Source organism: Desmodus rotundus, chromosome 11, assembly GCF_022682495.2.
Source record: "Desmodus rotundus isolate HL8 chromosome 11, HLdesRot8A.1, whole genome shotgun sequence".
In the NCBI taxonomy this organism is placed as follows: domain Eukaryota; kingdom Metazoa; phylum Chordata; class Mammalia; order Chiroptera; family Phyllostomidae; genus Desmodus; species Desmodus rotundus.
The window spans coordinates 4,907,819-5,031,502 of record NC_071397.1 but is presented as its reverse complement, the minus strand read 5'-3'; the positions used below and the strand labels follow the sequence as shown (position 1 = coordinate 5,031,502).

Sequence of the window (123,684 nt, the reverse complement as noted above, 5' to 3'; positions counted from 1 at the left end):
AGATGGGTTTTTCAAAATGTATAAACCAAACAGTTTCCTCGATGAGCAAGGGCCGATCCACTTAAGGGGCAGAGCTCAGCCAATTGATGTCAAGTGTGACGTCCTTCGTGAGGTTCCATAGGGTGAGATGGAACATTTTCACTAGGCTTTCAAAAGACTGGACAGAGAAGGAAGGGGTCCTGATGCAGCACCTCAGGCAGTCCTGTTGTTTCTCCCTAAGTGATCTCCTAACGCTGAGATCACTGGCCAACTTTTCAACACATTGCTGCATTGCTGCACCTTTGGGGCAGGGAGGCGGCGAGGCTCAGATGGATTCTCTGGACTCGGGGTGATTGGGGGAGGCAGAATCCCAGACGGGGTGATCCAGCTGTGTGTGTGTGTGTGTGTGTGTGTGTGTCGTGGGAGGTGGGGCTCAAGGCTCCACATCACCATTCACTCTACCTTTTCTCTCACTCACGTGTTCCACCACCATCTCTTCTCCACCCGCACCCGACATTCAGACTCTGTGCTGAAGGAATCAGGGAAAGATGTCTTTTATTTAACGGGAAATGTTTTAGAAAAACAGAAGTAGGCAAGGCGGGGAAAAGGAGCCATCTGCTTCAGACAGATTGTGTATTAAATGCTATTTTATGTAAACAGGATTACAAGTATAGAGCCAGAAAGATATTTCTGATACCTTCAATCAAGTGTATTATATTTTAGAAGTACCCATAATGCTCATCAAGTTTGCTATATTCTGGAGGTATCTATAAGCAGTAATTAAGGTGAATGTTTCAGACTTGAAGTGAGTACCGTAGGAAACCACCTCGTTCCTGGTTGGTTGGGCCCTAGCTGTTTAAGCGTTCGCATCCTTTAACTTGTCAACAAGCATCAGTATCCAGTTCAAATATTTATTACCCATCAGATTTTATTGAGGAGCGGGAGGAGGAAAGATGGAGGGAGGCAGGCAAAAGGAAAGAAGGCAGTGGGAATTGGGCACCCAAAATTACTCGCTTCCTTCTCACTGCAGAGTTGGCTTCGGTCTGTTTATTTTTACACACAATACATGGAACCAAGTGCCTCATATAAAATTAGGCTTGGGGTGACTTACAATTAAACCACACCCCTTCGAGTTGGCTATTTTTGGGCTACAAAAGCCACAAACATCCCTAACTCGATTTACCTTTGTCCAGGACTCAGGAAAGGTGGGGCGGGGAGGGGGGGAGTGTTTGTCCCTTGGAGAACCCAGAGTTCTATAATCTAAAGTTATAATGCAATGCTCATCACACATTTACTGCTTGATGAGCTCTGGTATTTACTATTCAGGATTTGTTGAAATGTGGTTGAATGTATTCCCGTTACTAGCGGGCTTCTCTCTCCCATTTCAGTAATAATGGTTAGAACTGTGGCTTTCAAACTCAGCTAACATGCGGTAATGAGTGTTGACCAGCATGTGGAAAACGGAGTAACAGCAACAGCTCGGGCCATCGCACCCAGCGAGGGCAGGCAGCTTCTGAAACACTGCCTGTATCTGCGTGCGTGTGTCTGCGTGCTGGGCTCCATGTGAAGTGTGGTTTTCACCGTAGGTGGAGGTCAAACCGTGTGGAGGGCCTCTGGCACTAGACAAGGTGGAGAGAGCCCACTGCAGCCTTTCTCTGCCACTAAATACAACCACACCTTCTGGTCACAATACAACTACCTGAGAGCTCTGGAAAATAAACAAGCAGGCAAATGCGGGCAGAGGGAGCCAAGGCTTGAAGAATAGGACATAGGGTGAGTTTCTCAAAGTTTTTTCTTCTTCTCGGTCACAGCTTTGACCGGAGAGTGGGCCCCGGGCGGGGAGCTTCACAGTAGCAGAGGTGGCAAAAACTCGGAGGGAAAATCCTGAAAGAAGACAACTCTTGCTTCTTCTACTCTACTCACACCTCTGACACCAAATGTGTGTGTGTGTTTTCCACACCAGCCGCCCTACAGTCCCACTTTGACACTAAGTACCTGCAGCCCCACAGGTCAGCCCCACGACACCTCGCCCCTTCAGTGCCAGTCACGAGTCTCAGGGTGTCACCTGTACTTCTGGCCAACTGGCTACAAGTCGGGGGTTCCCGTAACCCCTTCCTCGGGTTGGATAATTTGCTGTTACAGCTCACAGAACTCAGGGAAGCACATCTACTGGTTTACTACAGAGGACCGGCCAGATGGAGAGGTATGCGGGGCGAGGCCCGGGAGGTCTGAACACAGGAGCCGTGGGGTCGGCAAGCACCACCCCCGGCCCGTGGGTGTGTTCACCACCCCACAGGCTCTCTGAACCTCTTCCGTAAGGGTTTTTTTATGGAGGCTCCATCATGGGGGCATAATTGATGATTAACTCCATCTCCAACCCTTCTCCCCTCCTCCGAGGATGGGGCTGGGGTGGAGCTGATGATTTCAGGCTTTTTCTAACCATGGCTTGGTCTTTCACTGACCAGCCCCAATCCCAAAACGGTCCAGGAGCTCGCCAAGAGTCACCTCCTGGCACTCAGGCAACCCCAAGGGTTTCAGGAGCTCTATGTCAGGAACTGAGGCAGAGACCGAGCACACATTTCTTATGTCACAAACCCGTGTCTGACCGGAGGGCTTGGGGGAAAGGGCCCGTGCCAGCCAGACAGGTGGGAGGGGGGATTACAATGACAACTCTTCTTCTCTCTCCCAGACCTGTGTCAAGGGCAGGCCTCAGTTATGGAGCAGTGGTGGCAGCGGTACAGGCGGGAATTTCAAGAGAAACACTGTCGTTTTGGCTAGTTGCCGAGGAAACACAGCACCTGACAGCCAGGGTACGGCGGGGATCCAGACAGAAGCTAGCTGGCGAAGGGGACCCCCTAATTCCGTGTGTGACGGGCACAGGTCTGCACGGTCAAAACCAACCCAGAGCAGCACAGCAAAGCCTCTGAAAACTAAAACGGCGCTGGGACGGCGGCCCACGGAAGGGGAGACAGAGCTTGCAGTGTGGACAGGACCGACTGCCTGCTCAAACAGAGCAAAACCAACACTCTCTAGAGCAGGGGTCAGCCAGCATCTCGTAAAGGGTCAGGTAGTAAATGCCATACGCTCCATCATGACTGTTCATTTCTGCCGTTGTGCCAAAGCAGCCAGGGACAGTATGTAAATAAACAGGCACGGAAGTGTTCCAATAAAACTTTTCTTGATGCCAAAACCTGGGACAATGAAACTTTATTTATAAAAACGGCAGGAAGTTTGGATTGGCCTGAAGGCCACAGTTTGCTGACCCCTGCTCTAGAGGGTTTTAATGAGACCCAGAGTCTCTCACCCATTGTATTCAAAATGTCCAGGATACAATCCAAAATCACTCACCATACAAAGATCTAGGAAAATGTGATCAATTTTCAGGAGACGAGATGATATAGAAAGATGGCAATTGCAGACTGGAATGATCAGACAAAGATTTAAAACACGTATTGTAACTACCCTTCATGAGGTGTAAGTAAACACATTTGAAACGAAGGGAAATGGAAATGTTCGAACAATACCTAAAATTTAAAAATCACTGTATGGGCCTAACAGTAAAAGGAAATAACAGAAATGGAGTTAATGAACTTGAAGATAGATGAAGAGAAAATAATCTGAAGAAGTAATGAACAGAGACTGTGGGTCTGTGGGGACTGTGGGTCCAGCGTTCATATCATCGGAGTCCAAAGGAGCAGTAAGAGCTTGGTGCAGGAAAAAAAAATATGTATTTGAGGAAATAATAGCTAAAAGCTTCTGCAACTTGGTGAGAGAGAAAAAGAAAAAAAACTATAGATTTAAGAAACTCAGTGAACCCTAAACAGTGTAAATGCAAAACCAAACAAACATAAAACCTCCAAAACAAATACACAAAAAATAATACAACCCACGCTCGGAGATAAAATCAAACTCCTGAAACCCAAAGGGAAAAAAAGTCTTAAAAGCAGTCAGAGAAGCAATATGGTAGGTCCTTAGAATATTAAAAAGAGAATTACCATGTGATTCAGCAAGTGGACTTCCGGGTGTTTACCCAAAAGAACTGAAAGCAGGGTCTCAAAGAGATATGTATACACCCGTGGTCACGGCAGCACTGTTCACAGTGGCCAACAATGGAAGTAAGCCAACTGACCATCACCAATAGTTAAATGGAAAACCAAAATGAGGTACATGCATACAATGGAATATTATACAGCCTTAGAAAGGAAGAAAATTCTGATATGTGTGATGACACAGAAGAACCTTGAGAACATATACTAAATGAGATAAGCCAGACACAAAAAGACAAATACTGTATGCTTCCATTTAGATGAGGGACCTAAAGTGGTCAAATTCACGGAGACAGAAAGGGGAAGGGCAACCGTCAGAGCTGGGGGAGGGAACATAGGGAGCTGCTGTCTAGTTAGCACAGTCTCAGCTTTGCAAGATGAGGCGTTCTGGAGGCGGTGGTGATAATTGCAAACAAGGTGAATGCACTTAATGTTACCGAACTGTACACTTAAAAACTGTTACAATGGCCCATTTTGCCACATTTTTTAGAGAAGCAGCCTGAGAAAGACCATGACCAAGGAACAATGATCTCGACGACTCTGGACTCCTCATGAGGAACTGCAGAGGCAAGCAGACAGCGGGCCATCTTTAAAGTGCCGGAGAAAAGAACTGTATCCAGAGAAAACATCTGCAGGGATACGGGCCAAGTAAACACACTTCTCAGATGAAGGCAGATAAAGAGAACGGTTAGCACACCTGCCCCACGAGAAATGTTCGAGAAAGTTCTTTAGGCTGAAGGGAAATAATAGCAGAGGAAAACTTGGGAAATGAAGGAGAAACATTAAGTGGTAAACGTATCCTCTTAAGTTCTTTTAAATACGTGTAACTATTGAGAGCAAAAATTGTAGCAGTGTCTGCTCTGGTTTTCAATGTATGTGTCCACATAATTCATATAACAACTGTCATATAAAAGGGGGAGGGTGAAAGGGTCTACACGGTTGTAAGGCTTCTACATTTTACTTGAAGTGATAAAATATTAGCTGTACAGACTGTAAACTGTTCTGATTGTGTTGATTTCACCAAGAATCTAAAAGCCTCTATCTGGTGTCAGTGGCAGCCTCCAAACTGTCTGCAGAGATGTAGATGTAAAGAGCTGACTCCGTCCTCCTGTGCCCCCTGGTTTCTTTCAAATCTCCATGTTCTGAACTTGACCTAATAGTCTCAGCCAGCACCAAAGCCTCGTAATGACTAGTTGTGTCCTGTAAACTTACACAATGTAACCATAAAGAATCCTGTTAGTAAAAAAACAGAATGGTGTAGCAACTGAGACAAGTATCAAACAAGGTGTGCGTGTCCGTCATAAGCATCAGGAGACCACCAGGAGGTGCTGTCCCTTTGTCTTGTCAATCATGTGGTTCAGCTACACTAGAAAACAGTAACTATTTTAAGTAACTTATTCTACAATAAATTGTTACAATTCTGGGTTGCCTATGATTGCCTGCCTCATTTTCTGGTCTCAAGATATGTTCTGGTTTTGGTGGTCGCTGTACGCTTGTTCCACCTTCAGAGTCTCCAGCGGGGAACTGAGTGTCAGAAGTCCCAAGAAAAGGGATCAAGGGCATAGTTATTGGGACTTAGTTTCTGACTCCGATTCTTAAAGCTTTACAAAGATGCTGGTCGTACAAAGTCCAATCCAAAAACAAGCCAAGTGCTGTAAGCCAGCGGCTCTTGCCTCAAGAGGCAAATGAGGTCACCATTTGGGTAATCTGCCACTCTCACTTCACAGATGAGTAAAAGCTGAAGCAGGGCCTATTTAAGAACTATAGAGCTTTAGATTACAGAAACATTGGATCTGTTGTAGATCAGAGTATGCCAGACTTAGTTTGAAAGTTTTTATCAATTTGCCTCCCCTGAAGACAGCAGGGGAGGAGGAAATATTTCAGAAAAATGCTCAGTTGCGGGCCAGGTCCCCAGTTGGGGGCGTGCAAGAGGCAACCGATCTATGTATCTCTCTCTTGATGTTCCTCTCCCTTTCTTCCTCTCTCTCTAAAAATAAATAAATAAAATATTTTTTAAAAAGGAAAAAGAAAAATGCTCAACTTCCTACATAAACGAAAAACAGAATTTTGAATGAAGACTAATTCAGATTATTTTTTCTACCAGACTCAGGAACAATTAATGGCCTCGAGTCCAAATACTATCAAGTAGAAATAATGTCTGTGCTTTATGACAATGGTTAAATTCCAAAGTTAACTGTGAACGGTTACTTGAATTTCAAAGACAAATCCCCTCTATATGCTTATGGGGAAGTCTGGTTTGTATTTTCAACTCATTTTCTTCAGTTCTTACTGTAGAGATTGCTACCTGAATCCTAGTATGTTCTCCTCTTCCTCCATAGTAATAGAAGCCTGGTTTTGAGCCAAGGTGTATGGCTGCCTGGACTTGACTAATCCCCCAACTTCCCTTGCGACTGGGGGTGACCTACCATGGGCCTGAGTTTTGACCCGTAAGGTGTAAGAGGAGGTATTAAGGAGCGGCTTCCTGGAATCTTCCTTAAAACACTGCTGGAACGTTTCTTCCATTTTTTCTTCTTTGTCCCTTCTTTAACCCACCCTGTTGCTTGGAAAGTAGAGGTAGCAGCTGGAGCGCCAGCTGTCCCCCTGACCACGCAGAGCTAGAGAAGAAGTCCAGGCTTATGAAGGCTCCGCGAGACCATACCAGCTCCGGGTTGCCTACTTTTGGGCATTTACATAAGGGAGAAGTAAATCCCATGTCGTGTGAGCCACTTATTTTTGGTTTCTGTTACATGTGCTGAATTTAACCCTAATGACTGAAACCAAGAAACACTCTCAAATGAATCCTAGGAAGCAGTTTCAGGTGGTGAAACCATACTGTAGATAAAACTGCAGTCAGCTGCCTTTCCGGAGTCAGGTTACTAGGAGAAAAACCAATCAACCACCAAAGAACCTCAATGAAGACGCTAACTGGAGGGCCATTCTTTGAATACATTTTAGTTCTAAATGGTTTGGTGGGAAAACACTGCCGCAAGCCAGAGGGCCGGCCTCTGGACTTGGGCTTGGACTGGACAATGAGGATGTTGAACTGATATCTGGTCCAGCACTAGCATTCTCGCCCGTTTTCTAGCCTCCGTTCCATTATAAACTCCCTTCTAATAAATCTGTGCGTGTGAAGTGCTTATCCTAGTGTCTGGCGCAGGGAAGATGCTCTGCCCGCTATTAGGCACCACGCTGCCGCTCATTTCCACCGCTTCCAGTCCGCGCACACAGCCGGTGCTCCGCGAGGGCCACTGGCGTCCGCTGGGGCTGCCTTTTGATCTTCCGCTGATCCCCGCTTGCCTTCCAGAAGGCTTCTCCCCCACACTCACTAGTGTCAACAGGAAAAACCCAAGAAAAGGAGGCTCCTTAGGTTCCAGGTTATACAAATCCAAGGGAGAAGAAGACAGCAGGGGAGGAGGAAATACACTGTTTATTTACAACTCTTTCACTTTATCCACAATTTCCATACAAACATAAAAACTAAAAAAATAAAACCACCACTTGGGAACACGAGTGTCCTTCTTCAGCCCAGCCGAGGACGGGTCACGAGCCCTCTCTGCAGGAGAGACGGAGGCGCACTGACGGGGAGGCGCAGGTCCAGAAGAATGCCTGAGAAACAGCTCCCGATGAGAGACGTACAGGCCTGTCTGGAAGGGCTCCGCTGGCAGAGACTCCAGGGTGTCACCCACTGGGGACACTGCTTGGCTTCTCAAGAAGATGACAGCTGCTTGCCGCCATCCCCCACTTGTCCTCTACCAAACAGCAAAAATCGATCATGGGTCACACGGCTCATGAGCCGGGGGAGGTATGGTCATAATAGCAGGGACACTGGATGCCTGTCTCTGAGAAGAGCCCCAAACCTCAGGGACACAGGGGAAACCCCTTCCCTTGGCACTGACAGCCAGTCACAGCCTCTGTCTTGAATACAATGCTGACTTGAAAATGTAAAAACAAAAGCCCCCCCTCAGATTCTGGGGAAAGGCAGGGGCTGAACACATGCAGAAGGGCTTCTGCCTCTACGATCCTCTCTCCGGGAGGCGCTAGGGGTGCAGGCTGGGGAGCTCTGTCCGAAGACGGGAAGGAGCAGGGCAGGAAGCAACACTCTGAGACACTGACGTCGGGGACCGTTGCCGCTGGTCTCACAGCCGCCCCGCTGCTCAGTGATGCTCCCACCAGCAGACGCCCGTGCACCTTCCTCACAGGAGGGCACCCGGACACCAGCCTGGAGGTGCCGGGGCCACCTCCCTGGCAACTTCACCTGTGCTAGTGACCTGGATTGCTTTCACATGTTGATGCACATTATAAATATAAAATCATATCTGCTACAAAGAGGACATATATTTGTACATCTTTACCCATATACATAATAACACAATTTACACATAATATCTTGGAGTGGGTCATCACGGAAAAAGGATCGGGAGAGGTGAAGCCCCTCCTCCCTCCCCTGCCCTGATCCTTCTCAAGGGGCACTTGTACACTTAGTCACCGGGGCCTTCCCAGCTGTGGGGCTAGTCTGGACAAAGGAATTCAGACATGTGGTTGAGTGGTGGGCGTGCACACCCACCCATGCACACGGACGCACGCTCACACAGTGACAAAAGGGAAAATGAAGCTCCTAGCCCTTGGGTGCAGGCCTCTCCCCAGAGTTATAAGCATCAGTACCTCTTCCATCTGAGAACAACGGTCTTAAAGAGCTGCCCCTCACTGGCTCAGACCAGGGCAGAAGGTAAAGGGGCTAGGAACTGGGAACAGGGAGAGGGTCCAGGAGAATTTTGAAAACATAAGGCGTTTCTGACCTGTGATCAAATCAAACCACGTGACAAAAAGCAACAGTATCAGTTGGGGCTGGGAGGCAAGAGACAGCCAGTCCATGGAGGGACAATGTGAGTTAAGACCTGAGCCTTCCCCTTCATTTGTCCAGTTTCTTTTAAAGGGGCAGACAACCCTGTACCTCCTTTTCAGTCCTCTCCCAGAGCTGGGCCCACCCACGTGGCACGGAATACTGATGGCGGTCCGGGAGACCCACCCGGAGACATGAGGTGGTGGATAGGCACGCCGAAAAGTTAAGACCCGGGCGGCGGATGTGAGCTTTCTACAGAAGGAGCAGCTCCTGGCCGGGGCCCGCAGCTCACACAGCGTCCACAGTGATCAGATCGCCATCAGAGACGGGGGCGGTCTGGGTCCCCGAGGGGAGACAGCACCTATCGGCGGTAGTGATTGGGGGCATCGGCAAACATGTACTTGAGTCTGTACGCCTCGGCGAGCAGCAGCCCGATCTCTTCGTTGCCCCAGTGTATCGTAGGTAGGTTTTGTAGCAGCATGAGGAGACCCTGGAAGGCAAGAAAGGACTCTTCCTCATCCCAGGACTACAGAGCAAAGGACCAGCGGGCCCTGGAATGGGGCCCCTTTCTCTCGGGTCATACATCCCAAAGGGTAAGGCCTCCTTCCCCCCAAGCAGCACATGGCCCTTAGCCCAGAGTTCACCTACAGAAAGACTTGAAAAGCCTCTGCTAATTCTCAGATCCATTAACACCTACCTCTTTAAAAGTATTATAGAGAATGACAATGATAAATAAGGATATTTCAAAAAGAAAAATAAGCACTCAGCTTCAAATATCTCTCCTAACTTTTAATTTTTTGGGTCTTTTCACATGCATATTTCTTTTAATAGCTGTAATAACAATTAGAATTTTATGTGCTTTCAAATAATTTTTACCCATAATTTTCATGTTTTCCCAAGCAGCCTTCAATTATGACTATATTAAATATTAGTATTCTATCATGTGACTACACCCTAATTTACTCAACCATTTCCTGTTTGTTGGTAACTTAATTTGCTTCCTTAAAAACAAGAAACCTTTATTGGAGACTGCTACCTATCATTCTGCAGTTCACATTTTTCTCGCGATACCAACGTTACTTGTAATCGCCCTATTTATCCTCTGCTGTGCTATCTAAAGACTGTCCCCAACCTACACGTCCAGCCTACTCCCCACCTTCCCAGCCGGGCCTACTGCAGCCGGACTGACTGCGGCCTGCACGGTTAGTTTACGCTGTCCCTTTCACTCGGAACGCCTCCTCTGCTCTGCTCCACCTGTCTAACCCCATTCAGTTTTCAAAGCAGAGGTCCCTAAAACAGCTCCATGGAGACAGCCTGTTAAAAAGGACATTAGAATTAAAAATAACTGAGATTTAGGTTCTCTTTGTAGTTTAGTTACTCACGCTATTATTGCTGCTGCTTCGAGTTCTTTTTCTGTCTCTCTTTCTGAACTGGATATTCTTGCTATTTTTCTGATTATAAAAGTAATAGTAGAGAGAGAAGACGGTGGCCAAGTAGGTCACCAAGTAGGAAGCTGAGTCCACTTGCCCTTGCCCCCAACTCAGCTACTCGGCCGATCTGCCAACAGATAAACTGAGCATGCAACAGAATCTTGGCTGACAGGAATTTGGAAGCCAAGGGCAACAGAAAACGCTTCACAATGGGTGCATACAAGACGTGGCAGGGAATGCGGCTCCAGCCAGAGGGAGAACCCACCAATGAATAAGCCCCCAATAATCAAAGCCCAAGAACAACAAGACAGCCCACATGAACTGAATAAAGGGCAACTCTACAGCATCCAGATCAGGAGATCAAATGCACCACTGAGTCCCACAGAACTCCTACCACAGGAGTTCACCCCACGAAGACAGGCAGGCAAAGAAGAGCAACCTGAGAGGCAGAAACAAACAAAAAGCCATCTAAAATGGGTAGACAAGGAAATAACCCCCAATCAAAAGGAAAGGAGGAATCCCCAGAAAAATAGCTAAAGAAATTGAGGCAAGCAATTTATCAGACATGCAATTCAAACTAATGGTTATAAGGATGCTCAATGAACTCAGTGAGAACTACAAGGAACTCTATGGGAGCTACAGCAGCATGAAAAAGGACATAGAAACTATAAGTAAGACCAGGAAGAAATGAAGAATACAATACCTGAAATGAAAAATACACTAGAAGGAATTAAAAACAGGCTAGATGAAGCAGAGGACTGAATCAGTGAGCTGGAAGACAAGGTAGAAAGAAATACCCAGTCAGAGCAACAAAATGAAAAAAGACTCAAAAAGAACAAGGATAGTTTAAGGGAGCTTCAGGACAACATGAAATGTAACAGCGTTCGCATCATAGGAATATCAGAAAGGGAAGAAAAGGAGCAAGGGATAGAAACCCTGTTTGACAAAACAATGACAGAAAACTTCCCTAACTTGGGGAGGGAAAAAGTCATGCAAATTCAGGAACCACAGAGGGTCCCAATCAAGATGAAACCAAAGAGGCTCACTCCAAGACACATCATAATTAAAATGGCCAAATTCAAAGACAAAGAGAGAATCTTAAAGGAAGCAAAGGAGAAACAGCTAATAACATACAAAGGAACTCCGATAAGGCTAGCAGCTTATTTCTGAACAGAAACACTACAAACCAGAAGGGACTGGCATGAAATATTCCAGGTAGTGAAAAGCAAGGACCAACGACCAAGACTACCCTTTCCAGCAAGGCTCTTAAATTAGACATGAAATAAAGAGCTTCTCAGACAAAAGAAGGCTAAAAGAATACACCTCCAACAAACCAGCTCTGCAAGAGATGACAAAGGGACTGCTTTAAAAAGGAGGGGAGGAGGGGGGAGGGAGGGAGAGAGAGAGGGGGGAGAGAGATAGAGATAGAGATAGAAATAGAGACAGGGGGGAGGGAGGGAGAGAGAGGGGGGAGAGAGATAGAGATAGAGATAGAAACAGAGACAGAGAGGAGAGGGGGAGAGAGAGAGAGAAACACAGGTATGGAAAAAATGGCAATGAATAAGTACCTATCAATAATAACCTTAAATGTAAATAGATTAAGTGCTCCAATCAAAAGACACGGGGTAGTGGAACAGATAAGAAAACACGACACACAAATATGCTGTCTACAAGAGACCCACCTCAGGACAGAAGATCTACACAGGTTGAAAGTGAAGGGATGGCAAAACATATTCCAGGCAAATGGATATGAGAAGAAAGCAAGGGTAGCAGTACTTACATCAGACAAAATAGACTTAGAAACAAAGGCCATAAAAAGAGAGAGAAGGTCACAACACAATACTTAAGGGAGCAGTCCAACAGGAGGATATAACCTCGTAAACATACATGCACCCAACATCCCTATGCTGAGCCCCTAGGTGTGTAAGGAAATCTTGGAGGACTTCAAGCAAGATACCGACAACAACGCAGTCCTCGTAAGGGATTCTAACACCCCACTGTCAACAATGGACAGATCTTCCAAACAGAATCAACAAAGACATCGTGGCACTGAAGGGCACCCTGGACCAACGGACTTAACTGATATACACAGAAACTTTCACCCCAAAGAAGCAAAATGTACGTTCTTTTCAAATGCACATGGAACATTTTCAAAGACAAGCCACATGGTAGCACACAAAACAAACCTCAACAAATTCACGAAAACTGAGGTCATGTGAATCAAGCATGTGCTCAGATCACAACAGACTGAATCTAGAAACCAACCTCAAGGAAAAAACTGAAAAACCCTCACATACACGGAGACTAAACTGCATGTTATCAAGTAATGAATGGGTCAACAATGAGATCAGGGAAAAGTCAGAAAGTACTGGGAAACAAGTGAAAATGAACTCACAACCACCCAAACCTATCGGACACAGCGAAAACAGTCCCGAGAGGGAAGTTCCTGGCAATACAAGCCTCGCCAAGGAAGACAGAAAAACCTCCAATAAACAAGATGACCTACACCTACGAAAACTAGAGCAACAACAACAAAGCCCAGATCGGGCAGAAGGAAGGAAATAATCAAGATCAGAGAGGAATTAAACGACACAGAGACTAAGAGAACAATTCAAAGGATCAATGAATCCAGGAGCTGCTGCTCTGAAAAGATAAACAAAACTGACAAACCTTTTAACCAGACTCATCAAGGAAAAAAAGAGAGGGAACCTAAATAAATAAAATCAGAAATGAAAGAAGTTACAACTGACACCACAGAAATACAAAGGATTTTAAGAAATTACTATGAACAGCTCTATGCCAATAAATTGGACAACCTGGGGGAAATGGACAAATTTCTAAAAACATACAATCTTCCAAATCTGAATCAAGAAGCAGCAGAAAGCCTGAATAGAACAGTAACAATAGTGAAGTGGAAGCAGGAAGCAAAAACTCCTGGCACACAAAAGCCCTGGACCAGAAGTCTTCACAGGTGAATTTTACCTAACACTTAAGAAAGAACTAATTCCTATCTTTCTCAAACTACTCCAAAAAATCCAAGAGCCCTGGCTGATGTAGCTCAGTGGTTGAGTGCCGGGCTGCGAATCAAAGGGATGCTGGCTCGATTCCCAGTCAGGGCACATGCCTGGGCTGTGGGCCAGGCCCTAGTAAGGGGCTCATGACAGGCAACCACACATTGATGTTTCTCTCCTTCTCTTTCTCCCTCCCTTCCCCTCTCTAAAAATAAAATCTTTAAAAAAAAAAAAATCCAAGAGGGAAGACTTCCAAACACTTTTTATGAGGCTATATCATCCTAATTCCAAAACCAGGTAAATACACAACAAAGAAAGAAAACCACAGACCGATATCTCTGATGCACATAGATGCTAAAATCCTCAACAAAATATTGGCAAATTGGCAATACATTAAAAAGATCATACACCATTATGAAGTGGGATTCATCCCAGGGATGCAAGGATGGTACAATACTGGCAAATCAATAAATGTAACACACCACACAAAATGAAGGCCAAAAACCACATGATCATATCAATGTGATCTACCCAAAGCAATCTATAGATTCAATACAATTCCTATTAAAATACCAATGGCATACTTCACAGATCCAGAACAAGTATTTCAAAAATATACGTGGAACCAAAAAAAGACCCCAAATAGCCTCAGCAACCGTGAGAAAGAAGAACAAAGTGGGAGGGATCACCACACCTGACATCAAACTATATTACAAGGCCATGGTAATCAAAACAGTCTGGTACTGGCATAAGAACAGACACAGAGATCAATGGAACAGAAAAGAGAGCCCAGAAATAAACCTGAGTCTCCATGGTCAATATTTGACAAAGGGGGCATGAACATACAAGGAGTTAAAAATAGCCTCTTCAACAAATGGTTTTGGGAGAACTGGACTGGTACATGCAAAAAAAATGAAACTAGACTACCAACTTACACCACACACCAAAATAAACTCAAGATGGATAAAAGACTTAATATAAGTCGTAACTTATATTAAGTTACGTAACTTAATAAGAGTCCCAGAGGAAAACACAGGCAGAAAAATTTCAGATATCCCACACAGCAATATTTTTGCTGATATATCTCCTAGGGCAAGGGAGATAAAGCAAAAAATAAACAAATGGGATACATCAAATTAAAATGCTTCTGCACAGCTAAAGAAACCATCCACAAAATGAAAATGGAGCCGACCGCATGGGAACACGTATTTGCCAATGACACTTCAGCACTAAGCCGCTCTGGATGGAATAAAAGCACTCTTGGGATCTCAAGGCAGGGAACCCACAGGTGTCCCACAAAATATCCTGCGGCCACGTTGTCATTGTGATGTGTTAAAACACTTTTGCACAAGCATGTACTCATGAAGTATGTGTAAAATACAAAAGTGGGGACATGGCGCATGTCTGTGCTTTCTGACATTACAGAACATCCACCGTATTTTGTGAAGGGACAGAGGTTACAAAATGAAGTATAAAAAATGCTTCCACTAACAGTGACATACATACATGTGTTTATTCATATAAAATTGCATACTGAAGTGTCTGGAAGGAAATATACCACCTTTGTGTGGTAAGATTTCAGGTACCTCATGTTCCTTCTACATTATGGTACTTTCTAATTTTTCTATAATGGTACATACACATGCAATTGATTTTTTTTTTTTAAAGCAAGAAAAGGGTGATCTTTCTAGAAGAGAATATTCTTTGCTGGGATAGGATCTACCTATAATTTCCAATTCTTCTAGTCTTGCTAGAAACTTCCCAGAAGCTTGGAAATAATTCTACCTCCAGCCAAGTTCTCCTCCCCACCTTCCCCAAGGGCAGTGAGGCTTAGGCGTGAGGAACCACTCTGCCACCTGGTGGCTAAGCCTAGGAATGCACCCCCCCATCACAGAGCTGTAACAATGGAAAACCTGCCCGATGAGTCGATACAATTAAAAAAGAGATAAAGAGGTAGAAACCGAGTATTCATAGCTGAGAGAAGAAGGTGTTAGGCACAAATCAGGTGCTTTTATCTAGAGGTAGAGAAGAGACACTGCCTGGGCAGAGAACGAACAGTTGGGAGCACTAAGCAGGCCGTGCAGTGGGACGAGACGCGGCAGTGGTGGGAAGACAGTTTGTGCGGCACGCACGAGAGAGGGTTCCAAATCAACGCGAACAGGCGCTGGCTGCCAGAGGACAGAAGCTGGAAGTGGCTGAAATAGCAGAACAGGGCCTGGCAGAGGTACCCGCTGAGAATCCGCAGATCACAAAGGGAAAGAAGTATGGCAGAGGAGGAGTTTGAGCTGGGCAAGCATGGGGGGTGGGGGCGGGGAGCAGACAGATAAGGAGCAAAGGGAGAAGGGACAGTAGGTCACAGGCAAAGAGGCTTTGGTAAGGAAAAGATACATGGAACATCCATTAGAGAATGTCCAATAGAAGAGGGGGAGATCAAGGATAATGATCACTATGACGGCAGTATCATTTATTAAGTACTTACTGCATACCAGATAGAGCCCTAGATACTTCACATGTACTCTGCATCAACACGTTTCACTGTCATACCAACTGTGCGATACACACTATGTCCGTTCTACAGGTGAGAAAGTGGAGACACAGAGGTTAAGGAACTCGCCCATGGTCACTAAGCTGGGCTGGGCTGGGTTTGAACCCAGGCAATCTGTGAGTGAGAGCCTGGACTCATAACCACTGTTCTTCACACTGCCTGCCTTGGAGTGAGAAGAAACTTGGGGCATAAAGTAGAAGGAACGAAAAGAAAAGAAGTCATGGGAGAGGCTGTCTGAAGGAAGTCTGTGAGAACTGGTTAATTTTACTCAGTGATACGAGCCAAGCACAACCAAAGACGGACGTATATATACGAACTGACAGCAGAAGAACCTACGGCCACATCAAGTATACATTACTAAATAGAACACTGTGTGTAGAATCTCTTAGCAACACTAGGACATTCTTTGCAAATGTAAAGTGTATTCAGGCATGTAAAAATACCTTCTTAATCAAATTTCTACTTCAAAACACATCCTTCCTATTTGGAGAATCAGTGAGGTAGCAAACAATCCCTCTGGTTTCAGTTTTCAAAGACGTGTCCTTCACGTCAACTTTCTGAAAGCCAAACTTCTGTATGGCTTCCCTAGCGCCGAAGTGCCCAGTGCATTTGGCAAGTTCCCCTCGGCGAAAGCCATGCTGAGACCCCTCGATGGCTGGTTCTGTTTACAGGTCCAGGAATCGTGTCCTTTCTCACACCAGCCTGCTTTGTGCAGAAGACCTTCAGTTCCCAGGGCTCTTTCTGACCCCTTCTGGGCAGGATTCAAACTGGAATTCACTGGTTATCTGGGAAGATGGAACCTGCATTTGGGCAACATTCCACGACCCCACCCTTGAGATCCTGCAGAAGTTGTGGGTGGATGCCACCCAGATCAAGGGATGTATTTTCATTTAGTTTGCTATTTATGCCTGGAATATCCCACAGGCTTAGCACTGTTTCAGTGAATAACTGTCTCCTACAAAAGACACGTTCACAGTGGAATCTCTCCAAGGTTGTCTTCAGTGAGATGGAAGCAGAGGATTCTGAGACTGGCTGCTACTTTGGTTGAGGGTCACCGGCTGGCCCCAATTACTTGCCAGTCCCCATTCTGTGTAGTTAAAGGGATTCTGATTACTGGCCCCTGCAGTCCCCTCAAAACCACCTGAGGCACCTGCGGCCTTGTTGGCACCTGCCCTGGCATCTCGGTGGGGTCCCCTGCTCTTCTGGCCCTCAAAGATACTGTCCCGAGGTGACTTTTCAGACTGTAGGGTGACCAGGCATTGGCTCAGGTGCCTGTTCTGATTTGGGCACACACTTTTCCTGGATACACTGTTATAGTCAAATAGTTTCCAGGGTATCTGGGGGTTTCTTTATTCTGTACAAATCTTTTTCTTTTTTTAAAATATAAATTAGGGATTTATTATAAAATGCAAAATGTTATTTTCTCATCATCAGTGATTCAAGACAACAAGGCGATGAGTCCTGGGTGGGGCTGGGGACCAGAGCCGGCTCCAGAGCAGGCCAACGGGCACGTCTGCAACCTCCAGCACATGGCCGTTCTCAAGGGCAGCTGCCCCCTGCCCCCATCCACAAGCTGCTTCTTCACTGCATGCTCAGAGGCGGCGGTCCCTGGGTAGTGTGCATCTTGTAGTTCTGGGGAAGGTTTCGCAGGAGCTTGACCTGGATGGGCCTTGATGATCTTGACAGACGGGCCAGTAAGGGTGGCCATGCTGCAGTGATCCCGGCTTGCTCACCTGACCCTGGCCTTGCTCCACTACCTTCAGTTCTTCCAGTGTCAGCGGGTGCTGCGGGTCGTCGATGCAGCAAATCAGATCGAAGACCTTGCACATGCGCCAGTGCTGCCAGGGACTGGCTGGTCCTCTTCATCCGTGGTCACGAACACTCCCCCAGTGCTCAAAGATGAGCAGGTGAGCATCTCCCGGAGGCCACCCCACCCCCACCACAGCAGAACCACTGGCACAAATGTCATAGGCAGTTTTCCTAAGTGCCTGCAATTTGGCAGAGCTTGTGCTCTGAACAGGCACTGGGTTCCTGGCTTCCAGAGGCACTTCTCCCCCCCCACCCCAGACACTACTTTTGTCTGGCTGTGTTCTGTGGTACTGCACTGACCAGAGGGCCTGCCATGCTCACTCGCAGCACTCACCCAGATTTCCTGTCCTTCTGGGTTCGACGTGCAGAAGCCTCCCCCAAAGTTTCACTCCCACACCTGCTTCATGGTGTACTCTGGGAGTTAGGAATAAAGACATGTTTTCCAGTGACCTAATTCTGTGGATTTCCCACTCTCATTTCATGCCAGGCGTAGCCTTGGCCAGAAGGCAGAAACTGCAAGTCCACTCTGATTGCTGTGATTTTGTTACCGAACACTGGAGTGTACACCCGAGACTCAGCTGGATTTTGGGGTGGGACCAAGACATCCCCCCTCATTCCATTTCCAAAGAGCTGGCAGTGCAGGTCAGGCCCAGACATCACAGGGCCAGGCTTTCGGGCTAGGGCTGTTGATGTGGTAAGCGGAGGGGGTAAAAGTTCCCCTCTGCTTTAGAATCAAGCCCAGCCTCCTTCCCAAGGTCCTCTCCAGATCAGTCCTGGCAGCCAGCATTCGCCCCTCACCTCTTCTGACTCTCCCTACACCGCCTCCTCTCTGCCTGTCTCCTCCCCAACGCCTCAATCTCTTGTTCCTCCGGCGGCACAGGGCAGTCCTCTGTCAGGTCACCTAAAAAGTGCGGGCCTGGGGCAAGCACCGAGGTCTTGCTCTTGGTGTGGTCTTACACCAGAGCAGGGCCGGCCGGCCTCTCAGCTCTCACAGGCTCAGCCTAGTTCCCTGGAGGGCCCCCCTTGCTTGCCGTCTCCCTTTAGGACCCCCAACAGCCTTGACAGCCTTGTTCAGGCTCACAGGGGCGGGGGGGGGGGGCGGCGAGGAGCCCCCCTTCCTCTCTCAGCAGTGCACAACTGCACACAGAGGCCCTGCTGCCAATGAGCCAGGCGCTCATTCCAAGGCCAGCACGGCTCTCCCCGACCACCACTGCAGCTTCCCCTTAGCCAGGAGGGCTGCCCACCACCACTGCTCCCGACACACTCAGAGCGGCACAACCTCCTGCACAGCCACCTCCCCCAGCCGACTGGCTCTGTGACTCTCAGCCCTGAATCCTGGTGGTCACACTTCGCCCTTCAGACTCCTAACTTGCCAAAAATATCAAGATCCTCACTAACAAAATTCAAGTATTCAATACAAGCATGTACTCTTCACCCTTTCCCTGTGAAAGAGGAAGCTTTTATCCATTTTGATCTGGGTCGTTTTTACAGGGTCCTCTGTCTATTTGGCAGGTAGACTTTATTGCTGTTGCATTTTCCGCCCCCTTTCACTTTCCTCGCAACCTTTCAATGGCGGCCGCGGGACAAACTGGACCACGCGCCCTTCTCCGATCATGCACTCTACTGCCAGCTTTAAAAAAAGAAAGAAAAAACCCTTTCAAATGCAAATAACATACAGTAACTACACAAATGTTAATACAGCTGGATGACTTTTATATATGTACCCGCCACCCAGTCACAATGAGGAACACGCCCTGTGCCCGCGAAGACTCATGCTCCTCCCCAGTCAACACCCCCCCCCAACCATGACCTGACCTGCACCATCAGTTAGTGTTCTTGAACTTCACATAAATGCTTCCTTTCCTACTCTCTTATTTCTGAAGTAATCATGACATCTCTAAATATTTTTTAGTGGCAAAACACTGGCTTAACCAGGGCTCCTTGGAGAAGCAGTTGATTCCAAGGCTGGAACAAAGAAGAAAAGCCTGGAACGTCCTGCGGTGCCAGAAATAAGGAAGCACGTAAATATTAATGGGGCCAAAAGGACTCAGAACCAACCTGAAGGAGCACCCAAGGCCCAAAGCTGGACAATCTGAAGAGCAGAATAAATAATGACAGTGTTGGGAAAACCATGAAGTAAAATAAATACCCATGAATCTTATATCAATATAAATACTCAAGTAAATAAATGGGAGACAAGGAAGAGCTCCTCCTTAGAGGAGAATGCCAATTCATAAATGTGGAAGGAATGGTGGGAATAGAAAATGACTATTAAGGCAAACATCACAGTAATGATTGTTATAGGCAAGAACCATGAATAGAAGGTGAAACTACCGGTAAAAGAATGATGGGAAACAGGGTAACTACATAGTCTCAAAGTGTCTCCCCGGAAGATACTTACTAATTACCAAGAGGAAAACAGTTAACTTTTCAGTGGGGAAGCCCGGTCAACCCAACTAAATCATTCAACCTTTTTCATCTCATGGCACACATAAACTAATTACCACAATACTGAGACACTCCAAAAAATATATTTTTGCCAATATGACAAAAAAAAATAGGTATAATTTTGATTCATTCACACCAGGCAGCTATATGCCAAACAACTGCTGGTTAATTAAGAGACATTCTACAAAAGCATTAATCAGTAATCTTCAAAAATTTCGAGAATTTTCTTTGTCATGAAAGACAAGGAAAGCCTGAGAAACTATCCCAGAGAAGGACCCTGGTCTGGGAAAAGGGCACGGACGCGGAAAGGGTGAAATCCAAATAAGCCCTGCAGATTAATAGCATCTCATCAACGCACAGCTAACTGCGGGCTAACTGAGGCCCCGTATGGAAGACATGACATTCCGATGATACGGGTGGGGCGTATGGGAACTGGGTACTGTTTTTGCAACATTTTTGTAATTGTAAAATTATTTCAAAATAGAAAATTGAGAGAGAGGCAGACAGACAGACAGACAGAAGCCCTTTTAAAACCCTAGTCAGCTCTGCCAGGGCTCGGGGAGGGGGGCCGAGGACGGCACAGGCAGGCCCAGAGCCGCTGTCTGCTGCAGCACCGCACTGGGGCCCCGCCAGCTGAGGCAGTTCAGAGCCCCTCCTTCCCACGGGGACAGGTGCAGGGTGCTGTCGAGCCCCTGGGTGGGAAAGCAGGAGAGGGCATCAGGATGTCACAGGTCCTCCTGGCAATGGAAGGAGGAAAATCCAGGGGCCAGAATAGTAGAAGATCAAAAGGAGGACCTTGGAGGACTTCTTTTTCAGTTTCAAAACCACCAAGTTTTGTTAAACACTTACTTTATGGGAAGAAATCCTGTTAGCAGTAGTCAGTAGGAAGGAAGGAGTAGTGAGGAGGAGGGGAAATCTTGGGAAGGGAAGGTGCGGGGCAGGGGGGGAGGGAGAGAGACAGGCAGAGAGGGAGGAGGAGGACAATGCAGATCCCTGCCTATGAGCAGCTACCATGTTAGCATGGAGTCCGGTGACCTTCACCTAGTCACTTAATCCTACTGTGACTCAATTTCCCCATATGTAAACTGAGAGTAGTGATTATGGTCTACCTTGTGGGACTGGTCAAGGGTTAAATGAAGTAACACAGGTAAGTGTTTAGAACAGTGCCTGGCACATTAAAAGTGCTAAGGATTATTTATTAGACTGAATCTTATTTCAAAACTCAGTATTTAACCATTTTGACCCATAAAAGCAATCTCATAAAATGTAGCCTACCATTATCACCACTATTCTAAGACACCAGCCCAAGGTGAGGGCCACAAGTGCCGAGGCCTCCTCTACCATGCAAGAGGGTTGGCCCAGCTCTGCTGGAGTTCTCGTTGCCAGCAGCCCATGGCCCAGAAGACCGGCCCGTTCTGCCCCTCTAGCACCTATGTGCAGACAGGCCTCAGGCTCCCCTGCTCAGAGGTCTCAGGAGAGGAGCCTGTTTAATGTGACCCTCTTGTCCAGTTTTGTTCTCTGCTCCCGGGCAACCGCTTGGCCAGGGGGAAGCAAGTGCCCATCCTGGGGGCTCTGGCCACAGCTGGAGCACCACCCTTTGCCCCTGCACCCTCTGACACCTCCTCTCCAGCCCCATCTGTTCACCCAGCTTCGCAGTTTCACCCCGGGGTTAGCCAAGCGTGGTTCACACTCAGGTAAGTTAAAAAGCACTCAGACTTGGGTTCCCTAACTGTCTTCACTTCACTGCTTCCAGACTCAGGAGTACACTGCAGGGAGCCCTCACTGTTTTGAGGGCCCAAGTCCCGTGTATTAATGTGTGTAATCCTCACAATAGGCCTAGGAGGCAGGTACTCTTAACCCCATTTTACAGGCAAGAAAACTGAGGTATCAAGAGCCACTTTACTTCTTAAGTTTGTACATCTAGAAAAGCAGCAAAACTAGGACTTGACCTCAAGCAGGCCTGCTCCAGAGACTGTGGCTTAATCCTGTTCTGTTCCGCATAGTCCCCAATTTAAGGAGGGTGGCTGCTTCCTGGAACTCTCCGCTGGCTCCCCTTCTTGCTGGTTAAGGGTGATAAAGGGCTGGTCTGCGGAATCAGCCCCACTTTAACTTTACCTATGCAGCGACTTCATCTGGTTTTTGAGTCACTGCAGCTTTTAGCCCTAAACCTCGTCTCTCCCGGGCCAGGCCTGTTTGGCTCTGATGGGTACTTGCATTCATTTGCAGAGCCTCCTTTGCAGTGATGTGATTAGAGGAGGCCACAGGCCCGCACCTCATCATCTGACACAATGCTCTTGTGCGTGTGCCACGCTTCTGTCTCCTAAAGGACACCTCCTGTCTACCCTAACACAGCCTGACCTATTGTTTGTATTATTCACAGAACTATAGGACTGTGGGGATGGGAGGAGCTTTGTGGATTATGCAATTTCATAGCCTCCTCTATTCTGTCTAAAAGGAAGAGGCGAGACTCCTCTCCAAGCAGGACTGCAGTGTTACACACAGCAGCAGACAAAGAGCTCCATTGTTATTCTGGGGCTTATTGCAGAAACACCTAAAATCCATCAGATAATCGAACACGCTCTCCAGGAAGAGCAGCTCTACGTCTAACACAGTTGTAAAGTCACAGACTATTATCCGGTGCTCTGTCAATGCTGCGAATCCCTAAAAGCCGTTCCAGGAATCCCCTCTCCGTCCCTGAGCTAATCTGGGCAGCACTTTTATCACATATGACAAGGCCCTCTGAGCCTGGCTCATGATAACTAAATTAAATCCCAAGCTCGCAGTATCCTGCTCCACTTCAACCACATTATCAAAATTGATAGCTCACCCAGCACACAGCCCTTGGCTCATTTGTCCTGGGACGTCACATATGCTGCCTGCTGGCAGAAGCCGTGGCTCTTTATCAGCTGCCTGCAGCCTTGGCACCACAGCCAGCACTACTCACAGAGGCTCGCTCTTCCCTGTTCCTTCCAAAGCCCTTACTTGGGCAGGTCGGGTCCTGTCTTTCCATCTACCTGCTGAACAGGTTTCTGCCCACCTAACACCAGTCATGGAGTGGTCCTCTTCGGGGGTCACATGGAGATGCTGCTGCTCTTAAGAACACCTATGTTAGTAGTTGGATCTTAGAAAAACACTCAGCTGCCTCTGGCTTTCTTCCCCCTGCTTTCAAAAAAAATAGATGCCCACTTGGAAAAAACAACCCTTAGTTCAGAAATGCACAAAACAGAAAAACAAAAGCTCACTAGTGCCCCCAGAGACAATGACCATGAACAGCCTGCAGGCCTTTCTCTCTGCAGACTACAGAGCCTGGCACTCTCTCTCCTCAGACCCATTTCCCCGTCCCCAAGCCTCCGGGAGCAGCTGCCTGGCATTCCACCACCTAACACGTGCCGTTCATCCTCCCGAGGCTTCCAGGACGCTGCGCTCAAAGGTCATCTCCTCTGTTCCCTTTGCTCTGTCTATCTCTTCTGCCTGGTCCTCGTCTTCCTCTGCACTCACTTCCTCAGGGATCTCATCCACTCTCTTGGCTTTAAGGAGCAATGGTTAAAGGCCCCTAACTGTGTGTGTCCAGTCCAGACCTCTCTGTCAAACTTCAGACTCATGAGATGCATGTGTCTGCCCTGCCTCTCCGTCTGGATGTCTAATGGCAGTTACAACTCAGCACGCCCAGGACTGGACTCCAGGTCTTCCTCCGTAAACCTGCTCCTCCTGCCGCCTTCTCACAAACTGTGAGATCATCCTGACTCGTCCCTTTCTGCTACGCTTTACACCCAGTTCAAAAGGGATTCCTGTTGGCTCTACTTATGAAATATATCCAAGATCTAGCCAGTGGTCACACCTCTACTGCCACCATCCGGGTTCAAGCCACTCTCCCGTCTCACCTGGAGGACTACAGTAGTCTCCTGGTTGCACACTTGCCCACCCCACAGAGAAGTGAGTGATCCTTTAAAATATGTCAGATCGTGTCCCTCCTCTGCTCCAGACCCTCTCATGGCTCCCCTCCCACCCAGAGAAAAGGTCAACGTCCTCACAGTGTCTACAAAGCCCTCTGCGAGCTTTCTGGCCTGACCTCTTCCAACTCTTCCTCTGGACTGCTCTGCTCCAGGCTACACTGGCCCCCATTGTGACTCCTCAAACAGCAGGTGCTCCGCTGCTTTAAGGCCTTTGCAGTGGCTGGCGTCTCTGCCTGGACTCTTCCCCAGATGACCAAGTGGTTGGCTCCCTCACCTTCCCCAAGCCTTTGCTCAAATGTCACCTTCTCAGTGACCCTACTGTGATCACTTCCTTTGAAATTGCAACCTACCCCTTCCCTACCACCTAATAATCCCATTATCCTGCTCTACATTAGAAATATTTTATCACCCTGTAACATTCTTTTTACTATACTTTTGCTGTTAATCTCTTTCCAACTGTGCAACAGTATGTAAGCTCCATGAGAACAGAGATGTCTGTCTGTCTTACCCTCAAATATATCCCAAGCCCTCAGCAGTGCCTGCCTCGCATGTGGCTTTGAAAACAAGCCAGTCGGTGAGTGAAGGAGAGGCCTCAGAGCTGCCCGGTGGGTCCGCAGCAGCTTGTCGGGCACTAAGGCCCTTTCGCACTGGGCTCTGGGCTCCCAGGGCTGCCTGCCGATGGAGAGGGGCTACCTTTTCTGAGCAGCCCTCTCCCTCCCGCGTCTAAGCCAGGGACCTGAGGTGGCACCTTCTGCCTGGTCGGCCCACCAGTGAGACAGCCCCCATTCTGTTGCCAGCCCCGGTCCAGGCTGAGCTCCTGCCCACTCACCTGGAAGTCCTCCTCATCCAAGATTTCTTTTCTCCACTTGATCAGGAAAGCTGCGCACACATAGAGATGGAAGTGGGAGAACCCTTCTGGTTCGGACTGGGAAGGCAAAGAACAGAGTTAGGTCTCCCAGCCCTGACCAGCAGCTGGCTCTAGTCCTCTTGAGTCCAATCCATTTGCAAGGTGGGAGTGCGGCACAGCAGCCCTTTCACAGCCGGGCAAACGGAGGCCTAGGAAGACTGAGCAGAGGCCCTGCCCGTGGGGCCAAGGCAGACACAGGAGCAGAAAGGAGGTGGGGGAACTTCAAGCGGCTACACCCTCCACCAGGGCAGGGAGAGGGGACCCCAGGGACAGCCTCGTGTGCAGAGGACGGGGAGCTCTTCGTACCTGGTACGTGTCCCACAGGCGGATGGTGCAGCGGAGGGGAAGCTCCCGCATGAGCAGGTTGTTCATCCAACGAAAGGCAAACTGTAGGTATTCGACCTCGTACCTCCTGAAGTGGTTATGTACCTGCTCTGAAACGGGAAGTGTCACTGGCACCGGGAGCACAGCCTGGGGGATCAGACCCTGAGAAAGTCGCATGAGCCAAAAAGGCACTTTCCATCTCTTCCCCCCAACCCCAGGGAAGCCAGATTGAGGGGCCGCACCGGCACTGACTGTCCTGCATGTTTGACTCCGCCGGGTCACGGCAACACCGCACACAGAACTATTTTTGCACCCCAAAGTCATGGTCTTAGTGTCTCTTCCTTCACAGGGCTGCTCTAGCCTCCAACCAGAGACATAAGGTTCCCCCGGCTGCCTGATCTTATTACTCATCAGAGAAGGAGCCAGAATGGAAAAGAACAGAGGGTCACCTTGGCCACCCTCCTGCCGGTGAGGATTTCCTCCTCAGCATCCCCGACAGATGGCAGCCGGCAGGGCTTAAACCCTGCCAGCTGAAAGAGGTTCACTGACTCCACTCAAGGGCAGCCTGTCCCGCTGAAGCATTAAGTGATTCACCAGGAAAGCGCTTCGCCACGTTCAACAGAAAGTAACTCCCCCAACTCCCACCCTTGGTGTTTGTGTGCTCTTCCGGAAAACCCCCAAACAAACCTGGTCCCTGTTCTACACGACAGCCCTTCAAATGATACTCCATAGAATTTTTTACAGCACTGTCCTCCTCAGTTCCCTGATCTATACAATGGGGAGAATCACTCATACCTTGGAAGGTTTGAGAGAGGACAAAATGAGAAAATAAAAGTACTTACAACAGCACCTGGTATGTGGGAAATACCTAATACAGTCTTTGAAGGACTGAGTAACTATTAACCATGGTTACTTCTGGTGGGTAGAACTTAAGGAAGGGGGAGGAGTTTTACTTTTTACTTTGTGTTTTTCTGAACTGTTCAAATGTCTATAATAAGTACTACTTCTATAATTCAAAGGATGAGGATACATACACTTCAAACTCCACTTTCCTAAAGCACCAGGCCTTCTTCACCAGGCGCCTGTGAGTGCAGAGAGAGCAAGGCGAGCGCAGCCTGGGCCCTGTCGGCCGGCTCAGCAGCCTCTGTGGCAGCGGGCGCCTGGCGCCAGAATCCAGTGGGGGGGGGACGCAGGAGACCTAAAGCAGGGCCCTGCCCTGGGGCTAACAGGTGGTCAGAGTGATAAGAGAAAAAACATCCCACGCACCATGTAGAGAAAACAACTGGAAGTAAGCAAATGACCCTGGAAGCTGAAGTGAGAGGAACAGATCAGGGAGGTTTTCATGGAAAGAAAACCTGGGGAAGGAGACAGAAAGATACACAACTTCTGTATGGAACGGAAGGCAATGCTTAGGTGAAGCAGAAACCCCTGCTTCAGTCAGGACAGTCAGGAAATGAGTTACTCATCGGTGTAGTAACTGGTAACTGGTGTCCTAAGGAAGCTTTACAACTTCACTGGTGCTGCTGATGCCGTGTACCAGGCCTCGCTGTTAGGTTCTAAGTGTTCTTGATAAAACCTAACTCTGACTTCTCTCCCCGGGCCTCAGTTTCCTCATCAGTCAATAGTAGGCTTCCTGAGTTGCCTTTTTCTAATTAATTGTATTTTACTGATTATGCTATTACAGTTGTCCTGAGTCTTTCCCCCTTTGTCCCCCTCCACCCAGCGCCCCCCACTCCCTCAGGCAATCACCATTGTTCATGTCCATGGGTCACGTGTGTAAGCCCTTTGGCTCTGAGCTGCCTTTTAATTCTAACGTTCCATGATTCTAAGCCAGACCTAAGGAATTACTATAAGGCTCCTGTTACTCAAAGACATTCTGCTTCAGAAAGAGCCACCCAAACAGGTCACAGTAGCTATGGGAAGTCCTGCCGGGGTACCCGGCAGACTTGAGGACCCTGTGTCAAGCCCAGGAGCCCCGAGTTCCATCACCACTTGAAGGACAAGGTCAGACTATAGAGGGGGATTCTACCAGAACGATGCTCAAGAAGGATGCCGCCGTGTGACAGAAGGTTGGAAGAGGACGGGTTGGGGCAGGCGTGGCTGGCCCAGAGTGGTGGCTAGGAGAATAGAGCAGGGAGGGTGAGTTTGAGGAGAGGTGCTGAAGGAGAACTGAGAGACTTGGTGACAGAAAACTGAGGAGAAAAAAGAATTTGAAATAACAGCAGAGTTTTGACCTCATCGTCCTGCTGCAACCCGAAAGGGTGCTGGTGCCACGAACAGCACAGAGTAGATCAGAAAGGGTCACAGCTGGGAAGGGGCTGAGGGGCACCCACAGCATCACTTTGCTTGCACGGGAGCCATACCGCGCTACTGCTAGAGAACTCCCAGTCCTCTGAACCTACCATCGATCCGGCTGACAAGCTCTTCCAGCGCCTTGACCTTCTTCTGGATCCCTGGTTGTGCAAAGGTGTAGTTATCCTGACAATGAGACAGAGCCCAGAGTAAACAGGGACTCGGATGGTTGTGCTCACTCCTCAAATTCATGGGAACGTGCTTAAAAGCACTACCTGTTTTTCCAAAGCCAGTGCCAGTATTTGGGGGAACAAAGGAATCTCCAGAACACCAGGGTGTGGGGAGCCTAACAGAGCTGTCCCCTGCAGGGGCAAACGACATGGCCCAGGTGCACAGTGGAAGGAAGAAGTGTGCTCTGATGCCAAAGCCAGGGCAACATGGAGACTCCAGGGGTCGCTAGACCACTGCTTTTTGAAAGCTTTAAGCTAATGAAAGAGGCAAAGATGGATGGACAACAAGGGGAGGTGTCATGCGAGGGAGGGGGGATATCTGATGCAGAAGAGCAGTAAGGAACCCAGAGGCCCACAGGAAGCCCTGTGAACCCAGGTGACCCACAGGGGCAGAACCAGCTCACCTGGATGCCATCCAGCAGCTTGCTCATGCACCAAAAGCTGTCGGCTTCAATGCTTCGCAGCATGTCCTGAGACAAATTGGTCACATCAAAGTTCTCCACATCCTCTTCTGTAAAAGAAAAGGCGAAGAAGGTCCAGAGGTCTTCTCTGGACAGTGGAGAAAGATAGAGTCTAGCATCTTCACGGCGCCCTCTGGGCCCGGAGAGAGCCAGGCTAACGGGATGCCGAGGACAGGGCCTGCCCTCCTCCCCTTGGCAGGTGGGCAAGCGAGACCCAGGGGAGTTCTTGACGATCTCATGACAACTCTGAAGAGGCCCTTGCTCACGCCAAGTCTGCTGGGTCCAAAACATCGTTCTCTTCCCCTGCATTTGTTCAGTCCATTTCAGAAAAAGACACTGCAGGCCTCGTGTTCAGTGAGCTACACACCCAGCCCCACGGACAAGGTCTGGAAAAATTATTTGATTTCAGAAATTCAGTGAGCTATCTAGCACACTCATACTTATATGTAGTGAGAGCAACCAGAATCAGATAGCCCCCATAGCTCATTTTTAAAGGTGGAATCCCCCAATTCTGACTAGGCAGACCCACGGCCTCCCCACTCACAAGTGATGGTGAGTGTGTGAAGGAAGGAAGCCCAAACCTGTGGTAGCTGCTAGGTTTAATTTCAGTGAGTTGGTAGTTCTTAGGGTGGGCTGTGTAAAACATAATCCTAGAGGGTACTCAAGAAAAAGGGGTTCCGCAGACAAACATGGTTGAGAAATGCCGCATGACATATCCTCACCTTGGAGGTTCACAAAGGACATAGCCAACAAAAATATGTGAGGAGTTGTAAGAAATTCTCCATTGAGTAAATCTGCTTAGGCTAAGGGGGGGAGAAAGAGAGGGAGAGAAATATCAATGTGAGAGAGGAACATCTATTGGTTGCCTCCTGCACACGCCCTGACTGGGGACTGAACACACAACCCAGGCATGTGCCCAGACTGGGAACTGAACCAGCCACCTTTCGCTTTGTGGGACGATGCCCAACCCATTGAGCCACACCAGTCAGGGCATGGGACCTCTTTTAAAGAGGACCATCTATTAGCTCTCACAGAAACCCCACACTGAGTAATAGGAGAAGCCATCTGTCTGGCCTGAGACCCCGGTGGGGAGAACGTAAGACCCCGGAGAAGGAAAAGGCCATGTGGTGTCCCCTTCCTGCTGCAGAGAGGTGGAAGTACTAAGAAAGGCTCTCCTTGCCTGACAAGACAGGCCACCCCAACCCCCGGGCTCCTGTATGTCTCTGTCAGAGGCCACAGGAAACATTTAGGCCCTTGAGTTCTGTGCCAAAGGCGGCTTCTTTCCTGAGACCCATAAGCCCTGTTTTGAAAACAAGAAATTCATTGCAGTCCCTGGTGCTGCAGAGAGACACAGGCATCCAAGAAAACATACTCGGAATCCAGGCCTTTCATTGATGAGAATCATTACCAAGACCTACAACGGAACCTCCTCGAGACAACGTATAACAACAGCTCTCAGATTCTCCTCTTGTATACATAACATTTTTAAATGGACACCAAGGGCTGTAGAAACCCTTTTAGGGAAGGGGGGATGTTTTATCAGAAAAGCTACGACCCTGGAAACAACCTAGAAGTCCAACTTGAAGTACAGACACAGGTAAATATATGTTAATATATGTAAAATGCTAACGACAGGGCCTGGCACGCAGTAGGTACAATATAGTTTTAGACGTAGTTTATTAGGAATTTGTGATAACGTGGGAAAGTGTATCACTGTGTGAAGGGAAAACACGGTTCCCAATTACTTGCGGTACTTTCAGCTGCGGTACCTTCTAAGCACAGTGGGAGGACGAGCTATGTCACAGGGTTTACAGGGCTCCTTCCCCAGGTGGTAGGGAGAAAGGACTTTTATTTTCTTCAAGCTTTATTAGGCTTTCCAAACTTTCTACAATAATCATAATTTTTATAGCCAGGGAAAAAATGTAATCATTTTAGGAAAAAAGCTACAATTGACTACACCTGCTTTTTATCACACACAGAAAAAAAGAGTAAAGAAGTTTTTCTAAAACACAAAGCTTGCAGAAACGAAGACTTCAGATAATATATATATAAAGGTCCATTTGAGAAACTACATTGAGGGGAAAAAAATCCTCCTAGAAATATCATCTTCCTTTTTTCCTAACTTAAACACTTAACTGTGCAGTGCTCTCTGGGAGGCGGCCATACACACACTGTTAGTCCAGCTCAGTGACGGTGAGCCTAAGACCCAGCGCAGAACTCCTGCTTCCTCCTGCTTTGTGTTGCTTCTCTCAGGCCCTTGCGTGTGGCTGTACTTATCTTTAGCTCACTGCCCCAGTGTGCTCACCCGCCCCCCACTTCACAGGTCCGTTCCCCCGGCACAGACCCCCCGGGCCTCCAACTCCCTCTACCACAGACATGCCTGGAGAAAACGGACCCTCTCTCCGATGTGAGGGTGCTGCCAGGACCCGGCTCACGGCCCTGCACCAGGGAGAATGCCGCAGCCTTCCTAGCGAGCATAGGCTCACACGGACCGGTGGAGATGCTCCCTCTTCGAGGAAACAGCCTTGTCAGAGAACAGTGACAGGCACCAGGCAGGCTCAGGGCGTGCCCAGAGGAAGAGCCAGGGCCCCACCATCACTTGAAGGGCCGCTTCCACCTTAGGCATTCTGCAGGTCCAGAACACTGCAGTGGGAATGTCACTGCGAATGGAAACCACACATAGCAGGGTAACGAAGAAGAGCGAGCCTGGGACCCTCAGAACAACGGGGACACGGCGGCCCTGTGAGCCCTGGCGACCTATGGCTTTTGTCAGACAGAATAGCGTGTGCTTAGAGGGACAGACTCTGGAGTCAGACTGTGTAGCTCAAATCCTGACTCCCTCAATCACTAGCTATGTGGCTTTGGGCAAATCGCTTTACCTTCTGAGCCTCGATCCCTCCTCTGTTCAAGAGGTGATTTCCGATCAGCATCACAGGATAGGGTGAGGGTTAAACAAGTTAATGTGTAAAAATGCTAACAGCGCCTGGCACAAAATAAGCACTATGCAAATGTCCGCTAGTATTAGTCACATGAGGAATAACAAACTCCTGTCTTGTGTCAGCCCATTTTTAAATTAAATGTATTGTGATGACACTGGTTAACAAGATTGGATAGGTTGCAAGTGTGCGTTTCTATGAAACGTCATCTCTATATTGCACTGTGTGCCCACCCCCCAAAGTCAAATCCTCCATCACCATATATTCGACCCCTTTCACCCTTTACTGCCTCTCCTGCCGCCCTTCCCGCCGGTAACCACCACACTGTGGTCTGTGTCTGAGTTTTTGTTTGTTTTTCTTGTTTGTTGATTTGTTGCTTTCCGAGCCTCAGTTATTTTGGATCCCTGTTATTTGCAGCCAAACCTAACATAATTCCAGAATGTACCTTAAAAATAGGTCAATTTTTAAAGTTTCCATTTCTACCGTTTGGTCTTAAGGAGAAGATCTAACAACGTGGGGTCTTAAGTTGGTAAGATGCCACTCCCAGCAACTGTACCGATTTCAGACATTTAGCTGCCGGTCCAGGGAGCAAGGGGACCGAGAGACAAGATGCTGAGCCCTCTCAGGGGGCATCGACTTGGGAGCTCTTGTTTCCCTATGTTCTGCCCTTGTGCCAGGCCTGTCCTTGCTGTCACAGATGGGGGACAGTTTAGCAGCACTTCAGAGAGTGGGGAGAGTTTCGTTCTACTGTTCTGCCTGAGGGCAGGATGAAGTTCACACACTCAGTAAGAATGCTGAGAGCGGAGTGCACCAGCAGAAAGCAGCAGAGACAGGGAGGCCCAGATGCTCACTGAAGGGCTTCATTCATCATAAACAGTCTGTTCAGAAGGATCATTAAATGTCCCACTTGAGAAAATGCAACATATAATTGAGCTGGGACGGCAAGCCACGCCAGCAACATAATCTCTAATGAATACAGTGTCTTCAGTTGTCCCTACAGACATGCAGCAGCCAAGGACTCCGGCTGAAGGAAAAGATTTTAAGGGATATTTTATGGCTATTTTAGGAGGCAAAGCATCTAAAAAGAGAAAGCCCAAACAAAAATAAAATTGCCCACTCTGGATTTGACAGAAACATGCCCACTCATAAGCTGATAAAATGTCCTTGAGTCGTGGCTCCTGACAACTGTTTATTTTTCTGAGAATTCCAAGTCCTGGGCCTAAAACCAGCCTCACATATGCCTCAAGAACTCCTCCACGGCTTCGGGTTTCGCTTAAACTGACAAAGGTTCCTTGTCCATTCACTGCTCTCGGCACTTCCCAGGGTTTGCTGGGTCAGAAAGACAGCCTGATCGGAAGGCACGAGAGGGTTCCAGGCACCAGATCGCAGATGGCTGTCTCTTATCCAAAGCCTCTGGCTTATTTGGTTCCTGCCTTTTTTTTTTTTTTTAAGTAAACTCATAAGAATACCTTACATATTTTCTGACCACAAAAATAAACTAATTGAAAAAAGGAAAATACAATTTTTTCCAGCCATATAGCTAAAGAACCCCGTAAAACAGAAACTTAAAATTTTCACCCAAAACAGGTTTTTAAGAAAAGCACTGAGGAATTCATCTAATTGCCTGTATGTAATAGTTAAGTGGTTCAAGTGCCATAAAAATGTATCACTGGAAATTATTCACTTAGTGCTTTCAGGCAGGTATTTGAGGGCGGTGCTCAGACGAGGACACCGCTGAAAACCTAAGTGGAGAGCACCCCAGGGAAGTCAGACCACCACACAGAAGGGAGAGTGGCAGTGCTGGTGTCCCCAGGGACGAGGTCAGAGGACAGACCTCTTCGGAGGTCCCTGCAGAGCAGAGACCAGAGGGTTGGCGTTATAACTGTGTGGGAGGAGACGTACTGTTTTGAAGACGCAGAGAAGCAGCTGACCAGGGAGCCCTTCCTGACACTGTGCCTGTCAATCAGGGTGGTGACCAAAAGCTAAATATTAACTCAGAATGACATGAACTCTGGCTATACACACAGCCAGTGTGGAGTAGCCTGGGTGTTATGTACGTCATGATACCTGGGTAAAAGTAATTTTTAAAACCAACACACCGCAACACTTTCTCTATTTTCCACAGATTTCTGTATTACTTTTACTTAGCAAACATTAGTGGCTGCTGGTTACCTTGGTGTCTTGGCACTACTGGATATAGGACCCCAGGTTATGAGACCAAACTCTATGAGTATTCAGGTTACAAAAGGGACGGGCGGGTCCAGCACACACTTAAACCTTCTAGGACGTGCCCAAAGACCACCCTCAGAGACGGGCAGCATGTATGTGAACAAGCTCTGGGAAGTCCGGGTCCCCCAATGCCAATGTCGGCGTCCCAGAGGCTCCTCACGCAGGGTCAAGCATCTTGAATATGTTGGCTACCTCAGTTTCTCCTCTGTTATAATTTTCACTTATTCTGGGGGTCAGATGAGAGCGAATGAGCAAGTGAGCAAGCATGCACATGCCGCTTGTGCCACGAGCCAGGGAGAGGGCAGGCTGGGTCTCATCTCAGAGATGACAAGCCGTAACTCGACTTTGGATAACTTACCTCCTACATGCTAGGAGATACAGCACTGGACATGCCCCCAAATGCACACACTGTTCTCAGAAGTGTCAGCTGAGCGTGGCTCACTCAGCACTCTGACCGGGCTGTTTCCATACATGTGTCCACTTCTGGGAAGAGCCTCAAATATTCCTCAACCGCCTGTCACATGTGAGGTTGCCTCATTGGTGAAGACAGGGCCAGGAGGCATCTTGAGGAAAGGGTTCGAGGCCCAAACAGGGGGAGTGCTAAAACATTCAGCATCAGCTCCACGCACCAATTCCCTCCAAACCAAAGCATTTAGATGGAAAATGAAATAGCCCAACTATGTGATTCATTGTATACAGAGTTTAGAGACAGGTAAAACTGAGGTGTTAGAAGTCAGTGCAGTAGTTACCCTTGCTGGGGCAGGGGTGAGGGGCACCAGAAAGGAACCCGAAGGGACTTCTACAGTGCTGGGAATGTTCCATACGCTGATATGGGCTCTAGTTATTTAGAGGAAATTTACCAAGCTGTGCATGTAAAGTTCTTGTGTTATATATGTTATATTTCACCCTGGTGTGGCTCAGTGGATTGAGTGCTGGCCTGTGAACTAAAGGGTCACTGGTTTGATTCCCAGTCAGGAGTCAGGCACGCACCTGGGTTGCAGGCCAGGTCCCCAGTTGGGGACGTGTGAGGGGCATTCAATCGATGTTTCTCTTCACACATCATTGATGTTTCTCTCCCTCTCTTTCTCCCTACCTTTCCTTCTCTCTGAAATAAAATCTTTAAAAAATATGTTATATTTCAATGTAAAGTATACATTTTTTATCCTCACCCGAGGACATGCTTATTGATTTTAGAGAGAGGGGAAGGAAGAGGAAGAGAGAGAGAGGGAGGCGGGGGGACATTGATTGGTTGCCTCTCGTACATGCCCAGACCCAGGGACAGAACCTGCAACCCCGGCATGTGCCCTGACCGGGAATAAAACTGAATGACCTTTCAGTTTATGGGAGGATGCTCCAACCAACTGAGTCACACTGGCCAGGGCTATAGTTCACATTTTAAAAAGCAAAAAGAAATGTTCTCTCAAGACAGTAATGAAATCCCACCATTAGTTTGTGCAGGCTCATCTCTGGCCTCCACGCCTCATCAGACAAGGAGGAACAGGATGAGCAGGGCGGATACCACATGCAGAGTCGGAGGTGGTAAAGAACGAAGCCTCCTAGCAACAGGGAGCATGGAGCTGGAGCGGGAGCCCAGGAGCAGACGTGGCAGTGGGGCCGTGGCATCTGGGCACATGGGTGTTTAACACTCACTTCCTTTCTCTGAGAACGAGTGTTAACCATCAGAAGCTAACTGCATGGCCTGCCCCCTTGACCATGTCAGGGCTCTGCTCAAACTGCGTCTTCTCAGGGTGACTGAGGCTCCGCACCCTGTCCAAAGCCTGCTCCCGTTCCCACTCTTGCCAACGGGGCACATCTCTGTCCTTTCCTGCTTCGTTTTTCTCCATAGCACTTACCACAGTCCAACAAATGCCTGCTTATTGTCTGTTTCTGCTCATCGCAATTTAAGCTGCAGGAAAGGGATTTCTTTTTACATGTAATTTACAGCTGACTACAAGTAAGTGCACAGCTGTTTCAACACACGCAAACATCTGTGCAAAAACAGGCCCCAGGCCAAACAGAACATACGCAACAACCCAGAGTTTCCCTGCCTCTTCCCGGTCAAGATCCGCCGGAGCCGACCACCGTTCTGATTTCTATAAGTACATTTCATTGATTCTGCTATTACAGTTCTCCCATTTTCTTCTCTCCTTTATCCCCCTCCACCTGGTACACTCATTCCCTCCAGCAATCCCCCCCTCCTTAGATCATGTCCATGGGTTGTACATACAAGGTTTTTGGCTTCTCCACTTCCTATACTGTTCTTAAATTCCACCTGTCTATTTTGTTCCTACTATTTATGCTTCTTATTCCCTGTACCTTTTCCCCCATTCTGTCTCCTTCCCCCTCCCTGCTGATAACCGTCTATGTGATCTCCATTTCTGTGATTCTGTTCCTCTTCTAGTTGTTTGCTTAGTTTGTTTTTAGGCTCAGTTGTTGATTGTTGTGAGTTTGTTGTCATTTTACTGTCCATAGTTTTGATCTTTTCTTTACATAGGTCCCTTTAACATTTCACATAATAAGGGCTTGGTGATGATGAACTCCTTTAACTTGACCTTATCTGAGAAGCACTTTATCTTCCCTTCCATTCTAAATGATAACTTTGCTGGACAGAATAATTTTGGATGTAGGTTTTTGCTTTTCATGACTTTGAATACTTCTTTCCAGCCCCGTCTTGCCTGAAGGTTTCTTCTGAGAAATCAGCTGACAGTCTTACGGGAACTCCTTTGTAGGTAACTGTCTCCTTTTCTCTTACTGCTTTTAAGATTCTCTCTTAACCTTTGGTATTTTAATGATGATGTGTCTTGGTGTGGGCCCTCTTTGGGTCCAACTTGTTTGGGACTCTCTGAGCTTCCTGGACTTCCTAGAAGTCTATTTTCTTTGCCAGATTGTGGAAGTTTTCTTTCATTTTTTTTTTTTCAAGTAAGTTTTCAATATCTTGCTCTTCCTCTTCTCTTTCTGGCACCCCTATGATTTGGATGTTGCTACATTTAAAGTTGTCCCAGAGGTTCCTAAGCCTCTTCTCATTTTTTTTTGAATTCTTGTTTCTTCATTCTGTTCCAGTCGAATGTTTATTTCTTCCTTTTGTTCCAAATCATTGATATGAATCTTGGTTTCCTTCCTTTCACTGTTGGTTTCCTGTACATTTTTCTTTATTTCACTTTGCGTAGCCTTCACTTCTTCCTTTATTTTGCATCTGAACTCAATCATTTCTGTGAGCATCCTGATTACCAGTGTTTTGAACTCTGCATCTGACAGGTTGGCTGTCTCCTCGTCACTTAGTTCTTTATCTGGAGTTTTGATCTGTTCGTTCACTTGGGCCATATTTCTTTGTTTTGGCACACCTGTTACTTTGTAAGGGGCGGAGCCTTAGGTATTTGCCGGGGGAGAGGGGGCAACCCACTTCCCTGCGTTATGGTGCTGTATGTGGGGGAGGGGTCACACAGGTAACAGTGCTGCTTGCTTGGCTCTTGGTGGGCTTTCAGTCACTTCCCGTTTCCCCCAAGTGACTGGCGCCCTTCTAGGTGATTTCCTGAGTGGGTGGGCTTGTGTACATCCTAGGACCCTGTGGGCCCCTCAAACTAATTCTCCTAAGAGACTGGAAGTTTCTTCCAGTGCTGCAATCACCATAGGTTTTTACAGCCAGAGGTTATGAGGAGGGGTCAGAGAGGAAACAACGCTGCTTGCTCGGCTCTCGATCCACTTTCAGACACTTCCCCTAAGCGACTGGCACCCTTCCAGGTGCTGCCCTGGTGCCGAATCCTGGATGGCTGGGCTGGTGTGCGGTCCAGGACTCTGTGGGCCCTGCTCCTCCAATGGACTCTCCTGAGAGACTGGCAGTTTCTTCCGCTGCCGCAACTCCACAGGATTTTACAGCCAGAAGTTCTGAGGCTTTATTTTCCTGCCGTTGGAACCCTGGGCTGTACGGTCTGTCTTGTGCCCCCGTTGTTCCTCCTGGTTTTTATCTGCATGCAAATGTGGGACCGCCCGGTCCACCAGCCGCCACCTCACCGCCCTGGCTGCCCGTCTCCGCCCCTCCTACCGGTCTGGATGAGTGTTTCTTCTTTCACTCCTTGGTTGAGGGACTTCCCCACAGTTCGATTTCCTGGCAGTTCTGGTTGTGTTTTGTTTTTAAATTGGTTGTTGTCCTTCTTTTGGTTGTGCGAGGAGGCAAAGCGTTTTATCTACCTACATCTCCATTTTGGCCAGAACTTCCTCAACAGAAATGGTTTTTGAAATGGTTTCTTCAATGTTGTTGCCTTTATCAGTAATTTGTCCTGTCTTATACCTAAGTGCTTTTCCACTGCATGATTATCCATTCTCCTGTTAACAGATATTTAGGTTGTTTACAATTTTTGTCTATATGAATATATATTCTTGCACAGCCTTTTAGGGAGGATAAGCTTTCATTTTCCTTGAATAACTAGAAGTAGAAGGCACAGATTTTTGCCTACCCTGTTTGTGGCTGTATCCCCAGTGCCTAGAGCGGTGCCTAGATAAATACTTGCTGAGGAATGGTGGTTCTCAGCCCTCAGAAGAGAGAGAACTTTTGGCCTCCTCAGCACGGTATCAGAACACTGTATGTAGCTCACTGCCCTCCAGTGGCCAAGCCCAGGAAAGCCATACTCATTCCTGGGTATGTTGTGAAGTTGTCACAAACTTTTCATTCTTTCACTTATCTGGATGTATGGAATGTGTATTTTAGACACCAAAATGAAGGCACTGGAAATATAAAGATGTTTAAAATTGTCTCTGGTCTCGAAGAATCATATAGTTTGGTGGCAGAGGGCAGGAGGGAACCACAAATAAAAATTTGCATTGCAGTCAAGTGCTACAGACAAAATGTACATACAGGGTTATGGAAACAGTACTGGTGGGGTGGCGGGGGGTGGGGGGAAGTCTCAGGGAAAGCTTCCAGGAGGAAGGGGCGTCTTAAAGGATGCATAAGGATTAGTCTAGGGGATAAAAGGATGGTGCAGAACAAGGCTTTTGATCAAAAATGTCAACGCCAGGCTGCTGAGTTTAAGGGGTGAGGTAGGGCAAAGATCACCCAGGGCTTTACACAACAGGCTAGAGAACCTGGACATTTGAACCTGCAGGTGATGAGATGCTACTGAAGGGCTTCAGGCAGAGGAGCCGCACGGGCAGGTCTGCGTTTAAATGGTGCGGAAGATGGGTTTGAAGGGGATGAAACTGGAGATGGGAAAACACTCTTGGCAACTTCAGCAATTCGGGCCTGACCTGGGGCAGTCATAGGATGGACAGGGAAACAGATTCAAGAAATATTTGGGACATAAAATCACCAGAGCTTTGTAACTGACCGGGTATGAAAGAGTGAGAAAAAGGAATCATGAAGCCTTCTTAACATTAAGAGACAGGAAAGGCTGCTATCTGAGGGGAAGGGGTAGCTGGGAATGGGGAGGAGAGGAGTCAGTCAAACAGTAAGTCTCAGGGGCCACATGGTAGCGAGGACTGCCAGTTGTCTACAAATGACTATTCCCCCTTTTTTTCTTGTGACAGGGCCCCTATGGGTCCTGGCCACCTGGGACACAAACTGTTTTCCAGCCTCACTTGCAGGAAGTAATGGCCATTAAGACTAAGTTCTGACAAAAGAGATTTGAACCCAAGCATCAGGTATCTGGGGGGTGTCCTTAAATGGAAGGAGTATGCCTTTCTCCCTTTCCTCCTCCTCACCTGCCGGAACACAGCTGCGATGGATAGAACTCGCAGCTGTGTTGGATCACAAGAAGGAAGCCGAGAACGGCAGAACAGCAAGAGGAAGGAGCCTGGGCCCCTGATATCTGGGAGCAGAATACAAGCCCTCCACTACTTAGCTCTGGAGTTTTAATGTCGAGAGAAATAAGCTTTTTTCTCTTGCTTAAGATACTTAAGGTGTTTGGGATTCCCTGTTACAGGCAGCCCTTCCTTACTGATCATCTATGACAAGTCACGTAGGGAACTGGATGCACGCGCCAGAGTACGAGCAAGTCTTCCCTTTGGAGAGTTCCGGTGCGGTTCTGACTGTAACAGAACCTGAAATGAAATCCTGCTGTACTGCTGCGTGCAGAAAAGAGGGAGTTACTTGGTGCTAGTGCTTCACTGGTGATGAAGGAACCACCGGGCACCACTCTTCTTTTGAAAACAGGACACGTCCTGAGCCTCACTCTTTTACATGATTGCTCGCATGCATCACTTACACAGTTGCTGATCAGCGGTTCATTTTAGTGATGACCGCACTACCAATTCCATCTGCCCTCAATGTGTTCAGAGCTGGACCAGTAGCACTGTGTAAGCCCTGATGGGAGTGGCTCGGTTGGGTGGGCATTGTCCAGCAAGGCGAAATGTCACCGGTTTGATTCCTGGTCAGGGCACATGCCTACAATCAGGTTTGGTCCCCATCCAGGGTGCGTGTGAGGCAACCAACTGATTTTTTTCTCGCACATCAATATTTCTCTCCCTTTCTGCCCCCCTCTAAAAAATAATAAAATCTATTATAATAATAATAATAATAATAATAATAATAATAATACCACCACAACCCAGAGATTTTGGAGATTAGGAACTTGAGGTATTCTGCAGTCTCAGAGGTCATAGTCCAGAGACTGTCCACTGTCACCCCTGGACCCAGACACGCAGGCTTATCCACAGAGGAGGCACTTCCACGTGAGCAGCTGGCTTCAGCAGATAAAAAAGCTGCTTGGGGCTAGGCTAGTACGGACAACTGCTCTCTCAACTCAGGGGAAAGTCTGAATCTGTTTTCAACTATTTTACCGAAAAAATGACACAAAGCATGAAGCAAGCCCAGGTACTAATTTATAAAGGTGATAGAGAACAGATGGGGGAGGACGCAGGACAAAGGCCAAATGGTGCCCAGGTGGCATAGGGTCCGCAGCTCCAGCAGGACAGACCCTCCAGGCTGTGGCTCAGGAAGCTGGGGTGGTGGGGTGAGGCTGCCTGATGACAGCTGTCCAGGATGCCGGGGGTGACTGCTTGGCCTGCTCCCTGACCAAAGAACACCTGAGGTCTCCTGAACTAGGGAGCATCATATCAAAGAGGTCATAGCAAAAACCCTTTACTGTAGCTGCCTTTGTTAGGATTCGGCACCATCAGAGGAGGGGGTAAAAGGAGGGCTATCAGACAAGAGAACTATTCTTGAAGACCACAATGTCATAACTATGTTCAAGAGAGGCCTTAGAGCTGGAGAGAGGTCTGTATGCTTTGTGCCTTTGAAACTTAATTTGCATCCATAAACTGATGAGCAGAGAAAGTGCAGTATATCCATATAATTAAATGTTACCGAATAAAAAGGAAGTGCTGACACACGCTACAACACGGAGGAAATGCGAAAACATGCTAACCTGGTCATCTGACCTTGCTTGGCAAGTTATTTAACCTCTCTCATCCTCAGCTTGTTTATCTATAAAATGGGGACAGTGAAAGCACCTACTTCACAGGATTATTATGAGGATTAAATAAAATAATGATTAACAAGGCTCTAGCCCACACGTGGTAAGCATTCACATGTAAATAAATAAACTGTGGCTATTATTATCTTGTTGTTACTCCTCCAATTAAGGACCGACAATCATGCTCTCCGGGTAGACACCTGGAGGTGGCTGCATCAGCTTTGCCAGGACTTCGAAGTGTCCATCCCGAACATTTTACCCACTCCCTGTGTGCTCGAGGAGACTGCGTATTTAAGAGGTGGCCTGTTGTTCTGCAAACAGAGTATCTCACTTGGATACAAAGAATCACAGAGCTTAAGGAATAAATTAATTAACATTGTCCTAAAATGCTAAGGCTTGTGGGGATTTAGCTGTCTTTACCTTATAAAAATATTCAATAGAGTAAATACTATATACTATGTTTTAAGAATAATACTAAGAGCTGAACATTTTTCTACTAGGATACTAATCCCAAATTTGTCTTTTAAAGACTAAGTCAGAGCTTACCCTTAGGTTTTCCTGTTAGAACTGCCGTGTAATGATTATGTTTAAAAGACACAGTCTGATAACAGAAGTAAATTAAACAGAAAAAACATGCAAAGTGAAAGAAGCCAGACACAAAGACCACATATTGTATGATTCCATTTGTGAGAAGTCCAGAAAAGGCGACTCCAGACACACAAAGTAGATTAGCTTGCCTGGGGGTAGAGAGGAAGGGGAGCTTGGAGCGGATGGCTAAGGGGTACTAGGCTTCTTTGGGGAGGGGTAATGTTCTAAACTTGATTGTAGTGATGAGTTATACAACTCTTATTAGACATACTGAAAACTATTACCGTATTTTCCCGACTATAAGACACACCGGACCATAGACGCACCTAGGTTTTAGAGGAAGAAAATAGGAAAACACCCCCGCTCCACCACAGCGCTGCCCGCAACACCCCCACCCCGCCCCCTATGAGCCAAGTAAGCTCCATTGGGACTATAAGAAGCACCTCCATTTTCCTTCCAAATTTGGGGGTAAGGGTGGGGAAGTGCATCTTACAGTCTAAAAAATAAGGTAAATTATATCTTTTAAATATCTGATATATTTATTTTTATCCTCACTTGAGGACATGCTTATTGATTTTAGAGAGAGGGAAAGAAAGGGAGAGAGAGAGAGAGGGAGAGAAACATCCATGTGACAGAGAAACTTCATTCTGTTGCCTCTCACGTGCTCCCTGATCTGGGACCAAATCCGCAACCCAGGCAGGTGCCCTGCCTGGGAATCAAACCTGCGACCCTTCAGTTTACAGGACGATGCTCCAACCCACTGAGCCACACTGGCCAGGGCTTGAATGGTATATTTTAAATAGGTGAGTTGTATGGTATGTGAATTACATCTCAATAAACCTCCTACCCAAGAAAACTCCTCACAAAACTTAATTTATAAATTTACTGCAACCTCAATAAAAATTCTAAAGAGTTCCCTACCTCCTGAATTTGGCAAGTTGACTCTAAAGTTTATCTGGAAGAAGAGCCAAGGCAATTTTTCAGAAAGGGTATGAAAGAGACTAGCCCCAGAATAATAAAACATACTAAGCCCCAAGCCAGGAGGTACCTGCACAGAAATGGATATAAATGGGAAAGAAACAAGCAGAACCACGCAGGAAAGGAATTTTTGTTATATTATGAAGAGGGATTTCACAGCAGTGTGAGGATGCACTATTTATAGATGGTGTTGAAACAGTGAACTATCCAGTTGGAACAGCAACTTAAAATCTCAACCCCCACCACACAGGAAAATGAATTTACTAGTGAAATTTAAAAAGTGAAATGCAGCCCTGCCTGGTGTGGCTCAGCTGGCTGGGCATCATCCCACACAGCGAAAGGATGCTTTTTTGATTCCTGGTTGGGGCACGTGTGGATTCGGTCCCTGGTCCAGGCGTGTGCGAGAGGCAACCACTGGACACTTCTCTCCCACACTGATGTTTCTTTCTCTCTCCCTTCCCCTCTCGCTAAAAATAAATAAAATCTTAAAAAAAGAAAAGCTGAATGTAAATCCAAATCCATGAGAGTATTAAAAGGAAACAGGGGAGAATGTTTTTATAATATTGGGATGGGAAAGGAAAGACTTCCTAAGCAAGACACCAAATCCAAAAGCCATAACGGAGGAGACATGTCCTCCTTGTCCTCCTCATACTTTGCGATTACTTGTCTACCTGTTCATGGACCCTCCCCCAATGGATGGGGGGAACCACAGGGCAGGGCCCAAGTCTGTCCTCTGAGTTGCTCTATCCCCTGGCACATAGTAGGAGCTCAATAAACACTTGTCAAATGGAAAGATTTGACTATATAAAAATTAGGAAGTTCTATATAAGGAGACACAATACACAAATTAAAGACAAATGACCTGGGAGAAAGAAATATTAGGTTGAACCATGTAAAATTCCTGTGGGGAGAGGTCAAAATGGTTTAATATTAGCAATTTTATGTGGTTCATTCAACCTAATATTTCTAACACACACCAGATGAAGAATAAATATATCTATTCTATAAAAACCTCTTACAAAACAAGTCCAAAAATCCAACAGAAAAAACGGCTAAAAGATTCGAGCAAGCAGATCATAAAGAAACAAACACTAGTACACACAAGGAGAGATAAACAACCTCACTGATGAGCAAGTGGAAATGAATACGAAACACAAACCATGGTGGTGTACGTGCCAGACTGGTGCGGCACAAGCGGACAAGGAGGCCCCGCTGTGCCAAGGATGTGAGGAAGAGTGTGCTCAAACACCAGTGGTTAGAGTACCAGCTGGTATAAACTTTTCTGGAGTGTAACTCAGCAGCACCTCTCTGGCATGCTCTTGGGACTAGCAATTTCACTTCTAGAGACTCCCATTCAGAGATACATATTTTGACTAAAATGCACAAGAAAATATGTACAAGGCTATTCAATGTTATTTATAACACCTAAAGGTTGTAGACAGTTTAAATGTCATTCTATAGAAACTGTTAAGCTATTTACAGCCTTATTATGAAAATAAATGTAATTGCTGAAAACGGTAAGTTAGGGTAGACCTGTATGCTCAGACTTGGAAGGGTGGCCATGATATTTGTGAGTGAACATAAGGAGTGTACAAAAACGTATGGATAGTCTGATCCCATTTTTCCGAATGCAGCAAAGAACAATAATATACGCAGGTCTATCCACATGCAGGAGAAGGTCTGGAAGAAGACACACCAAAAGGTCAACAGTAGTTATATTGGCTCTGGGGGCAGGAGGCAGTAATAACACTTCAAGACTGTTTTGATTTGTTTTTTAATGAGCACGTACTACTACTGCAATTTTTTTAAGGCAAGGAGCAGTAAGAAATGTGCTTGCTACCTGCTTTGGAGCAGAGAATGGAGCAGAGGGAGCCATAAGAGGTCCAAGGACAAGGATCTGAGATGAGGCACCCCTGATATGAAAAGCACAGGTATTAAGGTCAGAAGACCTGGGTTTGAGTTTTAAAAGCTCATTAAACCTCTGAGGTTTGGATTTCTCACCTGTAAAATGGGTTGATAGGATTGAATGGATTTAGCTTAAAGGGGCCTACTAAATGCAACCAGGTATGTCAAAGTACTTTGCAAATGGTAAAGTGGTTTAAAAATCAGGGTGAGCCCTGGATAGTGCGGCTCAGTGGATTGAGTGCCGGCCTGTTAACCAAAGGGTCGCCAGTTCAATTCCCAGTCAGGGCACATGCCTGGGTTGCAGGCCAGGTCCCCAGTAGGGGGCATGTGAGAGGCACCACACATTGATATTTCTCTCCCTCTCTGTCTTCCTCCCTTCCCCTCTCTCTAAAAATAAGTAAGTAGAATATTAAAAAAAAATCAGGGTGATATCACTGCTTGGTATGGCAAAGCCCTAGGCTGAAAATCGAAAAAACAAGGGCTAACACTACAAAGTCCTAAGGGAAAGAGAGACAAATGGGAACTGATGAGACGTATCAAGCAACTAGAATGTGTGGAGTCTATCTGGACCCTGATTCAAATTGCTAAATATATTTATGAGAATCGGGAAAATTTAAATACTGTTGTAAATAACGTTATATTAAGGAGCTACTATTACTTTTTAGCTGTGATAATTGTATTATGGCTGTGGGTTTCTTTAATCATTATCTTCTAGAGACACATACGGGAATGTGTGAATGAAATGATGTGATGCTTGACTAGCTCTAAATAATTCACAAAGCCGAGAGGATGGAGAATGAGTAGAGGTACAGGTGAAACAACACTGGCTGTTGAAGTTGGGCGACAGGAATAAAGGGTTTTAAAGTACGATTTTTTTCTAGTTTTACATATCTTGAAATGTAACATAGTTAACATTTTTGTAAAAAATGTGTGGCTGCCACCTTCCTAGGTCTAGGAGAAGGCGATCTGAAGTCCACTGCAGTGGTGACACTGAGTGCTGCAGAGGCCTGGCCACCCGCAGCCCTCGCTGCCCCGCGCTAGCACTGTGGGTCAGTAGTGCTTTCACTGGCCAGCAGGTGGGGCTGACAACCAAATACCAAGATCAGAATGCAGTCCTACTTCTCAGAGAAAGGCACCAGGCGTGGTGGGACTGATGGGGTTGAGGCAGTAATGGGATGGGCGCCTCTAGAAAGTAAAGAAAAGCTGGGTACAAAATATAAATAGCAGCTAACAATATAATTAAATATCCAACTGGAACTGCTTTCAATTGGCATAATACTGTCACCAAGATTTCATTTAGACTTCAAATGTAGATTAATGAATGGACTAATACCTTTCTAGGCTCATCCTTTAACCCTATTTTAGAAAAGTGCTATTGCAAGCAGCAGCCAAGAAAAAATATCCCAATAGATCAGCTGCAGTGCTCTTAATAAAATTAAACACACAGAATTAAGCTGCCTCTAAAAGTTGACCTATTAATGTGAAGGGAAAATGAAAAGTCCTCTAGCAAAAGCTTTATTTGTATGCTTCCAGGAGCTGAATTTTCACTAGTGTCTCTTTTGCTTGGGATCACCTGACAGAGTGGGCAAGAGTGACCTTCCGCCCTTACTCCAAGGTCTGCCCTGGTTGCTTCCACTCAAGGGGAACCAGGATGATGTCATTCAGATGTCACTACTTTTTGAGACTGCCTTATGGAGGACTAAAACACCATCCCTTTACGCCCCATCAGAAAACCTGAATGGGATGAATCAAGTGAGACATTTCTTAGCCTTCCCCTGCCAAGGGTCTCCACTCTAGTCCACTTCTCATTACCCTCTTACCCCCCTGCAATGGCTTTCTCCAAAAACCATAAAATCCAACTCCCGGCCCCCAAGTCTAAAGAAAAAGGTTCTAGTCCTAGCCCTGCCACCAATAAGAAGGCAGAGAATGTTACAACCTATCGGTGCAGTGAGAAGATTATATGGTTGGGTTGCTGAGACCCTTATCAATGTTGATTCTCACCTGAGCTGCTCTTTAAGAAGAAAACATCAGGCCATGACAGAGGGGTTTTCCTTTGAATTTCTCAGCACAAGTAATTAAGGAAATCAAAAAAAAGTGGAGGACCCTCAAATCCTTTTAAGACCACCTAATTTGGCTCTGGCCAGGGGAGGAGGCCGGGGCTGCAAGAAAACCTAACTGCCACAGTGACATCTAATCAGTCCACCCAAAGTGACAAGAACCCAAAAGGGTAAGAGGTGAAGGAGGAGGGGAGGAAATCAAGGTGCTGGGGCTCTCCGCCGTCCATCCCATTCCCTCCAATGTGAGTGGATTCTGGTGCCACGACCTTTGCCCCGTACATGTCCACATCCCACTGCTGAGAAACAGCATGTGGACTAAGTGGGAAGGCCTGATATAGTGTACAATCTAAAATGCCAGCTTTCATGGATGAGGGCCTGCGTTTCACACAAGTTCAAAATAATCCTAAAATGACCTCAAACTATCGGATCATCTATTCCTGGCAGAACATAACATACCAATTCGGTCATTCTTGTGACAGAGCAGGTCTTTCTAGGTGAGATTTGTGATCACCGCAAGAGATAAGATGCCAGGCTTCTGTGTTGTTAAAACAGGCTTAGCACGCTCAAGGCACTATCCTTTCTCAGCAAGACACGCCTGCTGGCTGCGCTCGGGAAAACAAACAGACTGAAGATAGGAAAGAACAACAGCTTGCCCAACTTGGTACTCATGCTTCTTACCCACATATTCTGATAGGAAGACGACAAAGAACGGAGTGACCAGGTCATTAATTCCCTGGACATACCCACTGGCAGGGTGTCGGATGGCCCAAATAAATAGAATTCTTTCGAAGATCTAGGAAAGAAGGAAAGAAGACATAACTGTTAAATTGTGGAGATATACTACCTCTCTCCATTTACCTGCCTCACACTTCATCTCAGGGTTGCTGTAAAATTTTTAGGAAAATTTTTTAAATACTATGAGATGGAGTATAGAAATATAAAGTTTCTAAGGTACTAATTGTTTTTAAATAGAGGTAGATACTCCCTGCCCTTTATCTTTTTGTATCTAGCAACTCTGATGTAAGATTAGGAAAAGGATGGTGACACAATGCCTTGGAAAAGGTTTGCAATGCAAGTCACTGATTCAGGATGTCATTTGAAGACACTGTTTCTCTAGTTCCAGGAGCAAGGATCAAACAGCCAAGTTCTGGTACTTTTGCTAAATCTCTTTTTTGTCATTACAGGATGGAGATAGGAACTACCTTCTCTACTACCTTCTCCTTTCTCCCTGCTGAGACGGAAGAAGATGTAGGACAGATGATAAATACAGGAAGTCACTTCATATATCAGGAGGCAACCCAGACATTTGCTGGGGATAACACGTCAAGTAAACCAAATCCTACGGACTCCTGCAGCTGGGAATCTGAGAAAAGAGAAATCAGCCAGGGCCTCCATGGAAAAGCTTCTGTGGTTTATGTATATTAGCCACAAGGGGCCAGAGGCTTAGAATGGGGAGAAAGAAGAACTCTTTATGGTCCCTTTACAGAGTCTGGCCCTGTCCCATTCAGCTACACTCCCCACCGCTTTCATTAGGCCCTCTGAGCTTTTCTCCCATTCCCTTGCTTCATCCCGCTGACCACAACTCCTGGGCTTGCCATGGACCGCTCATGTCTCTGTGAACCACACAGAGAGTGACAGAGGTGTTGGTGGCATGCAGAGGAATGGGAATAACAAGGCCACCATAGCACACGATCTTGCAGAGCCCCAGAGTCGGCTCTGAGGGCAGAATGAAGAGGCCCTCTCAGAGGTCAGGCGGAGAAAAAGAAAAGCTCCCAGGGGCACAGTAAGAAGGAAAAGGTTGTATGGTTTTGGAGTTGATTAGCTAGTATAGGAGTGAAGAGGAGCATCTAAAGACACAACGAAGGACATTTCCCAGCCCTTCCAGCTGGCAAAGCGCTGAGAAACATTCCCACTGGCAACACTCCTGCAGTTCCAGGCTGTGAGAGCAAACTGTCTGGAAGGGGCTGACCTCTCCACCTCCACTAGACTTGCCCACTTGTTCTCTGGGGCTGACAAAGGGCAGAGTATCCCCATCTGTGTTAGACTCAACCCTGTAATGGGGGCTCGCCTACGTTCTTTCCTCTCTCTACTAAATGACCCTCCCTCCCATGAAACTGTAGGTCAAGGCAGACCTGCCAGGTTCAGAAATCCCAAGGATTCTCTACACCACTCTGTCTCCTCACACCTCCTGCGGCCTGGGTCTGTCTAGATGTCTCTGTTGAAAGCTCCCTCAGGTCAGTCCTTCGGAAGGACTTACCAGGGCCTCCACTCCACACTCTCAGCCCCTTGTGAATACACAAATCCCTGGTGACTGGCTTTAACAATGGCCACCGGTGAGCCGTCCACAATCAGGACCTGCAGTAAACGCTCTATAGTAAGGATGGGGCAGTGCACACACGCGGTACAAGCGAAGATGACACAGAGATGGGAATGGAACAGGACCAAACCTGGTCACCACTGGAGACCATGGAATCTTCACTACAGAAAAACGTCAGGGATAATCTGGCCTTACAAAGAAGAGAAGAGAGGATAATACCTGAGGGTTTTTCTACACTTCTTCTACCAGCGTGAGTAACTCTGACTTACTGTAGAGTTAATGCCAAAGTACCTTTCAGGTTCACAAAGCAAGTCTTTCAATATTCAGAGTTACTCAGTTCGCTGCTCCTTGGTGAGCATTTTGCTCTGTTTAAGGGGACTACAGCCTGCTAGACACAGCAGAGATTTGAGAAAAATTGAAAAGGCTACAGTTTGATTTTCTTTCTTTGTATTCAGGTTTCACTATTCAGAGAAGCCTTTTACACAAACTACTTCCCCTGTCTCCAAGATAAGAGTAAGCATGCACAGGCGGAAGTATCTGAACATCTCCAGGTTAAAATGAGGAATGAGCAGGGCTGGGTCGGCCGTAGGGAACTGTGTGGTGACACAAAGGGACCCTGAATGGGTCGGTAGCTTCCTCTGAGCTGACTCACACAGGTAAAGTAATGGTGCCACCCTCAAATCTTATTTACGCTATTGTTGGTAAGGGATCCCACCAGGAGAGACATCTACGACTAAACACAATCATGAAGATAATCTAAAGTCCACACAAATTATTTGGAGCATGTTCACCACCACCCCTCCCTATTACGAGGATACCTGCAAGTGCAATTCAAAGGTCATTTAAACCCGGTGCCCTGGCGACCGTGGAGCTGCAAGAGCAATGCCTAGTCTCCAGGAGTTTACAGTTACTGCTTGGGTAAAAGGTAATAGCCCCATTGAGACCTTCCATGTGCTTCACTAATTTGCTAGGTCTCAAAGTGTCACTACGCATTCAATTTCTGGGTATATACCCAGAGTTTAAAACAGGGACTCAAACAGATGTTTTCCTGCCCATGTTTATAGGAGCATTATTCACAATACCCAAAGGTGGAAGCAACCCATCTGTCCAATGGTAGATGCCGGGGTCAACAGTATGTATCACACACACATACAATGAAATATGATTCCGACTTAAAAAGGAAGGAGATTCTGACCCATGCTATAACGTGGATGAACCTTGAAGATATTTATGCTAAGTGAAATACGCTAGACACAAAAGAACAAATATCCTATGATCCCACTTATTTGAGGTACCAAGAGTAGTCAAATTCATAGAGAAAGAAAGTAGAATGGTAGTTGCTGGGGAATAAAGAGTTAGTTATTGTTTAATGTACTTAATATCACTGAACTGTACACTTAAAGTTGGTTAAAATGATGAATTTTGTTACATACTGACAACAATTTTTAAAAAATCATTATCCCAGCATGATAAAGTACAGGAAACACAGGTCTAGGAGTTCTAAGATATGGGCTCTGGTCTTCATTCTCTCACCAGACATTCTCGAGACTCTGGGCAAGTCCCTTAAACTACAGCACTGCTCTGCCCACGGGCCGGTTATGCAGACCAAGTGAGAACGCACAGGAAAGTGCTCCGAAGGGCTCACTGATTATCGGTGAGCTGTAACCCTGCTCGTGGCTGGAGAGAAGGCTCCGGCACTCATGCACGCAGAAAGCTGCCACAAAGGCAGAGGGGAGAAGGGTCAAGAACGTTAAGTACTTCCCTCACCTCCTGTACAAGTGGTTGCTGGAACAACGGAATGAGAGGATTCGTCCTTGGAATGTCAATGTGGATCTGAAAAAGAGAAGCCATGGCCAAAACACAAATGCAAGTCTGTTCTCTTGCGAAGTTATTTTCTCAGTAAGAACGAGGATCAAGGGAGTAAGAGTGAGAGCACAATTCATCTTCAGAAAGAACTAACTGACATACAAAAAAGTCTAGTTGAACCCACGTGTCCATCTGGAATACAGTTCCATGACAGCAACAGCTTACTGAACAGCAAGGAAACCTCCCCACAAAAAACCAGTTATCTCAAAAAGCAATAGGCTTCACAACCTAAGAGAATCACCTGCTTTTCCCTATTGGTCTGAAGTCTGTTTCACTCTGAGCTGGTACTTCTTTAATAGGTATGATCAAAATGTGTACCCCTCTTTCCGATCTTACTCATCAGCAGTTTCTGGGAACTAAAAGAGCTCTGACAGCTACAACCACATGCCAGGATGAGGAACCAAGAAGGACCTGCTCATGAAGTCACGAGGCATAAGAATGAATTCTCCAAGTCTAACAATCAATCGCAAGGCCTGTGTCAGCAGTGGCGACAGTACTTCAGTTCTTAGGGACTGTTGCAGACAGCTGCTTCTCCCAGCCTTTCCCCTCTTCTGCAACCACCAGACTCCTCTTCTCCCCCCACCTTGCACCCCCTTCCCGCAGGCTGTGGGGGCCACTAGTTGTAATGATGGAAAACTCTCTGCCAAGGCTGCTGATGGTGACAGCTCCTGCAGACAGACCAACAGACACAGGGGCTGATCAGGCACCGGTGTCACAGTCCCGAGGGACTGGAGCACTCCTGAGTGAACGCTTGTGTCTTGTGCCCCATACTCTTACTACTCGCAGTGAGGTCTGTGGAACAGTGTTGCCATCCCCTGGGGCTCATTAGACGTGAAGGTCTCACCCCAGACCTACTGAATCAGAGTCTGCATTTTATCACGATCCCCAGGTGGGGTTTCATCAAAACCCTAGGTGATTTGTATGTACACTAAATCTGAGAAGCACTGCCACTGCTAGGAGGAAAAATCTGTTTTAAATGGCTAAAATTAGAGCTACTGAATTAGAAAGGGAATAAATTCCCCCCCCCCCCCCGGGCCCCCCGTACCTACTCTGCATACTCCCAGGAATAAATTTAATTCCTAACCAGCACACCACTGACTAAAGACTTGGAAAACCTGTGCCTGACAGTACTCCCAGGAGACATACCTTAAGATTATATGACACGTAAGTAAAAGGGCAGCAGGTGATGACCGTACCTGTCTGTACGTATCCTGGTGATGTTCCTCATTTCGAGAGTCATAATACTGCTCAATGAAGCCAAAATATTCTTCCCGCTTCCGCTGCAGGGTCAGCTTCCTCCTCTCCTTGTTGGCTGGGAGATAGCCCTATAGACAGGACTGCTAGTCAGATGGGGACAGATAATGGTTGGATGAATCCTTAATTTTTATTTCAGCCTGAGCAGTGGCTTGGAAATTATCAAAGGAATGGAAGGAAAACCGCCAAGAGAACAAGGGAGGATCCCTTTTTGGTTTTGACCACCCAGAGTTTGCCCTCTCCTCATTCAATGAGATCCACATGTGGGCAGATGAACCAGCGTTCCCAGGGGTATGTACTCTTGTAGCCCTGCGCTGCGCTTGGAGCTTGTACTGCTGGAGAGCACCCCGGAGCTCCCACAGCTGGCACATAGAGCAGAGAATGTAGGTCGGTCGGAGGGAACTGGACTCAAGTCCAAACCTCTGAAGGCTGTGTGCATGCGAGGCAATACCTCTGAGAACCACAGGGAGATGCCTGTCTCTGCAGCACATTTCAGTGATGAGCCACGTAAGTGTGTGCTGGTTACCCCTTCTTTGCTACGGTAACATTCAGAATTACTAGCATGGGAAGCTGAATGGAATCTGTGACAGAGCAGCTGCAACGTCCACACACAGAACTTCTGGCAGCAGCCCTCTCCTCACCAAAGCTCCAGGCCAACTTTCATTCTTGTCGCTCATCTAGATCCCACTCTCAATTCTTACATCTCCTGTTCCTGTGTTCTCACCAAATCTACGCTTCACAGCACTCGAACTTACTAGAAGTGGCAGAGGCAATGATTCACGGTTGCAGGATTGAGGGTGGGGAGCAGTCAGGAGAGAGACCCTCCCTCTCATGAACGTTTACGCAATACGCTCCACAGTGAGTGCTTGCAGGCAGAGACTGTGGCTGATTCGTTTTTGTACACCCTCCCAGCACCTGGCACCGTGCCTGGCAAATAGCGGGTCCTCAGTAAACCCTTGCTAGGTGAGTGAATGAATTTTGCAGGCTCAGAAAATCCAGACATGGCTATCACAGTGCCCGAACGGGTGCTCTGCACTCCGTGAAAGTGGGACTATGCCGGCTTTGGAGGGAGAGCCATTCACCAGCTCTTCACAGTTGCAAAATGGGTTTCGACCACTTTGGTTATTCCTACTGAAAAAGGAGTAAAGCACAGGGACTGCGGGACTTGCCCAAACAAGCGCTAGGACCACTGCACCTCACTGCATCCTTCCTCTCTGGTGTTGAGCGTGTGAGACTGTGACTATGGGAACTGACTCATGCTCTTCTGCATGTGTAGGAATAAACTCTCCAGAATGTGTTTCTTTATGCACAGAAATAGGACTACAGTCCCACAGTGTGCGCATCCAGTAGGACCAGAGAAGTCTATGGAGGAAGACTAATGTGCTCGAACTAACCTCATCAGGTAAGAGGGGCTGTGTGAGGCTCATGCTTCTCTACACAGTGGGTACAACTCACCGACAGGAGTCTCCAGGTTACAGGTCGAACCTCCCTGGGAACCCCTGGCCAGCTACACTTTCTCAGTTCATCTGCAAACAGATAACAGCTTCGTTGGATTTAGCTCTTCCCACAACCTAAAACGAGCCTCAGCCAACCCTGCCTGATGCCTCCCACCATTCAAGTAAGATGATCGCCACCATCACTATCACCACAACCACCAGCACCAGCTACTGACAAGCACGGGGGTAAAGCCCCAAACAACAGCCCTGAGCAGCCAAGTGCCAAGGACACAGCTCTGCAGCAGGGATCTAGTCAGCTAGAGATTAGAGTTAGAGGGGAAGAGAAAGACCAGTAGATGTGGATTTCAAGACAGTCGCCTTGAGGTGGGGAGACCAAAGCCAGAATAATTGCACTATGGTCTACAGGCCACAGAATCCAGTCCCACCTAATTTGGTCCCTAATTTCTAGTAACATACTCTGACTTAATACCTGCATGTCACTGCAATGGGCACCAGATCAGGAGATGCTGGAAAAGTAAAAGAAGGAAGAATAAAGAGCAATAGCTTCCAGGTCTCTGAGAACTCCAGTCACCAAGAGGCCCTATCTTGCCCAGAGCTCACAGGGACTCACCTAAGTCAGTGTTGTGGCTGGAGAGAAGCTGACGGAATTTTTCTAGGCGGGTTTTCTCTCGGACAGTCATTGGGGGTGCCCCAGAAGCGTTCTGGTCTGAGATCCGGGCAACAAGGGGGATGATGGGTCGAAGAGGAAGTGACTGCTGTTTGTGGAGTGCATTCCTCAGGCAGGTATCACCTGAGATGATACGAAAGAGAAAGAAACAGGCTGTGTGAAGAGCACGGATTCTGAGAAACCTCAAACCTGACTGTTCAGTACAGTCTCCTCCACAAGCCGCAGCTGTGTGGTTTGTGGGCTGCCGGAGGTGTCCAGCTGAGGGGCGGCAGGGGATGGAAACCCAGCTGTGCTCCACTCTTTCCCCTGGAGGACAGGCTGTGGTTTTTATCACACATACAAGGCACCTTATGTGCTAACAGAGACTTGGATGCTGAAGCAACTTTGAGAACTTTTTTGGTGACTCCAGAGGGCAATCAAATGTTTTCTTTTTACTCCAACCTGGAACTCTTCTTGGTGCCTAATAATGAGTTTGGGGGCAAGATAACCTGAGGCCACATTCACCTTCTCTGTCCACGTCACAGAGCACACAGGGAACAACACTATAACGCATGCTGCAATATCAGGAGGTGGCTGCGCTCCTGAAGCCCCAGCCCCACTCAGCTGCCCCAAGAGCTGGGAAGGTCAGTATCCCTGGCCCAACTCTCACCCGTTCTTGGCCCACAGTGCACCCTGCACAGGGTGAGAAGCCCTGGCCTATAGCAATCCCACTTCTGGCGGCTGCAGTTCCTTTGTGCTCCACACGTTTCACCAAATGAACCAGCCTTTGATTCTGCTGGAATATAAGTAAAGTGACAGGAACACAGATACAAGCTGAACTCTACGTCTGGTTCCAGACATTTCTACATTAGATGGCAAGGTAGGAGAAATGAGCAGTACAGGACTAACACTTACTGCGTGCTGGTCACATTTACATATTTCTCCTTTGATCCTTACAACACGTGGTGGGAATTTATTGATTTATTGCTCTCCTACAGATGAGGAAACTAGAGCTCAGAAAGGTTAACCAATTTGCAAGGGAGAGCCATGGAGCCACCCTAGACCATTCTGACTCCAAACCCTTATTCATTTTACTACCCCAAAGAAAACTCAGTTTCAATTCTGACTGTCCTTTCATGACTGTTTCATATTCTTTACATATCAGGGCGTTAAAAAGTATCAGTCACAGCAAGAATTAAACAGTGACTACCAGCACAACCAGAAGGTTGACAGAACCAAGTGCCACGGGGTACTTGGCTGGGAAGCCTCATGGAACGCGAGGCCTAGAAAGTGCGGACCACACGTTGCAGTGCTGAGGCCCACGCGCACATCTGACGGCAGCGGCTCGCAGACTGGTACCCCCGGGAGGGAAGCTCACAAAGGGAAGGCTCTGGGTGATCCTGGCTGCACACGGGCAGCTCAGCTCACTAGGGATCACGGAGGGGTCTTCCGCACACTGGAGACCCTCGATCACAGTGCACAGACGCTGTCTGCAGCTGTGGCCCCTGGTCAATCCACACGAAGTGCCCACGGCACCGGACGTTCAAGCTGGGGCCCGAGCCAGGGACAGGGAGTGACTATGGCACGATTTCAAAGGCCCCCCAGCCTAATTTCATGACCACATGCTTAGTCTGAAGCTGTGAAAGAAGGTCTCTTAGAACACGAGCCAAGACATACTCTCGGGCTCTGACATTCTTGTACTTCCTTTTCACCCTTCACCAGGCAGTTGTTTTAACTTTCACTAGAACGACGGCACTTCCTCTCCAGCTCAGAATAACTGGCTTCCAAAAAACCCTTGAGGGCAACATTTCATACAGCAGTGTATGTTTAAAAGTATACACTGAGAGTCCCCATGTATCTGATAAAGCCACCATCACCTCAACCAGTCACTGGAGTCTCCTGAAGAGACACAGCAAAGAGTCTCCTCCTGCTCCCCGAACCTGACAGGCAAGGAGCTGGGACACAGGGCCCTCAGATACGTGCTGCTCCGTGCCTCAGGAACAGGGGAGGCAGCCTTATGCTAGTCACTGGTCCCCACGGCTGAGGAGGCCAACCAACAGCACCGAACACTTGTGGAATTCAGCTAGCAACCTTAAATACAGGAGTCAATATTCTTTAACCTGACCAGGACTAAAGCAATGTGAAGCAAACACACTACAGAAGTTTGGACCTCAGCATAGGGAAAGAAGGAAGAGATTTTCAGGCTGACACCTGGGTGTCAGGAGGTAAAGCCCCAGGTTGCAGGGCCAGGCAGCCATCAAGGTGGGAGAAGCAAGTAGAGCTTATGACCAGTTAGGCTCACTGATGTCATACCTTAGCCTTGAACATGCTTGCTTACCATCCAATGGAAAGATCTGAGTGATGCCCTAAAGAAAAAATGTTTTTATGTAAAATGCACTCTGTTGGAAAGGCAGAGGCTATGGAGGGGGCAGGGTGGACTTACTGGAATTTCTGGACAGCTGGGCATCACTGCTGGACTTTATGACCTTGTAGCTGGCAGGAACGTCAGACGTGGTTGACTGGGACCGTTCTGCTTTCACCCTCAGCTTGCTGTGGTTTTCCAGGACTTGGGCCGCAGTTGCCAAAGCAACTTTTGAGTTCAGAGTTTGGAGAGAAGAGGAGGAAAAGTCCTCTTCCTCATCATCGCCAATGTCCCAAGCATCACTGGTATTCCGGGCAAACTCATGAAAACTGGAGGCCTTCTTATTCTTCAGAGGAACTGTGTTGACTTTTGATCGTTCTTTAATGAAGCTTTAAGAAAGGAAACACCATTACCAAAGAATGGGCTGACACATCTCACCACTTGTTTAATCTGATATTGCTATTATTACAAACCATCTCATACACAATCATTCTCATCCTCAAACAAAAAGCACCCATTACCTATTCCTCGTCTGGATGCATCTAGACCAGCCCTGTGTGGTAGACAGATGTAGCAAGGCAGCAACGCTCGCCAACTGTTCCATGTGCTCCTCTGTGCTTCCCAGTTGCCAGGCACTTAGGCGAGGCCACATGACTAGCTCTGGTTGATGGGCTGAGAAGTGAGACAATTACTTCCAAGTCCAAGTATAAAAGAAAAGGTGTGAGCTCCCTATGCACTTTCTTCCACTGTGGTAACTGATGAGGACCCAGAGGGTGGCGCCCCCCTCGGGTGGGTACCAGGTGAGCACTGGAACGCAGCCTGCCCTGCACCCCCGTCCACCCCCTCTGTAGACATGTAGTGTGAGCGTGGCACACCTGTGTATGCCGATCCATCGACACTTCAGACTTAACCTGTTATGGAAACATAAGCTCAACTACTCCTTAGGCCATAAACTACTGGAGAACGAGAGGTAACTTTAGTCAGACCATATGTAGCGTTAAACACCGAGTTCCAAAATGAACAGGTCGCCCTTTCTCATGCCGTTAAAGTCCTGCTGGCTGTGAGGAGACAGTCTCAGTTTGGTGCCACTCTGTCTATGAGACTATTTTTTAACAAAGTGAGCGACGTATTTGTAAGCAATAAGGCCTGGCTTAGAATTTAATTAATAAGATTTTAGGTTGTCACTGTTTTTTTTTCTTTAAGGTTACTTTCTATTTTGGCAAATGATATTGGTTTTTCATTTACAGAAGTGATAAGGTTTATTTTTAAAAATAAATCTAACTGTGTAAATACAATGAGGTTTTAAAAATGTATTTAGTTTATTTCTGGGCTTTCTACTCTATTCCATTGATCTATGTGTCTGTTTTTATGCCAGTACCAGACTGTTTTAACTGCTATGGCCCTACAGTATAGTTAGATATTAGGTAACGTAATTCCACCAACTTTGTTCTTCTTTCTCATGATTGCTGTTGCTTTGTGGGGCCTTTTGTGGTTCCATATAAATTTTCGAAATATTTGTTCTAGTTCTGTGAAATACGTAATTGGAATCTTGATGGGAATTGCATTGAATCTATAGACTGCTTTGGGTAGCATGGAGATTTTAATGATGTTAATTCTTCCTGTCCATGAACACTGTACATACAGTGTTCCTCTTATTTTTATCTTCTTCAATTTCTCTCTTCAGTGTCTTATAATTCTCCAAGTACAGGTCTTTTACATCCTTGGTTAGATTTATTCCTAGGTATTTTATTCTTTTTGAAGCAATTGTGAATGAGATTGTTTTCGTAATTTCCTTTTTGTTAATTGGTTATTGGCATATAAAAATGCAGCTGCGTTCTGGATGTTAATTTTGTATCCTGCTACTTTGCTATATTCATTGATCAGTTCTAGTACTTTCTTGGTGGAATCTTTGGGGTTCTCTACCTCCAGTATCATGTCATCTATATATAAAGACCGTTTTACTTCTTCCTTTCCAATTTGGATACTTTTTATTTCTTCTTCTTGTCTGATTGCTGTGGCTATGATTTCCAGAAGCAAGCACATAATAGGATAAAGATAGCTTATTCAATAAACAGTGTTAGGGAAATTGGACAGATATGTGAGAAAAATGAAACTAAACCACCTTCTACATCACACACAAGAATACATTCAAAATGAATCAAAGACTTAAATATTTGACCTGAAACCATAAAAATCCTAGAAGAAAACATAGGCAGCAAAATCTCGGACATTACTCATCCAATTTTTTTATCAGATATATCTCCCCAGAGAAGGGAAACAAAAGAAAAAATAAAGAAATAGAACTACTTCAAACTGAAAAGTTTTTGCACAGCAAAGGAAATTGTCAACAAAATAAAAAGACAACCCACAGAATGGGAGAACATATTCGTAAATACATCTGATAAGGGGTTAATATCCAAAATGTATAAAGAACTGACAAAACTCAACACCAAAAAAACAAACCACCCAATTAAAAATGGGCAAAGGGCCTGAACAGACACTTCTCCAAAGAGGACATACAGATGACCAAGAGACATATGAAAAGATGCTCAATGTCACTAATCATCAAAGAAATGCACATTAAAACCACAATGAGATACCATCTCACACCTGTCAGAATGGCTATCATCAGTAAATCAATAAATAACAAGTGCTGGAGAGGATGTCAAGAAAGGGGAACTTTTTTGCACTGCTGGTGGGAATGCAGACTGGTGCAGCCACTGTGGAAAGCAATATGGAGATACCTCAAAAAATTAAAAATGGATCTGCCTTTTGACCCAGCAGTCCCACTTCTGGGAATATATCCGAAGGAACCCAAAACACCAATTCGAAAGAACATAAGCACCCCTATGTTCATTGCAGCATTACTTACAGTCATCAAGATTTAAAAGTGGCCCAAATGTCCATCAATAAATGAGTGGATAAAACAATTATAGGACACTTACATGATGGAATACTACTCAGTCATAAAAAAGAAGAGTATTTTACCCTTGTGACAATATGGATGGACCTGGAGAACATTATGCTAAGTGAAATAAGCCAGTCAGAGAAAGACAAAACTATATGATTTCACACATATGTGGAATCTAAAGAACAAACTGAACTAACAGGGAAAATGGTCACAGATGGAGAGCAGGATGACAGCTAGTGGTGGGGGCAGGCTAGGAGTTAGAGGGACTGAGCAAAAAGGAAAAAGACCTCATGGACATGGACAACAATGTGGTGATTGCTGGCGGGAGGGTGGTATAAGGGGACGAAATGGTAATGGAAAAAATACAATAAAGATTAAATTTAAAAAATGTATTTAGTAAAATAATAGTATAGAAAATGGCCCCCAAAAAGTGAAGCTTTGAGGAACACTGTATTAACTCACTGCAGAAAGAGCCTATTCCCAAGAGTTGGGTAGACCATCCCTGAACTTCTCCCCTTACCCCAGTTCCGGGGGACTGAGCTGTCAGGGCATTTCTAACTCAGTCTCATCCAGCACCCCTCGTACCCCAAACAGGGAAGCAGAGGGTACAGCCTGGTGTAAGTTCACACCTGTGGACTCGAGTGCAATGGGCAAAAACATTCAAATGCCTGCCTGCTTCCCCCAGGCAGGGCAGCTCTGGAGGGAGGAGGCTCCACCAGAGGAGCTGAAGTTCCCTCATTTCCAAGAGATGTTTCTTCTTCTGAGTAGGAACTGTGGTCTAATAATCCATCCCATCTCCATAGACAGTCCAATCCTTATTCTGAGAGATAACTGTCATTAGCATTGATAAATGCAGACTGGTAACTCATACAGCTCTTCAGAATGTCCCTATAATTAACACCAAAAAAGGAGTATGATGTCACTGAGGAATTATTTTCAAAAACTAGTTTCACACAGAGTGAAGGAAAATACATCACATGAATACAAGAGAGAACACATTATTACAAGATGGAACAGCTCAAATGTGATGAAAACAAGATATCATTGTCTCCCCACTAAATTAGCAAAGAGTTAAAGATGCATTCTCTTCACATGACCAGAGTGTAGTGAGACCAGCTCTCTAATATTGTAGGTGGGGCGTATGTTGTATGTAGGTGGGGCATATGGCGTATGTTGTATGTTGTATGTTTTCCTCCTGGAAAACAATCTGGGAACATATACACCGTAAGCCTTAAAATGGCTCATCATCTCGGCACTCTCTCCCCCAGGAGTAAGCCTGTGCTTTCCCTTCCCCTCTTCTTCCACCACAGGCATCTCCTAAACTCTAAGGGACCCACGAGACTTGCGACCAGAGGAGCCCTGGGCAGCGGTAGCTCATCCTGGGCCCACCCCCTGAATCTGTCTCCAAGGCTCCCCTTTCCCCTTCAGTGAGCCAAAGCGTCCCACCTGGGCTCTCCTGTTGCTTCTTCTATCCTACGCCCTTCCGTGTTTCACTGTCCCCAGCTTTAATAAATGTACTCTCAATCACCACAAAAAAGGTTTATCTTCTCTGACCATAAGAATACAATCAGAGAGTCAAACAAAAATGATCTAAAACAGTTACCGGTGTTATTTTGGTTAAAAACTGCAAATAACATAAACATCTAGAAATTGGAAATGATGGATTAAATTATGGGTCAGCCACCAGATGGAATGTTATACAGTGAAAATCACATATTGAGGATGATTTAAGAAAGTAAAAATTGGAGCCAAAATTATATATTTTAGTGGTCTATTTTTTAAAAAATAAATGCACAGAAAAGAACAGGAAGAAAATACATCAAAGTGTTAACAGTGCTAATCTTTTGGGTTGTAGAATTACAGGTGATATTTAATTTCATTTTTATACTTCTCTGAATTATTCATGTTTTCTAAACTGAGGATATTATTTTTATTATTCAATGGAAAATGTTTTGTTGGCTTTTATAAATCCCAAAATAAGAACACTTATAACCCTACTGAAACAATAACTGGAAATGAAGAGAGCCAAGTCAAAGAAAATAAAGAAAATAAAACTGAGGCAGTGCAGCACAAGTGTCTGCACGTGAAGAACCCACTGGAGCCAGAGGACAAACTGCTCCTGTGCTGGGGCTTCATGGTCTGGACCCATCACTGTGCCGGGCGCTCCTGTGTAAAAGAGGCCCAGCCTCCACAACCTGCGTACACACTGCAGAAGCTTCACTGTCAAGAACAAACAGGCGGACGTATAAGACAGACTTGTCATCAACAAAATACTGCATAGAAGTACGTGCTTATTATTACTGTTCTCCCCGCAGGGGCTAAGTGTAACTTAAGACTGCACATGACGAATCCAACAGTGTGATACGGAATACTTTGGACCACAAGGTTTAACTCCTGTTTTTTCCTCCTGGTTGATGTTTCCTAAATACCCTCTCGTATTCTGAGAAGTCTTTAAGTAAACCATCCAATCGAGAGGCTGAGCTTTAACTCAGGGCGAAGAATGAACTGGATGCTGGTGGTCTACCGGTGGGCCCAGCAGATGCCCACCCTGGACTGGACTGCAACTCCTCACCCAGAGACGAGCCTGCCAGGGGTCAGGCGCTGCTGCGCACTGAGCTTCCTCCACCGCTCAAGGAGGTGAATCAGCTGAGTGCTGGGAACGTGTGTGTTTGCTTTGTATTTCTTTACACCTTTTTATGCATTTAAAGTGTTTCCTTATATTTTCTGAAGCAGATGAAGATTCAATATAAGTGAGCTAGGTTAAGAATTGGAATTTACTCAAATAAAGGCTTTGCAAATAGAAACTGGGAGGACATATTCCCACTCAATGAGGAGGAAGGGCTGTCACTCCCTGCAACAGAAAGACAGGAGAGATTCAAAGCAGACCATTTTGAGGCTGCTAGAAATTATTTTAGGGATACCTACCCCACAAAACCCCAAACTGAACTAACCAGTTACAAAAGTCAGCTGTGTCCTGAGAAGAGAGGTCTTTGCGGAGGAAGAGGCCGGTGCCACCTGGGCACAGAATGAGAGCGAGGGCACCTGGAGTACCACCGAGCGCAGACGCTCTAGAGACCAGCGGCAGCGCCAGGCGGGTGAGGCTCTGAAGACTTTCCACGTTTGTTAATTTTGTTCTCTTCAACGGGGACAATACAAACTCATATGTACATAGTGGTTAACATTTCCTGGCTATTTGCTAGATGCCAGACTGTGCTAATATCTACATGTACCCATTTTCTTATTAATGCTAATTCGTGAGTCTGTAAGTACTATTATTATTATTCCCATTGATCAATGAGGAAACTGAGGCTGACTGAGGTCACAGGCAGGCAGCAAAGTCTGGGCTCAAACCCACCTGCCTGCAGACCCTGCATGCTCTCTAACCACACTGCCTAAAAAACTGCAGGGGCGGGTCGAGGCCTGGACGGACCTGCATGCAGCCTGGGAAAAGGAGTCGCCACGCAAATTGAGCACATAACAGCACAGCTATAACATCTCCAGGTGTGCGTGGCCGACAGTCCTAACTTTCTAGTCTTGTAGGAATTAACTTCCTGTCTTCACAGAATAGGCTGTTCGTGTTGGTAGCCAGAATGGGAAGTCATATCTAGGGATGTGGTCCTCGGGGGAAAAATGTCCCTCTTCCCTTTTAACCCCAGTAATCCCAGTAAAAAAATTCAATCCAGGTAATTCTAGCTTGGAGTGTCTCATTTTAACACGGTCCCAACTAAGTTATACCCAACCCAATACAATAATGCTACAGTGTGACTTGAAGTTTAACCAAGATTATTTAAACAGAACCATGTCAAAGTTACAACCAAACTGGCCTGGGATAGACACCTTTGCCACACCTCCTCACAACTCTATGCCAAATTAGAGTTTAAAAAGCACTTCACAGATACTCATTTAATCCTCACAACAGCTCCGTGACCTTAGTCTCATTCTACCTATTTTATGGATGGGGAAACTAAGGCTCCGAGAGGTTAAGTTATTTGCCCAGGATCATGGAGGTAGCAAGTGGTAAAGAAAAAGGGATTCAGGAAGTGCAGGTGAAACTAAAAACTCACAAAAACACAATAAATGGCACACTGAGAGAAACTTAGCTGTCTGTTGAATAACTTAAATGTTAACACAAACACCTACAGATATTTTGAAAAGGGATGGCTACAGGTTATACTGGTTAGAAAACAAAAATTCAATCATTCTGTAATTTGACTAACACCACACTGTTTTACTGATACAGCTGTTCACTCAATGGACATGACTCAAATTTGTTTAGAAAAATGACGCCTGACATTGGTAAGGGATGGGAAGCAGGGGGGAATTCAGTAACAGTCAAATGAACTCAGTCGTCACAACAGCTAGTGTGGCTCTGCGTGAACCGGCCTTATACCTTGGAATGAGGATATCTACTCAGAAAACAAGAAACTGAGAAGCTTGTCATGCCATCAAGTCGCTAATGGGGCCGCTCTGCAATAACACTGGTTTTATCTGAGCTATAAAAATCATTGCAGGCAATATTATCACTAACGGTAGTAATGTGGCAAACTGAAGTCAGCATACACAGATGGGGAACGACTTACTTGCTCGTGCAGTTGAGATGACTGAAGACCCAATGTGAAGTTTCTGCTGTGATGGGGATTAACCACACAGTAATTAACGATGGTCTGAAGTGGAACGATAATCATGTAGCAGGGAAAGTAATAAAAATGTCCCAACAAAGGTATAAAATAAGGGCAATAAATGTTTTGTAGTAACAATCTGGAATTGTAAAATGGTCCAGTGCAAACCTAGATGTTGTTCTATGTTGTAGACTATTACTGCCAATAAACACAGTTTATTCAGTGACAAATACAGTCCTTCCAAATTGCAGAGCTGACTGATTACCTCCACTGAAAGTAGGAATGAAATTCTGCTGAATGATCAGTGAAAACAGTCATGGTTTTACATTATTAGCAGGTAGGAAAACAAGAGTACATAAGGCTGGTCACGGCAGTTTGGGATATGGTGACATTACAAGACCTGGCTGAAATACAGTCAGAGAAAACTCTGTTGTTGACAGGCGCACACAAGGTGTGGTGACTTTAACCCAAGCGTAAAATGGGCTAGTACACCCACTGCCTTATGTATGGGCAGACAGATTTATACGTGAACCAGCGTTTATCAAAGGTCACTATAAAATACGCTGGCGTGGAGCAATTACTAATCAACAAACCCTGGCTGTGAACAAAACTGGCTACAAGGAACTGAATTCTCAATTATGATGCTGCAATTGGAAAGACCACGATGTCAGGGCACTGAGCCGGTTGGTGTTTCTGCAATCCTCTTGGTCTTTCCCACAGGTCACAAGTTAGTTGCTACAGTTCTCAGCATCTCAATTTCGCACTACCACATTGCAAAGCAGGAAACGTGAGTGGAGGCAAAAAAGACATTTTTTCACAAAATGATCTCTCTGATCAAAAAAATCTTTCCAAGAATCTTCCCTCAGGAGACTTTTTTATGTCTCATTTGCCCGAATTCATGAGATGAACTCACCATAGACCAGTGTCACTGGGATTACCAAGGAATTATTGTAAAAGGCCCAAACTAATCCTCTAGGTGCACCATCGCCAGATTAATAGCTGAATAAAACTACATGTATTGAGCAGGGAAGAAGCAGGGCCAGAAGAAACTGTTGGGTGGGTAATCAACAGTGCCTGCTATACTAGCCAACTGTTGTTGGTAAAACCAGGAAATAGAATTCATTCTGCTTGATGGAAACATCACACAAATCTCACAGAAAGCTAACACGAGGCACAAAGTAGGAAACATTAAAGAGAAGCCCGCTGTCGAAGTAAACAAAGGGTTGCATTCCTCATTCCATAAATGCTAACCCAGTGCCCACTACGAGCTACGGACTATCCCAGGTATTAATGGTGTGGCGGCAGACGAAACAAAGTCCCTGCCCTCAAAAAGCTTACAGTCTGGTGGTTTCTGATACGAAAGTTGTGCATCTCACAAAAAAGAACAGCAGTCATACTTACAAAGTAAGACTGTACCTTCTACATACTGGCCAAATTGCAAAAACAATGAGTTGGTAGAATTATAGAAAGTTCACCATACACTGACTGAAGTTATTTTTAAAATATTAAAATACTGGAGATGCATATTTGATGTACCACCTTTCTGGGTACTTGAAATACTTCAGTGTACAGTATCTTCACCTCCACACTGACTGTGAAGAAGGGGTGGAAATTATTACACAGACCCCAGGAGGATGAGAACCTAGGTTTCCTGTACATCTCAAATCATTCCACTTTCATTACAAACTATAGCTCATAGGAATAAGTCTCTAAGATTAAGTATACCCAAAGATAGAAGCCAAAGTTCTTAGAAAATCTGAGATGAGGACCCATCTCCTCACTGTGGCGGAGTGATGGTCCATTAGAGAAAGTTGTGATAAAGTGGTAACTAGGGGTATAGACTCAGCTAGGGTCTCTGTTGTGTTTGAAAATAACTTATCGGAATTTTACTAAAGAAATAGCCTCCAAGGAGCTTTTTAACTCTGTTGTATGGCTAGGTGTCCTTGAGTGCGTCAAAGAGACAGAGGACCTGAAGAAAGCCAGCCCTACAGTTATATTCTATTTGCCCTGCTTCTCAGAGAATAAGTGAAGAAAAGGTGGCAGACCTATCTACATGCAAGAGCAGTAAGCCCCAGAAACCAGATCTCTTGCTCAAAGGAGGTCCTCAATCGTCCAACTTCATGACAATATTTACTCAATAAAGACCTTTCCACCAGGACAGAGAATCCCACACCAAACCCTACACAGATCTGCTTCCTGTGCAGAAAAAAAACTTTTTAAAAAAATTTCCCACTTAGTAACAGACTGTTTAGAGGTAAGATTGTTTACTCCAAAAGAGAGCAGAGAAGAAGGCAGAAAAGGTCAAAAGTCAAACTGGAAACTGTCATTCTAACAAAGCAGGGGAGGGCTTAGGGGTTATGGAAGTACCCACGTGAAAGGAAAAACAAACTTCCAGTCAAGATGGCAGCACAGGTAAACACAGCGCACCTCCCTGCACAACACATCAAAATTGCAACTGAATTAAAAAACAACATTGCTCAGAATCATCAGAAATCAAGTGGAATGGAACAACTATGGATTAAAGAAACCACATCCATCCAGACTGGTAGGAGGGGCAGAGATGCAGAACAGGCTGGTTCCACATCCACATGTGGTAGATAAAAATTCAGAAGGGCTATCTCGGGATCAAGGAGTCCCTGCCCTTCAGGCCCCCTCAGCCCAGGGTTCCAGTGCCAGGAAGATAAATCCCCAAAACTTCTGGCTACAAAAACCAGTGGAGACTGAGTCAGTGGAAGAAACTTCTGGAGCCCCAAGAAATTTCTGGAGCTCTTATAGAACTCCCACACGGACTTGCTCAGACTCACTCCCTCTGAGCTCCAGCACTGGGGTATCAGCTTGAAAGGCACCAGTGGCATACAGGGAGGAACTGAAGTGTCTGACATCAAGGCGAGACCTGGGGGACAGCTTTCACCCACAAAGAAAGGTAGGCAGAGGTTTTTCTGAACCCTCCCCTGACAGAGCCACAGAGCCAGCAGGTGGCATATCCGAGACTCCATCAACCTGGCCAACACCGTTTGCCCTACCCTGGAGATCCCCTGAGGCTCCATGCCACCCAACTTACAGGACTACCCAAGCTGTTAAAAAGACTTTTCCACCTGAAATGCTGATCTTGGCTCATGCTTCACAACTTCCTGAATCCTCTCAAACAAGCAACAGCTAGGCTCAGTGAGCCTCCAGCCCAGATACCTCTTACTAAGTGGCCCCAGGCTGGGCACTAGCAGCAGCCTGTCTAGATTCAGAGCTTGGCTTTGCCTGGGAATCTCCAAGGCCAGCACAAGTAGTAGCCATCTCAGACTGCTTTATAGCCCAGGCAGGGTGGCTCTGGACAACACAGGTGGGGGCTAAAATGGGCTTGTACCATGAGAGAAACCCCAGAGTCTGCACACACAGCGGACAGCTGCATACCACCCTGGAGCACCACCATCCTGCCCTCGCACAACTCATCCTCCATGGAGGGTGGTGATTCGTTGTGAGTGGTCAAGCCAGTCCTTGCAGCTGACTGGCCTGGCTAAATCCCTCCCGCTGATCTGCCAACAGCAACCAAGGCTCAACTACAAGAGAAGGGTGTACTCAGCCCATATGAAGGGTGCACCTTGAATACCCAGCTTGGGTGATGGGGGAGGCTATGCCACTGGACCCTACAGGACATCTACTACCAAGACTACACTACCAAGACAGGGATCCATAGTAGCTCTACCTAATGCATAGAAACAAACACAAGGAGGCTACCAAAATGAGGAGAAAAGAAAAACATGGCCCAAATGAAACAACAGATCAAAACTCCAGAAAAAGAACCAAAGGGAGATAAGGAATCTATCAGATGCAGAGTTCAAAACACTTGTTATAAGCATGCTCAAGGAACTTAATGAGGACTTCAGCAGCATAAAAAGTATCCAGTCATAAATGAAGGATACACTAATTGAAATAAAGAACAATTTACAGGGAAACAACAGTAGAGTGGATGAATATAGTAGAGAATCAAATCAATGATTTGGAACATAAGGAAGAATAAAACAACCAATCAGAAAAATAAGACAAAAAAGAATCCAAAAGAATGAGGACAGGCTAAGGAGCCTCTGGGACAACTTCAAGCATTCCAACATTTGCCTCATAGGGATGCGAGAAGGAGCAAGAAATTGGAAATCTATTTGAAAAAATAGTGAAAGAAAACTTCCCCAATTTGGTGAAGGAAATAGACATGCAAGTACAGGGTACACAGAGAGCCCGAAACAAGATGGATGCAAAGAGGCCCACTCCAAGACACATCAAAATGTCAAAGGTTAAAGATAAAGAGCGACTCTTAAAAGCAGCAAGAGAAAAGAAGTTACTTATGTATAGGGAAGTTTCCATAAGACTGTCAGCTGATTTCTCAAAGAAACTTTGCAGGAAATATTCAAAATCATGAAAAGCAGGGACCTACAGCCAAGACTGCTCTACCCAGCAAAGCTATCCTTTAAAAACAAAGGGCAGATAAAGAGCTTCCTGGACAAGAAAAAACTAAAGGAGTTCATCATCATCAAAACATTATTATATGAAATGTTAAAGGAACTTATTTAAGAAAACGAGATCAAAACTATGAACTATAAAATGGCAATAAATACATATCTTTCAACAATTGAATCTAAAAGACAAACTAAGCAAACAAGAACAGAGACAGAATCATGGATACCGAGAGGATTTTGATGATTCCCAGATGGGAGAGGGGAGGGGGAGAATGGGTGAAGAAGTGAGGGGATTAATAAGTATGAATAGGTAGTTACAGAATAGCCATGGGGATGTAAAGTACAGCATAGAGGATGGAGTAGCCAAAGAATTTATACATATAACCCTCGGACATGAACAGTGGTGTGGGGATTGCCTGAGGAAGTGAGGAGTGCTAGGCGGAGGGGGGCAAAGGGGGAAAATTTAGGACAATTGTAATAGCATAATTAACAAAATACAATTTAAAAAAAGGAAAAGAAAAACAACTTGACTTACTTTTTGGTGAGCCGAGGGTCCAGAGGAGGGTGCTGTGCTCCATACACAGGCTGGATGCTAAAAGCAAGAGAAAAGGAAGAAGTAAATTGTCAGGACACTAATTATGTTTGATGAGTACCATCTACATCACAAAATTGGAAGGGACTTTGGGAAACAGATTGCCTCCAAGATCAACTATATCCAATCCAGCCACAAAAGACAGTGGGGGGGGGGAAAAACCAGTCTGACAATGTTCACCTTCCCTTGGTGAAGTTTTAGGGCCTTACATATCTGATGTCAGGAAGTCCTATCTGTAAAAAAAGGTAGCACGTAAAGGTAACAGGCTTTAGCGCTGAAAAGCAGAGCTCACATGTCAGTTCTGGCATCTATAAACTTGCACCAAATTACCTGACCACTTTGAATCTGTTTTCTCATCTGTAAAACAAAAGTACAATATTACCTATCCCAATGGATCACTTGGGCTCAAAGACAATGGAACAATACTACATATCAAGGAAAGGTGACCCAAGGAACTCTCACACATTGCGGATGGGGGTATAAAGTAATGCAACCCACTTAAAAAACAGTTTGGCCATATCTAGGAAACACAAAATGTATATACACTAAGACCCAGCATTTTCACTCCCAAATACACAAATCTGTGTACCAGGAGACATATGAAACTATTCATAGCATTTTGGTTCCTTTAGCCCCAAACCAGAGATAATCCAAGAATCCATCAACAAAGAAATATATGGTAATATGTTCATATAATAGAATACTACACAGCAATTTTTATATGTTTTAAATATATTTTATTGATTATGCCATTACAGTTGTCCCATTTCCTCCTCTTTATTCCATTCCACCCTGCACACCCCCTCCCACCCACATTCCCCCCCTTTAGTTCATGTCCATGGGTTGTACATCTAAGTTCTTTGGCTTCTCCATTTCCTATACTATTCTTCACCTCCCCTGTCTATTTTCTACCTACCACTTATGCTTCTTATTCTCTGTACCTTTCCCACTCTCTCCCCCTCCCACTCCCCTGTTGATAACCCTCCATGTGATCTCCATTTCTGTGATTCTGTTCCTGTTCTAGTTGTTCACTTAGTTTGTGTTTGGCTTTTTTTTTTTTAGGTTCAGTTGTGAATAGCTGTGTTTGCTGTCATTTTACTGTACATATTTTTGATGTTTTTCTTAGATAAGTCCCTTTAACATTTCATATAATAAGGGCTTGGTGATGATGAACTCCTTTAACTTGACCTCATCTGGGAAGCACTTTATCTGCCCTTCCATTCTAAATGATAGCTTTGCTGGGTATAGTAATCTAGGATATAGGTCCTTGCCTTTCAAGACTTTGAATACGTCTTTCCAGTCCCTTCTTGCCTGCAAGGTTTCTTTTGAGAAATCAGCTGATAGCCTTACGGGGAATCCTTCGTAGGTAAGTGTCTCCTTTTCTCTTGCTGCTTTTAAGATTCTCTCCTTGTTTTTAATCTTGTCTAATGGAATTATGATGTGCCTTGGTGTGTTCCTCCTTGAGTCCAAATTCTTTGTGACTCTCTAAGCTTCCTGGACTTCCTGGAAATCTATTGCCTTTGCCAGATTGGGGAAATTCTCCTTCATTATTTTTTCAAATAAGTTTTCAATTTCTTGCTCTTCCTCTTCTTCTTCTGGCACCCCTATGATTCGGATGTTGGAATGTCCTGGAGGTTCATAGGCTTCTCCTCACTTTTTTTAATTCTTGTTTCTTCATTCTGTTCTGGTTGAATGCTTCTTTCTTCCTTCTGCTCCAAACTGCTGATTTGAGTCCTGGTTTCCTTCCCGTCACTGTTAGTTCCCTGTAGATTTTTCTTTATTTCACATAATGCAAACTTCATTGCTGCGTAGGTCTTTTTTATGCTGTTGAAGTACCCAGTGAGTTCTTGAAGCATCCTGATTACCAGTGCTTTGAACTGTGCATCTGATAGGTTGGCTATCTCTTTGTTGTTTGGTTGTATTTTTTCTGGAGCTTTGATCTGTTCTTTCATTTGGGCCATTTTTTTGTCTCAGCACATCTGTTATGTAGTAAGGGGCAGAGCCTTAGGTGTTCACCAGGGCGGGGCAACTCACGCTGCTGCATTGTGATGCTGTATGTGGGGCAGGGGTCAGAGAGGGAACGAACAATACCGCTTGCTCCACTCTCTGCCAGTTTTCAATCACTTCCCCTGCTACCCTCAAGCAAATTGGGCCCTTCTGGTGCTGATTCCCTGATGGGTGGGCTTGTGTACATTCTAGGACCCTGTGGGTCTCTCCAACAAGCTCTCCTGTGAGGCTGGGAGTTTCTCCTGCTGCTGCTTCAACCCCCACAGGTGTTTTCAGTCAGAGGTTTGAGGCTTTATTTCCCCACGCTGGGACTCTGGGTTGTGTGGTCTGTCTCGCTCCCCAGTTGTTCCTCCCAGTTTATCTGCATGTGAATGTGGGACTGCTCAGGTCCGCCAACCACCACCTTGCCCCAAGTCCTCTCCTCCTGGCTGCCCATCTCCACCCTTCCTACCGGTCTGGATGAGTGTTTCTTCTTTAACTCCTTGGCTGTCGGACTTCCATACAGTTCGATTTTCTGGCAGTTCTGGTTATATTTTGTTTTTAAATTTGTTGTTGTCCGTCTTTTGGTTTTGCAAGGAGGCACAGTGTGTCTACCTACGCCTCCCTCTTGGCCAAAAACTACTACACAGCAATTTAAATATAAGTGGAGCTGCAAATAACAATGTGAATGAATCTTAGAAATGTGACGTTGAGCAAAAAAGCAGCGAAGGATAAAGTAAACACTATATGATTTCTATTTATATACGCCTCAAAAACTGGCAGGGGGTACAGACTGGATGAAAAAAGGTAGAGAGATTAGCCAAAGAACATATACGCATAGCCCATGGACACGGACAACAGTGTGGTGGGGGCCGAGGGAAGGGAGGGCAGGGTCTGGGTGGAAGTGGTCCAAGTGGGAGTGGGGGGTTGGGGGGCATCTGTAATAGTGTCAACAATAAAATAAAAAACCTTAAAAAAACTGGCAAAATTGGCTTCTCTTATTTAGGGGTGCATCCATAATGGTAACACCATAAAGAAGCAAAGAGTGACTGACATGAAAGAATGTGGTTGTCTCTGGGGAAGGAGGGAACATGGGGGCTTGTGGGGGACTCACTTCTGGGGTGTTCGTGTTGTGATCATTCATTGAGTTATCACACCACACAACTGTTTCATGTACTTTCTGTAATAGTTCACACACACAAAAAAGTGACCCAAGAATAATTATATATCAAGACATACTGCTGTTTAAGTACAAAGGTGATAAAAAACATATCTCTACATCTCAGAACTCAGGGAATATGGTTACTAGAAGGAAAACTTCAATTAATGAGATAAATGTAGAAACTATGGCAAAAGAACTAGTGGAGAGCATTTAATTAATTTAAGATAAATCTTAAATTTGAGGTTTTTTGGTTGCAGAAGAGAATGTAACAAAAAACAAACGATCCAATTAAAAAATGGGCAGAGCACCTGAAGAGGCACAGCTCCAAAGAGGACACACAGAGGGCCCAGAGCCATGTGAAACGGTGCTGAACATCACTGACCATCAGAGAGATGCACGTGAGAACCACAGGCGACATCACCCCACACCTGTCAGAATGGCTGCCATTAGTAAACGACAAACAAGTGCTGGCGAGGATGTGGAGAGAAGGGAACCCTCGTGCACCGTCGGTGGGAGTGCAGACTGTGCAGCCCCTGTGGACAGCAGTGTGGAAGTTCCTCAAAAAACTAAATGGAACTGCCTTAAGACCCAGTGAGTGAACAGGTATTACCTGGAGAATTACGGTATGAAGTTATACTTACAGACATAATCACTAAAATTAAAGGGTAAGCCTTCCAAACTAACAGAACATACACGTGCACACCCACCTCCAAAAGCGAGCACAGTCCAGTCCTTACAGTGAAACATTTTTAAAGAAAATATTAAAAATAGAACTAAGTCCAAAAATATTAATCATTCCAATAAATGTCATGGGCTGAACTTACATATTAAAAGAAAAAGAATTATCATCAACAAGGGACTGTCGAACACATTACAATACACCTGTTAAAAACAACGAGGCAGTTCTCCATCCACTGACACGAAACAAACTCTAAAACGTTCATTGAGAAAAAGAGGCAGAACAGCACGCGTGGTCTGCCACGTTTCTGCAGAGCACTTTAAAATGGAGCACACCCACAGACTCACACGGAAGTAGGTCTGCGTCCTCACAAGCACCTCTGGGAGAAGACACAAGACACTGGCAGCAAGTGGTCCGAAAGGAACCGATGACCGGAGGGCCCGGCAGCAAAGAAATGTAGTTTTGACTGAAAACCTTTTTGTACCTTTCTGAGTTAGTATCCTGTACATCTATCACTGTTTTAAGAAGTAAATTAATCTTAAGAGGGTTGGGAGGTTTAAAAGGGACAATGTATAAAAAGCCCTTTTAACACAATTGCTGGTGGGTGATAATACGAGCAGGTAGTGAGTAGATTTGCAAATGTTAGAATGCTACCCAGCACACACTCAGTGCCCCAGAAACAGTTTTCTATCTCTCTCCCATTTTTGTAATTTATTCCTTACCTGACATTTAGAAAATACAAGTTTACCATGTGCCTGATTTCACACAACAGAAGTGATCCCAAAGTTGCTTTTAAATAAAAATGTAACCAATTCAATCATTTTCACATTGATTTCTACTAAAATTCTGGAAGGAACATTCTTGTGTATAGCTCTTTAATTATGGATACATTCCCTACCTTTTTAGCTAGAAAAATCTCTACTCCCTAAACGTCCCTGTAAACAAACCGTTCCATACACTACGTGTTCCATACGAAACACAAACAATGCTACTGTAATGTGTTCACAGTTTCTTCGGCAGAGGAAAGGAGAAGGGAATATAAGAGGGATCAAAGAATAATGTGAAAGTTTGGCTTAGACAAAACAAAAATTAAAACAAACAAAAACACCAAAAGGGCCACTAATTTGTCTTTTAATATTTGCAAATACGCTCAGATGAGTGCTCTTGAACTCTCCAAGTTCACAAGCCTCTTTGTAGGTCTATATACAGATCAGAGGATAAATTTCCGGAGGATGTCAACGGGCCAGTCAGGTTGGTGACTGGGTAGAAAAACAAGACCCCTCTTATTTTTAGATCCTTAGATTCTCCCCTTAAAAGACTATTACCACTCGTCAGTAATCTATGCAGCAGAAACGCAATCTCAGTTATGTAGGCTGAAGGGCCAAAGGCCATCAATTCTATCCAGGAAGGAAAATTTAAAACCATAGTGGACTGTTTTTAAGGATGTCAGCCCAATGTGCTGGCATAGCCAGAAAGGCCGAGATAAACGATGGCCTTCATCTGCAAAGGAATCAGAGCCCGAACAGAATGTGTTAACATATTCTTGAACCAAACAGCGCTGTATCTGTACCTGGAACATTCTGTATAATTAATCAGTTTACTGAATCTCAAAAAGGACAGGCGGAAGTTAGAAAAGAGAAACCAAGATGATCACAGAGATTAAATGAAGACAGAATAAAAGCCTGGAACTTAAGATGCTCTATTTCCTGGCATTTATAATTCACCTATACCATCTCTATTCCTCCCAAATCCAAACGCAACTCTAGAGCACGCTGGCCTCTACTCCGCCTTCCAAACATACCTAAGTTACTAAATCAGGCTCTTTGCCCCACTCCCTACTCAAAATTACATCCATCACGAAACATCCCCTTCCCGTTGCACATCCCCCATTCCCCCACCATTAGACTTTCTCTGACCCTACACCAGCATCCTCCAACCCATGCATTCTCTGATTCCCTAAACACATAAATGAGGACTTATGTTGCTTTCCAAAAATAGACTTTTTAAAAGTAGACTAGATTTAGATCATAGTACAAGGCTCTTTCTGTTCAACACCTGCGTAAACTTTGAGACTTTATGGAGCTGAAGCTTCAGCAGACCCCTCCCTTCCTTCCTAGGAAGCCATTTTATTGAACCTGGCATTTTCATCCTCATTTTTTGTTTTTCCATTTTTATCTTCTATGTAAAGTATTGTTTTGCATGTTTTTAAATATACATAAATGGCATCACACCACATACATTACTTTTTGGGCTCTAAATTATAAATGCTACCTTAAATATCATTTAATTTCATGGCTAGCTGTCTGATATCCCCAGCACAAATTTAAAAAATATTTGTTCCAAAAAGGTATAAAAACCATTTAATTCAGATTTTCAAACACAAAAGTACAGAGAAAACTATAACAAAATCCATGAACACCCACTACTCTGGCTTAACAAATGTTAACATTTGTCAGATTTCTTTTTTAAAGAAATTAAAGCATGAGAGAGACTACGGAAGTCCCGACGGCAGTCCCCAGCCCCGCTTCCCTTCCTCCCAGGGGGGACCACTACCCAACGGTGGGGCGAAGTCCTCCCTCCGTCTTTACACTTTCACATACGTTCACGTCCACACATAACACACAGCACTTTTCAATGCTTTAAAACTTCACATAGAAGACTGCATACTGTACGTACCGTTCTACAGCTTGCTTTTCTCACGCAACAATGTTTGAGTGAGAAAAGCAAGCTCTGCATTTAAGTTCTTCTGATTACAAAAGTAACATATGCTTAGTGGAAAACCCAGAAAGTCACTAATACACAGCATGCTCACCGACGAAGCCACGGTGCCAAGCCGGCTTTCAGCTTCTGAAGAACAGCGGTGCATGCCTTTGTGACCCCCGCCCCCACCTGGCAGAGGGCAGCCCACCAGCAGACACCCAACAAAACTTCCTGAGCGAAGACGGGAAGGCTACAAAACCCGGGTCTGTTTTAAGCTGACTCTTGTTTTGCTAGACCCAAAAACCAGAGGCAAAGTCACTGCCTCTCAGAGAAATCACACTGCCTACGCAGAGAGAAGATCGCACAGGATGTGCTGTGACAGAGAAGAAGGAGGAGCGAAAATCCTGGTCGGCTTCTGTCACTCTCTTCAACAAGGCCAACACCACCGAATGCACTGACATAGCTTGTTTAGGTAGTGGCAGCAGTGCAAAAGCCCTGGCAGGAAAAATCAACACAGGGGTGTTTTGTTTAGCGCTGACAAAGGAGCTAAGCAAATATGGGACTAGAGCTACCCGATTTAACACCGAACGTGCTGGCAACTGGTTCAGGTTCACGCACGCACTCAGTGGAACTCTTCCAGACAGGGGGAGCCATGCTGTTTTAGTTGTAATTTAGTATCTTCACTTACTTTATCAGTAAAACACTTCCAAGCTAAGAACAGGCTGTAACATACCTGCCCAGACAGGCTAGAACCATTACGCCGAATCTACAATCAGACTCATTGTTAGGAAAAATGACCAAATAACACAGAAGGCTCCTATATAATTCAAGTGATTAGACACTTTCCTCAACTTCATTTAATGCAAAAGAGTTCCTTGACTTTAACAAACACTTTTGCTTAAAAAGAGGGAGAAGCCCTTCCCAGAAAGACTGCAAATAAGGATGTGGGAAGTGAGCCAGGCTCTGGCTCACACTTGTCTCTCCGATTCCAAGTCTCATCCACATCTTTTCACTGGAGGTGTCCACATCCTTGGACTGGATGAGGTGCTTTGACAGAGGGTGTCTCAATGACAGCAAAGATTAGGGAAGGGGGAGGGGGAAGCAGTAGTAGAGAGGGCATTAACCGGAAGTCAAGAAACCTGCAGTGTGATTTGCGGCAAGTCATCACCCCTCTCAGGCCGCAGCTTCCTCACCCACAGTGGTCTTGAGAGTCGATTCTATATACAATTCTACGGTTTCGGGATGCTCAGATGTTCTGCAGCAGGCAGGAAACCCTACCAAAAGCACCTCCCACCTGTCTACCTTCCCTATGAGTCATGCCTGGTGTGAGTGACAGAGCAAAAGAGAAATATCCAATGACACAGGCTGGAATTGGTAAGTCAAAACGTAATACTCAAATTCAGAACTGGTGAGAGCCTCAGCGTTCACTTAATCCAAACCTCTCATTTCATGGAGACGGAGACCGAGCATGGAGTTTTTAAGGACTTCGCCCTAATACCTGGCTTTTTCTCTAAGGTTATCACACTACAATCTCACCTGATTACCTAAACCAGAAGCCTGGGAATGACACCTCCTTGCCCCTCCTTCTCCCTCGCTCCCCAAATCCAATGATTTATCAAATCCTGTAGATATTCTCAAACTTGACCTCTCCTCACCACTGCCAACATGGCCTCTCCCTCTACTGACTACAGTAGCCCCTCACTGTCCTCACTCTGATCCCCAGCAGGAGTGGGAACCTCAAGTATTTGTAATATGTAAATGTATGTGGGAAGGATAATTGTCCCAGTAACTGGTGGCCTTCCTGTCACTTAGTGGGCAAGGGCCAGAGAAGTAAAACATCCTATAGTCCAAGTACAACTCAGAATTCACCCACCCAGAACAGCAGCTGTGTGTCCCCATCCCCAGGTGTCAAAAACACTGGTCCACACTATTTTCCTCAGGGCAGCCAGAAATGATATTTTTATAAATGCAAATCTGACCATTTCTCAGCTCTCATCAACCTTCTAACGGCATCCCACTGCTCTTGGGATAAAGATCAAAGTTCATAGCTTGGCCTATCTTTCCAACCACGAAGGACCTGGAAGACAGGGGGACTTCGGATTTGATCCTAACTACAAAAGAGAGGCCTGTGGAAGGGCAAGAAGAGAGCAGGAAGACCAATTAAGAGGCTACAGCAGAAGTCTAGGCAAGAGAGGACTCGGACTGATCCATGGTAGTGGGGAAAACAGCTCAGATTTGGGACATCCTTGAAGAGCCAACAGGACTTACTGATGAACTGGATGCGGCAGGAAGGGAGAGAGGAGAATCAAAACCATTGGGATTTGGGGTCTGAGGAACTTGGTGAATGAGGGGGCATTAAGTGAGATGGAAAGAATAGCTTTGCAGGAGTGGACAGATGTGGAAATCAAGAGTTCTGTTGGGATGTGTTAAGTGTGAGATGCATTAATTATTGAAGATGGCAAAAGCCCCCAGCACCAGAATTCAGGTTTCTTTCAATCAATGCAGGACTCTTTTCTCAGGGGTTCTCAAAGTGCAGCCCCCAGATTAGCAGCAGCAGGATCACTTGGAAACTTCTTAGAAGCTCAACTTCCCAGGTCCTTTCTTACAACTTCTGAATCTGAAACTCTGGAAGTGCAGCCGGCAATCTATGTTTTAACGAGCCCTCCTGGGGATTCACTGAAGTCTGAGAACCACTGCTCAAAATCACACTTCTCATAGCTAAAGAATGCCTGACACTACGGCTGTCCCACATTAGGCTCCTCTGTGCCCCCATACACCTACTGCCCAGTTCATAATAGATGTATTTTTTTCCCGACCAGCACTCACTGAGGCTCTAGACACACCACTGCTCAAATTTTTCAATTCCAGTTTCAGAAACTAAAGCAAGGGGAAGAAACAAGTATAAGTAGGAGATTCTGTGATTACAACTATCATTTTCAAAACAACTAGTATTATTGAGTATCTCCTATGTACTTTCTATGCATTATCTCATTTAACCCTCCTAACAGCCCAATGGGTTAGATACTCTGTTCCCATTTTATAGATGAAGAGACAGAGGCATGGAGAGGTTAAGAAACTTGTCCGAGGCCACACAGCTAAAAAGTAGCAGAGCTGGGATTTGAATCCAGACAATCAGGTTCCAGAGCCTGCATCTTTGTTTTTTTAGATGTAATTGACATAAACATTGTGAGAGTTTAAGGTGTACAATGTGTTGGCTTGATACATTTATATACTGCAAGTGATTACCACCAAAGTGTTAGCTAACACCTCTATCACATAATTTACCACATAATTAATAAGTCACATAATTATTTCTTTTTTTTAATGGTGAGAACAATTAAGACCTAGTCTCTTAGCAACTTCAAAGTTTTGTTGACTATAATCACTATGCTGTGCATTACACCCCCAGGATTTATTGCTGATCTACTAGCTGCAAGTTTCCACATGGTACATACGCCTCCTATCTTCCTAGGCATTCACACAAGGACTGTCTGGTGTATTAAGTAGATTGGGCTCTTATGAATAATGGGGAAAACTTAAAAGGATGTTTAATTCCACCAAGTTACCATAGATCCAGCAATTCCACTACTACATATACTCAAAAGAATGGGAGACATACATCCACACAAAAACCTGCCTGTGAATTTCACTGCATTATTCATAAAAGCCCAAAAGCGAAAACAACCCAAATGTACATCAACCAATGAATGGATAAACAAAATGAGGTATATCCATACAACAGAATATTACTTGGCCATGAAGGAATGAAATACTGATACATGATACAACAGGATGAGCCTTGAAAACATAATAAATGAAACCAAAAAAGCTCTCATATCACATTATTCCATTTATATGAAATGTCCAGAATAGGTAAATCTATACAAACAGAAAGATCAGTGGTTGCCAGGGGCAGGGGTTGGGGAGTAACTACTAATAGATATGGATTTTCTTTTGTGGGTAATAAAAATGTTCTGAAATTGGCCCTGGCTGGTGTGGCTCTGTGGGTTGAGTGCCGGCCTGCGAACTGAAAGGTCACCAGTTTGATTCCCAGTCAGAGCACACGCCTGGGTTGCCGGCCAGGTTCCCAGTTGGGGGAATGCAAGAGGCAACCGATCAATGTATTTCTTGCACATCGATATTTCTCTCCCTTTCTTTCTCCCTCCCTTCCCCTGTCTCTGAAAATAAATAAATAAATAAAGATGTTCTGGAATTAGTGGTGATGATTATGTATACAAAACCATCTATACTCTAGATGAATGTACTAAATATCTACTGGACAGTGGGTCAATTTTTATGGGATGTGAATTATATCTCAATAAAGCTGCTATTTATATCTTTTAAAGGATGTTTAATTCATTATGAACTTGGGCTTTTTTACTAAATAAAATTCCTATTTCTTGTCAGTAAAGTGCTAGATCGTGATCAAAGAAACTGAAAGTAACCTGCCATCGCTTTGAATTTTTACCTTTCAATTTGCAAAGAAGAGTAAACTAGTTTCACTTCTACGTTGTACTGTATCCAGACACAGTCATCTATGTCATTTTACCACCTAGAAGGAAGTTTTTCCTCACTAGGGTCCGAAGAATATATATGCAAAAATTCTATTATTGAGAAAATGCCCTAACACTTTAATTTTTCTTTTAATTTTTATTGTTATTCAATTACAGTTGTCTGCATTTTCTCCCCATCCCTCCACCCCACCCCAGCCAATCCCACCTCCCTCCCCTAACACTTTACTTAAATCAAAGCACTTACTACTGGGAAGTAAGGGACCAGGGGCTCCCGGGGCTTCCCTGTTAAAGCACACAGCTAACACTGCATCCCTTCAACAAGCAAGTTCTAAAAGCCAGCTGAATTGTGGCAACAGAGTAATGCCTTAAGACAGATAAACAATGAACATAAATACCTATGTAAGTTCATTCCTGAACATAAGTACATACCTGAACATGCCTTATGTTCTACATACCTGAACCTAAGTACTGGGGTAAGGATCTGAGAAACATTCTTTTAAATGTTTCTTGCTCTAATATAACAGTAATACTAGTAACTAGTACTTGTTGAGAATACACACTGTCCTTGGCTCTTTACAAATAGGTTGTTTAATTCTGTCTTCAGAGTAACCCTCAGGAAAGTATTTTAATCCTTATTTCACAGGTAAGGAAATTGAGGCCTAGAGAGATGGAGCAAATCATTTGTCCTTGATCACTCAGGTAAAAGAGTTCAAATAAAAACCCAAAACAAGTGCTGGTGAGGATGTGGAGAAAGGGGAACCTTTTGCACTGTTGGTGGGAATGCAGACTGGTACAGCCACTGTGGAAAGCAGTGTGGAGATACCTCAAAAAATTAAAACTGGATCTGCCTTTTGACCCAGCGATCCCACTTCTGGGAATATATCCGAAGGAATTCAAAACACTAACTCCAAAGAACAGAAGCACCTCTATGTTCATTGCAGCATTATTAACAATTTTCAATATATGAAAGCAGCCCAAGTGTCCATCAATAGATGAGTGGGTAAAACAACAGTGGGACATTTACACAATGGAATATTAGTCGGCCTTAAAAAAGAAGAAAATTGTACCCTTTGCGACAGCATGGATGGACCTGGAGAACATTATGCTAAGTGAAATATGCCAGGCAGAGAAAGACAAATACCATATGATCTTACTCGTATGTGGAATCTAATGAAGAAACTGACCTAACAAGCAAAACGAGAGACACTCATAGATGGAGAGCAGATGACAGCTAGCTGGCGGGGGCGGGGGGTGGCAGGGGGTAGAGGGATTGAGCAACAAGGAAAAAAGATTCATGGACAACAGTGTGTGGTGATTGCTGCGGGGAGGGAGGTATTATGGGACTAAATGGTAATGGAAAAAATACAATAAAGATTAAATTAAAAAAAAAAACAACCCAAGTCTTTCTGAACTCAGATGATCTCTTCTCTACCCCTCTATATTCCTCTTCAAAATGAAAAAGGAAGCCAGAAACTTGAAGAAACTTAAGAGATCACCCCTTTCCTACCTCACAAAAGTAGTGCTTTGAAAAGGTGGGAGTTCCTTTAGTCCCAAAGAGGAAATAAAGAAAACAAAAGATTGTCACCAAAGAGGAAATACAGAAAACAAAAGATCGTTAATAACAGCCATCAGTCAAGAGGCACGAAACACCATGCCAAGCCCCGCACCTCATATACTGCTTCCTGATTTAACAGTTTTCCCACTGATGTTGCTTACAACCTTAGGATGCCAAACCTTAATGATCTCATTATGGAAAACCCCAGAGAACACCAGTTAGTGAGACTGGAGAGCTCACTAGACCAGGAAGGAAAAGGAATCAGTTGGCAGGAAGTGGTGTTTATCTAAAAACATAGAAGTCTTTAGCATCAATATTAACACTGTAATTCCACAGTACTTTGTTTTGAAGCCATCTCTCATTCCTTTCCATTATTTTAATACTGATTTACTAAAAGCTGATTCCCACTCTATTCTCCATATCTAACAGGATCCTAAATAAAAAATAAGACTGCTATATAGCCACCAGTGACCTTCATTGCTCACGCTCTCGCTCTCTCTCTCTCTCTCTCTCTCTCTCTCTATATATATATATATATATATGCACCACAGTTCAATGAATTATCCCAGACTCAACTAGGAAAGGTGGCTTGTGTGGCACAACCAAACACGAATTCCATCACCAAGAAGAATCTAGCTGGCAGAAATCTTAAATTCACAATTGAAACATGCACTCATGCTTATGCTTCTCAGGACTCTGCCCAAACCAAACAGAAACTGTAAACCAACAACAGATTGATGGATGCACAATCACTAAGCATACACACACACACACACACACAAAAGTAGCTTAGGAGGTCTGCTCTCCAACCAAACAGCTGAAGAATGAAAAAAATTAGTGCATGAAAAAAAATTTTGCACAAAAAGAACATCACAACGCATGGGGGTTAGGAGTTGCTTGGGGTTGAACAAATCCTTAGAAAATGCTGAAGAAATAACCTCGATTCTTGGGTCACCCTGTAATGATTCATAATAGGTAAAGGCCAACTCCAGATGCAAAAAGGTCAAGTTGAGAATTTTCCTCACTTTCCCTGTTCCCCTTGCCGACAGTCCCAAGCTCCTCGCCGAGCCTCGTGCGAGTCCAGGAGAAGAGATTCGTTAGGTGCTGCGCTGGGGGAGCAAGGGAAGGGGCCATCCTTATGCGAACAACCACCTGTGCGAGATGCAGACCCCCTTGGGGGAGTTCTGTTTAAAGTGAGGCAGCTCTGGGGATGGCCCCCCTAACCCAGGACACGCACTGGATTCTCACTCAACTCCACCATCCCTCACGCCCGGACTCTGGCCACCTCCCAGCTGAGAGCAGCCGCTCTAGAGACCGCCGCCCGCAGACCCCGGTCTCTCCCCCAGCCATTGCCCGAGCTCGCTGCCTGCTCCTGGGCCTGACAACTCCCCCAGCCCAGGCTGCCCAAAGGAGCCTCCCAAGGTCGGCGGCGCCCCAGGCCCGCGGGGTTCAGGGCTTTGGATCGGAAAGGGTTTGTCCAATCCCCTCTTCCACCCTCAGCGTCCTAGGCTCACCTCCCCGGCAGCTTGGCGCTCCTCTTCCAAAATTGCTTGCTGTTCTCAGCGGCCATCGCTCTGGCCCAGGGAAGGCCTCTGGGCGGGCCAGGGGGTAACCGGCGAGACGCCCCCAGACCCCGCAATCTGAAGGCCAACCCAGGCCGCTTCCCGGCCGCCGGTCAACGGCTCCCAGCTCCTGGGAGCGCCATCTTGGATGTGGGCATGCCCCCCAATCCAGCGCCGCTGTCATTGGTGGGCTGCCAGCCATGGTCGGACGAACCAATCAGGAGCCGGAATCCTGCAGGCCGCAGAAGCAGACTGGCAACGTCAGGGGCTGGGCACACAGGTGGACCAGGAAGGCGGTGCTTGGACATCAGGGAGGCGGGACTGAAAGTTCCTCATCCCGGAGAGGGCAAGAAGCAGGTAAAGGATCTATGGGAAGGAGTAAAGGATACTGTTTACTTTGGGGGCGGAGGAAGGGGGGGAGGAGCTTCTCACTATAATATTTTTTGGAAAGAGAACATATATATTATATGCAAAAATCTTGACCTAAGAGTAGGGTCCCATGTGTTGTGTGCAGCCCTTCCTAAAATCTCCTAAGTCAACTACACTCTGGTTATTATCCTCTGCTTGCCCTTTTCATTTGGACCCAGGTTTTTTGTTTTTGCGTTTTTGTTTGTTTGGCATCTGCGAAGGAAGATCAATAGGGATCCTGTAGTCCAGGGTCAGTAACTGTTCAACACATGAATAACGGTTGGTTCACGAGAGTCTTTCTCTCCTCTGTTAATTGAACACTGTTGAAGGACTTCTGCTGTGCGTGAAATTCGAATGATCTAATCCGTTTCAGCCATTAACTGTCACTTTCTGACTATGAGAACCAGGTGCTGACAAACAGTATTTAGGAAATGTTCTTATTTTATTCATCCAATTGAGACTGCCAATTAATGTTTCTTGCAAGGACATAATATATCTCCATGGCATGAATCGCAAAGATTAGGGATATATATACCCCACAACAGACTTAATTTATCTTATTAATCTATTGTAAATCTTTCACTCTTGAATTTATTTTCAATCCAGTTTTGACTGGGAATGAGATTTAATGCGAGCATTTTGAATACTTTGAATGTCTTGACTGTGGGTTTTTTTTTTTCTCTCTCTCTCTCTCTTTTTGAGTTTCTGTGGTTGTATACCATAGTGATTAGGGGGTGGTCAGGAGGGACACACTGGTCCAGAATAGTTTTCATCCCAACAAGGGGCTGCTGAGGTGGGCTTGTTGGCCCCCACTGCTGTTTCCTGCTACCGCATGTCCTTTTATATGGTGGAGAATACTTAAGGACCACCTGTCTAAAGAACAGTCTTTTTTTTTAATATGCCTTCCAATGGTCTCTTTCTACGTAGACATTACTCCTGTTCTCAAGCTCCTTTTGCCCCCTGACTTCACAATCATGGGATTGTATAAGACAGGCTATTTTTACTTTCTCTGGGCCTTTCATGCTTTTATAGGCTTTCATCTTACTTTGTTTAATCCATCAAATAAGAACCCCTCTTATCCTTTTAATCTTACCTATTTTTTTAAATCATTTTAGCTGCCTTTCTTTAGCGGTTCTTTTTCTTACAATGCAGTGACCAGCAATGAATTCCAAGAGGGCTTTCCTGAGGTTTTGTGGAAGCTGATGTTTTATCTTTATTCTGGACAGACAGAACTTTTGCTGGCATTTTGGACTTTACAAGAGCTGGTGTCTTAAAGGAATAATATATAGTGACTTCTTGATCCTTTTCCTTGGTTGCAATTGGCAGTTCAGAGTTCATTATTATCTTAAAGCTATCATCTGAGTTGTCTCCCCCTACGTGAGCTGTCTTAACACTTGTCTCTGTGGCAAGTCACCTGTCACTTTCCAGCCTACTCACAGAGCTTTAGAAATGTGCCGGAAGAGCTCCCTATTAACTTGATATTTCACACAGGGGTAGAAAGCAGAGTATAATTTGTGTACCCAGAAATGTCTCAGTGTTCCTTTTTCTTAATTGTTTATGAAGTGTTAAGTAACATGGATCTCCTAGGGATGCTGTTAACATTGTTCAACCCAAAGAAGCCCTATTATTCCTATTCTTTGTTTTCTATATCTAAGCCAGTTTCCCATCCAAAATTTTAAAAATTCACTCCAGTCATCTAGTAATAACTTATTAAATAATCTTTCCTGGGGAAGTTGAGATTGCTGGGAGCTTTCTTACCACCACCACCACTGTGACTACCCAAATCTAAACCAACATTCTTACAGCAACCTGCTATCTGGCCTCTCTGCTTCCACTCCTGTCCACTCATGGTCTATTCCCCACACCACAGCTGGAGAGAGCCTTTTAAATTGTCAGTTTACATCACTTCTCTAGGCCCAGTACCTTGAAGTGGCTCCATCACACTTGGTACAAAACCCAAACTGCTTAAAGACCCTCCACAATGTGTTTCCAATCTCTTCGTTGCTAAATCTGTCTGTTCCCACCATGCTTACTGGCCCTTTTTGCTGTTTCTTAAGCTCTTAAGCACGTTCCTACCTCAAGGCCTTTGCATTAGCCATTGCCTCTGCTTGGAATTCTCTTCCCCTAATATCTGGATGGTTTCATTTTATTCAGGTACATTCCCAAATGTCCTCACCTTGGGGAGTCCTTCCCTGACCTCCTATCTTAAATAGTGGGCTCTGCCACTCTGGGTTTTTTTTTAAACGCTCTTACTGCCTGCTATATTACATACTTGTGCATTGTTCATCTTCATTCCCTAGAATGTAAACTTCACAAAGGCAGGGATTTTGTCTATTTTGTTCTCTGCTGTAACGCCAGCACCTAGAATCATGCTTGGCATATGGTAGGCGCTTGATGTTTATTGAGTGAGAGAATGAAGAATATAAGCTATTGTTGTCTTTTGGTTCTTGGTTGTCCCTACCCTTTTCTGATTGGAAAAGGTGATAGAAAATGTTTTCCAGCCCCCAGTAGGATGTGTCCACCTTACCAAAGATTCTATAAGCTTGCCTATACTCTTAGTTGAAGAATAGTCTTCCTCTCTTGGGAAAGATTATCCCTTTCAAACCCTTTTGCAGCTTTAGAGGAATGAATCTTTACCTGGAATGATGAGGGAGAGAAGCACCCACCTAGCCAGGAGATCAATGGAAGCAACCTTGTTCATAAAAGGGGTGTCAGCTGTGGCAGCCAGGCCACCCTCACACCAAACTCTGCCTCACTAGAAGTAAACTTCATTGGTTTGAAGTTTCCAAGGGGTCGTTGGAGTACTTTTGATGGAGGCTGTCGGGGCAGGCATTTACTGGACTGGCAGACTGGCGACTCTCGTACTTTAATGTACATGTCAGTCACCTGGATGTCATTAAAAGCCTGTGTTCCAATTCAGTATGTCTGGGGTAGAGCCTATTTCTGCATTTCTGACAAGCTCTAAAGACACTGCTACTGCTGATCTGTGGACCTCGCTTGGTAGATCCTCTGTTACTAGAACAGTATGGCCTGTGATCCTTGAATTTTTCTCAAAGGTTTGATCGTTTTTAAACTTAAATAGAAGATTCTCAATGTTGTCTGCCTAAAGTTATTACTTTTCCTTCCTTAACTTCATATTCATTCAAAGGAGAGTAAAACAACTTAGGTTAGAGCACAGCAGAGTGAAGAGGATGATCTATGGGTGGATTGAACTGGACTGAAAAGAGGAGGGTGTATTCCAATTCTTAGAGAAAGTTCCGTGGAAGAGATAAGCCTTGAGACATGCAGAAAAAGAAAGAACTGCCTGAAAAACAGTTGGGAGGAAATTTCAAAGCAGGAGCTCCGTGGGAAAGATAGAAATCAAGAAAAAAGCCTTTGGACTTAGTTACCAACAGTTACTTAGTTACTGGCGGACTTTAACCTCAGCAAAGGAGGGGAGTGGACCCTGCAGTGAGAGAAAGAATTAAGAAATTAGAGCAAGAAGCAGCTCTCACAGCGCACTGCAGAATGTTGGGCCACCCAAGGGATGGGTCAAGCTGGGATCTAAGAGCAAGAGAGCCTTTTCGATACCTAAGCAACCACTGGAAAGAGCCAAGTGAGGTAGATCACTTGTATGATAGAAGGCAAAGGAGAAGCGAAAAGACAGACGAAGCAAGAAGTTATTGGAGTAGAGAGAGGAAGGAGAAAGTGGTTAGAGCTGGGGATGTGGGCAGGCAGAGGGAAGACTAAGACCTTTTTTTAGGAATTTATTCTAAGAAAATAAATCGAAAGTAAGGGGTGAAGCTCTGTGTATAAAGATTTTCCTCGCCTCATAAACAATAATAAATGGAAATGAAAAGAATATAAAGATTTAAACATGGAGAGGTAGTTACACAAATTATGGTGTATGGTTTGTAAACCTGAACCATGCTATGCCATTAAAGTGTGTAAATTTGAGTGCTACATAGCACATCAACAGAGTTTATGAGCTGATGCATGGGGTGGGGAAGCAAATGCACAATGTCTTTGCCTAATTTCAATAAAAATACATGGGTTTTGTCAAAGAAGAAAACATGAAAAAATTAAGCAAAATTTTGTTAGATGGTAGAATTATACATCTTTTTATTTCTGGAATTTTCCTTTACTGCTCTATTTTTTTTAAGTATTATGAACTATATATCACACAATAAACCAGGGGCTGTCAAATTTTTTTCTATAAAGGGTCAGATTGTGAGTATTGTCAGCTTTGCAGGCTGCACAACCCCTTTCACAACTACTGAACTCTGCTGCCGTAGCGTGAAAGCAACCGTAGGCAATATGTAGACAGGCTGGCGTGGCTGCCATCCAGTGGCACATTGCTGGTGGACGTGGAAATTTTGTGTAATTTTCACATCTCACGAAATAGTCTTCTCTCAGTTTTCTTTCAACAATTAAACTATGTTAAAAACATTCTTAGCTAACAGGCCATACAAAGACAGGTTTGGCTCAGCGCTGGCAGTCTGCCAACCCTTAAAGAATGGAGAATAAATAACACGTAAGAACAAGGTTAAGAAACAAAACAATTGACCCCTTTGCCCCTCCTTGATCCCCTTCCCCTCCCTCTCTCCAGTGGAAGCCTCGGTCCTAATTTATGTGCTCGACATTCTCATGCATGTTGTAGACTTTTATGACATATGTGTATATCCATAAACAACATGTTTTCCATGTTTTGAAACTTTAAAATAGCATCACGCTGTACATATGCTTCAGCAACTGGCTTTCCTCACTCAGCATTCTGTTGATACACGGAGCTCTCGTTTACTTAACTCAAACGTGATATGGCGCTCCACTGTGGGAATAGACCTTGGTTGTCACATCCAGTTATTTTTATTTCAAACAGTTCTCAGTTAACATTCTTTTACACGTCGCCCCGGGGAAAATGCAGCCCTTTTCAAAATACAGTTTGTCACCTATTGGAGAATTGAAATACATTTAAAAGCTGGTACCTTCGATTGTAGCATAGGCAGGAATAGGAAAAGATTAGAGTGTAGTTGCATGTAATGTGGATAAGCATTGTTCTGGAAATTTTTTGTTTCAACTTTATACACATGTACACCTTTGTGTGTATGTGTGTTTGTGTGTATGCGTGCCTGGTTGTAAAATGTATATTTCTTTTTCTTTATCCTCACCCAAGGACATGCTTACTGATTTTAGAGAGAGGGAAAAGGAGAGAGAGGGAGAGAAACATCAATCGGTTGCCTCTCGTATGTGCCCTTACTGGGGAGTGAACCCACAACCTAGCCATGTGTCCTGACCAGGAATCAAACCTGTGACCTTTTGGTTTGTGGAAAATGCTCCAAACCAACTGAGCCACACGGGCCAGGGCAAGTATATATATTTCTTAATAAGAGGGGCTTTTTGGGTAAGTTTGAAAACCACTGTTTAAAGGCACCCAGGAATACGTAGGAAAGGGACTGCCAGGTCACAGAATATACACAACTTCCCCTTTACGAGATACTGCGAAATGCCCTCCAAAATGTTCTTTCCCATTAATATTCATCTTCACGGCAATTGTGAGAGTTCCTATTGCTCTAGATCCTTACCCTATCATGGTTTTTTCTCACGGGATGCTACATATGTCATACACCACTAAAGTTAATATAATATATAAAACTAGTGTGTACAGCCACACACGTGGTGATGGAAGGTGGTTTGACTTTGGGTGGATGGTGGGCACACAGCGCAACATACAGGTCGTGTGTCACAGAAGTGTGCACGTGGAACCTGTATGATCCTATTAACCACTGTCACCCCAATAAATTTAATAACAATTTTTAAAAAGATATGGAACAAAGCTAGTGTGCACAGTCAATGAACAATAATCACATTTGCACTCTCATGACCCGACAGCCACACTGCACCATAGGACGTCACCAGCACCCAGGAGCCTCTTGGAGGTTCCTTCCTACGGGCTTTGCCCTTTCTCCCCACTTCAGATGTAATCACTATACAGAACTTTATATTAATCATCCTCTTGTTTTTCTTCATGCTTTTTCAACTATGTTTGTAACCATAAGTAATATGTCATTTATATTAGTAATATTGTATTGTATCTATTCTTCTGTTGCTTATTTCTTTTAGACAACAGTATGGTGTGAAGATTTAACCATGTCAATGAGTGTAGCTATAGTTCATTCATTTTCACTGCTGCATAATATTCCATTGTATAAACAGCAGAGTTTATCTGTGTTACTGCTGATGGGCGTTTTGGTTGTTTTGCATTTTGTGCTACTGGGAACTCTGCCCCTCTGAACATTATTATCCATGTTTCCCGCCGACTAAGTGGACAAGTGGGAAGGTTTCTCTAGGATATTGATATGGGAGTGGAATTGCTGGTCTGGAGTATATGCATGTGTTCCACTTTGCAAAATAGTGCCCGGTTATTTCTCAAAGTGGTTTTACTACGTTCCTTTTCCACACCTATGGGATGAGACTTCCATTTTCATTTCCCAGAACATGATTTCAACAGTAAATAAACATTGGGGTGGGGGGGACATTTCAAAGCCACATTCTGTAAGAACAAAATTGTGTTGAACGTGAGATAGAAAAGTAGAAACATGAATACCTGTTCAGTCACATGGATCTGTCTTTTTTCTTTCTTTCCTTCCTTTCTTTCATAAATTTGTACATGATACTAATTTAAAATGTACAAGTAGGTATGTAGTAGGTGGAATGGTGACACCTCTCCTCGAAAAAGATATGTCCACGTGCAGCCCTCACCAGTGTGGCTAAGTTGGCTGGGTATTGTCCTGCAAAGTGAAATGTCACCAGGTTTGATTCCTGGTCAGGGCCCGTGCCTGGGTTACGGGTTCGGTCCCCAGTCGGAGTGCGTGCGAGAGACAACTGATTGATGTTTCTCTCTCACATGGATGTTTCTCACTCTTTCTTTCTCCCTCCCTCCCTTTCTCTAAAAATAAATAAATAAAATCTAGCGGGAAAAAAAAAGATACCTTCATGTCCAAATCCCTGAAATCTGTGAATATTACCTTATTTGGAAAAAGCATCTTTGCAGATACAATTAAGCTAAGAATTTTGAGAGAAGATTCCTGGTTTCCTCGGTTGGACCACAAATCCAGTAACAGGTGTCCTTATAAGAGAGAAGACACACACAGAAGAGGAGGAGGCCAGGTGACTATGAAGGCAGAGACTGGAGTGATGAAGCCACAGTCAAGGAGTGCCTGAAGCCACCAGAACCCAGAAGAAGCAAACAAAGATTCTCCCCAAAAGCCTTCAGAGGGAGTGTGACCCAGCCAACAGTTCTATTTTGGTATTCCAGCTCCCGCAACTGTGAGAGAACAAATTCCTGTTGTTTTATTGCCACCAAATTTGTGGCAATTCGTTCCATCAATCCTAGGAAACTAATGTAAGCTATAAAGAGAAAGTTGGTCTCCCTCACATGCTTGGCCCGTAGCCACCCATTTTCCCTTCCCTGTTGCTGTGGGTCATCCTTCTAGAGATACTCTTGCAGAGCCTCTTAATAACTGGCAGGGAAATTCGAGGCCGTTTTACAAATGAGGAGTCCAAAGCTCAGGGAGGAAAAATCTTGCCCAAGGACCGGCAAGCTAGTCAGCAGCAAAGGTCAACAGAAACCCAGGTTTCCTATCTCTTGGTTTTGAGCTCCTTTGATATTTTTTTTATTTATTTTTTATTTTTTAAAATACATTTTATTGATTATGCTATTACAGTTGTCTGAGTTTTCCTCCTTTGTCCTCCTCCACCCTGTGCCGCCATTCCATCCAGCAATCTCCCCCCATTAGTTAATGTCCATGGGTTGTGCATATAAGTTCTTTGGCTACTTCATTTCCTATACTGTTCTTAACATCTCTGTCTATTTTGTACCTACCAATTTGTGTTTCTTTTTTTTTTTTTTAATAATTTATTTATTTATTTTTTATTATTGTTATTCAATTACAGTTGTATGCCTTTTCTCCCCATCCCTCCACCCCACCCCAGCTGAACCCACCTCCCTCCCCCCTCTCCACCCTCCACCTTGGTTTTGTCCATGTGTCCTTTATAGTAGTTCCTGTGAGCTCCTTTGATATTAAAAAAAGGTGTCTGGGAGCAGACTTTGATACTAGGATAAGGAATGAGAGGAGCAGGGTACTGGTTGAATGAAGGAAATGGGATACCTGGAGATGATAAAGGCACATAAAAACTGTTGTGATTTCAGCTCATGTCAAGGCACGTCACCAGATCACTGATACGCTCCATCGATAGAAATTGATGCTTCCATCTAACCAGCTGTTACTGAGCATCTATTGTACTCCAGGTGCCACACTATATTAAGAGCTGTCAGCTTGCAGCCCCTGTGCTCAGCAAGTAAAATATCTAGTGGGGACGTCAGGCTAATATGTAAAGCAGTGTGGTAAGTGATTAAAAAAAATAGAGGTGTTTATTGTGTCCTTAGAAAACACAGAGTGAGGCTCGGTCCTCTCTATTTAGGAAGCTGGGAAAGATTTGAAGTATGAGTAGGAGTTTACGAGGTAGACAGGGCGGGAAAGCATCCTAGGCAGAAGGCCGAAACATTTATGGAAATACGGGAGTTGACGAGAGAATTGAGAAACCACGTAGGAGATGCTGTCAGTGCCTCACCCGTACCCCTCGACCTCTCCGTGTGCTGCCTTTGCCGCAAGCTCTTCCCCAAGTCCCCGGAACTGCAGAAAGCCATACTCCCCCCACTTCAAGTGCCTAAAGCTAACTCCTCCTGGAAGCAGGCCTCAACCAATGACTCCGAGGAGTCAGTGTGTAAACGCCTCAGCTCCTTCACCCCTCGGATGGGGCAGTTCTGGTGCATGTGTTCCCCAGGGTTTCTTTAAGCGTTAAGTTCCTGTTGCCCACTGTGACTGTTGGCTTAATAGCTCACCCGTTATGGGCTGCCTTCCTTTCCTGTATCACTTTCCACCTCTTCCCCACTAGTGTCTCCATCACCCCCCAAATAAACTACTTGCACTCAAATCCTTGTCTCAGGATCAGCTTCTGGGAGAATCCAAAATAAAATAAACCACCAGCAGGTCTACGTGGCAGAACAAAGAGAATAAGGAAAGAGGTTCAGTGACGGGCGATCCTGGAGCAGGGCTTATCACGTGGACTTCTAATGCTACATAAGGGTTGTGTTACCTCTTCCTCTAGGCAGTGGGACATTCATTGAAAGTCTAACAGGGGTATGAATGACAAGAATGACAAGATTTTTCTTTTGTTTTCCTTGCCCAAGGCAAAAAAACTTCTTCAAGAAATGTCTGAGATTTTACTGCCTGTGTTTTCTGGGATTTTTATGGTTTTGAATCTAACATCTAAGTCTTTGATCTGTTTTGAGTTTATTCTTGTGCATAGTGTAAGAGGGTGGTCTAGTTTCTTTTTTTTTTTTTACACATATCTGTTCTTCCAACACCATTTATTGAGTAGACTATCTTTACCCCATTGTATGTTTTTGCCTTCTTTGTCAAATATTAAGTGACCATATAGACGTGGGTTTGTTTCTGGACTCTCTTCTCTTCTATTGATCCATATCTCTGTTCGTATGCCAGTACCATGCTGTTTTGATTACTACGGCCTTGTAGTAAGTCTGATATTACGTAGCGTGATTCCTCCAACTTTGTTCTTTCTCAAGATTGCTATGGCTATCCACCTAACTTTCTGGATAGTTAATATTTGTTCCAGTTCTGTGAAATATGCCATTGGTATTGTTTTTAAAATTACATTTTATTGATTATGCTACTCCCAATTTTTCCCCCTGTGCCCTGATCCACCCACCATTCTCCATTCCCTCAGTCAAATCCCATACCATTCATGTCCACGGGTCACGCATATAAGTTATTTAGCTACTGCATTTCCAATACTGTACTTTACATTCCCCATGGCTATTCTGTAACTACCTATTTGTACTTCTTAATCTTAATCCCCTCAGCTCTTTACTCATTCCCTACAACCCCCCTCCCATCTGGCAACCATCAAAATGCTCTCCATATCCATGATTCCGTCTCTGTTCTTGTTTGCTTCACTTGTGTTTTAGATTCAACTGTTGATAGTTTTGAATTTATTGCCATTTTAATGTTCATAGTTTTGATCTTCTTTTTTTTAATAAGCCTCTTTAACATTTTATATAATAAAGGCTTGGTGATGATGAATCCTTTAGATTTAGCTTGTCTGGGGAGCACTTTATCTGTCCTTCAATTCTAAATGATAGCTTTGCTGGATAGAGTAATCTTGGATGTAGGTCCTTGCTTTTCATCACTTTGAATACTTCTTGCCAGTCCCTTCTAGCCTGCAAAGTTTCTTTCGAGAAATCAGCTGACAGTCTTATGGGAACCTCCTTGTAGGTAACTAACTTTTTTTCTCCTGCTGCTTTTAAGATTCTCTCTTTAACCCTAGTTGGTCTGGCTCAGTGGATTGAGCACCTGCCTGCAGACCAAAAGGTTGCTGGTTCGATTCCCAGTCAGGGCACATGCCTGGGTTGCGGGCCAGGTCACCAGGTAGGGGCATGTGAGAAGCAACCAATCAATGTATGTCTGGCACACTGATGTTTCTCTCTCTCTCTTTCACTCTCCTTTCCCCACTCTCTAAAAGTACATAAATAAAATCTTTAAAAAGAAAAAAAGATTCTCTCTTTATCTTTAATTTTTGGCATTTTAAATATGATGTGTCTTGGAGTGGGCTTCTTTGGCTCCATCTTGTTTGGGACTCCTGTACTTCCTAGACTTGCACGTCTATTTCCTTCACCAAATTAGGGAAGTTTTCTTTCACTATTTTTTTCAAATAAATTTCCAATTTCTTGCTCTTTCTATTCTCCTTTTGGCATCCCTATGATGCAAATTTTGGAATGCTTGAAGTTGTCTCAGAGGCTCCTCAGCCTATTCTCATTTTTTTTGGATTCTTTTTTCTTCTTGGTGTTCTAATTGGTTGTTTTTTGCTTCCTTACATTCCAAATCATTGATTTGATTCTCAGCTTCATCAACTGTACTGTTGTTTCCCTGTAATTGTTCTTTATTTCAATTAGTGTATCCTTTATTTCTGACTGGATACTTTTTATACTTTTGAGGTCCTCACTAAGTTCCTTGAGCATCCTTATAACTAGTGTTTTGAACTCTGTGTCTGATAGATTACTTATTTCCCTTTATTTCTTTTTCTGGAGTTTTGATCTGTTCTTTCATTTGGGCCATGTATTCCTTCTCTCCTCATTTTGGCAGCCTCCCTGTGTTTGTTTCTATGTATTAGGCAGAGCTGCTATGACTCCCTGTCTTGACCTAATATGGTAGGTGTCCTGGAGGATTCAGGTGCACAACCTCCCCTATCAGCCAAGCTGGGTACTAGAGGTGCCCCCTTTGTGTGGGATGAGTACACCCTCCTCTTGTACTTCCTTGATTGCTCTTGGCAGGTCAATGGGAGGGATTTACCCAGGCTAGTCAGCTGCAAGGACTGGCTGTGACCACTGACCATTGACCTCCACCATTTGTGGAGGATCAGCTGTGCAGGGGCAGGGTGGCAGTGTTCTGATGTGGTCTGTAGCTGTCCACTGTGTGCACAGGATCTAGGGTTTCCTGGGTGGTTCAGGCAAAGGTCAACCCCAGCCTGTGTTCTCCTGGAGACACCCTGCATGAGCTATAAAGAAATATGAGATGGCTGCTACTTGTGCTGGGCTTGGAGATTCCCAGGCAAAGCCAAGCTGTGGATCTAGGCTGGCTGCTGCTAATACCAGGGCTGGGGTCACTTAGCAAGAGGTATGGGGGCTGGAACCTTACTAAAGCTGGCTGTTGCTTATTTGATAGGATTTAGGAAGTTGTGAAGCCTGAGATAAGACCAGCCATTGATATGGAAAAATCACTGTCAACAGCTTGGCTGAGCCTATGTTTCTCTCTGGTGGGTGGTATCGAGTCTCAGGGGATCTCCACAGTGGGACAAACAGTGTTAGCCAGGTTAATGGAGTCTCAGATATGACACCTGCCTGCCAGCTCTGTGACTCTGTGGAGGTAGAGTTTAGAAAAGGGACAGTGACCTCTGCCCACCTTTCTGTCTGGGAGAAAGCTGTCTCCCAGCTCTTGCCTTTATGCCAGACACTTCAGTTCCTCCCTGTATGCCACTGGTGCCTTTCAACCTGCTACCCCAATACTGGATCTCAGAGGGAGTGAGTCTGAGTAAATCTGTGTCTGGGTTCTTTAAGGGGAACTGCTTTATTTCTTCCACTGACTCAATCACTGCTGCTTGTTGTGGCCAGAAGTTATGGGGACTTATCTTTCTGGCACTGGAACCCTGGGCTGGGAAGCCTGATGTGGGGCTGGGATGCCTGAGATATCCCTCCTGAATTCTTATCCACCATGGTTTCATGTGGATATGAAACCAGCCCATTCCACGTCTCTGTCCCTCCTACCAGTTTGGATGGATGTGATTTCTCTAATTCTGTAGTAGGCAGATTTCCATTCCACTTGATTTCTGATGGCTCTGAGTGATAGTTGTCCTCTTTTTAGTTGTAATTTTGATGTGGTTGTGTGAGGAGGTGAGCCTTGTTTACCTATGTGGCCATCTTGACTGGAAGTTGATAGTAAAACCCAACATTGGTATCTTGATAGGAATTGTGTTGAATCTATAGATTGCTTTGGGTACTATGGACATATTAATGATGTTAATTCTTCCTATCAATGAACACAGTATATCCTTCCACCTATTTGTATATCCTTCAACTTCTGTCTTTTGTGTCTTATAATTTTATGAGTACAGCTCTTTTACATCCTTGGTTAAATTTATTCCTAGGTATTTTTTGATGCAATTTTAAATGGGATTGTTTTCTTAGTTTCCCTTTCTGGTAGTTCATTATTGATGTATAGAAATGCAACTGCTTTCTGGATATTTATTTTGTATCCTGCTACTTTACTGGATTCATTTATCAGTTCCAGTATTTTTTTAGTAGAATCTTCAGGGTTCTATATATACAGTATCCTGTCATCTGCAAATAATGACACTTTTACTTCTACCTTTTTAATGGGATGCCTTTTATTTCTTCTTATTATTGATTGCTGTGGCTAGGACTTCCAGTTAAGTATAAGTTATTTTTAATAATGTTATAGCCATCCTCAAATCTTCCACCAAAACGAAGGGAGGATTTTGACAGTAATTCAGATCTGACTGTCCATCCAACCCATTTCATGGTCCTCCCTGGCCCAAGGTCAGGAAGGATCATCATCCAGAATTTGAAGTTCATCTGATAGTTCATCTGTATAGTTTCCTTATATAGTTTTCTTATACAGTTTTAGAGTTTTATTACATCTATATGTAGTCCTAAAAAGTGTATATGTGTGTTTATTATATACTTATGGTTGTTTTTTAACTGTATTATCTTCTTTTGGTACTTTTTCCCACTTATTATTGTGTTGCTAAGACTCATTCATATTGTTGTGTGTTGCTACAGTCATTCTACCAACTATTTAAAATCCCACTCTGTGAAAATGTAGCAGTTTATTCATCCTCAAACCATTCTTTATTGAAATACTGATTATACACTTAAGATTTTTTCTTTTCTGGTTTTTAACTGATCTAACTCTCACATCCATGTTTACTAAGTTTCCTGTGATTCAAGCAGTTTTCCACATTATTTACGGTGGCCGCACGAGATCCTGCCTCTTCCGCAAGACTTGCGATCACACTTTACAAACGATTTGCCTTGCATACTCACCCCGGGCCCCCAGAGAGGCCGACCGTCAGATCAATGATGAGCTCAAGGCACATAAAGAACCTGTGGTTTCAGACTAGAGGAGTATTGGAGGGGAGGTGGGGAATGTCAGTTCATTGCTGAGTAGTTCCTTGTTACGATCTGTAAACAGTAATGTAAACAGAGCCACTTTAAAACGGAGCTGAACCATGCGCTTCTTATACCTCAGATCTTTGGAATGTTAGAACAGGGCAAACTAACCTTTGCATTGGGCCTAAGCAACCTTGGGATTTGGAAAAAAAAATTGTTTACAAAGATAACATGAAAGCAGTTATTATGACTACTGGACTGAAAATTAAAAACTTTGTTTAGAATTACCATCACTATGTTATGTTACTTGCACCAACAGAAATGCCTTCCTTCTACTGATGTAATTGTTCCCCTTCCCTTTCTCATAAATGCCATTGCCTGTGTCTCCTAATTGAAACACTTTTTGGGTTTCTGCCTGAATTAGTGTGTCCCAAGTAGCTATTCTTACTAATCTCAACAAATGCTTGTTGCCTCTCTGAAAGACCTTTGAAAGACCTTTTATTTTTAGGTTAATAGATCCTTTTTGCTTCTCTGGGCAACCTGGCAAACATGGGAACTTGAGTCATGGCCACGGGAATAACCAGAATCTCAGGCATCTCAGCAAATTCTTTAACAAAAGACAGAATCTAATTGCCCTCCCCTTGAATAGGGGCTGGCCTCGGTGACTAAAGAATCGACTGCAGCCCTGGCTGGTGTGCTCCGTGGGCTGAGCACCAGCCTACAAACCAAAAGGTCACTGATTCAATTCCCTCCAGGGACATGCCTGGCTCACAGGACAGGTCCCTGGTCGGGGGCCTGCAAGAGGCAGCAAATCTATGTTTCTCTCACACATCAATATTTCTTTCCCTCTCTTTGTATCTCCCTTCCCCTCTGTCTAAAATTAAATACATAAAAAATATAATAAAAATAAATAAATTTTTAAAAATAAATAAATAATGAAACCTTTTTTAAAAAATAAAAATAAATTTTAAGAAAAGAATCAGCTGCAATAGAAGCGATGTGGTGGGACTTGTCAGGCGAAGTTAAGGAAAGGCAATATGGCTTTCACTGACTCACTCTCTTGGGGACACTTGCTCCGGGAGAGCCATGAGCCCCCCGTGAAGAGACCACACAACCGTCCTGTATGGAGAGGAACTGAGGCCCCCCACTGGGCCAGCAGCAACTTCCAGACAAGTGAGTCTTCCAGCAAAGGGCCCCCAAATTCATGAGTGGTGACAAGTCATCCTGGACACGCCCTGTCCGAATTCCTCATCGCACAGTGTTGAGTTAACCCTCTCTGCTGTGTGTGAAGTCCTCACCCATACAGCCCACGTGCTCGATAAATGCTTGTCTTATGCAACTTAAGTGTCAGAGTGGTACTTTCATATGCAAATTACAAAACTAGTAAAACATAGTAACTGCTACACCCAACTTACTTTTATTTTTTAAAATTCTGCTATCAAATTTAAGATTGATATTTCCTTTTGATAATTTGACCTCTTTATTACTAGAAAACATACAACTTCATCTCTGATAATATCTCTCCTAAATATGCTTTATTCTTCATTTTAATGAAGCCAGGCCAGCTTTCTTTGTATTAGTTTTTGCATAGAATATTTTATCCCATCTTTGTACTTTAATCTATTTGTATCTCTGTATTTAAAGTGGGCTTGGTATTTTCAAAATTCTATTTGGCAGCTTTGTCTTTTAAGTGGCGTGTTCAGAACATTTACACTCTATGTAATTATTGATATCGTTGAATTTAAATCTACCGTCTTGCCGCCTCACTATTTGTTTTCTATTTGTCTCATCTGTTCTTTTTTTAAAAATGTTTTATTTCACCCATTCCCCCACCCTTGTCCCTTTTGGCAACCATCCGTTTGTTCTTTATATCCATGGCTCTGTTTCCATTTTGTTTTGCTTATTCATTAGTTTTGTTTTTTTAGATTCCACACACAAGTGAAATCATACAGTATTTATCTTTCTCTCTGCCTGACTTATTTCACTTAGCATAATACCTCTGGACCCATTCATGTTGTTGCAAACGACATGATTTCATTCCTTTTTATTGCCGAGTTATGGTACACCCAGTCTAAAGATGTGAAAGCTGAGGCCTGCTGAGGATAAATAAACAAAAAATGGGGAATCCAAGTTTTGAACTCTGGCCATTTGGTTTGAAAATTTCCTGTTCTCAACCTTGACATCCCCCTTGTCTATAATCTCCTTCTCCCCTCGCACTTTCAGGGTACCCTTGATGGCGCACGACATGACTCACTCACTCCCCCAACACTGGGATGGAACCTGGGAGTGCAGTACTTCAAAAAAACACACACGTGCCCATGCCTGCCCTAAACGTAGCTCGCTCAGAAGGGACTGCGCTGATCTGCAGGTTGTCAGATGAGACCTTCCTGAGTAAGGCAAAAGTTTAGTTCAGGGCCTAAAAACAAAGAATACTGTGAAGTAAACATTATACACTTATCATTGAGTTCAAAAGGGTGATGTTAAAGTGAAGTAGAAGAATAAAAATCAACTTTTTCTTTTACAATACAGTATTTTGTTATATTAATTTTTAATTTTTTTCTAGTGTCATTTATTTTAAATTTTACAGAGATATCTTTAATTTAAAACAGTTGTAGTATTTGAAATAATGTATCATTTTCAGAAAATTTGAAAAATAAATGAAAAAGACTTTACACTATCACCGACTACTTTCTATGATAACACTTAGCTCTTGGTTTAGAATAGGATAGAGTTATCAACCTATCTTTCCATGATGCCAGCTTTAACCATTTCTGAAGCTAAGGAGTTACTGTGTTAAAGAAACCTACACCAGAACTTCCGGTCAAGATGGAGGCGTAGGTAAACATGGCTTGCCTCCTTGCACAACCACAGCAAAAATTACAACTAGACTACAAAACAAATATCACCCAGAATTATCAGAAAATTGAGTGGTATGGGAGTCCAACAGTCAAGGAATTAAAGAAACCACATTCGTATAGATGAGTAGGAGGAGCAGAGATGCGGAGATGTGTGGAGAGGCGCAGAGACACGGAGACGTGGAATGGGTGGTCCCACACCTATGTGTGGTAGATAAAAATCAAGAAGGATACCTCTCGACTGATGGGTCCAAGTCCCACAGCCCAGGGTTCCAGTACCAGGACGCTAAGTCACCATAACTTCTGGCTGTAAAAACCAGTGGGGATAGGGGTGGCAGAAGAAACTGTGAGATTCTCAGGAATCTCCTCTTAAAGGTCCCCACAATGGACTTAGGACTTACCCAGAGTCACTCCCTCTGGGCTGCAGCACCAGGGCAGCAGCTGGAAGGGTACCAGTGGCACATGGGGAGGAATTGAAGCGTCTGGCATCAAGGCAAGTGACGGGGGACAGCTTCCTCCAGGACAAAACTCCAGAAGCCAGGCAGCGGCAATGTCCCCTCTCTGATCCCTCCACCAAACAGAGCCAGAAAGCAGTGAAACCAATTGCCCCACCCTGGCAATTACCTAAGGCTCCGCCCCATCCAACTTACTGGTGCACTTTTATACCGTAGGCCACAATACTAAGACAGGGAGTTAAAGCAGCTGTACCTAATACACAGAAACACACAGGGAGGCTGCCAAAATGAGGAGAAAAGGAAAACATGGCCCAAATGAAAGAACAGATCAAAACTCCAGAAAAAGAACTAAATAAAATGGAGATAAGCAATCTAACAGATGCAGAGTTCAAAACACTGGTTATTAGGATGCTCAAGGAACTCCTTGGGTACTTCAACAGCATAAAAAAGACCCAGGCAGAAATGAAGTTGATACTAGGTGAAATAAGGGAAAAGTTACAGGGAACCAACAGTGGAGTGGATGAAGCTGAGAATCAAATCAATGATTTGGAACATAAGGAAGCAAAAAACATTCAATCAGAGTAGCAAGAACAAAAGAGAATTCAAAAAATATGAGGATAGGATAAGGAGCCCCTGAGACAACTTCAAATGTACCAACATTTGAATCATAGGGGTCCTGGAAGTAGAGGAGAAAGAGCAAGAACTTGAAAACTTATTTGAAAAAATAATGGAAGAAAACTTCCCTGATTTGGTGAAGGGAATAGTTCAGATAGCACAGAGAGTTCCAAACAAGATGAACCCCAAGACACATCATAGTTAAAATGCCAAACGTTAAAAATAAAGAGAGAATCTTAAAAGAAGCAAGAGAAAAGCAGATAATTACCTACAAAGGAATTCCCATAAGACTGTCAGTTGATGTCTCAAAAGAAACTTTGCAGCCTAGAAGGGACTGGCAAGGAATATTCAAACTGATAAAAAGCAAGGACCTACACCCTAGATTACTCTATCCAGCAAAGCTATCATTTAGAATTGAAGGGCAGATAAAGTGCTCCCCAGACAAGCTAAATCTAAAGGAGTTTATCACCACCAAGCCTTTATAATATGAAATGTTAAAGGGACTTATTTAAGAAAAAGAAAAAGATCAAATCTATGAACATTAAAATGGCAATAAATTCACAACTATCAACAACTGAATCTAAATTCACAACTATCAACAACTGAATCTAAACAACAAACTAAGCAAACAAGCAGAACAGAAACAGAATCATAGATGTGGAGACCATTTGGAGGGCTATCAGCTGGGAGAGGGAAACGGGAGAACTGGGGAAAGATGCAGGGATGAAGAAGTACAAATTGGTAGGAACTAAATAGACAGGGGGATGTTAAGAACAGTAGAGAAAATGGAGAAGCCAAAGAACTTGTATGCATGACTCATGGACATTAAGGGGGGGTTGCTGGAAGTAATGGGGGGTATCGGGTGGAGAGGGGCAAAGGGGGAAAAGTTGAGACCGCTGTAACAGCGTAACCAATAAAATATATTTAAAAAAAAGAGAAAGCTACACCAGCATAAAGGTAGCCAGTGGGACTTATTTGAATATCTCGATTTATTAGGAACTCCTGAAATAATATATTTTCATAAATCTATTTTTTTTAATTTTGTATATGTGTAGTAATAATACTTAAAGGCTTATAATAACCAACAGTTGCCCTTGGCTCCCTCTCCCTACCCCCATTATATTTTCCACAGGAAACCACCTTCAATTCTTCTATTTCCCTTCCTATTATCTTTTTATTTCTAAATTATACACTTTTTTGATATTTCTTGATGAATCATTTTAGACATTTTCAATTGACTTTGCCATCACGATGGATGAGGACTTTTTATCCTCTATACACATAACTACCGCCTTTTCTCCCAAACTCCCATCATAGCTGTATCGCCATTCAGGACTGTAGGAAGACTACAGCTTTACAGGAAGTGTTAGTCTCAGTAGCCCAGGCAAAACATGATTCGGTGATTTGGTTCTGCTGGTGGCAGTGGAGATGGGAAAAGCAATGACTGATTCAAGGCATGTGTGGGAGAAGAGTGGATGAAACTAGTGAGTGTTTTGGGGGGTAAAGGATGAGAGAGAGGGAGGTACATGGGGGGATGGGTGGATGATACTGATATTTACTGAAATAGGAAACAATGGAACAAAGCAGATTGGAAGATTGGAGTGGGGATGGGAGAAATTGTAAGCTCCATTTGAGACATGGTGCGTCTGAGCAGTCCGAAGCGTTCCTGAATGGAGGCAGAATTGTTGAATATGCAGACTTGAACCTCTAAATAGAAGACTGGTCTGGATTTGGGAGTCGTCGGTGTTGATGGCAACTGAACCATAAGAATAAGAGAAGTTTCGTAAGGAGAGAGAGAGTATAACGTGAGAAGAGTGCCTTGGTGTGTGTATGGAAGAACACTAAGAAGACTTATTTAAGAATAAGCAGGCCCTGGCTGGATGGCTCAGTTGGTTAGAGCATCATCCCCATATGCCAATGTTGCCAGTTCGACCCCCCGTCAAGGCACATACAAGAATCAACCAATGAATTCATAAATAAGTGGAACAACAAGTCTATGTTTCTGTTTCTCTCATCAAAAATTTTTTAAAATTTAAAGATTTTATTTACTTATTTTTAGACAGAGGGGAAGGGAGGGAGAAAGAGAGAGAGAGAAACATCAATGTGTGGTTGCCTCTCATGGTTGCCTCTCATGTTCTCCCTACTGGGGACCTGGCCCTCAACCCAGGCATGTGCCCTGACTGGGAATCGAACCAGCGACCCTTTGGTTCTCAGGCCAGCACTCAATCCACTGAACCACACCAGCCAGGGCTAAATAAAAAAAACATTTTTTTAAAAGAATAAGCAGAAGAAAGCTAGTAAGGGATTTTGAGAGGGAATTGCCAGAGATTGGAAGGAAAACAAGGTGATTTAGCTGTTGGAAGCCAAGAGAAGATGCCAAGAGAAGTTTTGTAAGAAAACCCCAGTTGTAGATAGTCAGTCTACCCAAATTCAAAGAGGAATTCAAGGGCAATTTATGAGTGTGGTCAGCAGAATGTTGGCCCCTGTATTGGTTTTCTAGGGCTGCCATAACAAAATACAACACACTGGGTGGCTTCAACAGCAGAAATTTATTTTCTCACTATTCTGGAGACTAGAAGTTCTAGATCAAGGGTTTGGCAGGGTTGATTTCTCCTGAGACCTCTCTTCTTGGTTTTAGATGACCATCTTTTACTGGTCTTCACGTGGTCTTCCCTCTGTGTGTGTCTGTGTCCTAGTATTCTCTGCTTATAAGGAGACCAGTCATATTTGGTTAGGGCCTACTCTAATGACCTAGTTTTAATTTAATTACCTCTTTAAGACCTTCTCAGTCACAAGGTACTGGGAGTTAAAACTTCAATGTATAAATTGGGGGGGACACAATTCAGCCCCTAACATGCCCTTTGACCCTTGCTCCCTCATATCACACTGTGAATATGGCAAAGGGTCTTGGCAGATGTAATTAAGGTGAAAGATCTAAAGATGAAGCGAGTATCCTGATTACCCAGCCATACCAAGTTAATCACATGAAGAGAGCTCTCTTTAGCTAGAGGCAGAAGTCAAAGGGATTCCAAGCATGAGAAAAATTTGGTGCGAGGACTCTGAGAGCCCAGGGGCAAGGACTGAAGGTAGGCCTCTAGGAGCCAAGGGCAGCCCTCAGCTGACATTGAGCAAGGAAATGGGAACTTCAGTCCTACAGCTGCAAGGAACTGAAAGAACCTGGAAGCAGATTCTTCCCCAGGACCTCCCAAAGCGAACCCAACCAGCCAATGACACCTTGATTTTTGTCACGTGAAACCTGAAGTAGAGAAACTAGCTGGGTCTTAAAGCAATCTAGACTTCTGACCCTCGGAACTTTGAGATGGTGTTTGTATTGTTTTAAACTGCTCAATTTGTGGTAATTTATTCCAGCAGGAAGAGAAAAAAAAAAAGACCAACCAACCAGAGAATCGGCAACTTAAGGAAAAATACAAGAAATTAAATCTACAGGTGCCTTTAACTTAGTATGAGCCAAACAATAAAATAAATAAAATTACTAGTAAAACTGAAGGCAACCTGGGATCCTTCAAAATCCTACTGAAGAATCAGAAAATCAGCAGAACGACCTCCTGGGTTGGAGCTGAATGTCCAATGGTTGTGAGTAGCTGTGAATGATTCCTCTCCTGACAAATAAACATCAACACCTGGGAGTTGGGACGCACAAGCAGTACAAATACACCCCCCTCCCTTGCTCTCAACAAGAAACTAAATGTATACTACAGTACAAGTACAGCTACACTCAAGAAATTATTGTGAAGCTCCAGCACAACACCTGACGCAAAGCGAGTTTCTAGTAAATGTTTATTATTATTATTCCCCCCCCCCACCGTGTCTCTTGCACTGAAAAGAGCTGCTGTGGGAGCAACCCGCCCGAGCCGTGCACAAGCCTGACCCCTGGTGCCCCGTGCGCAGGCACAGTATTATTATTGTTGTTGTTGTTATTCTTACCTCATTTCATGTGGTATAATCCCGAGAAGTACATATTTAACTTGCAAAATTAAAGCGTAATTTTCTATTGCTTTAGCATATAACTTGAGAGAGAATTGTAGAGGGAAAAAAAGGCAATGTAAAGATTTACAAAGTCACAAACAAAATACCCTACCTGAAAGCATTTTAATTCAACGTCCTTTAAACGATAGTGCTGTTGAAAGAAAACACCTTTGAGGGCCATCTTGCAGGTGTTTGCTCCCCGCATTTCCTAGTCCTTTCCACTTTCCCAGGTTAAAGACCATCACCTTCTCTTAGAACCATCCAGAGTACACACTCGGTTTTACTGTGTAGGGGGGAAGAAGGCAGGGAGGGAAGGGAAGAAGAGAGAAAAGCTGGGAGAGAGAGAGAAAGGAGAGCGGAGCTTAATGGCCCTCAGAGTTACTGAGAACAAGTGACTCAGATGAGAGACGGTGGGGGCAGAACTGCCAGCATTTATCAAGAGCCTGCTCTAATCAAGGGCCTCCTCCAGTCAAGGCCCTTTGTCAGAAACCGTGGGGCGGGTGGAGGGTCTGGGCTGACAAGTAGGTGAGTGCTGAGACTGGTTTTCGAGTCAGAGAGAGGTAGGTTAAAATCCTGATTTTGCCTCTGACCAGATTTACAGCCTCAGGCAAAATTAACTAACTTCTCTAACTCTAATGTCCCCATTGGTAACCATTAGGGTGATTATTATAAGTATAGGATATTTAAATAACAATTTAAAACAATATAAGAGATGTCACAAAACAATATGTGATATATTATCAGTTTAATCATGAAGACAATAGTGACCCTGAGACTAAAGGGAGGTAGCTCTCCTTGAGGAGATGGTGAGGAGAACCACAGGCCCAGTGAGATAAGCAGGTAGACAGGGAGAGCCTGCTGGTTTCTTTAAAAGGGTAAAGACGAGGGAGGTGCCAGAGCCCAGTGGCTCTCTAGTCCTCATTGGGTTCAGCTTCAATGAAGTGAAGTTCTGATATATTATGGTGCAGTGTAAGTTATTGTAACAGAGGAATTCCAAAAGAAGTGGCTTATTTATAGCAGGAGTTTATTTCTCTATCAAGTACGTGATCCGTGGCTCATAGTAAACACCCTTGGAGGGCTTCCAAGTCTGGGTCAAAGATCGGTTCTGATCGTGGCCAAGAATCAGGAAGGGGAAAGGAAGAAGGTGAGAGCACTCCTAGTCCTTTTTGAATAGGATTGTAAAGTGGCACACGTCACTTTCACTCCCGGCTCCTTGGTCACAAGGCCCCACAAAGCTGCAAGGGAGACCTGGGAAATGCGGTCGTTAGCCCATTGGCTATGTGTCTAGCTTTAACGAAAAGTAAGAAGAGGGAAGTGGATGTTGGGAGACAATTACAGTCTTTGCCATAGATAGACCAATGGGAAGCCAAAAATTTTATGAGAACTTTAGGACTAGAAAGAGGAAGTCCGCTACCTGTTTCAACAGAATGAGCACCATGTGTCCAAGCAAATCGCCTTTCCTTTATCCTGGCACTCGGCCAGGGTTCCTGAACCTGTGGGTTGGTGTTTTTCTTCAGTTGTGCAAATCCTCAGCCTTTTTCTCTTCAAATGGACTGCCCTATTCTCTTTCCTTCCGGCCGTGTCTGTCTGTCTGTCTGTCTCTCTCTGTCTCTCTGTCTCTCTCTCTGTCTCGTCAGAACACACTATATCCTTTATGTCTCTTAACATCTCATCGCTATTTTCCATCTTTCTGTTTCTCTGTGCTACATTCTGATGATTTCTCCTGACTTATCCTTTGGTTAAGTAATTATCTCTTTATCTGTATCCAGTCTACCAAATACATGGTGTGGCAAAAGTAGGCTTGCAGTTGTGAGGACACGAATCACACTTTATTCTTGTACTATTTTTTATTCATTGTTGTATTATTTTCCATATGAACAACTGCACACCTACCTTTACCCCACACTCTACGCCTATTGAATTTTTAATTTCAGATATTGAGTTTTCTATCTCTAGAAATTCTATTTGGGTCTCCTTCAAATGCGCTAGGTTATTTTCTATAGTTCCCTGTTCCTACATTTATTTGCAATATTGTCTTTTATTTGTTTCAGTGGAGTATGAAGGGAAATTCTGACACACGTTACAATATAAAGAACCTGAGGACGTTTTGTTAAGTGATATAAGCAGTCACAAAAAGACAAATACAAATACTGTCCTATACTCTGGACATAGCATATCATTTATCCTATCCAGAGTAGTAAAATTCATAGAATCGGAAAGTAGAATGGTGATTGCCAGAGGCCGTGGGAAGGGGAAATACAGAATCGTTGTTTAATGGGCATAGAAGTCCAGTTTTTCAAGAAGAAAAAGTTCTGGAGCTTGGCTGTACCACAACCTGAATATAAGCAGCATTGTGAAGCTGTACACTTAAAAATGGTGAAGATGGTAAATTTGATGTGTATTTTACCACAACTAAAAATAAAATAAAAACCTTAAAAAATGCAAAAACACGTAATGACCATATCTGTCTCCTTCTGGTGTTCTCGCAGTCCTGGTTCTGGTTCTCCTGGTTCTCACAGCACCCAGTTCGTTGCAGGCTTGGTATTCTTTACCGCGCACTAGTCACTGCCTCTCAACAATTACTGATGGAGACTCTTTGAGGACCAACGTACCCGTGCATTCTTCCAGAAAGGATTTGAGTTTGTTTCTGCCAGGCACCTAGAGGTACTTCCAGTTCAGGATTTCATGTAATTTGGGCATCAAATCTACAAAAAGTTTAGCTATGGTTACAATGTCTTGAGGAGAGTCCCCCCACTCCTGGCAACCTCATACATTCAGGGCACTACTAAGTTAACTTTCCTGGAGTCTCTTAGAAAGCTGGGGGGCAGGTTTACTTCTGATGCACTGTCAGTCATAGCCCTTTGGGAGGCCCTGACTAAAATGGGAAGGCTTTCGAATACACTCCCCTTCTTGATGGACCCTGAGCTGTGATTTCATTTCTTCTTGCTGTAAAGAACTCTCACAATTGAAATTCCAGTTTGGCCAGATTGGAAAATATTCTCAGAACAAAGTTGACTTCCTTACTTGCTTACCTGTCCCAGTGCTTAAACTCCTATAGACTTTGGCTTCTGACCTCTTACCCTGTACCCTGTCCACACTTCTGTATTTCTAAGAATATTTTAAATCTATTTTATCCAGCATTTTTTGTTGTTTTTAGCAGTAAGTCAGCTACGATAACCTAATCAATCTGCAATCCCTCTACTTTTTCTTTATTTGCTTTTCCTGATTTCTGTTCTATTTATTTTCTTCCTCCTATTTTTTTGTTGTTCTTATTATCCATTCCCCCCCCCCCAATTTCTTGAGTCGGACACTTAGCTCCTTTATTGCTTTTTCTTTTCTATTATAAGGCTATCCTGCCCTAAGGCTCTAAAATTCCCTTAAATTACACTTTTCATTGTATCCCTTAAGTTGTGGGCCCTGTGCTGATTTTTCTCCCGAGGACACCCGCTTGCAAGGTCTGGACAGGAGCAGCCAATTTTCCCCATCAGGGGGCACAATGGTTGCCCAAGACAATGTTAGGAGAGATAGGAGTATAATTTAAACTACCTTTTTTTTGGCTCTGTGATTTCCAATCCTGGCTACACATGAAAAGTCACTAGGAAGTTTTGAAAAATGCTGACGTTTTGGGTCCCACCAGAGAATGTTCTAATTGGTCTGGGGCAGGGCTTGGTCCTGGGTGCTTTTGGTGATTCCAATGTGAAGCCAAGGTTGAGAAACACTTCTCTAATTTATCTGCTCCCTGCCACTAGACTGCATCCTCCCTCCTCCCCACTCACACTCCCAGTCAATTTTAAACAGTCTCTGTCTTCCCAAAGTTACGTTCGAGTTTCCATACTTCCCTCTGTGGTTTCCTCCTTTGAGAAAGGAGGCAGAAACCCTGGTGATTTGCCACAGTCGCAGGAACCAGAGATCTCCTCTGTACTGTTTGTCTTCACAGGGGGTCTCAGCATGAAGCAGAAACGCTGGTGTGGGATGACCACCAAAACGGGCACCGTGTTATCAGGGGTCTTCACCATCATAGCCACGTACATGTACCTCATCTTTGAACAGAAGCACATGAAGAGCAGCGAGTGCACGGAGAGCAACCAAAGGGCCAAGAGTGTGAATGTCCTGATAAGTCAGTTCATCACGTGTTGGAGCTGGGGCATTGTCCTATTCCTGTCTTGCATCACCTTCGTCATCAGCTGCTTGCTCCTGTACTCGGTATACGCCCAGAAGCACAAGGGCTTGGTGCTCTACATCATCTGGATCCTTTTCTACGAAGCCGTAAACATTGTAGTGCAAATCCTCACGAACAGCGGCACCAGCGTCGGGGAGGTCAGAGCCATGCGCTGGTTCGGCCTGGTGTCCCGCGTCTCCATGCATTGCTTCTGGATGTTCTTTGTTATGAGTTACGCCCAGGCAATCTACAAGAGTAAAAGCCAGGGCAATATCATTTCCTACAACATGCGTATGTCTATAGGCAACAGAGACTTCCCGCGGCGGAAAACCAAGATAATCAGCTTTTCCCGCCACTATAACGAATAATGTTGGCCATTTTCTGTCCTGAGAGGCAGGTCTCCTGGGTTCTCATGGTGCTTCTGTTTCCATCTCTTCACCCTCGCTGGTCTGTTCAGCACCTAGAGACCCTACTGCCACCCTTTCCGGGGAACGTGAAGAGAAACGTGATTCGGGTCACGACTGCAACATCCTGCTTGTTGAGGATGTTTAGTTGAAGTTCCATGTCATTTACAAAGCACTCCTTGAGATGCTCCTTTCTCTGGTCAGTACCACCTTATCAGACAAAATAAAGAAGGCAAGGGATTGAAATGAAGCCGAATTGCAGTCTAGCAGTTCATTCATCTTGGTATGTCTTTATTCACCCTCGACCCACAGCTCACTAATTCAGCCCTGAGACAGGCAAATCCGTATTTATCTCTCAGATTATTGAAGCACAAAGGATACTCTTGGTGCCTTGGGGTTGCTTAGTGCTATGGTTTTCCTCCCTATGTCCTCTATGCTATATTCCATATAAGTAAAAGAATAAAAATAGAACCCTGGCTGGTGTGGCTCAGTGGATTGAGCACTGGCCAGTGAACCAAAGGGTTGCCAGTTTGATTCCCAGTCAGGGCACTTGCCTGGGTTGTAGGCCAGGCCCTAGTAAGGGGCTCGTAAGAGGCAACTACACATTGTTTCTCTCCCTCTCTTTCTCCCTCCCTTCCCCTCTCTCTAAAAATGAATAAATTTTAAAAATAGAGAAAATCTTTTTTCTTTTTGTGTTTTGAGTTCCCTCTTTTCTCAATTTGTTATATAACACAAAGACAGTTAATCAAAAGGTATTTGTTAAACTTTTCTGTGTCTGGACATTGTAGGGGAATGCAAAAAATATAAGATATGAGGCTTGACCTTGAGGAGATTGCAGGTCAGTGGGAGAAACTAAATCACTGTTTATGAATCGATTAGCCAACCATATAAGACAGTACAAGTGTCACGGATCGACAAACATCACTGTGTTTATTGGATTCAGAAACTGTCAGAAGCAGCTGAAGCTGGGATAGAAGAACGTGAAGCCCTGGCCAGTGTGGCTCAGTGGATTGAGCGCCGGCCTGTGAACCAGAGGGTCGCCATCTCAATTCCCAGTCAGAGCACATGCCTGGGTTGTGGGCCAGGTCCACACATTGAGAGGTGACCACACATTGATGTTTCTCTCCCTCTTTCTCCCTCCCTTCCCCTCTCTAAAAATAAATACATAAAATCTTTAAAAAAGAAAGGAAACATTGAGCAAACTTCTACTTCAAATAGTAGACATTATGTTAATTGTTTGTTTATTTAATAGCTTCCTTTAGGAATAATTGACATAGACATGTGCCATGTAATGTTTAAAGTATATAATTTGACATAAGTGTGTCCTAGTGAAGCCATCACCACAATTGAGTTCATGCACACACGTATCACCTCCAAAACTTTCCCCGTAATCCCTGCTTCCCCCACTGTCTGCAGCCTGCCACTCCCATCGCAAGGTACTGATTTGCTCTGACCATATATTAGTTTGCATTTTCTAGAGTTTTACATAAGCGGATTCATACAGTATTACTCTTTTTTTTGTCTGGCTTCTTTCACTTAGCCTAATGCCTTTAAGGTTCTTCTCTGTCGTTAAGTGTATTAATAGTTTATTCTTTACTGCTGAGCAGGATGCCGTGGCATACATGTACCACAGGATTTTTTAAAATCTATTTGCCCATAGAAGGACATCTATTGGTTTGCAGTTTGGGGCAACTATGAATAAGAATGCTATAAACATTTGTGCACAAGGCTGTGCATGGATTTATGATTTCATTTATCTCGGGTAAATACCACTTTAACTTCTTTAAGAAACTGTACATTTTTTTTTTAGAGCAGCTGTACCGTTTTATATTCCTAATGGCAGTATATGAAAATTCCAGCTTCTCCACATCCATGCCAGCACTTAGTATGCACAATAAGTGGCCGGGGCAAGACCTTTCTTATTTTAATACAGGCACTTGGTGCTATAAAATTCCTTCTCAGTGCTGCTTTATTTTCACATGTTGTGTTTTCATTTTTAGTCCATTAAAAATACTTCCTAATTTCCTCTTGCAATCTTCTTTGATCTATGAGTTATTTATCAATGTGCTACTTTGTCCCAATATTTGGAGATTTTGCAGAAACCTGTCTGTTATTGATTTCTAATTTTAGTATTGTCAGAAAACACACATTGTATGCTCTAAATCATTTTAAATTTATTGAAAATAGTTTCGTGGCTCAGAATATGTTCTGTCTTGATAAATTTTCCCCATGTACCTGGAAAGAACATTCAGCCAGTGCTGGGTGCAGCATTCTGTAAGAGTCAATTAGAGTAAGCCACGTGACAGTATTCTTCAAATCTAATATCTTTTTATTTTATTTTATATTTTAATTTTATTTCAAATTACAGTTTACATTTAACATTATTTAGTATTAGTTTCAGGTGTACAGCACAGTGGTTAGACAATCATATACTTTACAAAGTGATCCCCTCGATATTTCAAGTCATGTCTTTTTAAATGTTCTGTCTCTTCTGTTAACTACTGAAAGAGAGGTATTGAAGTCCCTGACTATAATTGAGGATTTCTCTACTTCTCTCTGTAATTCTGTCCGTTTTTTGCTTTTTGTGTTTTGAAACTCTATAGTGGGTACATAAATATTTAGGATTGTGATATCCTGCTGAGGAATTGACACCCCTTCACTGCAAAATGACACTCTGTATCTCTGAGTTCATTCCTTGCCCTGGAATTTTCTTTATATGTCAATGCAGCCGCTCCAGAATTCTTTTCATTTATGTTGACACGACATATCTTTTCCCGCATTTTATTTTTAACTAATTTATGTCTTCATATTTAAAGTATGCTTGGAATAGCCCTGGCTGTCCCAGACAGTTGGAGTGTTGTCCCGTACACCGAAATGTTGCCGGTGAGATCTCCTGTCTGCGCACATGAGGGAGGCGACCGGTCAAGGCTCCTCTCTCACATCAATGTTTCTGTCCCTCTCGAATCAATGAAAAAATATCCTCAGGTGAGGAGTAAATAAGTAAATAAATATTATGCTCATTACAGGCAGTATATAATCGGGTCTTGCTATTTTTTTATTCAATCTAACAAACTTTCAATTGGAATATTTAGATCCTTTACACTTAGTGGTCATCTTGTTATTTGTTTTCTAATTGTCCCATTTGTTCTTGGGGGATTTTTTTCCATCTTTTTCTATTTTCTTTTGGATTAATTTAATATTTCTTATGGTTTCCTTTTATCTCCTGTGTGACCTTATTATATATCATTCTTGGTTGTGTTATTTTAAGGATCGTTTTAGAGTTTACAGTATACATCTTCGGCTTATCAGAGTCCATCTTTCACATGCTGTTGGCCACTTTATATCTAGTATAAGAACCTAATAGGACATTTTCAGTTTTCCTCTATCTGTGCTATTGCTACCATATGTTTTGCTTTCATATGTTGTAAACCTCAACCTACATTGTTATTTTTGCTTGAATTATCTTTTAAAGAGTTCTGAATGACAAGAAAGTATATTTACCTATGTTTTTACCATTCTGTGCTGTACATTCCTTTGTATTGATGCAGATTTCTATGTGATATCATTTTTCTTTTGCCTGAAGGACTTCCTTTAAGATTTCTTGTAGGGTGAATCTACTGAGGATGGATTCTTTTGGCTTTTCTATGTATGAAAAAATTATTTCACTTTAATATTTTTTTAAAGTTTTTAATTTTTTAATTATGGAAAAATGAGCATAACATAACAGAACTGACCATCATAACCACGTGTAAGTGTAGCGTTAGTAGTGTTTGAAGTACATATACGTTGTTGTGCAATAGCGTGCCAGAACTCTTTTCTTTTTTTGATCTATTTTTTTATTATATTTTATTGTTTATGCTATTACAGTTGTCCCAATTTTTCCCCCTTTGCCCGCCTCTGCCCAGCCCTCCGGCTCCCTCAGGCCATCCTCACGCCGTTGCCCATGTCCGTGAGTCCTGTGTATATGAGCTTTGGCTGCGCTACTCCCTATGCTGGACTTCACATCCCGATGACTATTCTGCAACTACCAGTGTGTACTTCTTAACCCTTTCACCTTTTCCGCCCATCCCTTCGACACCCCCTCCCATCTTCTCTTTTCATCTGGAAAAAGTGAAGCTGAAACTCTATACCTATTAAACGACAGCTCCCCATTCTCTTCTCTCCCCAGCCCTTGTCAGCCACTGTTCTACTTTCTCTCTCGATGAATGGACTACTCTGGTGTATAAGTGGAATCAAACAGCACTTGTCTTTTTTTACTGGCTTCTCTTGTTTAGCACCCTCAGGGCTGTCCAGCCCGCAGCCCATAGGCCTCATGCAACCCAGGATGTCTGTGACTGCGACCTACCACACAACCGTAAATTCACTTAAAACCTATTTTTGCTCACCAGTTTTTGTTAGTATTTGTGTATTTAATGTGTGGTCCAAGGCAAGTCTTCTTCTAGTGTATCCCAGGGACACCAAAAGGTTGGACACCCCTGTAAGGTTCATCTGTGCTACATTATGGCTCAGAGTTTCTTTCCTTCTTAAGGCTGAATAATATTCCATTCTATGCATATACAGCATTTGTTTTATACTTGATCTTAGCCAAAAGGTCAAGAAGAAATACACAACATGTCTTTAAATTTTTTGATTTTAGAGAGAGAGTGGAAGGGAGGGAGAGAAAGAGAAAGAGAGAAACATTGATTTGTTGTCCCACTTATTTATGCATTCAGTGGTTGCTTTTTGTATGTGCCCTGACAGGGGATTGAACTTACAACCTTGGTGTATTGGGATGATGCTCTAACCAACTGAGCTACCCAGCCAGGGCTTATACATATATATATATATACTACATTTCATGTATCCATTTATCTGTTGATGAACATTTGGGTTGTTTTCACCTTTTGGTTATAAACATGGTTATACAAATATCTCCTGGAGACCCTGCTTTCAATTCTTTTGGGTGTATACCCAAAAGTGGATTTGCTGGATATGATAATATATTTTAAGTATTTGAGGAACTACCATACCGTTTTTTCAGTACACCAGTACTATTTTGCATTTGCAAAATTTCCAATTTCTCCACATCCTCCCCAGCATTCATTATTTTGTTATTTTATAGTAGCCATCCTAATGGGTGTGAGGTGGTATCCCATTGTGTGTTTTATTCGTGTTTCCCGAATGCTTAGTGATGTTGACCATCTTTTTTTGTGTCTATCAGTCATTTGTATATCTTCCTTGGTGAAACATCTATTTCAACTCTTTGCTTATTTTAAAATCGGCTTGTTTTGTTGTTGTTGAGTTGTAGGAGTTCTTTATATACAAGAGGGACCCCCCAAAATGGAATTTATTTATTTAAAAAATTGTATTTTTATTCTTACAAATTTAAAGTTCAGTCACCTTCCAAGAACTTTCCATTCAATGCAATACACCTATTGAGACTTTTTTCCACTGCTCATAACAGTTTTTGAACGCATCGATTATGATGCCCTTCAGTGCTTCTGCTGTTTTTTGTTTCACTTCTTCTACATCAACAAAATGTTTCCATTTGAGGACTTTTTTCATCCGGGAAACAAACAAAAAAACCTCTCAGGGTGAGATCGGATGAATAGGGAAGATGGGGCACCGGCGTCATGCTATTTTTGGTCAAAGACTGTTCAACACTCAGTGTGTGCAGGTGTGCTCGTAAATCACCCATCATGAAATGGGTAAACACGTGGAAGAGTCTTCAAAAAAATTTCACTGAAGCTGAACACAATGTCTTACAACACCAGCTGGTACACTGATCCTAGAGCACTCACCTACCAGAGGAAACCTGTACTACAAGGGACCTGCCTTCCAGAGGATAACTCCATGTTTTGTCTCCCCCTTATATTCTGAATATTAACCCTTATCATATATTTGATTTGCAAATATTTTTCCTGAACTATTGGTTGTCTTTTCACTCTATTGACTATGTCCTTTGATGCAGTTTTTTAATTTTTTAAAAAGATTTATTTATTTTTAGAGAGAGGGGAAGGGAGGGAGAAAGAGAGGGAGAAACATCAATGTGTGATTGCCTCTCGTGGGCCCCCTGCTGGGGACCTGGCCTGCAACCCCGGCATGTGCCCTGACTGGGAATTGAACCTGTGACCCTTTGGTTCACAGGTTAGCACTCAGTCCACTGAGCCACACCAGCCAGGGCCTGATGCACAGAAGTTTTTTATTTTGATGTGGTCCAATTTACATATTTTTTCTTTTGTGGTTGCCTTTGCTTTTGATGTTGTATCCAGAAATATCATTCCCAAGTTCAATGCCATGAAGATTTTCCTCAATGTTTTCTTCTAAGGGTTTTATATTGTAACTCTTACTATAAGTCTTTGACCCATTTTGAGTTAATTTTTTGTGGTATAAAGTAAGGGTCTATAGCTTTTTTTTTTCATTTTTTGCACATGGATATCTAGTTTTCCCAGCCCCATTTGTTGAGAAGACTGTCTTTTCCTCCACTGAATGATCTTGTCGCCCTTGTTGAAAATTGTTTGACCATATGTCTTAGTCTACACAAGCTACCGTAACAGAACACCACAGACTGGGTGGTTTAAAGAAGAGACATTTATTTCCTTACAGTTCTGAAAGCTAGAAATCCAGGGTCAAGGTGCCAGCACATTCAGTTTCTGGTGAGAGCTGTCTTCCCGACTTGGACATGGCCACCTTCTCTCCGTGTCCTCACATGGCCCTTCTTCCGTGCACAGGTGGAGAAAGAGCTCTCTGCTTTCTCTTCCTCTTCCTCTAAGGACGCATCAATCCTATTGGCTTAGAATCTCATTTTTGTGACCTTGTTTAAGTTTCACGACCTCCCTAAAGGCCCTGTCTCCAAATGTAGTCACACTGGAGGTTAAGACATCAGCATATGAATTTGGGGATACAATTTTCCCCATCATACCATATATGGAAGAGTTTATATCTGGGCTGCCTGTTCCATTGCTTGCCTTTATGCCAGACAGTCACCCTCTTTGATTACTACAGTTTTGTCATATGTTTTGAAACCAAGAAATCTGAGACCTTCAACTTCATTCATCTTTTCTGAGCTTGATTTTGGCTGTTTGGGGTCCCTTGAGATCCTATATAGATTTTAGAATGAATATTTCTATTTCTTAAAAAAATGCTATCGGGTTTGGGAGGAATCACATTGGATTTATAGGCCGCTTTAAGTAGTAATACCATGTTTACAACATGTCTTCCAATCCGTGTACACTGGATGTCTTTCCATTTATTCGTGTCTTTTTAACTTACTTTCAGCAATGTTTTCTAGTTTTCAGTGTTCACATCTTACAAGTCCTTCAACTCCTTGGTTAAATTTATTCCTAAGTATTTTATTCTTTAAAAAAAAAAGTTATGAGTGTATTTGTGTCAAACTGATGACTTATGCTGAGGAGTAAGATCTCAAATATTCCCCAGAATAACAGTCTTTAATGCTTTTGAAGTTAAGAAGGGAACATAAAGGTTATGTGGAGATGGGAGAAAGCGAGGCAGGGATTGGATTACAGGATAACTAATAAGATTATGTGCTCTCTTGAGGTGCTGATTCCATGCACCAAAATAATAGACAGGGCTGGCTTAAGGCAAAAACGAGCCTTTCAGTAAAGCAGTTTTAGGCCTGATTGATTACTCACCATGACCTTCCCAGTTATGAATTTATGATCAGATCACATCGTGAGGCACTTTCCATAGAACCTCTTTTTTTATCCACAGTTCCCCCTTTTGGCCATCATAAATCAATCTGAATGATACATCGATGACTAACCTTTTGGCCCGATAGTGTTGTCCCATGATGCAAGGAAGGCTGGTTCCCAGGGAGTCTCTGTATCACCGTTGTCTTCCTGACCACAGGGGATGGGGCAACACTGTAACCGTGGGATCTGAGTTGAGGCCAAATTTTTCCCTAAAAGGGAAGGACAGGTGCATGGAAGGCAATGAGGTTTTGTGGCCTTCGTTGTGAAAAATCACTCAATTATTTCTGTCCTCTGAACGGTCATGATCTGACTTTTGCCTTCTGTCCCGTTTTTCTGCATTTGGCCTCTAATATTGTATTTAGCCATGGAAAGAGTATTAGCAGTTATCTCATAAATGTTTAGAAATTGTAAGCTGTTGGACTACATAGAAAAACCCAAAGGACTTGTATAACTATTATTAGGACTAGTATCATTAGCAGACCAGTAAAGACAGGGCATAGATACATGGATATTGTTGATGTCTTAGGATAGTTCTCTATTTCTGGTGTTGGTGGCTTCTCATCCTCAAGATTTTGATGTCCACAGACAGAGGTAGATGTCCATTTGTGGTTAGATGCCTGGTAAGGTCCCTTCCAAGGAGGTTGGAGAGTCTTTTATTTATGTTCTTCCCAATCAACATAGTCTCCAGGTGGCAATCAATGACCTTTAAAGTCTGTCTCCTGGGATCTCTCTGTGAAAGAAAACGGTTACCAACTTGGCATTGTCTTAAAGTGACTCTGTCAAACCTTGGCAATGGTGTAAGATGTCTCCATTCAATGATATCAGCTCATAAATTCCTTCACCTAAATCCAACTTAAATGCACTGTGATACACAAAGAAAAGCAAAACCAAAAAATAGGAAGCCAGGGAGCAGGAAAGAGGCAAGTGGCCATCTCAGGTTTCCCATAATCCTATTTATTTAATTTACAGCCATTGTTTACTCATACAATATACACTAGAAGTTTTCCTCCATATAATCCAAGATTTTAAGGCTTAAAACCACAATGTCTAATGAAAACCAAGATGTAATAGATTAGCATTCTTTAGCTTTGACATTTACCCTCTAAAAACATTTTTCACAGACATGAAAGTCAGTTATTAAGATGGACTTATTTTTGTAAATTCCAGGCAAAATAAAGACATGTCTGTTTTATTTAAAGCAACAAACTTAAGCTACTGACCTTGAAAAGCATTTGAGTTAGTTTCTATATTTCTGAGAATTTTTGAATACCTAGTTCTTAGAATTATTTGCCTTTAAGGGCCCATATATGGGTCTCCATCAACCTGGCTCACACTGTTTGCCCCACCCTGGTGGTTCCCTGAGGCCCTGCTCTACTGAACTTACTGAACTTTTATGCCCACCCAAGCTGTTTCCAGTGGCTTTTCCATATGAATGGCTTGTCTTGGCCCATGCTTCAGATTTTCCTAAATTATCTCAAATAAGCAGCTCTGGCTTCAGCAAGCCCATAGGTCTTTCTAAGGTGTCCCAGGCCCTGCACTAGCAGCAGCCAGCCTTGGTTCACAGTTTGGCCTCACCTGGGCACCTCCATGCCCAGCACAAGTAGCAGACATCTGCAGACTGCTTTGTAGCTTATGCTGTGTGACCCTGAACTGAATACAGGCAGTGGCTGACCTTGGATGTGCCAACAGCAATCAAGGCTCAACTACAACAGGAGGGGGTGTACACAGCCCACACAGTGGGTGCACTGTGACTACCCAGCTTGGGTAATAGGGGAGGCTGTGCCACTGGACAACACAGGACACCTACTAAATTAGGCCACTCTACCAAGCCTGAAGATGTAGCAGCTCTGCATAAAGCATAGAAACAAACACAGGGAGGCTGCTAAAACGAGGAGACAAAGAAACATGGCCCAAATGAAAGAAAAGAACCAAATTCCAGAAAAAGAGCTAAACAAAATGGAGACAAGCAAGCTACTAGATGCTGAGTTCAAAACACTGGTTATGAGGATGCTCAATGAACTTAGTGAGAACTTCAGCAGCATAAACAAGGGCACGGAATCCATAAAAAAGAACCAGTCAGAAGGATACACTAATTGAAATAAAGAACAATTTACAGGGAATCAACAACAGAGTAGATGAAGATGAGAATTAAATCATTTCCTTGGAATATAAGAAAGAAAAAAAACCCACCCAATCAGAACAGCAAGAAGAAAAAGAATCTAAAAACGAAGGTAGGCTAAGGGACAACCTCAATCGTACCAACATTTGAATCACAGGGGTGCCAGAAAGAGAAGAGAAAGAGCAAGACATTGAAAACTTATTTGAAAAAAAATAATGAAAGAAAACTTCCCTAATTTGGTGAAGGAAATAGATATACAAGTCCAGGAAGCACAGAGAATACCAAATGAGATGAACCCAAAGAGGCCCACCCTAAGGCACATTAATAATTAAAATGCCAAAGGTTAAAGACAGACAATCCTAAAAATAGCAAGAGAAAAGCAGTTAGTTACCTACAAGTGAGCCCCCAAAAGACTGTCAGCTGATCTCTCAAAAGAAACTTTGTGGGCTAGAAGAGATTGGCAAGAAATATTCAAAGTGATGAAAAGCAAGGACCTACAACCAAGACTACTTTACCCAACAAAGCTATTGTTTAGAGTTGAAAGACAGATAAAGAGCTTCACACACACACACACACAAAGCTAAAGGAGTATGTCACCACTAAACCAGCATTATATGAAATGTTAAAGGGTTTTCTTGAAGAAGGAGGAGGAAGAGGAGGAGGAAGAGAAGAATTTGAACAATAAAATGGCAACAAATACATATCTATCAACAATTGAATCTAAAAAACAAAATAAACAAGCAGTGTAGAAACAAAGTCATAGATACAGAGAACATTTTGATAATTGTCAGGTGGAGGGGAGTTGGGGGTTTGGGCAACAAAGGTGAAGGGATTAAAAAATACACATTGGTAAAAAATGGGCAAAGAACCGAACAGCCACTTCTCCAGGGACATACAGAGGGCCCAGAGACATATGAAAGGATGCTCAGCATCACTAGCCATCAGAGAGATGCAAATTAAAACCACAATGAGATACTACTTCTCACCAGTCATAATGGCCATCATAACCAAATCAACAAACAAGTGCTGGCAAGGTTGTGAAGAAAAGGGAACCCTAGTGCATTGTTGGTGGGATTGCAGACTGGTGCAGCCACTATGGAAAGCAATATGGAATTTCCTCAGAAAACTAAAAATGGAACTTCCTTTTGACCCAGCAATTCCGCTGCTGAGATTGTACCCTAAGAGTCCTGAAACACCAATCCAAAAGAACCTATTCACTCCAATGTTCATAGCAGCACAATTTACAATAGCCAAGTGTTGGAAGCAACCTAAGAGCCCATCAGTAAATGAGTGGATCAATAAAATGTGCTACATTTACACAATGGAATTCTATGCAGCAGAAAGAAAGAAGGAAATTCTACCCTTTGTGACAGCATGGATGGAACTGGAGAGCATTATGCTAAGTGAAATAAGCCAGGTGGTGAAATACAAATACCATATGATCTCACCTATAAGTAGAACCTAATCAACAAAACAAACAAGCAAGCAAAATATAAGCAGATACACTGAAATTAAGAACAAACTGACAGTAACTAGAGGGGAGGCGGGAGGGGATAATGGGGGGGGGGGTTTGCCAAGGATCATGTATAAAGGACTCATGGACAAAGCCAAAGGAGGGTAGGATTGAGGGTGGGAGGTGGGGATGGCTGGCATGGTGGGAGTGGTAGAGGGAAAATGGAGAAATTTATACTTGAACAACAATTAAAAAAAAGAGAGGAGGGGGAAAGAAATACAAATTGGTAGTTACGGAATAGTCGTGGGGATAGAATACAGTATAGGAAATAGAGGAGCCAAAGAATACATATGCATGACCCATGTACATGGACAGGTGGTGTGGGGATTGCCTGGGGGAGCAGGGCTGGGATTGGTTGGACGGGGAAAGAGGAAAAATTAGGATAACCATAATAGCATAATTAATAAAATATAATTTAAATGTAAAAAGTGCTTGCTTTTAAGTTACATTTAAAAATATATTTTATTGATTATGCTATTACAGTTGTCCCAATTTTCCCTCTTTGCCCCCCTCTACCTGGTAACTCCCATTCCCTCCAGCAATCCCCTCCTTAGTTCATGTCCATGGGCCATGCATATAAGTTCTTTGGCTTCTCCATTTCCTATACTGTTCTTACCCTCCCCCTGTCTATTTCCTACCAATTTGTACTTCTTCATCCCTGCACCTATTGCCCCCTCCTCCCCTTTCCCCCTCCCAGCTGATAGCCCTCCAAATGGTCTCCATATCTGTGATTCTGTTTTTGTTCTGCTTGTTTGCTTAGTTTGTTGTTTAGGTTCAATTGTTGGTAATTGTGGATTTATTGCCATTTTAATGTTCATGGTTTTCATCTTCTTTTTCTTAAATAAGTCCCTTTAACATTTCATATAATAATGGCTTGGTGATGATGAACTCCTTTGGATTTACCTTGTCTGGGGGGCACTTTATCTGCCCTTCAATTCTTTATCTGCTGGGTCGATTAATCTGGGTTGTAGGTCCTTGCTTTTCATCACTTTGAATACTTCTTGCCAGTCCCTTCTAGCCTGCAAAGTTTCTTCTGAGAGATCAACTGACAGTCTTATGGGAACTCCTTTGTAGGTAACAATCTGCTTTTCACTTGCTGCTTTTAAGATTCTCTTTACCTTTTAAAAATATTTATTTATATATTTATTTATTTATTTCCAGAGAGAGGGGAAGGGAGGGAGAAAGAGAGGGCGAGAAACATTGATGTGAGAGAGAAACGTCGATCAGTTGCCTCTCAGACACACCCCCACCGGGGACCATGTCCTGACTAGGGAGGGGGCTGCACCCCAACAGGAACCAAACCGGAGACCCAGGCATGTGCCCTGACTAGAAATCAAACTGATGACCTTTCGCTTTGTGGGACAATGCCCAGTCGACTGAGCCCCACTGGTCACAGCTGTCGGCTAGACATTGTGATTTCTGCCTTGTCGAATACTGAATATTTTTATATTTTTATACGTATTCTTGAGCTCTGTTCTGGGATGCAGTTAAGTTAGTTGGAGACATCTTTATCTTTTCAGGCCTTGCTTTTAACATTTGTTAGTCGGGGCTGATACGGTGGTCAGTCTGGAGCTTGCTGTTCCCACTAGTACAGCAAGATCTTTTTGTGTACTCTACATAATTCCCCATGAATCATGAGGTTTTCCAGTCCAGTTGGTAAGAAAAAACACTATTTCTGTCCCTGTCTGAGCACCCGAGGGGGGATTGTTTCCTCTGACCCGGGTGAGTGATTCTTTCCCCAGGTTTGGGTAGTTTATTCCCATAAACATGGTTATCATTATTCAGTCGAATACTCACAAGGGACCCTCTGCACATCACCAGGGTTCTCTCTGCATTTCTCTCCTCTCTGGCCCTCTGTCCTGTGAACCCCAGAAACTTTGGTCTCCCCAGACTCTCAGATCCCTCTTTTGAAGTTGGGGCTCTTCCTGGATTCCTCCTCCCTGCTCTGCAGCCTGAAAATTCTTGTAAGGCATTAATCTGGAGCAATCCTAGAGCTCACCCCCTCTGTTTCCTGTATCCTGGAGAGCAATATCCTTCACTGACTGCTTTTTTAGTAAGTTTCACACATTTTGTGCATTTTTGTTTTTCTTGGGTAGGAGAGTGAATCAGGTTCCTATGACTCCATCTTGTATGGAATTAGAAGTGTCCACTGAGTTAATATTGGTAGTAAAACAAAAAACCCAGCCCAAGGTGGGAACAGAAAAAAGAAAAATGCAAACTAATGAGTTTATCACAAGTTTGGTTATATCTTAAGGTATAGGTGATTGACAGCAGGAACAATTTATGAACTATAACTATCTTCTATACTAGCCACGTTTTATAACTCTCTGAAATCACCTAAGATATGTTTCACACACACTGACATCATGCGAACCAGGTTTGGGAATTACATTCTAAAAGAGAGAAACATAGGGAAAAAATACAATAATGATTAAATTAAAAATAGAAATAAAAGTTAAACATAGCTCAGTATACTTTTTAAAAAGATTTTATTTACTTATTTTCAGAGAGAGGGGAATAGAAGGGAAAAGAGAGATGAGAAACCTCGATGTGAGAGAGGAACATCAACTGGTTGCCCCTTGTAGGTGCCCAACCAGGGACCACACCTGCAACCCGGCACGTGCCCTGACCAGGAATAGAACCAGCAGTGACATTTCACTTTGCCGGATGACACCCAACCAACTGAGCCACACTAGTCAGGGACAGCTCAGTATACTTTTTAGTAGATTTTTTAATTTT

The 123,684-nt window shown here is 44.2% G+C and overlaps 2 protein-coding genes across 3 annotated transcripts; one reads left to right on the top strand and one right to left on the bottom strand.

Moving 5' to 3' along the window:
* Positions 1-7,435: 7,435 nt before the first annotated feature.
* TBC1D22B (TBC1 domain family member 22B) lies at positions 7,436-83,151 on the bottom strand. Of its 2 annotated transcripts, XM_024558122.3 has the most exons (13): positions 82,948-83,151; positions 68,781-68,837; positions 56,355-56,662; positions 53,876-54,055; positions 53,264-53,334; positions 51,751-51,879; positions 50,456-50,521; positions 47,050-47,164; positions 28,219-28,325; positions 27,695-27,770; positions 25,275-25,402; positions 24,891-24,986; positions 7,436-9,355 (listed from the first exon to the last, which is right to left on the bottom strand). In XM_024558122.3, the coding sequence occupies exons 1-13, from the start codon at positions 83,001-83,003 to the stop codon at positions 9,227-9,229; spliced, it is 1,518 nt and encodes a 505-aa protein (XP_024413890.2). In that variant the 5' UTR covers positions 83,004-83,151; the 3' UTR covers positions 7,436-9,226. The 2 variants fall into 2 exon arrangements, with proteins under 2 accessions (XP_024413890.2, XP_053770310.1); XM_053914335.1 differs by lacking the exon at positions 50,456-50,521.
* A 110-nt stretch (positions 83,152-83,261) lies between these two features.
* TMEM217 (transmembrane protein 217) lies at positions 83,262-109,641 on the top strand. The gene is made up of 2 exons (XM_024558084.3): positions 83,262-83,352; positions 108,997-109,641. Exon 2 carries the CDS (start codon positions 109,008-109,010, stop codon positions 109,584-109,586), a length of 579 nt encoding a protein of 192 aa, XP_024413852.2. The 5' UTR covers positions 83,262-83,352; positions 108,997-109,007; the 3' UTR covers positions 109,587-109,641.
* The last annotated feature ends 14,043 nt before the right edge of the window (positions 109,642-123,684 follow it).

What these genes read in the sequence shown, in the direction of transcription:
- TBC1D22B (XM_024558122.3), bottom strand. Translation starts at nt 83,003, where the DNA reads ATGGCCGCTGAGAACAGCAAGCAATTTTGGAAGAGGAGCGCCAAGCTG. An exon ending in AGCGCCAAGCTGCCGGGGAG is followed by an intron (nt 68,838 to 82,947) that starts GTGAGCCTAGGA and finishes TCTTGCTTTTAG; the next exon opens with CATCCAGCCTGTGTATGGAG. An exon ending in CTTCCTATCAGAATATGTGG is followed by an intron (nt 28,326 to 47,049) that starts GTAAGAAGCATG and finishes TTTCTTTTACAG; the next exon opens with AAGAGGATGTGGAGAACTTT.
- TMEM217 (XM_024558084.3), top strand. Translation starts at nt 109,008, where the DNA reads ATGAAGCAGAAACGCTGGTGTGGGATGACCACCAAAACGGGCACCGTG.